This window comes from Triturus cristatus, chromosome 1_2 (assembly GCF_964204655.1).
Source record: "Triturus cristatus chromosome 1_2, aTriCri1.1, whole genome shotgun sequence".
Classification (NCBI taxonomy): Eukaryota; Metazoa; Chordata; class Amphibia; order Caudata; family Salamandridae; genus Triturus; species Triturus cristatus.
In genome coordinates, this window is record NC_140580.1 from 966173187 (window position 1) to 966317365 (window position 144179).

Consider the following 144179-nt stretch of genomic DNA (forward strand, 5'->3'; position numbering starts at 1 on the left):
CGCCACTGTTTTCCTGGTGCTGATGGGGTGCCACTTGAAGATTCTGCGTAGCATGCATAGACTGTGGAATCAGGCTGAGGAGATAGTGTTTACCTGCCGTTTCATGGAGAATTCACTGTCCAGGATGATGCCAAGGTTGTAGGGGTTGGTCTGAGTTCCATTGGTCACCAGGGGTTATTCCATAGAGAGGTGTCTGCCGAAGATCACTACTTCAGTTTTGTCTGTGTTGATCTTCAGGCAGTTGTTCTTCATCTAGTCTGCGACGTTCTTCATACAGTTGTAGAAGTTGTTTTGGTCGTGGTGGGGTCAGCTGAGAGCGAGAAGAATAATTGGGTGTTTTCGGCACAGGAGAAGATGTGGATGTCATGAGTTCTGACTATGTCTGCGAGTGGTGTCATGTAGATGTTAAAGGGGGTTGGACGGAGGGATGAGCTTGAGGGACGCCGCAGGTGGTGCACATGGGTTGTGAGATGTAGGAGGGGAGATGGATGCACTGGGTGCGTCCCGTGAGGAAAGATACCATCCATCTGAGCGCGACATCTCTGGTTTCAATCGGTCATAGTCAGTCGCTGAGTGTGGTGGTAGACGGTGTCGATGGTTCCGAAGTGGTGGAGCAGGATCAGTGTGGCTGAGTCTCCTTTGTCGCGTAGGATGCTGATGTCGTCTGTTGCGGCAATCAGGGCTCTCCTGCTGCTGTGATTGGCTCTAAATCCTGATTGGAAGGGGTCCAGCAGGTTGGTTTTCTCCGGGTGTTCGGTCTGTTGGATGTTGATGGCTTTCTCCAGTTCTTTGGCAGGGAACAGGAGCAGCCAGATAGGACGGTAGTTCTGTAGTTGTCTGGAGTCTGTGGAGGGTTTCCTGAGGAGGGGTCGAACATCTGCATGTTTCCAAGACTCAGAAATATTGCTTTCATTATTGTCTTTCTTTTTACATTTATCAGCCCGCAAATGGCAATAATAACAACTATGTTAAAAGAAAATCTCACAGACATATTTATTTTTTTCTTGTAAGTGTATTTATCATTTTTATAATAATCTCTTTTGTTAAACATTGTATTGTGTGAATAACTGAAAGGTACACTTGATTACAAATATTGTTGATTTTTGGATAAAGATCATAATAGGGTCACTTTTTATATTTTGGTGTTGTGATTCTTTAGCAAAGTCAGTAAGTCGACCTGAGTGCAGCCAGCACCTGCGCATGCCAGAAGGCTGTACATGGCATGTGGCCAGGCCCTGTGGCCCACCTCCCATCACGCAAGGCCAGACGGCTTAATATATGGAAATAAAATATTACTTCAAGTTAAAAACCTCTAGAAATTCACTGGGGAAAAAAACAAAGATTAAAGTGACTCAATAGTTAAATGAAAATGTCAATTAAAACATGATGTTTTAAATGTACAAAACTACTGGCATTTACCAGTTTTAGTTATCTCAAGTAACTATAAATCATACCCCCATAACCTCGTGACTGGAGAAATGTCCATTTGCTTTGTTCCACATTACTCAAGCGGCCAAAACTGGTTTAAAATAGAATTGTTTTCTTTTTTATCCCAATCTAAAATTCACACAGTTTGGTGTCAGATAATGAACTTTTTCATGAGGAGTGAAACCTAATGAACGAAAGCATTCATGTGCAAGTGAAGGACAGGCAAGCATTTGACACCTCAGTGAGCTAATGGATTCACTTCAAGGAGCTGTAGTTGACGCGATGGTCACAGGCTTTAATCCAGCCAGTTCTCTCAGTCATTCACCCTACTACGGTAGATAAAATAAGTACCATTGAGTTGGGTACAATAATAAGTTATCTGTCAAGAGCACCAAGATATCTCAGACGCGTGAATGGTCATGCTACAAATGGTGTTATAGAAAACAATTCACAATTAGGAGGCATTTTTTTTTATCTTGTAGCAAATGATGAGTTTTAAACCAGAGCTCAAACGTCAGGCAATGGCTTCTAACAAATTACTGCTTATTCCTTAAATACAGATATGATGTTTACTTTTTCTTTTTCTGATGGCGTAGTGTGAGGAAATTCTGTAACACGATTCTAATAAAACAAATTCTTTAAAAAAACTACTTTGGTACAGGGAATGTGAAAAAAGGTGGTCACTCTGTAGCAAACATTTTCTAATTTCAAGACTAAATTGAAATACTTGTAAATTAATTTTACAAGTATATTAAAATATATTAGCAGCAAAGAAAGTACAAATGAGACACATTGTTTTTCTTTCATTTTGAGGTCAAATGAGAACAAACATTTTAATAGGCTTAAAACAAAGGGTCTTGTTTTGAGTTTTGTGAACAGGGTAGTATTCTGTTGCAACAGGGCAACAGGACATAGTACCCTGTCCGCTAACTTGATGGTCTGCCCACCTCAATTAGAGTCAGGTGGACCATAAATCTTTAGTTGATGGACCCCTCATTTCTCTGGTGTCCTGATGGAGTAGGGTCATCACATACAAGACTTTCAACCATCCACCCTCAGTTTCTACTTGGTGGTGACACACATGAAAGAAAAAAAAAAACTTTATACCATCCACCCTACTGTCTCTCCCAGTAGTAAGGTCCCAAGGTACGGGGCCATTTGTTTTTTGTATTTTCAAAACTCTTATTTTGGGTGTTAGTTTCTGAACAGTAAAAAAGCTTTCAAAAGTTTGTCGGCTGGTTGTCATGTCTGACACTACCATCTGTCTAACTTCCATTTGAACCACCATGATGGTGGTTCTGGTCTACAGAGCCAGAGAACAACTCTAAATGCGGTAGACGGAGGTCCCTCAGTATGATAGCGATATTGTGGTTTACCACCTAACGGAGTACCCTCTGTCTGCCAAACTCTAAATCAGTCCCGAAGCAAGACTTCTGTAAAAAATGGTAAATATACATGGAAACACATTTTATTGTTTGCACTGGTTATACATTTAGCAGTAAAGATGGTAGTAATGCAATATTACTGTACCAGTGACAAGGTAACACTGCATCGCAACAAAAGCCTTGCTCCATTGCCACCAGCAAAACTGCTAATGAGTAGGTAAAATATTTAATCTGTTTTTATGTGATTAATGTTTACCTGACAAAAACACTCTGGGCCATAATCACAAGGAACTATCGCCAACTTAACTGCACTTTATCGCAGCCAAAGTTGCGATAAACTTATCGCCCCAATCACAAGCTGGTGTCAACAGCCTACGGCACCAGTTTACCCGTGATAGCAGCTGCAAAAAACATCGCCATGAATGACCCCCACAACTATCTCTAATGAGATGCAGAGTAGGCGTTCCCGTGCCAAAAGCCGCAACAACACCCCTCCGCAACATTCACAATGAACAGCCAGAACTGCGATAGGAACACAAAACAGGCGATAAGGTGCGTTAGCAGGAAAATAACACCTGCTCTGACCAGGTGCTAAGTCGGACCACAGCCTGCACCACAAAAGGGAGCACAGCCCACAGCCACATCGGAAGGGCAGCCGATGCCATGGAGCCATTGGTCATGTGGCCCGGACACCCAAGAGGGCCACAACACCCGCCACCCCAGGACCCCATACAGCACCCGGAACACCCCCCCCCCCCCACGCGGACCACCACCCAGGCAGCGCTGACAAAGACGGCGGACCCCCAGGAAACACACCAGCCTCACAGACCCAACACCTGACAATGTCATTGCCCTCTACAGGCTCAAAAGGACAACCATCGCACGCATCATGACCAACAACGCCCAACAGGCTGACTGCACCAACACAACGGGCAACCAACATCCCACCCTACACAAGCTACTGGCTGTGCTGAACCTGTTGGCCCCTGGTACGCCCCAACCAACACCGCCACAGTCAGAGGAGTCACACAGCCAGCCACATCCCAGTCCCTCACACCTGTCCTAGACATCACCATCAGCCTGGTACCCCAGTCCCCATACGTCCAACATAATGTGCAGGATCCGCTGGAGACCAAGCAAGGACCATACGCCATAGCTGGATGCACACACGTGTTGGGGGCAATCCACAGCACACATGTCCTACCTCTGCCCCCTGGTGACACAGCACACAATCACCGCAACAGAAAGCACATGTCTCACATCAAAGTGCAGGCAACAACCGAACACTGTAAAACCTCCACCGATGTCGCCTACAAATTCCCTGCCAGTGTGCAGGATACCTTCATCCTCCAACAGTCCATCAGCACCCAGCCTTACCAGGATGGCACCAAGGGAAATGCACAGTCCCTTAGGAAAGTAAAAAATGAACACCCCACCTACCTCAACTCCACAACCATGCAACTCACAACACTGGCAATGCACACGTCACAAAATCACAACCAACATGCAAAACAACATGCCCACCCACCAGACACAACAGAACAACTCACAACGGTAACCTGGGCAAGCCGTGAACATGAGCCATCAACGGCATGGCACCCCAGCCACACAATAGCCGAATGTGGGGAGAGGTGGCATCCAGGCATGTGTGGAGGAGGCAAGTGACCCGTGAATGGGAAAGTACACCATGCCAAGATTGGCGGCGATGTGCTGGACAGACTGCAGCATGCGGAATACACCCATATCCATGGCGACATACACCGCTGGTGTATGGAGTGTAGTGAACAGTGGACGCAACCATGTCACCCAGCCAGTGGGGAAGTTTGCGGAAATGTTGCCTGTTAGGTTCCCCCCTGTAAGCGTGAGCGGAGTGGGATGGCCCGGCGTATGCCAGGCCAGCATAGGGGTGTGCATTAAAAGCACGTAGCCCTGGTCGTGGTCCACTTCCGGAAAGCCCAACGTCTCTGCCAGGGTAGTGCCACTCACCACGCCACAAGGCCGACGCCGTCCTCGTGAGTGGAGTTGCCTGCGATCCTGTGTGCCTGCCGTACCCCCGCCCGCTGGACCCCGAAGCCGTCAGGCCTGCCCCTGCACAGCCAGGCCAGACTGATCACCTTCCGACACTGGCGTGTGTCATGGAGGGCCCACCATGTGCCTGCGCAAGCTCCAAGCCTGCGCGCCGCGTCCTTGGCAGCCTCTCAGACCATCACGGCCTCCGCGACACAGGCCCGCTTTAGACCTTTCTCGTTGACGTACTGTACTGCCAGCTCTGGCCTAAACTACGGTCAAGTAGGTCACACATTTGGAACTGAGTCTTGATTACATGATGGCAGAGTGCATAGGTTCATTGCAGAGTTTACATCAGTGTACTCCCTTCGATGTGGTGCCACCAACTCCTTGCATAGCTTCACAACCACACATGTCTGTGGGCCTTCGCTGACTATTGCCCCCGGCCTACGCTGCACATGAGTAGGTCACAGAATTGGAACTGAACCTCGATTTTTCAACGGCAGATTACATATCTTCGCACGCAAAGAGAGGCGTGAGAGGATGACGTGTTGCAGCCCGGAGGGAATAGGATCATCGTTACAGAGGTGATCGAACACTACCGACAACTGCCCTGTTGCCACTAACTCTGTGCATCGCGAGCCAACGACCAGTGGCTGTGGGCCCTTGCTGACCACTGCCCCCGGCCTACACAGCGGTCAAATAGGTCGCACACACCTTTGAATTCAGCATCGATTTGTTTATGGAAGACTTCATGTCATTGTACAGGCCTCATCGCAGACTGCATCCCCTTTCAGCCCTGGTGCCAAGATGTCTATTCCCCGAGACCCATGGTCCCTTTCTGGTTGGACTATAGGGGCGACTGAGTCCATGGACTTGGGGTTTTCATCGCCATCATAGCAGTGATACTGACTTTGTGACGAAAACGAGGCTGTGGCATTCCACCCCACCATTTACTGCTGCCTGATAACATCAGACCTTTCGCCTCATGCCCTGGAGGACACCTTCCACTGTCCTCCGCAACACTATGCAACATACACCTCGGACATTGATGAGGACCTGCTCAGGTCGCATGGCCCATCTGACTGCACCGCAAGTCACCGTCCCGGGGCAGGGTTCCTGTGCCGGCCGCTGTGCATCTGGGGCCACTAACTCTGCTGTGCAGCTCACATCAGGGACCCTGTCTGAATGAATATTGGATGACCTCTGTGACGGTGGTCCTGGGGTCATCGACGCAATGTGCATGGGGCCCTGCGCTGTCTGCTGTCTCCGGCCTCAACTGCAGACCACCAGGGCTCACACACCAAATCGAGTCCTGACCGGCCCGGACGTTGCACATTTTTTGCTTGTTTGAGCTTTCAAAATGCGTGTTCACAAGATATTTCTCCCCGAGCACGCAAACAGCGTTCGCGAACAAGAAAAAAGCATCACGAACGGGCGGAACAAGCAATTCCACATGTTCGCGGAACTTTGCGTGCTAGCAGAGATTTTTTACTGTTTTGCAGAGCTTTGCGTAGCACGACTACGCAAATTCCGGCCACCCCTAGCACACGCCACCTCTGCCGGGACAACCTCCATCCGCCATCTGCCAGAGTCGAAACGGTGGTCCTGAAAAACCTGCGGAGCTGCAAAACACCTGTCGTGGATCCCATCATCAGACTGATACCCCGCTCAGCACTACAGGTGCCACTGACTCAGTGCCCCGCAAGCCATCGTCCGTTACTGATTGTGTTTTGTGCTGTGGCGAGGCTGCGCAGCAATGTCATCTCAAGCAGTGTGGGAGACCTGGGACGTTGTTGAGGAAGCTGATGCAGGTCTCACACACCACACTTCCTCTGCATCAGGAATATCTCGAAGGGACACAATCCGAGACTTTTTCTTCACATGAGCGCGCTCATCTCTAGTGCCCCAACCACAGTGCACTGCAACTCACAGACACTTCTGTTTGCATGTTGTGTGTCCTCTGGACTTTCTCCGGCTCCCTCCATGTTGCTCAGCAGTTGTCTCTCTTATGCAGGTGTTTTCAGTTCCCGTTGCACTGGTATCCACTGTTCAAGTGGTTGCCAGCACCAAGCACTCTGTGCGTGCTGGATAACACTCACCCCACACACATTCAGCACAGGCATCACTGTACATGTGGCCCTGCCAATATAGGGGCCGGACGCACGTGCCCGTAGCCAGTTCAACATGATATCTGCGTGTGTCCCTGTGGTCTTGTTGTATGCATGAGGGCCCTGGGCCCTACGACATTACGTTGTGCTGTGTACAGTGGATGCAGACATGTCACCGCAGGCAGCGGGTTGGAGCTGAAACATGTAGTTTTGTCGTCACCCACTAAATTTGTAAGGGAAGGGGGCTGAGCCGTCATAGGCAGAGCTGACGTGGGTGTGTGACTGCTATTTGCGTGCCCCTGGGCGTGGTTCTGTACTGTGAATGTGCATCTACATGTGTCTCTATGGCTGTGTGGGTATCCTTTATCGGGTGTGGGTGGTTCCTGAAGTGTAATGGACACCAACGCTTGTGATCTAGTTCGCCTTCCATGGGTTCGGACCCCAACTACGCCTGTTCGGCCACCTCCTTTTGGCGTGCTGACACATGGCAACGGGGTGCCATGTGTGGGTGGGTGAAGTGTTGTGAGCCAGCTGTGCTTGCGGTTGCTTCCTGCTGTGTGGTCTGTTGTAGGCTCTGTGTCCTCCTCTGAGTAGCTTCGCTGCCCGGGTCCTGGTGGTGGGTTGCGTGGGATGTCGATGGTCTGTTGTAGGGCGTCGTTGTCGAAAGTGTGGTGGTCCTCTCCGGCATCACAGATGTGTTGTCTTGTGTGCTCTGCTGGAGGTGTTGTGTGCCTCTCTGCAATCTGAAGGGGAGATGCATGTTGACATTGTGTTGACATGCATGTTTGCGCATTGTTCTGGTCTTCATGCATACTGTATGACAATGTACATTGTGACTGTTCGTGAGGTGCTAAATTCTGCTGCGGGACAGTGTAAATTTGGACTACATGACGGATGTGAGGTCGTACGCGTACATTTCCATTTCACAGTTTCCTGCTCTGTCAGATGTAGTAGGCATGTTTCTGTGCATGTGCAGAGCCAGTTGTGTCCTCTGTTCTGCAGTGTCGGCTATGCGCATTGTACCTCGTTGTCGTCAATGTGGTTGTGCTGTTCTTGCTATGTGTGTGTGCTGCAGTGTGCCAAGTGGATCAGGGATATGATCCCGGGTAATTGTGGGTGTGCAGTGTGCTACGTCTCATTGTGCATATGTGCCATTGTGCCCATCTCCCCCTGTACCCCCAGTCCCTGTTGGTTACTCTCCCTGCTGTTGTTGTGTCAAGTCCTCTCGAGCTGTGTCCGTACTCCCTTCTCCTTGCACCGTCTCCACACTGATGACTGTGGCCTCGATTTCCTCTAGCTCTTCCTGTGGTGCAGGACTGCCACCTCCTGTCGCCGTTGCTGCCTTCCTGTTGGCAGCGGGTTTGTGCCTGGTTTCAGTTGTAACGTCATGCCGGTGCCTCCTGGATTGGCCTCCTCGGCACTTCGACTGCATTCCAGGTGGTCTGCTTGTGGGTCAGTTGCTGGTAGTGTTCTTTCGCCTCCGTGATGCTGGTCTTGTTTTCCTGCGGTCTGCACCCCGTCTTCCTCTCCCTCTTCTCCTTGGCCTTCCCCGACCCCGTTGTTCCTTGCTGTTGGTCTGTCGGGGTTGTGGGGTTCACGTTGGCCTCTGCGCTGGGTCTGGTTGCATCCATGTTGCTACGTGCTTTGACTTGTTTCTGGTGTGTTGTTTCTATGTTTTCTATGGTGCATTTTCCCGCTAGACGTGTGGTATTTAAAGGCCTGTGGCTGGTTTTCACAACTTTTTGTACCGCGATTGGTCTTGTCGTATTTATTTTACGTTCGCGTTTTGCATTTTTTGCAGCCTGGCGTTGGATTTTGCGCAGCCATTTGACGCGTTATCTGGTGACTATCGCATGCGACCGCCGCGTTGTAAATACTTGGTTGGCACGGCGTAATTTTACCGCATTGGGTTGCGATGTTGAGAGTTGCGTTAGGCTACTCTTGCGGTAGTTATCACATGTTCTTGTTAATATGCCCCTACATTGCTAGACAAAAGGTGGGAACACATATTTTCCTACACTATTTAGCAATGTGTTCCAAGGGCCTGAGTTACGAAGCTACATATGCGTCTAAGTGTAGCACAGTGGCCCAAATTGAAGAATTTCTGAAGATAAAATCATATTCGTGATTCTCAGAATCAGAATGGCGGGATTCTGCTTTTGCTCTAAGCAGTATGGTGGAATTTGCATGTGAACAGCTCGGCTCGTAGAAGCTTTTTTGTGCACATTCCAGGGTAAGCTGACCCTCTAAAAGTCGGCAACGCCTACAAATATAGAGGCTTGTGGGTATTAATAAACCTGTAGTAGGTAGTTTGCCATCCTTAAAAACTGACCGAGGCCCTGAATGAAAAGGCTTTTCCTCTTGCAAAGCCTGGCGTTTCATGTGCCCATTTGTTTTGGCTTGCAAGGAAACATATTAATTGGTTCCAATTGTTTCTGCAGTCACAAAACATTGAAGGATTACTAACATTTTAAAATAGTTAGTATCTGGCTGCAAAGAGATAGATGTGCATGAGGGACAAGTGCTAATATCTGGATGTCAGCTGTGGCCCTCAGAGGACGCTGACATCCGTTCACGGGACTACAGCGTTCAACGTCCTATGTCCCTGTGCATTTACAAAAAAAGTTCAGCTCCTGCTGTGCCTTTAAGTGGGAGGCGCAGCACAATGGCTATTTGGTTTTGGTAAAGCAGGCATGAAGGTTTGACATGTTTTGCAGTCTCTATTGCAGGATTTCCATTCTTTGCCAAACATTTGCAGAGATAATGCATCCTCGTGCATAGTAACGAGGCTGGATTTCATTCTTGCCCCAGGTCTGTTTGCACTGTGCAGTGAACAAAAAAGGTTATGGTCGAATCACAGGCTCTACCTATGCATGTCCTCAAACATGACATCACTGATGACATCTTAAATTGCATCATCTAGGGCAATAGTAATAACAGCTCAAATAGCTGGTCTCTGGTATCCTTGGGAAGCAAAATGGTGGAAGCACAGAGACAGTGTTTAATTAGTAAAAATATAAGTGGCAGGGCCCTCATAAGGAGGCCACTGCAGCTTGCACCAACCATTGCCCCTGACAGCAGTGCCAATGGTGGTACCAACACAATCACTAATCATCACACTCCCACAAGTGTGACAATTCAGCCTATTCCAGGCCACCCAAAGCTGTAGGAATGGCTTGGGCGGCAGTCAGTAGTAATTTTTAATGTATATTGAATTAATAAACAACTGTTGTTCTGCACATGTCTAAATTGGACAGAACAGCGCCACCATGTGGCAAACTGTTACAAGCCCTGGTGCTGACAATCAAGTGAATGTACAGAGAACCTGAAACCACCAGCTGAAATTAACCACTTCACAGAGAACCGGACATGCCCTGATGCCTTGTTTGCTTTTGTTAACGGGTGGCAGGGACTAAATTAGAGAAGTCTGTGATGTGGGTCGATGCCCCATTTTGACTGATAGGGGACTTCTAGTTGAGTAGCCTTGGAGTGAAGTCACAGTTGTACAGTGCAAGCTTGGCACTCAGAGCAGCAGCCACAAGCCCTGCACTCACATATACGTGAGATCTTGATAAATTATCCAGGATGCCTGTGTATAAACAGAATATGCCATTCGCCTTGACTCTTTGTACATCAGGCCCTTACTGCTGTTAATCGGTGAGAAAGAAATTTATTCAGGGTGGAAGTAAGTAAAGAAAGCAGCCAAAATGATTGAGGCAGTAGAAGAATACATTTCTACAAGAGATTTTATTTCCTTTGGAAAAGCAATGCAGTTACAAAGTGCAAATGTGCATCTGTGTTCATATTTCGCATAAAAAATGCATACCTAAACATTCCCATGTGTGTTAAAGGATGCACTTTTCAGTAATCCTGGGAATATGTGAAATTTACAGATTCCCACTGAGTTATCTTGGAATTCTTTATAAAATCCATAAACGTTGTATATTTTGCCACAATACAGGCACAACCTGCTTTTTTGGCTTTACCAATTCATTATTTCCAGTTTTTGTTGCCAAAGAACCTGCACTCTCCAATAAATAGCCAATATACAATTAAGTCGAATATTGCAACATAGTACAATTTCGGGTTTGTGCAGATAAGGAGAAACTCATCAAAGCTCCTAAAATGGCATAGTACATTTTCTTTTGCTAAATGTGTTGATGCAATATGCTTAGCAGACCTTTAAAATGCAGTGGCAATAATAATAGCATATTAATGAGAGTAAAATACGTCTAATAAACATTTTAAAATTAATTAGCTTAAAATAAAGGAAATGGTGCACAGTGAGAAATAGTGTGCATTGACTGGCATGAGAGCTTTGGGGAGAGTGATTAAAGAAGGGGTGTATAAGAGGAGTTTGATAGCATTATCTCTCCAAAATCTATTAAAACAATAGAAAATGGGATAAGAAAGGGAGGCTAATCGAGGGTTGTGGGAACTTGAAGATAAAGCATCAGACAGAAAAAAAAGAAAATGTTAGAAGAATATGAAGAAAGTATTTTTTTTAAGGTCAACATGCTCCTAATTTTGGGTTCATGGTTGTGACATATTTCATATTAGTAAAAGAAAATTGTCAATGGTTCCTTAATGTTGGGGTCACAGTAATGGCTTTCTTGAGCTTAGTATTTTTTACTTTCACATAGATACAGTTCCAAGGCTTTTGACAAGGAAACATCTTTGGGTTTCTTTTAACATTGGGCCCTCGAAGGTCCAACATTTCTTCAGTGTATCGCGTATTAAGTTATTTTTTGATGAATGATGTTCTCACTTTCTAACTTTGAGACAGTGCGTTATTTGTGTTGCAGGTGCTTTAACCCAGCATACTACTCTAGTATTAATTGATACTCACTCGATTCTATATTAGCCTCTCTGTTCCCTAGCCTCTCATTTGAGGCACAATCAGTTACTCTTCTGTATGTGCCAAAATGGTGAGAAGAGTTTAGTGAGGGGATTAATTAATACTCAGAAAGACAAAATAGTCCAACCAAGAAAGTTAACAAGTGTTGGCATCAGCAAACAGATGTGGTGCACAGGGAGGTGGTTCCCGTTGGCTGGAGAGGGATTACAGTCCCTCAAGTGGTAGGGAAGACTGGTCAGGCCTCTGGAGAACCAACAAACCACCACCTGTGCTGCAGAGCAAGGCGAGGTCCATGGGACAACAGTATCAGCAAACCAGTCGTCAATGTAGAGGTGCCTGCGGATGCAGGGAAGTGACTCCTTAAATCCAAGGGAGATTCCTTCTAGCTTGTATACAGGCAGAGACTTTGCTAACTCTGAGGATGCGCAGCCACAGAGTTGCAGAAACCTAAAGAGCGTGGAGACGAAGTGGCAGCAGAAATCTTCCCACAGAGAGCAGCCTTGTCTTAAGTGCTTGCTTGAAGAAACAGCATAGTTCCAGTGTGCACCAGCAGAAGAGTCTTTAAACACTCTTCAGACAACATGCAGTTGGATCTTGAAGTTGTTGTCGGGACAAATTTAAGGATCCACCCTCAGGGGAGCCCTTAAGTAACCCTAAAAAAGGGAAATACCTCTTCTGTGGTGACCCACGTGTCAGGGATGCTACTTAACTGGCCTAGCCAGTCAGATGTTCCCAGGGGCCAAGATTCAACATGGCAGTATCAAGTGGCCACCTATAGGAGCTCTGGGCACCTCCCTAGAGAGGAGCTGGGCAGGGGGTGGACACTCCCCTGTGTAGTTTCACGCCCGAGCAGGAGCCATGGGCTCCTAAATTGGGCAAAACTGGTTTTTGCAAAGAGGTCACCAAATGTGCCCTTCAATGCAGTCTGGTAGCGCTAGGAAGAACCCCCTCCCTGCCTAAGTCTAAAGGAGAGGTGATCACACCTCTATTTCACAGGAATCTTTTGTTCAGCTTTCGCTGCCTGAGTTAAGCTCATCAGCAGGGGAGCAGAACACTTTCTGGGGTCAACAGCAGTGCGGGCTGGCAGACAGACCCTGGACGGCTACACAGGTAGGTAATGGGGTTTCTTCTAAGGTGCCCCCCAGTACATGGTATCATGCAACAAACACTGGAATCGGTGTAGTTGCATGATTTGAATATGTCTTATACCAAACATGACCAGGTTCTGGGTAGCCATTACTTATTTGGACACCTCGACTTGCCAGTGTTCACTGCATACCTTGCAATGGCTGTCCCACACTTACAAGCCCAGAGAATGGAGTCTGGGGATTGTAGGGGTACTTCTGCTCATGCATGGTTACCCACACACTTAGAACCAGGCACCCTGCCCTTGGACTGAAGGGCCTGCCTCAGGGGTGACTTATAGGTTAAAAGTGCAGTGAGCGGTGTATAAGGGGAACCTTAGATCTAAGGTGAAACGTGCAAGCACCATTTCACACAGACGGCGATGGCAGATATTCAGACAGTTTGCATGGGCTCCCATTGGTGGCATAATGCATGCTGCAGTCCATGGGAGACCCCTGGTGTACCAATGCCCTGAGTACCTCAGTACCATATGGTAGGGACTTACAGTGGTACCCCAGTATGCCAATGGTGGTGTGTACAAAGTACTTACCAGCAAATTTAGAGCAGAGAGCATCATCACTGGGGTCCTGGTTAGCAGGATCCCAGTAAATTACAGTAAAAAAGCATTGACATCAGGCAAAAAGTGGGGGTATCTATGCCAGAAAGATCCTACTTTCCTACAGCCATAAGTTGTAAAACTCAATTCCAAGACCTCACTCTCCTCCAATTTAAGCTAACTTGATGGTGTAGTTGTTTCTCTAGATTTTGCTGCACAAAGACGCCATTTAAATGGAAAATATTTTGTCTATAAATGGTAGCACCCTACAACACCATACTTTACTCATACATTTTGTACAATCTCCTCAAGAACGCACCACCATACACTAGGCACTCCCTTACTATTTTCCTTTCACACAGGTGCGACTCATTTGCTATACTTGCTCTCTCTGTAACACCTGGATTTGTCATGATCCCCATTACTTTAGTGCTGTAACATTGATGGCCAGCCCCCCAAGCCCCCCCACTGTGAAAAGTGTTCCAGCATCACTGCATATAGTAGACAGAATTCAATATGGCATAAAGTGAGTATGGAGAACAATTTGGAAAAATGGACTCCTTTGTGGATTGCAACTGACCAGGCTATCACGATACCTGTGATTCCATAATGATACCAGGGCTGGACTTGGAAACCAAGAGCAGCCCTGCCAAAATCATCAAACCCGCCCCTCTACCTTCATCTCTTTGTTCTATTTCTACTTTCATCCATCCATTCTCTCTCCTCTCCTCACTCCCTTCTCCCTCTCTGATCACTTTCTCTCTGCCTCCCACCTCCTTTTCTTTCTCGCTCTCAAGCCTTCCTGTGTCCACTGCAAATAACCTCTGGGAGCTGGGTAAAGTGACAGAGGCCCCAGGAGAGGCCTTGGCTTTCAAACCTGGCATCCAAGGGCTCCAGTCCACAGGGGAAAGGGCAGGTGGAATAAGAGGCTTACCCAGGCCTGAATGATACCCAGGCATGTCAGTAGTGTTTCTGGCATAGGGCCACATACATTTGCAGGGTCTTTCTTTGGTTTCTGAATGAAAGAGCAACTCGTAGTCAAGAAAAGATGCATGTTGGGGAAAGAGAGTAGAGTACTTCGCGCCACAAGCCAATGGTGGTGTTCCATTACATGCATCCTGAAGGGAGAGGCCAGGTCTGCTTTTTTATAACTAAACAGATATATATTGCAGCTGAAACGTGGGCTCTCCAGAAGTGGTATCCGAGGCTTTGCTTGCATGCAGTGGGTACGGAGTGGCAGCGTGTGCCTTTTTATCATGGAAACCTTCCTTACGTAGACTGACCCACGCAAGCAAAATATCTTGGTATTTCCAGGGTCCTAAGTGTTGGTTATGGGAAGTGCCTTTTGGTTTCCACTCCTGAGAAGATTTAGATTTTGCCTCCAATTCCATCTTATTGTGGGGAAATAGCTGTGCTATGAGTGATTACCTCCTACAGACTGAGTGTTCTACACCAGGAAGATGCAGCATGGAAGGTTGAAGCTTCCCCCAAAACTATACCTGACAATAAAACCACAACCCTACATTGCTCTTTTACAACAAATCGCCCAGCACACTCCAGGGACCTCCAGCGGTCAAGAGTTGCGTCGCTGGAGTGAGTAGCAGCGGGTGGACGTCCCAAGGACCGACTATACCTTCTCCATCAGGCTCTCAGAACTCTTCTTTTGTTATCATGTTAGGGTCACGTTCAAGAGTGCCCTTATTCCGACACGCTCCTTCCCCGTGGTGGATTGCTTGGCTCCCCCACCAACGAGTAGCTGTGAATGTATCATTCTGCAGACTGTTATTCCTCTATGCACCCAAATCAGAAAGCGCTTTGAGGCCACCGTAAAACGGCTAGCAGAGTTTAAAAAAAATCTCCGAATTAATAAATAGATACATTATTGTCTCCTGTGCCAGACAGCTACCTGGGGAATGCCACAAAGCTTTGAAACGGCAATGAGCCTCTCAAGCAGGTCTGTAGTTGAGAGACTGCGGCACGTGACAGATGTGCCTCCTACCAACAGATCCATCCACACTGTACGAGGAAGCAAAAGTCTTGGGTGCGGGTGCATTGGCATGGGGCACATCTGCCAGATTCTTCATGCTCTCTAGTACACTCCTCGTTCTGTCTGAGGATGTGGGTGAAGTAGAATGTTGAAGGGTGAAGGCTGACAGTACAGGGGAGTGGGAACCCAGGTCATTGTCTTCAACAATTCTGGAATCAACGCACCACTACAACGTGTCTAAGTGGGATAGCTCCTTTCCTGGGACATTGTGGTCCCTCTGATGCCTTGGTAACAAGGTCCTTTCAATCACTGGAGGAAATGTGGGTCCCCTCAACATGCACCCCTCAAACTCGTCCAAAGGTCGAAAGCCCCACTTGATGCTGTCTTATGGCTAAAAGCATGTGAACAGGCACTGAGCAGTAACCAGCCAGCCCCCCAAATGTGAAAGAACTGCAGGTTGCTTTGAAATCTTGATGACCAACTGTGTGGTTGGGCTAGGTGGTTTTCCAAGTCGAGGGATTCCTGCGCTCATGGTGTGTTGTTCTACAGGGCCCCAACCCAACTCTGGCTCAACCAAGAGACTATTTTAAGAACTTTTTGAGATTTTCATAAAAGATGTCTTTTTTTCTGGTCTTTGTTTTGGTCTTCTGCTTTAATTATTTCTTGCCTAATTAATTAGGCCAGGCACCACTAATCTTTCCTGAGTCTGTTTTTAGTCAACATTTCTATTTTAAAAAACATATTTTCAAATTTTCAATATTCCACCTTCCAAACTGAACTTTATCTTTGGTATGACCACCCTCCAGAAAAGAAGCCCTGTGCTCAACTACGCTACCAGGGCCACTTGAGTCTCCTCTGAGAAATTTTGTTTCCAAAGGCAGGCTCATCAAGGAACTCTTTGAGCATGAGACCTGGTCGTATGCGACCTGACCATCGCCCTCATGTTCTATGCTCTTAGACCAGGAACAATATCCTATAGCAGGATAGGGGTACAGGTGTAGTTCAAGGAATGGCGCAGACATCTCCAAAGCTTGTAGGCCTGGGGTAGAGTCAATCGTATGTTTGAAAAATTTGAAATGCGACTTATTCTGTACAAGTCCTTTTGAGCATATCTAAAATTTCCAAATTTACAGACAACATGCGGTAGAGAACAGAGTGATAATTGTTATGAAGAATCTAAACAGCTTTAAAGTTTAGTTAGATTTTTTTTTTTTTAGTTAAAAGTGATTTTCTGCCCTCAGTGTAAACTTTAGATGTCCCTTTTGTTAGCCTCATCAAGGGTAAGTCTGACCTACTATAACTTCAAACAAACTTGGCATTGACAGCCCAGTTACCATTATATATCCCCAAAAATCTGCTTTCTTTGAAAGACATTTTGATCTTTGCTCGGAAGGGGGGAGGGGGGATGAAGGGCTCATTGCGTCTAACCATAATGCTGACACATATGGACTCGCAGGACAGGGAAAGCGAGCTGGCTATTGTACAGCCTAAATAAATATTTGCCAGACTCAAAGGAGGTTTGTTCCTTTCTTCTTGCCGCAGAAAGAGCGCGCCCTGGACAGCGTAAACAAAGGCGCTTTTATGCTGATTAACAATGCCTGTGATAATATTCCATGCCACACTGGGGGATTAGGGGAGCTCTTTCATGAACTAAACACTGTCGCCTCGCCCCAATTACAAAGTGTTATTTTTTCTAATGCTGGTCTCATGTCGGCCTCGCCATGTGCAGTCCCTCCGCACATGTCTGCCTTGGCCTCCTGTCCGTGGGCCTGTTTGTGGAAGGGACATGACTCAGAGGGAGGAACAAAAGAGTGTGTGACTAGTCGCACCCTGTCTGGGCCACCCTGTTTGCCTCCAACAATTGCTTGAGAGGTCAAAGAGTTAAAAAACGGACTCAAGTTTGAGACTTCTTGTCCCAGTGCTCCCAAGATGGCACCCATTGACAACTCCAAAAACACAGCATTACTTCACCGAACAATATGTAGAGACAATTCATTTTGTAGAGCGTGCTATGTACAACTTTCATCTGCTCATATTCTCAAAAAATGCGTGTAATCCAATACAATCCCCTCTCTTACATGAACAGTAGCATAGCTTGGTTGGTTAAGTACCTGTTGGGTGTATGGGTTGATCTCAGCGAATTAAATTTGCCCATAAATGAGTTGGAAAAACCTTAGAACAAAATTTGCTCCTCTTTGAAAGGGTAATTTCTAACATTTTCACCAAAACATTTTATGAACTGAAAAAATAACCCAGCTACTAAAAATAATCAAGTATTAACAAAAATAATTTGCCAAAGAAGTTATTAATACATTAAACAAAATTGCTACAAAAAATATTTTGCAAAAAAAATAGTGGTTTATTTTTCAAGAGCCTAAATCCAGTGGCTAAGCTCTCCAAATGTTCTTCTTGGTTAAATGGTGAATTGTTTCTATATTTACCTTATACATTTTTTTTTATTTGGTGACAGATATTGACATTTTTGCCCCTCTCTTGATATATGTTTAATCTTCAAGTCCCAGTCTCAGACTGCAGCCGGCGAATATGGTTTTCCAGCGTTGATAAAATGAAAGACATTCTGATGGGTTAATAATACTAGCCAGTAGCAGCTGGCATCTACGGGGGGGGAGAGGTCTGGAGCGCAAAATAAAAAAAAATGAATAAAACTTACCAAATGTGACGTCCTCTGCACCGGTCCTCTGCAGGAACTGGATGCAGCAACCCCCTTGACCAATCCTGGCACTGCTTTCATGCAGCTTGAGAGCAGGGCCCTGATTGGAGGGAGCGGCCTCACTCGGCGCTCCACAGTGCTCTGGAGGCCTGCACTTACTCTAATCCAGCTGTCTTGACAGCTGGGTTAGAGATGTTTAAAGTGTGCATGTGTGCCTGGCCGTAGCACGCCGGTCGGCCGGCCAGAAAAGCATGCGCACTTTAAACAGTGCATTCACAGACCATCCTCCTCCCTGCTGATGTCACTCAACAGTGGCCCCACCCCCGTCCTGATGCTCTGTTCAGGACGGGGGATGAAAAATAACATGGTAAAATAAATTACCATGTTATTTTTTTATCTCTGGGGTTTTGGGGGTATTTGAAGTGAGGCCAGGCTCCTCTGTTCCAACGGAGGAGCAGTCCCTGATAATAGCACTTGATATTTGCAGGGCTTGGAAGCAGCAGGCATTTTGCTGTTTTCATCATACTGTGTTATCACATTTAGATGCTACACAACATTAGGAATCGTCAGTATGGGCAGCTCTTCAATTGTGCAACCTGGAAAACTTACTGCAATTGCAGTACCAGTACTTTCTATTGTTTTTAGATTTCTTGCAGTTTCCACCCATTAATGTATTTCTCTTTTTTCAAGGTGTCTGTTTCTTACAATCCTATCTCTATTCTTGCCTAATCTACCGACCTCGTAGTGGAGGCTGGACTACAGGTACACACATTGCTATGTTAGCATAAGCGTCTTAGAAATTAAAACGCCATCTTGCCACTTTTGCTGCTTTTGCACACGACACGGTAGATAGATGTTATTATATGAAAACTGCTTGCTTGCCTTTTCTTCACATGAGAATGGTCTGTTGCTCGCATCCCTAGACGTGCACCGCGACCTTGGTCTGAACATTGTGTGCAGAAGCAGTCAGGGCCAACAAACAATGTATGCTTTTGAATTCAGGTTGATGGGCCCACGCTCTAGACATAACACACACACAGCTGCAAATGTCTGAAACTCGAGCGCCTTTAATATTGCAGTTTGCATGCATGAGACACACACTTTTGAGAAGACTTTTTCCAGACACAGAGCAAAGCTGATCCTGTGATGTGATTCACCTAAGCTGATATTTACGGTATGGGGTTCCCCATTCAAACCTAGAGACCTTCTCTTAGTTTAATAATACTAGCTTACTAGCGAAGGGAGGGTGGTTGTATTCCACTATCATTTGTAATATGATTTCTCCCTTCATTTGCTATGGTATTGTAACAATGCTGATGGTTTCATTTTTAATCATTTGTCTGCTTATCTTAGCCAAAGTACTGCATCTTAGGACACGTAGTTTATAAAATAAACATTTTAAACTTTACTGTGTCTCTGATTACTCTTGTTGTGGACTGATATGAGAATAATAATGAACAGGTATTTTTTAATTCCCACCATTCCTGAGAGTACTCTAAGTCGCTTGTTCTGGGTTGTCTAGTCATTGGTAGCTTCGAGATGATATGGAGAATGAATGAGACACTGATGCTAGTCGGATAGGGGTTCTAGGTACTGAGGTGAGTTTTTGGTACACCGCAATTCACCGAGGTCCTGGTTTCCTGTGCATAGTTCTGTGCATGAGCAGAATCCCTGCAACATGACGCACCTAACGTTTGCTCTTATGATTTGAGAGGCCTTAGTAGTGCTTATATTAGTCCACAACACCCTCACTCTTGTTTCCGGATAGCGGGAGTGATGGTTTTAATCTACCTAATAGTTACTCTATAGGTTCGATCAAGCTTGTCAATTAAAAAGGTTTTTTATTTTTTGAACCCTTTTTGTGCTACTGTTGCAATAGATTGTTCTTCTCTGTGTCCTTATGGCTGAAGTCGCTATTGCGGCGCATAGTCGCGCACCCCTCCGGCATCATTTGATGCAGTTCGGGGTGCCTGACGATGGGATGTCTGTTATCTTTGTGGTGAGTGTCGATGCGTCATATTCCTATGAGTTGTTTTAATCTTGGGTTACTATGCCGGCGGTGAATGTGGACGATAGTACGTGTCACTCCTATACTCCTACGCAGGTCCCAGCGAATTATACGCCATATAGGACGCAGGAGATTCCTATTTCGGTTTGGTGGCATTGTATTTGGTTTAATGGCGCCCTCCCCCACGCGGTTACACCGGTTCGTTTAGGCCCTTTGTCCATGCCAGGGGCCACTTGGCCGGTACTGGCCGGATTTACACCTCATCATCGTTATTTACATGCTAAGGTGGATGAGTTACGTCAACTCCATACAGCCCTGATTACAGTACATCGGGCTTTGGTGCAATACGTTTCACGCAATGTGCAGGTAGGGGCACCTGTTGTTGCGGGGCAGCCACCTGGCCCGGCCGGGATTGTTATTAGTCCCGTTATGGTTAATTCGGTAATGGGCAAGTACCCCCAGAATAAGGACGATTTGCCTTATTGGCTTGCTGAGAAATGTGACCAGCTGGAAGCAGTATTTCTGCACTCTACTCCTGTGGAGAAGCACAGGATACTCACCATTAGTTTGCAGAAGGACTTAGTCCCAGAAGTGGCCGATTGTGAGAACTGGGGTAAGGTTTTTGCAGCAGTCTACTCAAAGTGCTTCGGCACCCCGTCTATGGCCGTACTGCCTTCCATGATCAAACGTGTTCAAGGTCAACACGGTCCGGAAGCGGGGGTCGAATTGGGAATGAGGCTTGTCGGTGTGTCTGACGTGGTTGCCGTGGTTGCCACTCTCATCCTTGGTAACCTCAAGGGAGATGCGGTTCACTTTCAAGTGGCGAACGGTTTAGCCCTCGTAGACGACGTCGATAAACCCAGAGAGTTGCCTAAAATTATTGCAGAAGCATATAGAACAATAGGCCGCAGTAGTTTAGGGATTAAGCCTTCTGTTCAAACAGTGGATGTGCAACAGCAGACTACGGTGCGTTCGTCTTTCAAAGACGAGAGTTGCCTAAAATTATTGCAGAAACATATAGAACAATAGGCCGCAGTAGTGTAGGGTTTAAGCCTTCTGTTCAAACAGTGGATGTGCAACAGCAGACTACGGTGCGTTCGTCTTTCAAAGACGATCGTCCAGCTTTTCCTAAACAAAGTTGGAATCAATGCGACTTCTTTTTGAGACAATAGAGCCCTTATTCTGCTCATCTTGTTGAACTCTGCTTTCAAAGTTGGGATGGAAGGCCAGATAGATACATCCAGTCTCCCATGCAGGGGCGGGAAAAGGAAATTTTTACAGCAGACTACTCGTTGTGAGACAGTTACAATGTAGGCAATTCCCACTAGCATCCCGCAGCAAGCTTCATTATACAAAAGCAAATAACTACCGTTAGCTAATAATGTAAAAGTGGGCCTAATAGCTGGAACAGGAATCCCTTTCAGAACGCAAGCTAAATTTGGTGCCTGAACGTTACAAGCTCCATGCAATTGGATGTTCCTACATACTACTGAGTGATCAGTTGTGGAACTGCATTCCTCACCCTTCAAATAAACCTCTTTACCTTCTCTCATGCATCTGTATGTAAATGGGAGTGACCAAACTTCATGCAGGAAAGCAGTTCCCAATGGTTCATATCTGCCTAGGGCATAATGTTTCATACATGAACTGAACTTAAACAAAGGAAATGGCAAGGTGATTAACCCGTTGATAAGCCACACAGCTGAGTTCCATTCTGCCACAGAGAAAGGTAAATGTTCCAAGTTTTCAATATGCAGTAATTAGTATGGTGCATCTTTCATGGACATGAACTGTTGTTTTGCAGTCAAATTAAACAGCAGCAATAAAGATGATATATTCATGTAGTCCCAGAGAACTTTCCCAGCTTTCAATGTTTGCAAAGTCCATGCAAACTGCATTATAGAACGCAATTGATTTTGACCATGATATAAAACAGGCATATCATCCTGTACAATATCCACAGTAGACGAAACAATATTATCTAATGTGTAAATTCTGGAAGAAAGGGTGTTAATGCTATTATCGATGACCGCTAGCACTTTTTTCAAATTTCTTGATCAATAGCTCTCAATCTGGAAGCAGCCTCAATTTGCGATAATTTCCAAACTTTGTTTGTATGGGATGCTGTTGAATTTCAAATTCATGGTCCCACAGAGGTGCTTAATGTCTCCAATGTACTTCGTGTTTCTATGGGGGATGTTGTGAAACAAAACATCCGCTCTGAAGATTGGGACGTCCAGGCCATAGAGGCACTCTTTTCTGATTTGAAATATCATGCTGCTTTTGATGATGAAGATTTGTATTTAGACACAGCTAATTACGGGGAGTTGTTTTGCTATCAACATTATGGCAATCATTTCCTACATAAAGCAAATACATTTCGAAATGTTGTTAATTATACGCAATGGGAACATTGTCCGGCACCCATTGAAGGCAGCTCCAAAACTTTAGTGAACAAATTTACATATTTTACTGATTTCAGCGTTTCTGAACCTGAATCTTTTTATTTTAAAGTGGCGGCGGAGTCAGCTTCCAAAGTTAGACTGACCCACACTAAATTATTGTATTCCAAATCCTTTATGGATAATTTGGCTATTGGAGGCTATGAGCTGTGGAAAGATACCATTGATCTTAAATCTGTTTGGGGTTCTAAAACATGGCAGGTACAAGGAATAGAGGCTCTGCATTGCGCTTGCCTTATTCCAAACCACATGTTATTTTTGAATTCCACCATTTTTCAAACCACCTGCTTTGGATTGGCTACTTCTAAAAAGATTAATTCGCCCTCTGTCCCTGATCTGGGTGCTTATCCACGATGGAATAATCACACAGATCTGTCCCTTGAGGTGTTGCAGTCATATATTACTAATACGTCCTTCAACATTACCAGATTAGATCCTGAAGGATGGTTGATATGGCAGAAGAGCTCAGATTCCTGTCAACATCGTTTTCTGGGTCTATACCCTGGATATACACAGGTTAGAGTGGACCCCCGCTTTGAAACTTCCCATTCGGTTACTACCTATTCTGTGGGGAAGTTATGTCAGAACTGGCTGCAACATTCCACCTTGGCATCTGTTAAACTTCATTTATCAAAATTACATGACAAAATAGATTTGAATGATTTTGTTAAGGGTCCTGTGGGTGGCAGGTCCAAAAGGTGGGTGTACGCTATTTATAACGAAGTTTGGAAATTATCGCAAATTGAGGCTGCTTCCAGATTGAGAGCTATTGATCAAGCAAATTTTGAAAAAGTGCTAGCGGTTATCGATAATAGCATTAACACCCTTTCTTCCAGAATTCACACATTAGATAATATTGTTTCATCTGTTGTGGATATTGTACAGGATGATATGTCTGTTTTATTTCATGGTCAAAATCAATTGCGTTCTATAATGCAGTTTGCATGGACTTTGCAAACATTGAAAGCTGGGAAAGTTCCCTGGGACTACATGAATACATCATCTTTATTCCTGCCGTTTAATCTGACTGCAAAACAACAGTTCATGTCCATGAAAGATGCAACATACTCATTACTGCATATTGAAGGGTTGGAACCTTTACCTTGCCATTTCCTTTGTTTAAGTTCAGTTCATGTATGAAACATTATGCCCTAGGCAGATATGAACCATTGGGAACTGCTTTCCTGCATGATGTTTGGTCACTCCCATTTACATACAGATGCATGAGAGAAGGTAAAGAGGTTTATTTGAAGGGTGAGGAATGCAGTTCCACACCTGATCACTCAGCAGTATGTAGGAACATCCAATTGCATGGAGCTTGCAACGTTCAGGCACCGAATTTAGCTTGCGTTCTGAAAGGGATTCCTGTTCCAGCTATTATGCCCACTTTTACATTATTAGCTAACGGTAGTTATTTGCTTTTGAATAATGAAGCTTGCTGCGGGATGCTAGTGGGAATTCCCTACATTGTAACTGTCTCACAACGAGTAGTCTGCTGTAAAAACTTCCTTTTCCCGCCCTCGCATGGGAGAATGGATGTATCCATCTGGCCTTCCATCCAAACCTTGAATGCAGAGTTTAACAAGATGAGCAGAATAAGGGCTCTATTGTTTCAAAAAGAAGCCGCATTGACTTCCTCCCATGAAACATTCGTCCTTCACGTAGCTAACACCCGCACAGAGGTGTATGCGCTTTTGAATACTGATCTCCCCCTTCATTTCGGTGCTCTGATTCATACTATATTCAATGCCTCGTCAACAACTGGCTTGGCGCATTTTTTCAAAGTTGTGGGCTCCGGCCTCGTGTCCTCCTTCCAAACAATCTTTGGTGTGATACCGGCATTTTTTCATTCTATTTTTTCCAGCGTCTTCGGCGGGCTCCTGTTGATTCTCGCCCTCACGGCTGGTGTGCTCCTGTTGGTCTGCTTGCTGCGCAATGGCTGCACAATATGTGTCACACGACAGCCTACCCCGGCTGCTCCAACTTCGTAACCGGATGCACAAACATACTCAAGGCTCTATTTTCTCTGAAGATCAGTCATTAGATTGATTTCTTCAGCCTGCTCCACTCACACAATGGTCCATGGCTCCAATGACACTAATCTGTGCTCCTTGCAAAACAACAAGAGTTCCATCATCACAAATGCACTTCCTGTTGGCCACAAACAATTGGAGGGGTGAAAAAGTATTTAATGTCCACAGTGAAGCTGCTACTCTAAATTGACCCTGCTGAGAGCTCTCTGGTTGGCCAGACATGTCCCAGATTTTTTTAGAGCACCATCAACACTCTGGATCAGTTATACTGCCTGCCATTCTTCTTACCAGTCATATAGCTCAGTTTAACAGTGAGGGTGGGCGCAATTCACGTAATTCTGTGTGGCGTAATGCAAAAATGCCCCTAGGTATCTATAACAGATGCGAGGATGCATTGTGCACTAAGAAATAGCGCTAAATGCAACAGAACACAAATAGCGAGCAGCTGCTCGTGCTTCATAAATGTGCTTGTGGGGTTTGCTTTTCCCTCAACTCACCACTGGCATTTAGCATTATTTTCTTAGCATATATTGCACCCTCACTGAAAGATTTTCCCTCCAAAATACTCTCAATTATGCAAGGAGGAGTATCACGTAAATATCAGTAATTCCACGTCAAAGATAATGGGGAATTACCGAAATTACTCCAATTACTCCGGCGGAATCGAAATTCAGCCCAGCAAAGATGCAGAAAAAGTGATCATTCTTGCTGCACATTTCCTCCTGATCCAATCGCAGACAAACAAGCAGAATTTCAATAATTTCAATCCAATGACTACCATCAAGGGCACCAGGAGCTCAGCACCTCAGGTTACTCGCACTGTCCGAGAATCATTTCCTTCTTCACGAAATGTGGCAACACACTGCTGTCATCATCTCCACAACAAATGTCCAGTGGGACAAACGTTTCACACAGGCCTTTCACATGCTAGAAAGGAAAAACTCCAACAACAGCAGCCCTATCACACACTCTAGTCCAGCCACTACTTTACCAGACCTCAGCTATGCCAGTGCAAATGTATGTCTTCGGCTAACTGCAACCACCACACTACCAATAGAGCGCTGAATGCCAGTGTTTCTCAGAATTCTTCCCCCCTGCGAATCCCTTTCTCCACGACCCCTTCCCCAATTCCCTGAAGAATCAATTCAGTATTTTGCTGCACTGGATATGGTTTATGTACACTACCCTTGCTGTGGATATCCGTGTGGCCCAAATAAGTGGGGAGGGAGGGGCAAAGGTCTTCTTGGGGGGAATTGTGAACGATATACACAACATGGTATTATGTTATGTTATGCTCTTTTATGTTATGTTGTGTGTAATTTATAAAGTGCACTATCACCAGGGCCTCTAGGTGCGAACAGAAAAAGCCTGGCAACAACAAGCATTGGCATAGCCAATAAGCCTCGACATTTAGACCTATTGACTCTGTCAATTGTTTCTAGACAAACTCTTCGGTGTTCCCAATGCTGTACAGCATGGCTAAATAATAAAGAAAAGCCTATGATGGAGCAGCTTTTTTTCCTTTGGGTTTACTGATCCAAGTTGGATTGGCAAATAAGAAAAATGTGCAAAACCTTTTTAGCTTTTTTAAGTGTGGGTGGAGGGAGTAACCCAGCGGGCGTGGATGTGGGAGGGACCCAGAAAGCGTTCTAGTGGAGTAGCACTGGCAACAGAGAAAGAGGGTGTGGGTGGTGGGAAGAAACAAATTGCAAGATAGCAGCGTGGAGCGGGTAGGGGAGAAGCACACTGGTAAGAAAGCAATGGAGAAGGAGTGTGAGGACACAAATGTGAGCGGAACATGAAGGGGGTGGGGAGACGCACACATGCGACTGTGAGCAACAGGGACAAGCCTTTTGTAGACATTGAAAATGCAATGTATGCATGGCATAGGCCTTCTGCTCCAGCATTACAATGTTTGTCTGTCTGTTTCTCCCTGTTTAATTGAGAACATTCTGCACACAGTGGGCTTAATGTTCTAGTCCTTCTGCCTTTGGCTATTCCAGTTGTTAAAGCTAACAATTTCATCAAGGGGGGGAGAATGTGTACTGGGGCAGGCAAACCAGGACTCTGTTCCAGTTATCAATCATCAATGTTCTCAGAATAGTACATTCAATATGGCTTTGGTAGTGTTTCATGGAAGAAGAGGGAGCATCTTGTGCATATTCAGCACTTGGAGCCTATCTGTTGGAGAGGTGCCATGTTATGTTATTTTATTGGATTTGTATAGCGCATGCCTGCCCCAGCGACAGGGTGTCCCAGCGCTAGGTGGAAGAGATTAGTTCTGCTGGGTGTAATTTGGAACTGTAAATTGCATGTGATGCATACGAAATGATAATATATAGGGCTCCAAGCGTTGAATATGCACAAGGTTTGCCTACTCCACCCATTAAAGACTACCAAAGCCAAATAGAATGTGCTAGTTGTAAGAACATATATGACTGAAATAAATGTGTGTATATTACGCAATAGTGGTTGATGGGTAATTGTGCGAATATTAAACAATGGTGGTCAGAATTTCCATAGGAAGAGCATTTTTTGTTTTGCTAATAACTTTGGCGCTAATTCACAAAGCTGCATGAAACTTTCCAAAAAGAGTCCATCCACCTCACCCACTTCCTGGAAACTTTTGAGGTGATCCATTTAGTGGAGGCCAATAAAAAGGGTGAACCCAAAACATTGATTACCCATGATAATTCCAATAAGAAATGTTTGTTGATAAAGAAAAAATGGCTGAGCTGAATTACACCAAATTGGGCCAAAAGTTAGAAACTTTCCCCAGCAAGCATGTGTTTTGTAATTTTGTGTGCATCCATTCCAGGGTTTTTGAGAAATTTGCATTTAAAGAGGTGCTTGAGTTAGTCATGAAGGGGTTTGTACCCACAAGTGTTCCTCCATAGTACCGCTGTACAGAAAATATAAAAAATATAAGGCCTTGTGATTGGCCGAGGAACCTTTTGCAGTAAGATATGACTGGGTAGCCATAACTTGGAGGAAAATGCTGCAATGGCCATTACAGGACTTACTCAGAGACCCAGTCCCCATAAACTGAAAACATTGTTTAAAATTAGCATAAGGGGGCACTTTTAGGCACTTGTGGGATGGGATTCCCCAAAGGGACAAAGTAAAAAAAAAAAGTTCTTTTCATTCTGTGGGTACCGTGGTATACCCTCCCATGAGGTACGGTGGTTCTCCAGCAGGAGCCCCCTTACAAACATCACTCTCAAAATGCTGCTGTAGCTAGCACATTACCATGGGGATTAGGCTTTACTGACAGTACTGCTGCAGTATAGCAGGGCCCCAAAAATCTTAGAAAATTAAATGAAATGTGGGTTGGGTGTCCACTGAATTAGGTTGTATGTGAAGGGTTGAGTACACGGCCTGACTGGTGGCCAGGTCCTGTGGCCATCTTCTCACTATGCATGGCATTCACTATGCATAGTGGATGATTGGCCGCTCTCAGGGAGCAAGACCTAGCCAAAGGATACTGTTGACGTCAGGAAGCTGGCAGGGCCTATGGACCCAGTAAAGATGGCTGCCCCTCGGGCCTTCCTCAGGCCATTCTATGTCTCATTCAGGCTAATCAGAAATGCTAGCCAGGAACGGTGTTACTCAAGTACCTGCGCAATGCTGCAGTGCGTTTTGCCTCATGAACGTAGGGGGGGCCGTCAATGAATCATGTTCACTGAAACAATATAAAAAAAAGTTGGGATAAGCACAAGATCTTACTACCAAACTGTATACATCGAAAGAAAGAAATCGTGACTTAGTTGCATTAGTGCTCAGGCAGCAGTACTTTTCACTTATTAAGCACTTGTTATAGTAGTATTGTAATATATTTGGCTTCCATACTCCTCACAAGGTCTAAAGCACTTTCTAGGTGGTCTATTTACATTATTGTAAGTACTGGCTAATCGGTATCTACGACAGACGATCACCCTTTTGGAGACACATCTAGGTTTGAATATGTTTTTATTGGTTTTCTCAGTAGGATTACAAAATAAGGGCTTTCAATTGCCCCTAATATACACCAACCCCTCCCAACCCCCCCCCCCACAAATCTACCGCCACCTTATAAACCCCTCCCCCCGGGCCTCACCCACAGTAGCTTCACCACTCGTTTCATATTTCCAAAGGCCATAACATAGCACATATAGTCTGTCCCTTGTCTTAGCTGATGTGGATCGCCATCCTGGCTCCCGAATCATCCATAATAATCAAAAATGTTTTTGTGTTCTAGGATAAGCTCTTTAATCGTGCTGACCTATTTGTGTCTAGTGGAGGCCATGACCCATTTCGGCAGCGCACCATCCCCTTTGATGCACAGTTTTCCAGAGGCTCTGAAGGGTGGCGAGAGTTTTGGAAGAGCACAGCTGGGCTGCTGATGTCCTGGAACTCCAGCCACCGTGGGTCACTGGTCCAATAGGCCCTTGCTATGATTTGGAGGATGGGGGGGATGCCCCCCAATCCCTCCGTGGTGATCTCCCACTCATCTCCGCCAGTTAGTAGTGTTGGATTCCAGGGCAGGCAGAGCTTGCCCCCATTGATATCGGTTAGACTCTGTGTCCCTTTCCGGCACCGTGGCAGATTGCCCAGGCCTTCACCTCGTTCCTGCTCAACAGGACTTGCACCACTGTTCTGTGGGGGACAGCAGGTTATTGCAGAGTCTGCTTCTGGGATCACAATGGCATCACATCCCAGGCTCTTGTAGGGGCTCACCCCGGGCCAGCCAGCCCAGCGAACATTGTCTGGATTGGGGCTCCTGCTTTGCACATCCGAAGGCTGGCTTTTACATTTGGGGCTATAGCGCTGTCATACCTGGCTTGAAGATGGCAGCCAGGGGACTTACCAGGGCCGCTCTCGTCTGGTGTCTTAACTCCACTGCCCTCTGGTCCAGCCGGGGAGCTGGGCTCCATCCCGTCCTCAGTCTCGATCAGGCGAGAGGTAGTCGTCCACTGCTCCAAGGACCCGTCCGTCTTTCTGGGCTGCTGGGTTCCTGCTGCGCGGCTCTCACCCTTGATCCCACGTCTGGTAGCCATGCTCTGAAGGGGATTCAAACGCCCCCTGATCACCTCCAGGGCTATCATTGGGGCATCGGGGTTCTCCCCTTTAGGCCAGGTTGTCCCATTGGTGTTGGCCGGGGATCAAAGACCTGCATCAGGGTCAGATCACCGCGCCTACACGTCCATCGTTATCTTGGACTTGGCAACGCCCCCTGGAGACAGATTTACACCAACAGTGTATTGCTGGGAACCTACTGAGAGGTGGCAAACCTCTAACCGACTGGAGGCACAGCTAAATCACAAAGGGTGTAACATATGGATTCCACTCAGGAGCAACTGTGGACCAACTCATTGGAGGCATACCTAAGTCAACAGGGTATAGTGCCATTATTGGCAACATCCTCACCCACAGTCTGAGCAAGCATGAATAAATAAATACACAACACAACTTTTGTTATGGGAAAATATTGCTGCAGGTTTATTCCATACAAAAGTATGCAATATGGTGGGTTATCTTACGGGCGATCCAAGGGCATGCAGCTGTAACCAACCTATGCTGCCCTGCCCGCTTGATGAGCCAGCACTGTGGGTAACCCAATCAGTGCTATACCTTTAGGGTGATCCTCTTCCCGGATTACGTGACACATTGGTCCCTTATAACTCACGCCCCTTTCAGGGTGGAGCATAGCAAGGCAAGCCCCCGGTTGGTCAGGCCCCCAACCGCCTGAAGGACTAACGGGGCCCCAACGCGGTTTTCCAGGAACCTGCCCTGAGGCTCCTGGGATTTAGCTCTGGCACCCCTATTGTGCTTGTGCAGAGGTACCCTTCTGTACCCATTTGCTTCCAGCTCACCCTATAACTCCGCCTGCAACGACAAAAGAAAACATTACAACGTTCTACTTACTTTGCCTGCCAGCCCCCATGCCGGGTAAGCGGGAGGGTGGGAGACGGTGTGTCTGGTGCAAAGAGGACGCCGTAAAGGCGGGGGGTTGTATAAGTACCTTCCCCCGACCGCTGTGCTCCGGAAGTGATGCGCCTAGTGCGCCAAGGCAAAAGAACTCCTTCCCTGAGTCCAACCACTAGACTAGGAGAGGTGGTGTTAGTGCCCAAATGGCACTAAAGGGCCGCCCTTTTAGGTGGCCCCCTGCGAGGGCCGCGGACAACCCCATTATATGGAGTACACCCTGAGGCGTACAGGACAACCCTTTGGAAGCATTGCTAACCCATCAAGGGAGTATTATGTGGAGTCCATCGAGGAGCGTCTGCGGGTCATGACTGGTCCCAGTCTCCATTCACTGCCAATGATGCAACCGGTGAGAGAAGTGAGTGCAGATCCTGCACCCGATAACAACTACGTAGGTCTTCCCTCCCGAGCTGGCAGCAATGCAAGCAAGCACAGCCAGGGTCTTGCACCACTGTAAAGGCCCTGCAAAAAACAAAAAAAGTGTGATATCCAATATTTGTCCTGAAAATAAGAAGGGCCTATTGGGAAACGGAATCAGTGTTAGCTAACCCCCCCTCCCCCCTTCCCCCCAATGTACATACGCATGAACCAGGAATCTAACAGATGCGAAGGCCGCAGGTAGGAGAGGGGCACACTCATCTCGAGCACCACTAGCCGAAATTCCTCGGTTGCAATCTCAGTGGATAACTTTCTATGTTTTTATCATATGGGCCTGGCTCATAGCATACACATATTCAAAATAGAGGTCGTCGGGTCACCTTAAACGCTCTGGAAACATGTTAGCACAGTAGGGGTTAGATCGGTTTGCATGGCACGCAAGTAACTGTTCCAATTTCTCTAGTTTTCTTTTGAACAGGCGTTATTAATTATATAGTTCCTAATTCATTTTTTGCCAGTTTGGAACGAATTTCCACACGTGGCAACCTGTAGATCACCTGCAACTGCTTTTTATTCCCATCAGCTCGTTGTCAGAGTAACTTCTGTGAAGTGTGGCAGAAGTGTTTAGACTCCACCAGCCCTTTCGCAATACCTTCCATTGAGACGACATTAGGACTGTGCAAAACTGGCCAACTCAATTTAACTAAACCATGTAACTTTCGCAAAGTGTAGAACTTGAAAACAGGGCAGCGTTTGCATCTCTTCTCTGTAGCATGAAACCATCCGAGAGCAATAACGCCAGGGACCCCTGTGGGTTCAAGATGCCTGTTAAGGGAGTCCGCAGCTGTTCAAAAAATCAAATAATGTTATTTGATTAACCAAACATAAAAAAGAAATATTGAAAGTTTTAAAGCATTCTGTATATGTGAAGAAATTAGCAATTGGAAGCTGGTTGGAGCAGCACAAGTACAGCAAACAGGGCCTGGTATGGACTAACAGTGGCCTCAAGTGAAGCAGCAATGGCATGCGCAGAAAAGAAGAGAGCCCGCCACGAGCCACAGGAACGAAAAAGACAGGGATATGCTGGGGTCTAACATATCGCTTTGTATTTTACAAATACAACTAGATAAAATGTACATTTCGATTTTCAAATGTTAAATTTTTTTGTAAATTAAATATTTTACATAATTAGCGTATCCGTTTGACGTATATGTGTTTGTGTAGAGTTTTGAGGTTGAAATCATAGATATATGGTGGGGTCCCTGGCTTCCAGTAGTGATTCACTGGGCATCCCTGGAAGTCAAAAGGTTAAGACCCGCTTGCCTAGGCAGGCAGTTCATCTCAGTGAACAAACCCATACATTGTAAGCGCCAGAAGCAACCATCAATGTCAAGAGTGACAATGGGTATAATTAGGGAATGATGTGCTATATAAACAAGCATTGGCGAAGCCAACATTCGTAGGTTTAATGTGCAGAAGCATGGATCATAGCAGTGGTGCAATGAAGCCAGACATATGTAAGAAGCAAAAGCTAGTCTATAATGAAGGTTCTCTAGCATCCATTGCAGGACTATTTTTGTTTCTATATGAAATGAAGGTCAAATGTCAAGGAAGCCATAATTATAGTCCTTCTATTATGTCTGTGACATAGAAAGAAACAAAGGACCATAAGGAAGGGTCCGTCTAAGTCTCATGTTATATAGATGTAAAAAGTCGTCAGTACAGACCACCTTTCATTTCTGTGAAAATGGAAAATTGGATGCAGGGAGCCTTCATTAATGAAGGCTTCCTTGTCATCCACGCAAAAAAAAAAAGAAAGAAAAATCCCAGCCCTGTGGCATAAATGAACAAGCATTGGCATAGCCAATAGGTCTCACCTTTGGGACCTTAAAAGTGTTTAGCCATGCAACAGTTGCGTAACTAAATACTTATAAGGTCCCAAAAACAAGACCTATTGGCTATGCAAAGCGGCCCTGCGGCCGCGAAAGTGAAAGTGATCGCGATCACGATCAAACATCAAAGCGGCCGCGAAAGTGAGAGTAATCACGGTAAAGTGCAGCGCGTGCGCCCGCGCACATGCACTGTACCTCTAGGCTGGCCTGGTAGCACTTTTTGGAGCCCTCTCAATAAGTCTCGCCAGACCAGCGCATGCGCTGGGTCAGGCGAGACATAAAAATCGGTGGGATGGAAGAGCAGATGTGGGTGGTACAAATCGTAAAGAGGTAGGGGCAACAACATACAATCATAGGTGGCAGGAAGGGTAAATGAAGAGCGAGACACACGGGAAAATGGGAGGGGCACAAGGGAGATTGCAGGGAGAGAGGAGGTGCAGGCAAGGGGCATCAGCAGTGGCACGCAGGGGTAAAATGGACGTGGTAGGAAAGAGGAACATAATGGGGTCACAGGGGGAAGTAATGAAGGCACACAGAAAAGAGATACAGTGGGGGGAAGGAGGGTCAAGCAGGAGTGGACTCAAGAGGGGAAAGTGGAAGGGTTCACCTTCAAGTATTGAAGAGCTGACAAAGAGTCATGTAGTTGTAAAATAATCCCTCTTGATCTTCAATGCAAGCACTCCTTTGGAGGCGGAAAGACACACTAAAATAGCCAATATGTCCGGATGGGAGAGAAATGCTCCTCTGGGATTTGCCAAATTGTAATGATCAAATATCTCAAGCTAAAGGCTGAAATGTGGGTCTAAAAAAGCCAATGGTTGCAGGGGTGAGACCTAAAGCCCTATAGTGTATTAGAGGCAATAGTTTCTATTGGATTTCTTTACATTTAGCTTGTATTCTAAGTTATCATGACAACACTATGACTTTGTTAATTTACTTTTAATTTGCCACAAAGGTTTACAAAGTGACCTCCACCTGCCAATGGAACCTGGCGCAATCAATCTTTGCAGCAATTAGAGCACGGTGCTTTAACAAACAGCTGTTCCATTAAAGGGCTTAGCTGATTGGAGGTGACTTTGTATTTAGCTCATGGCAGTGTGCATGTAGTGTTTGCACTTTGTACTGAAGCTCCAACAAGTCAGTGGAAAAAGCAGTTCACATCAATGCGCACAAAAAGAGGATGTAAATGCCTATTACAACTTGGGTATGCTCTGTTCAACAGAGAGCCCAGTTCTCATAAGGGTCAGATCTTACATTGTAAAAGAATGAGTCTCGTCTGTAGGAATCCAGCATTATTGCATCTTTGCAAAGATGCAATTACTTATCAGTAAAGCAATCTGTCAATGATCAAGCTTATTATCAAAATTGACAATGTACAATCTATAACAAAAATAGAGGGCAATTACAAGTAGCTAGAACCTCAAATGCCCATGGCCGTGAGCACAGGAAGCCAGTTTGTAGTACAGTAAGTGAAACACAATTCTATGATCATAGTGAGTGCTGCAGAAAAGATGGTGCAGAATGTATTAGATAGCAGGCCACAGGTCTTAATTGTGTGAGAGCGTAAAACCAAATCACAATATGTGAAACTGATATTGTGTATCACAAATTTGTCTGTTATTATCTTATTTATACAGCAAAATGGTTACTCCAACGGAATGTACCCGAACTAAATTTCCACATTACACCAGAGAACCAGAGTCAGCTCCTAATGATCGAGAGATATTACAGTTGTCGGGAAAAACAAGTTTTTTACTTTTTCCGAAAGATAGTTTCGGAATGTTCTTGCCTTAGCTCAGCATGAAGAGAGTTCCGCAGTTTTGCGGCTCGATAGCTGAAGGAGCAACCTCCCATGCACATGCATGCTCTGGTTATTCTGAGAACTGTAACCAGTGCGGCACCCGCCGTCCTCAAAAGCCGAGTAGGATGGTACGGTTTAATTAGGGGGTTTGGGTAGAAGGGGCCCCTTGAGTTCATAATCCTGTGGCAAGAACACACTGCTTGAAAAGAGATTCTACCCTCACTTGGAGCCAATGGAGATGTCTCAGGGCAGAACCCATAGGGGAAAACCTAGGGACATTAAGCAGCAATCTAGCTGCAGCATTCTGAATGCTTCAAGAGCTCTCTCCTGCCTTGGGAAGCCCCCAGGCGAAGCACATTACAGTAGTCCAGCCTGGATACTAATAAAGCTTGTACCACTGTCCTCTTGGCCATATCCAGGAGTAATCCCATGATCTTAGGAAGCATTTTTAAGATGCCAAAACATACCCCTACCAGGTTGACTATCTGATGATCAAAAGCAAGATTGCTGTAAAACCAGATTCCTAGGTTTTTCATCTTGGATTTCGGGGTTGGGATAGGTCTCAGGTCATCTGGCCACCACATAGTGGACCAGATATTGGGCTGTTTCCCCACATTCAGCACCTCTGTTTTTCCAGCATTAAGTTTAAGATAACTGTGGTCCATCCACTCAGCTACACTTACCAGGCAGTTCCTGAAATTAGTTGCAGAGCGACCCTCACCCTGAGATAGGGAGACAGTTAACTTTGCATGTGAGTCACATTGTTAACACTGCCATCCCTTACAAATCGCAAGGTAGATGGTACTGAAAAGAGGAGCTCCTTGCGATTCCAAACGAAGTGTGTCAATGGTTTGTGAACATTCAGTAAATATTCAATAATGAATCACATTTAATCATTGCTGCTTATGCGATTATTCATTACCCACAACTGAATAATCCGCTTGCAGTACAGTGCGGTATATGGAGTTAGCTAGGAAGGTACGCTTCATGATCCCATACTGATATATATGGAGAACTAGCACTCTGATAAGACCTACCCAAATGTTTATGTCAGAGGTCTTCGAGATGCTGGTTTTGGTAAGGGAGTACCAGAATTTAACCAGAAGGGAATAAGGCAACAATTTCAATAAACAATATATTCTGTGAGGGGCTATACACCATATCATCTTATTATTTGGGCATGTTCTCGTATACAGTGACGACTGATGAGAAATTGGTGCACAACCAGTAACAGCCAGAAATCCCTGACTCAGACCAAGCAGAAGCACAAAAAAACTCCAATAGACATACAGCACCGACAACATTGACACCAGCGGTACGTGGGATACTGGTGTACCAGCAAGCCACAGTAAGCATGGCATACTTCAGAAATGCACCAGTAGGGATGATGGTGAGCTAGGAAGTGAGACTCTTTGTGATCCTATGAAGATATATATATGGAAATAGTAGATGGTGATTAGACTCAGACAAACTTGTAAAAAAAACATACCTAATAATATTAGCAGGTGGCCCTCTGAAATTTGTGCACAATATTCCCCAAATATCCAAGGTTTGATTTTGCCCACTCAAGTCTGAGGTGCTTGGATGTCACACAGATATTGGGGAGCGCCTTACAATTGGTGTTATTAAAAATAGGTTTAGCCTAAAGGCAAGGCAGATGCCTTAGAACAATACTTTATCATCCTCACCCTCTTCAACATTCCCCGCTTACCAAGTCATTGCTTAGTCCCACTGCCACCTCCACTTCTCAAAATACTCACACACATTAGAAGGCCATCGCTTTTACAAAAGAAAATAGCCATACTATTATGTGTTTAACTCTATAGACACGAAAGATGTGCTACAAATTGCAGTATGTGGATAAAATTATAGACATAATAACAGGGGTTTCTTTTACAACACAATAGTCCTTCTTTTATTTCCATAAGAGTATCGATGTTATTATCGGATGACCTGGAGGGTGGACAAAGGGCCTAGAACCAGTAGAGGTGAGGGGGGTTTCTTGGGAGGAGATGGAACGAATGCTTAAACCAGCAGGAGGTGGTAGCCCTCCCAGTCAGGGCACTAAAACCACCCCAGAAATCCTTCTCTACCTCACAGGTGATTTAAAAAAAGGCTTGCTCAACTTGTCCTGCTGAACTTACAAAATGTTTGGTATGTCCACAAACCCTTGAGTCGCCCGAAAATACAGGGCTTGCACTGGTCTAATGACGGTTCACATTGCTGATCCACTTTGCAGGATAGAGACATTTCACTAATGTGAAGCACAGACACAATGAACGTATGTGTAGAGAAGCATCTGCTACCACAGCTATTGATGCATTATTTAGAGTTACACACATCTATCTGCCCATACATTGCAGTGTACAAACAAACCGCACTCTCATGGAAATCCATGTTTCTTAGCGCATCTTTGCTTTCCAAACTTGGGCCACCTTTTTTTCGTTCTTTCGAGATTTCTAGGGTTATCAACACAGTGGCTGCTGTTCGGTTACAGGTACCCTCAACTTTGCTTGTACATCCAGGCCGAGATTTATCAAAAGATTGCGTTGCCCTTGTATCACAAATGGTGATGCAAGGGCAATGCAATCCCTAGGTCAGATTTACCAGGTCACAAAAAAGCCACTTTGCAGGGCCCTGTGTGGCTTTGTAAATCTGGAGTAACGCTGTGCCGGGAAGGCATTACATGGTGTGGTGTGGGTGTTCCCATGCATCCACACACGCTTTTTTGCCACATTCCCAGATTTATCAAGAGTAGTAAACCTGGGAATGAGTCAAAATTGTACGCCTTCCCGATAGAGGAGCAATGAGGGGAAATGTCTTTATTGTTCCATGTTGTTTCTTCTTTCTAAGTGCGCAGCATTCTGTAGAACACTTAGAAAGCGGAAACAGCCTCCAAGAATTCTCTTTGTGTAGTAAGGAGCCCATTCCTGCACAAAAACAACCCTGCCTGCAATGCAGGCACCCTTGCACCATGGCACAAGGGTGCTTCCGTTGACGCAAAGCAGAATATAGTGCACCGGTGTAGTGAAAGAGCAGGAATGCACCATATGTTAGTAAATATGGCACATTGCTGCTGTCTACATATGGCGCAGTGCAGCTAGTTGTCTTGCTGCTTTGCACTGCATCAAGTATTGATGGAACTATTTTGTGTTTGTCAATTGAAACCTTATGTGCCAGTTCTTTTTTCCTGTACTTGTCCTCCTCCAATTCCAGTTGAAGTACATGGAGTTCCTTAGTTTGTGGTTGAAGAACTTTGTGATTTCCAGTATTTTTGTAGACAGGTTTTAGAGAACTGACCACTAATGTTCACACTTCTATTCAAGTGAGAAATGTATTTTGCCTCCATTCTAGTAAACCTGGAGATTTGGTAGACGGTAAACTATTAGAACAGCCCTGACATGCTCAAGGAGCTGCTGACCTCTGGGTGGACACTGAGGCATGAGACGCCAGAGGATTGTCATTTGTGTGCTTCTGCGTTTGGTCCCAGGCAACATGTGTGTGTTGGGAGGTGGTATTCCATGATGTTATATTGTACCTTGTTACATTCACCATGTATATGGCGCAAGTTATATGTTTGTGACATGATACCATTATGTAGGGTTAGTGTGAGCCTTGCACCTCACTAGTTTTTTTAATGAAACAACCGAAGTGAGGCAAGCAGCACCATGCTGGAATAAACGAGACATATACTTCTGCTTGGATTCCAGGTGTGATTAATCTAGAATGTTGTTAATAATCTTGCTTTCTCCTACTTTTCCAGCATGTTTGGTTGAAGTTTTATTGAATTCCACACATTTCTTTTCAGCGCACTATTTCACTCCATGTGGCCGAGTGGTTATGTCTTCTCTGTGTGGGATGGAGTCTCATTTTGTTTCAGCAGTGCTCATACATTAATTAAAGCCTCTAATGCTGGAGTTTATGCACCTTCTTAAGACCAATGAGTATACATTAGTTAAAGCGGCTATCATTGGAGTTTATGTGCTTTATTGAGATTTGTTAGCTCGTGGATTGACACTCTATTGCTTCTGCCAACATTCACTTTCTGGTTATTATTATGACTTTTATTCTGAGTTAGGAATACAGTTTACATGAGTACTCTTTCTTGTTCTAAGGAATCTCCAATCACAACTGGATGTAACTTCTGATTTCACTGTGATCAACACACATTTAGATCCTATGGCAGTTGCAGATTGTGTTCATACATGAGTGGAAGTAACGTATGACGTTACTGTGATCTGAGCACAATTAATCTTATCACAACTTCCCGCCCGTCCATGCCTGGACCGCGCACAGCACCAGGGACCCTGCATCTCAGACCCTCCACCAATGTGACACTGGGACCCTCCTCAACCCAGGACGACATGCTGCCTGCCACCTAGCATCACCGAAGAAGACCCTTGGACCATTTGCCTGCCGGAACTGCAACCGCACCTTCAGTCACGCTATCACGCCAGCCCCCATCGTCGCTCAGCCAACCAACAGCCCACCCGTCCACCTCAACTGTATTCTCCTCAATGCTACCACTCCTGACATCACCTTCCTCACGGAAACCTGAACCAACCCCTGCTCCAGACCAGACATCGCCATCGCCTATCTCGACAGCTACAAGATCACCCGCAAGTAACACCTGACCGCCTGGGAGGTGGTATTGCCATTGTCCACAAAAGCACGCTCTGACTAATCACGCACTCTAATGACCCTGCAACAAACATGGAACACCTCCAGATCCGGACCAACCCCAACACCATCCTCAGTGGCACCCTCATCTACAGGCCCCACTGCTTCTGACCCCCCTTCACTGACTCCATCGTAGACCTCATCGCACCCCATGCTCTCGCATCCACTGACTACACCCCACTCAGAGATCTCAATTTCCACCTGGACAACCCCAGCAACCAGAACACTGCCCTCTCTCCTGGATAACCTCGCCAACATTGAACTCAAGCAGCTAGTCACCACACCGACCCACACAGCCAGACACAGTCTTGACCCCATCTACTCCGCCAGCAACAAAATCAGCTACAGCCACATCATGAACTCTCCTGGACTGACCATCACTGCGTACACCTCGCCTTCGACACGCCTACCTCACACCACTATCACTATCACCACCCCAGCCGGATCAAGAATTCATCGTCAACTCCCTCAGCACAACCACTTTGCCCACGCCCTCGGACGCCGACACTGCAGCACGCAACCTCCACGGAAGGATCTCTAACTGCGCTGACACCCTGGCACCCCTCAAGAGAAGACCAGGCAAACAATGATCCAAGGCAGCCAGTTGTTTCACCCCCACCCTCCATGAGTTTAGACATGCCTGCAGACGTCTGAAGAAGAAATGGAGGAGCAACTAAACTCCGGAAACTCAAACAACCTTCAAGTCCGCCGTCAACAAACACCACCTCCTCTTCAAAACCAATCACAAAATGGCCATCCAAGACCGAATCAATGCCAACGCACATAACAGCAAAGAACACCATTGTTAAGGAGTTCGCCAGGCCCAACAGCAAGTCGTCAGACATTCCCCCTCCCAAGACCTCTGCAACAAACTCAGCACCTTCTTCCACCACAAGATCAGGAAGATCTACGTCAGCTTTGACACCATAGACCCGGCTGCCACACCCGACACAATCGCTGACAACCAAGTCACCCCTCAACAGACTGCGCTCTGCTGGACCCTGCTCACCACAGAGGACATGCATAAGACCATGAAGAGCATCCACTGAGGCGCCCAACGGACCTGTGCCCGCACCACAACTTCCATGGAGCATCCGCCGCCATTGTACCCTAGCTCCACCGCACCATCAACTGCTCCATTGAAACTGCGACCTTTCCCAACTACTGGAAACACGCTAAAAACAGCCCCCTGCTGAAGAAGCCATCCTCAGACCCCACAGACCTCAAGAACTTCAGTCCAATTTTCCTCCTCCCCTTGCCAGAGGAGAAGGCCATCAATGCCCAACTCTCCGAGTTCATTGAAGTGGACCACCTCCCAATCTGGCTCCCGAAGTAACCACAGTACAGAGACTGCACTCCTCGCCGCCACAGACAACATCCACTCCCTCTTTGGACCAGGGCGAAGCAGCAGCCCTCATCCTACTAAACCTCTCGGCTGGATTCAACACCATCTCCCATTGCACCCTAATCACCAGACTCCACAATGTTGGCATCGATGACAGGGCTCTAGACTGGATCCACTACTTCCTCACCGGCCGGACCCAGAAAGTCAGACTACCCACGTTCCTCTCAGAACTCACAGAGACCTGCTGGGGAGTCCCACAAGGATCCTCCCTGGACCCACCCTTTTCTACATCTACATGGCCCACCTCGCAGCCATCATCTGAAGCCACGGACTCAACATCATCTCCCACGTGGACAACACCCAGCTGATCCTCTCCCTTACCAATAAGCCCTCAACCACCAGAACCAGCTTCTACAGTGGAAAGAAGGCCGTTGTGACATGGATGAAAGACAGCTGCCTCAAGCTCAACTTGGACAAGACCAAAGTTCTCATCGTGGGAAACACAGCATCAGCCGGGGACGTATCCAGGTGGCCAGCCACTCTGGGAGCTCCACCCACCCCGACGGACCATGCACTCAACCTTGGCATCATACTAGACTCTTCGCTCATGATGGATCACCGAATCAACGCAGTTTCCTCAGCCTGCTTCCACACGCTCTGCCTGCTCTGAAAGACTTTCAGATTCATGGATTACAGAATCCAAAACCCACACACTCATCACCAGCAGACTCGACTACGGCAACGCACTTGACACTGGCGTCACCCAGAAAGCGCTCAATAAACTTCAGTATGTCCAAAACACCATTGCCGGACTAGTCCTCGACATCCCCCGCCGCAGCCACATCATGCAACACACTTCGACAACTCCACCGGCTTCCAGTCAATAAGAGAGCCACTTTCAATGTCCTCACTCACACCTATGAAGTCCTACACAATGAAGCACCAGCGTACCTGAACCACCGCCTCACATTCCACATACCCACCAGACAACTCCGATCCTCCCATCTCGCCCTCACCTCCATCCCCAGGATCCACAAGACCAGAAATGGAAGAAGATTGTTCTCCTACCTCATCACGAAGACATGAAACTTCCTGCCTCTGCACCTCAGGCAGTCAGCATTGCTGACTGAATTCAGGAAGGACCTCAAGACCTGGCTCTTCGAATGATCCTCCACCCAGTCTGTCCAGCAGCCCCTCCCACCCCTGGGCCCTTGAAACCCACACCGTTGAGTTGTCATGCTTTACAAGCCTTTGATTGATTGATTGACAGCAGTAGACCCGATAATTCCTACTGTGATCTGCACACATCAAACATTTACAAATTGTATTTGGAGTTTACTTTACTGTATCATTTGATACTACTTTGCAACCACTGTGACCTACACACACTGTATAATCAGCAGACCCAGGATATCTTTCTGTGATCTGTGCACTTTTAACATGTTAAGCATGTAATCATCTTGAAATGATAAACGTTTTGTCAATATTTTATTAATAGTACTATTTTCTTCCAGAGTAACTATTTTGTTGTAGTTGTTTTGTTTTTCTTTTTAAGCATGCAAAATGAACCTCCTTCTCGTTTCCTACAATGAAAGGTGGGGCAACCAATACCACAGAGCAGGTGGAAGGAAGACTTTTTACGTGTATGCAAGCCATTGAGAGAGATAAAATGGCTATTGAAGGCAGAAAAAGTAATTTATTGCATTGCTTAGGATCTGAAAATCAGTATATTCAGAACATTACCAAGGACACAATTTAGAGATGAACAAGGTGATTATAATAAATTTGATGAAGCTCTGTTAAGGTTGGAAAACAGATTCAAACCGTATACCAGTTTAGCTTTAGACTGGATTTACACTCGGACACAAAAAGAGGGAGAAACATTTCATCAGTTCGTAACTAGCTGAAGGGCATTGTCAATGCATTGTAATTTTGGGACAAGTTGTGATGAGGTGATTATGATCAAATAATTGAGAATGTCAGAAATAAGAAAATACAAGTAAAACTGTGGATTCTAGGTGATCCAAGTTTAGCCGATACTATTACTACAGCTAAGACTGTTAAAAAAAGGGAACAATTGGTAAAAGTCATAAATGATCACAAAGTTGAAAGTAGTGGTAGTGCAGCAGAGATCTATAGTCTTAGTATTTTTTTTTTAGATTTTTTTTTTTAAATCTATTTTTATTGATTTTACGCAACCATCAACTTAGGCAACATAACGTGGTACAATATCATAGTTGTACATGGCATAATGACATACAGTCGCAAACAGTATAGAAGAATACACAGTGACAGTGCCGAAGCATTATGTGAATCCTCGCTAGACATTGTTTAATAATCTAACATCTGTAATTGAATCTCCGATTGCAAACCAGTGCGGATGATTTCCAGCTTTTGTTCCCTCATCCGGAGTCTAATAACAACATACCATGAGTAATCAAATCTATCAGTGCTCAATAATCTGTAGTCTTAGTAACTGTACTTCAAATAACGCTAGCCGGAATAGCTCAGGTTAAAAACATGTTCAATGTTTCAGGTCTGGGAGTTCTACTCGCATTTCTTCTTTTAAGTATTTTGCCTAGGTTTGTCATTTCTATAAGAAAGTTGTTAAAACAAGGAAGGAAAAATTAGCGTACACCGATGAATGTGATGATGATGATGACTTTTGAACGTTGATCTCCTGTGAGAAGGTGAGACGGGCACGTAGCGGAGGCCCGACAGAGCCGACAGCCTCATGCACGGCGCGGGTGCGCAACTAGCCCGGAGTGGAGTGAGGGCCGCTGCTGAGGGCAGAAACGTGGTGAAGAGACAGGGCCCGGAGCAGCGCAGTGGGCCTGGACCCTGAGGGTGAGGAGTGGACCTGTGGGGTAAGGCGGCCTAGTGAAATCCCCCAACGGGACCCCCGGCAGCCGAGCAGAGAGTGGAGGTCAAGCTGCGGCCTAGCTGCCGGCACCGCTCAGAGTGACAGTGAGGCCGGCATGCAGTGAAGGCTCGACGGAGCTAGCAGCCTCGCCTGGCATATAGAATAGCCGCGCATTCAGCGCGGAACTGAGGAAGGGCCGTTGCTGCAGTTCGGAGCCCCACAGGGATAGATGGATGCCAGGCTGTGCGGCCCTTGAGAAATAGTGATCCCGGAGCGAGCGCAGCGCCGGGTGGGACCCCCTTGGTGTAGAGGCTCGGCGGGGAGGGAGACCGCCGGGTGCCCCAACAGTGAGGACTACTGTGTGCCCGGCTGCAAACGCCCAGGCTGGAGAGGTGCACTTGTGGGAGCCAGCTATAATTGAAAAAACCCAGGCCCCTCTGGGTGAAAAGCCTCAGCCACACCACAGGGCCTTGGACCTAAGCCTGCGGCGAGATTTTGATAATAGCGCCGAACTTACCTGGTGCCCTGTTCTTGTTGCTGCCGCCACCACCAAGAGAGTCATTTGGGCATTTGCAAGGTCGCGAGCGAGGACACCGGGCAGGGACCACAAGCCCCAGCAGCTCCAGCGGCTCGCATGCCGCCCACGCCGATTTGGCGCAGAAGAGCACAGTCTGAGTCCGTCAGAAACCGAAGGAGGCCATGCTGGGCAACCCCTCTGACATCCCCCACCATCCCTGACATCTGTGTGGTGAGTGAAGCAAGATACTCCTGTGGTTATTACTTGTTATGACTAAACGTTCTGCTATGCCAAGTTCACGCGTCTCCACCTCTATAGATAGTATGCTGGAGAGAGCTGTTAACATCGTCAGCACTGAAATTGAGTTAACTGAACGGCGTATGTCTCTGGGATTAACAATTCCTCAATTCGCCCTATCAAACATGAACGGTGACCATACTAGCCCACCCTTGATGCTGAATTTGAAAGTCGAACATAATGTGCATTTGTCAGCCTTGGGAAGCGGACCGGGCGATGAGGGTAACAGGGTACTGGGGGCCCCAGGGAGGCTGTGGATCTTTTGTCATCGACTTGCAGCAAGGATACTGGCACTAATGTGAATGTTTCCCCAAACCCAGAAACCACAGGGGCAAAAAGAAAAAGGAAAGCAACCAAGCCTGTCTGTCCAAAGAGGAAACAACCACCTCGTTTAAAACCACAGCGTACCACTTTAAGCACATGGATTCAGGGACCAGCGGTCTCAACTGATACAGTAACTGATAGCGCCCCGGTTGTTTTACCGCCCATTGATATGTCAAATTATTCAATTCACACCAGCACTTTTTAATAATTTTAAATTGGGAGATACTGCAATTGATATTATTGTAGATACCATGTTTGAGCGCGTTAAGGATCCTGTTGATGAGAGTTTTGCTACACTTTGGAAGCACCTGCATCGTTTAGAATCACTAATTAACAAGTCTAGTTCGCATAGTAACGTACCTAAGATGCCATCACAACAGGGAGAGTCACATAAACCTCAGGCCCAGAGCAGACCAGTTTCTAGCATGCCACAGCAAATTTTAACTTTAGCACAGTTTCCGTTAATTGGTTCTTGTGATACTAGCCGCAAAGTTAAAGAATGTATTTTTCACAGGATTCTTACTCATTCGGAAAAACCTTTAAAGCAAGGCAACCCCAATATATTACACTCATTTAGCCAACCAGCTGACCATGCACCCTGTACAGCCCTCGTAAATAATGCTAGCCCAGCACATAATTCCCAGAGCATGGCCCCTGCTACCAAGAATAATGTTTGCGGGCCCAGTGAGGCAAGAAAAGATGTTCTAAGCCTACCACCGGAGGCCTGTCCTTATGTCTTGGTTTTAGCAGGGGTGCCCCCCATAGCAAAAACCAGTCTGAGACTTGGGATCAACTACGCAATAAGAGTAGTGACTGGCTGGCTAAACATAAAGGGTTCAGGGTGTCTAACATTAATGACATCTTGATGGTGCGCAGGGTTGGCTGGGTCAGAGCCTCAGACAAGACCATTGAGGGAGATTGTGTTGTTATAAACTTTCGCCGACCGGCACTTGTAAAATCAAAATTAACGTCAAGAGAGTACAATAGCTCCCCACCCACTGACTTTTGGTCATTACCTCTCAGCTATTTCTACAAACCCAACGTTGGGCAAAACATACCTGCTATTTCCCCGTTCTTGACACATAATAGGTTTTCAGCCCTTTCTGGTTTAGATACTTTAGATTGACTGCTGCCCACACCAACGCTCACTGAACTGGTCCCTATTTAACTGTGCCAGCCCCCCTGGTAAATGAGGTCTCTGAGCCACTGGACTGATATCTGCAGGTGTTAAGCTGGAATATTGCCAGCTTAGCCTCCAAAGTAAGCAACAAGGACTGGGTTAAGATGGTAAATAATTTTGCCTTTTTTATGTTCCAGGAGACTTGGGCAACGAGGGAGTTATATCTTGAGGGTTTTGAAAGTTTTAATGTCTTTGCACCTGCCCCTAAACATGGGCGACCTTCTGGGGGCCTTTCTATCTGGGTCAGCATCTCGTCTGGTGGCAGTGCTAAAACCATATAAACACTGAATCAACCTGGGTCTAATGCTGTGTCAACAAAAAGAAGAAAGCACACCTAACTATTCCGACATCTCTTGTTAATAGAGAACCCTTCTAGGAACAGAACCCATCAATCACAAAGGAGTAGTGTATTTGTCATCATTTGGGTCTGTATATCTCGATACAACGCCCCTGGTCCTGATTGAACGACCTGGTGACGAGTAAAGAGAAATAGCATACAAGAGTTGCTGTCAGATCTCCAACAATAACAGAAATATGATAAGCCCTCGCATTTGTGAAAGGGGTCCTAAAAGTGCAGCACTAAATCATAAAAGTGACGATAAAAATGGCTAGTGGAACTCAAAAGTGCTTTAATTGGTAGAGTGCCTCTGCCATCGTTAAAAAGCAAAATGGCAATTTAGCATAAATAATTTGTCATTATGCTCAATGTCCATAGTAATCTGGTCGACATGTTTCTGCCCATTGAGATCTATATAGTATCAGGGGCATTCCTCAGGATCTTAAATGCTGCTACTATGTGAAAAAGTGTATTAAAGTATAATAAAAATTCACAGACAATCCTACCACACCGGTCAACTCTACAGATGTCGAAATCGGATACCTAGGAAAACAAAGAAAGACGGATAAGGAATGCAATCATCCGGGATTTTGTATGAAACAGCAAAAAGACAGTTTTATCAAATAACGTCAACAGAAGCACATACTAATGCTTCATGCATCTAATAATGTATCAGATTGCACTTACCCCAATACTATGGGTGATACCCTCACCTCAACCTGGTCTCTGCTCAGGGAAAGGGGCCCCGCTCTAGTGAAGGGGAGAAGAAAAAAGGCTGCTGACTAACATGCCAAAAAATGTAACTCCCCATAAACAAGGCTAAAAGAATATAGGCAACGTCCAAGTACTACAAAAAATGTGGTTGCTGGCAGCATGGTTAAAAACACAGTATTAACTCTTCCTGGGACTGTATATCAGGATAAGGAGCTCGAAAATTTCAAAATTTGATAAAAAACAAGTCTCATTCCCGAGTCAAACACGTGTGACAAGCATACTCAAGGGAAAACCTTATACTTTTGCCTAGAGGTCACTCGCGTATATTCGAACAGTAACATACATCTGAATATTTAAACAGATGGAAACTAATGAGGTGGATAATCGCTCACGGGATCAGAGTTCAAAAGCAGGCATAGAGGAAGAGGTTACACTTACCTATCCGTCGGTACCCCGGGGCGGTCTTTGAGTAAAGACCGGAGGTGCCGGTAGGACAGGTTCAGTGTGCTTTATAGTAAGGAAACCTCAATTGCTTGCAGCTGCGTCTACTCATCAAGGTGGCCAGATAGGTGCCTATTGTGTTTAGGACCGGCGCAAAGACCCCAGCCGAGGCCTGAACTCAAGCAGAATGCGCATGTGTGATTTATCCGCTACTCTGCTAAAGCCTAATGCGCATGTGTCAAACAATCTACACTGATCTAATACAGCTCACTGGTCATAATGGGGCTTGGAACAGACTCATTTGTCAGCCGAATACTTAAAATTCAGAATATTAGATGCTGCATATTTACTCAGAATCAACTACCTAATAGAAATGTATCATAGGTCATAACAGCAACCAGGGGATATCATCATTAAGCCCCATGACATCAGTGTGTAATCGGTAAACCCATTTCTGTTCTCTGCAAAGGAGAAATCGTTGGATGTCTACAATGTGTGGGGGAATGTAGGGTTGTTCAAGTATAACCCAATGTAAATCAGTATCTTTATGGCCTGCTGTGATGAAATGACTGGTGAGTTTAGTAGCACTTTTCTTGCACCGTATAGTGCTCTTATGTTCTGAGATTCTCAGCTTAATCTTGCGAGATGTCATCCCCACGTAGTTCTTCCCGCAAGGACACTTTATCAAGTAGATAACCCTGTCACTGTTGCAATTGGTGTGTTTATTGAGACGCCACGGTCTGCTCGTACCGATGTCAATTTCCGTTGTGTGCGAGGTCTGAGGGCACACTGAGCAGTTCCCACAGGGGAAGTGGCCTTTAACTGGGGGTAAACCCCATAGGGGGACATCCATGGAATTGCTCAAAGCCCGAGGCCGTGTATGTATCAGCTGATCTTTGATGTTACAACTCCTCTTGTATGCAAATAAAGGAGGGGGTAATTCCTTGCCTTCAATCTTGAGCACTCTCCAGTTTTTAAGAATGCTCTTCTTTAGTGCATTGGAGTAGCTGGAAAAAGTGTTGACACACGTAATCCTCTTATCCTCAGAGGTAGGATTGCAAATTTTCTTCTCCAGGAGAGCCTCCCTGTGATTATTTACAGCTCTCTTCATTGATGTTCTGATAGTTCTTTTAGGATATTGCCTATCCAACAGTTGAGAAGAAAGTTGGGTGGCATGTTCACGGTACTTGGAGACAGTGGAACAGTTCCGCCGGATACGAAGAAATTGCCCAAATGGCAAATTCTCCCGCAGAGCTCTAGGATGAAAGCTCTGAAAATGTAACAGAGAATTCCGAGCCATCGGTTTTCTATACAGTTCCGTGGTAAGTGTTCCATCCTGAGAGCCGATCAACAGATCCAAAAAAGGTAGGTTCTCTTTAGAAGCCTCACATGTAAATTTCAAGAAACCATTCCTGTTATTCAGCCAAGAGTGAAAACTCTCAATCGTGTCCATAGAGCCTCTCCAAATGACTAAAATGTCATCTATATACCGTTTCCAGGTCAGAATATGACCTAGAAACGGATTTGCTATGGACAGTATCTCAGTCTGTTCAAATTGATGAACATAAAGATTGGCTAGAGAAGGGGCAAAAATGCTCCCCATAGATGTTCCGGAGATCTGTAGGAATAGCTCATCCTCGAATTGGAAAAAATTCTCCTTCATAGCCAATGTTGCACAGAACATGATGAACTCGACTGGCGTAGGACTCTGCAGGTCTCTTGCTTCCAGAAGTGTTTTAATTACAGACAGAGTCTCATCCTGGGGGATGCAGGTGTATAGTGACTCCACATCAAAGCTCACTAGGAAATCTTGTGTGGTGTCAAAAGGCATTCCATCTATGATGCGCAGTAGATCTTTCGTATCCTCAACATATGTGGGCATCGTTTTCACAATTGGTTTAAGAAAAAAATCTACAAAGGTAGACAGGGGTTCAAGGAGCGACCCTATCCCCGAGATTATGGGTCTGCCTGGAGGGGGAAACACCCCTTTATGTATTTTGGGTAATACATAAAAGTATGGAATCACTGGAAATGTAGTTTTCAGAAACAGTGCCTCATGATTAGTAATCCAGCCTTGTTCCAGTGCATCGTCTACTCGATCTTTGATGGTGGCCATGAGTCTCTTAGTAGGATCCAGTTTAAGGGGCTGGTAGAAAGTGCCGTTGTTAAGTTGTCTCTTGCACTCACTTCTATATGCTTCTGAGTCCATGATTACCGTAGCACCCCCTTTATCCGCAGGTTTGATAGTGACTGACCTGTCCATTGATAATGTCCGGAGAGCAGAGCATTCTTTCTTGGACAAGTTAGAAAATTGTCGGTTCTCAACTTGGAAGAGCGTTTCAGCATCTCTTAGAACAGCCCTCTCAAAAGTGAGTACTTCTGGTGGAACTAGATGTGTAGGTGGATTAAATGTGGATCTCGGGCGTAAACCAGTGTTGGTGGTGTTCTCCTCGTCAGTCTCTTGTGGTTTCTCTTTAAAGAAAGCACGTAATCTCACTTTCCTGAAAAAAGCAGCTAATTCTTGTTGGGTTTGGAATGAATCTCCTTTGTATGTTGGAACATACCCAAGCCCCTTCTCTAGAACATTGGTCTCATCAATAGTGAGTGAGCGTTCACTTAAATTGACAATCAGGCTGTCACATTGCTTGGTCCTGGTACCGCAGGATCTCTCAGGTTGCTCCGTGTGCGAGACGATGGAGGGGGCTCCAATGGACGCTTTGTTGAGCTGATCTTCTCTTGCCCCTGGAGCGGCGTTGGCCTTGTCCTAAAAAAGGCTGTTGTTGAAAGTTATCTGGGTGCATCGGACCTGGATACATCGGATGTTGGAAATAGGGCTGTTGAAAGTTATAGGGTCCGGGCGGCCACCATTGCGGCGAAGTGCTAAAACCATCCCTAGACATAGGCCCAACTTTTAAGCCCTGACATATACACGGGGCGTCTCTATTTGTTTTATTAACTTTTACAAAAATATTTTTTTAACCGTACCTAATATGATTTTGGCAACAAACCGCAACGCGGAATAACAACCTAGCCTCAATAATAGACTATGTTTTATATCAGCCACATTAGAAGATATTTTAGTTAGAGCCGAGGTCATACTTACTGCGTATGGGGACAACAACCCAACTTCGGCTATGCTTAGGGTCGCCATTAGAAATGATTTTATTTTAGAACCAGGGGCCTGTAATTTAGTATCCTCAACTGATAAATTAAGAGTTATCTGGAAAGGTATCGACAATAGCAATGTGTTCTCGAACATGTTAGCATCCTACCGATCATTTGTCAATACCTGTTTGTCGTCTACTGACCCTAACCCTGAGGCAGTTGTTGCTTTTGCCCATTTATGTGCAGGCATTAAGCAAATGATCTCAAAACCTGCATCTAACAACCACAATCCTAAGTGGTTCAATAGTGTTTGCTCATGGGCAAATAGAGAGCTTCGTGCTGCTTTGTCAGCTGCACCAAGGGACGCAGGCCTTATTGGAGCACTGAAGATCCAATATAAAAAAGTTGTCAAGCAGAGGAAATAGGAGATCCTGAAAGAACAATGGGATAGCTTGGCCTGTGCCGCAATATTTAACAACACAAACGGCTTTTGGGTAGCAGTTAAAAACATGAGAACTATGGGCCAGACACTAACCCCCTCTAAGCTGTAATATAACCAGTGAAGCTTGGGAAGCCCATTTTTCAAAAATATATACAGCCTCTTCTCAGAATGAGGAACATATAGACATTTATGTTCCCACACGAGTCCAGATATCGTTATCTGAAGTTGAGGATGCTTTTGACCAAAGTTTAGGTAACAAGGCCCCTGGCCCGATGGGTTTCCCATGGATCTTATTAAGCATAAACCGGAGTTCTGGGCACCCCTTCTACTTAATGTTTTTAAGAACCTAACAAATTCCCAAATCCCCAGCACATGGTCAACTAGTATCATAGTCCCAATTTTTAAAAAGGGGGCAGGTCCAACCATAGCTGCTATATTATCGATCTCTTTGATCGATAACACACTTAAGATACTAGGGAGGGTGTTATTTAATAACATTAGGACTTGGGCTGAGGAGGAAAGTATTTTAAATAAGTGTCAGTTAGGCTTCAGAAGCAAATTGGGAACCGTAGAACAATGCCTCAATCTAAATCTAAATTTGATCATTGGCAAATATACTATAGCTCGTCAGTCTCCCATTTACCTAGCTTTCATGGACCTCACCTCAGCCTTTGATTTTGTTAATAGATCGTGCGCATTGGTTATGTCTTTTAAAATATGGGCTGGACGAGGCCCTAGTGCACATTTTAGCTTATCTACATAGGGACACGGGGGCAAAGGTGAGGATTAGCAGATTTGGGGCAGTCTCAGGGAACATTGTTATCGGCAGAGGGGTCAGGCAGGGATGCGTGCTGGCCCCTCTGCTTTTTATTTTATACATTAACGAGCTGCACAACGAGTTGTCTAAACTGACCACAGATGTCCCGATGATCAATGGTAACAAACTACCCGCCTTATTATATTCGGACGATGCGGTCCTAATGGGCCGCACCCCTAATGCTTTGCGCATCTTAGTTGGGGGCTTTGTCGACTTTATGAACTAGTTGGACCTCTGCACAAATTTAAAAAAATAATTTTTAATGAGTTGTGGCCCCAAAAAACATTCTGTTAATGTAATTACGTCTGGCTCCGAAAAACTGCTATGCACTCTCACTTTCCCATATTTGGGTTTAGTATTCTCAGACAACGGTTCTTGGGTAGCTCATAGTCGGAGCAAATTTCTAAAAGCTGTCAATTCGATCTTCTGCCTCCCCCAACCTAGAATAACTAGGTAGTGTTATCCCTATTAATAAATATACAAAACTCAGTGTATACCCACTGCAACATTTTGAGCTGAAGTTTGGGGCCATGTACCATGTAACAGCATTCAGGTAGAAGAAAATAGATTCCTCCTCATCCTTTATTTGCCACCATGAGTTAAAATTGTCTTATATAGAAGACTACATCAGGTCCCGCCCGGACATTTTTTGGATAAAAGTATGGCAAAATCCAGCAGCCACTTTAACTAGAGAAATTATAGTTGACTGCCTTAAATGCGACAAGGGCAGTGATATACCATGGTTGGCGGCTGTCAAGGCTAGCCTGACTACTGTAAATCTCTCGCATATCTTTCCAAACCCAAGCCATATGGTGGGCATTAACAAAAAGATTATCCAGGAGGCCTTGTATGAATATTACGGCGGCTTGAGACACAAACGAGAAATTTCAAAATTCTCAGTCGCCCGGTATATAACTATGGTGGATGCTGATGGCCCCCCCATAAAATTGCCAGCTAGCTATCTACTAAAATTGACTAACCCCTGGGAACGAAGCCTGCTCTTTCGCCTGAGGGCTGGCACTATAAAATATCTACTGTGCTTCCCCTTAGGTTTTAATACCAATCGTGGCAGTCAATCCATGTTACACTTTTTATTCTTTTGTAACTTCTGCCAAATATATAGTAAACAGCTGTTAATTCCCTTTTTTAAGGCTTCGGCTATTACTGACTTTAAGGTGGCCTATAGGGATATTGTCAAGCTTAATGGAGAAAACCTAACCTTCAGCGTTAGCACCTTTCTGAGAATGGGTGTTCGCTCCCGCGCCTCTATGAGTACTGTATAAGTAGTTCTGATTGCACTTTTTTACATCCTTGGCCTCCACGTAGATCGCATAATGTATTTGTACGCACTTTATTGTACCATGCTACCTAGTACCGGATAGTGTTTTTATACTATTCTGCTGCTACCTGTTAAACTATCTACACTTTATTATATTATGGTGTTACATTTCCTGAAACACCTTGATACCGGTTTTGACCAAATGCGTGTTTTTACATCACTTTGCTGCTATCCGTTACACTATCAGGTCCTTAATATATTATGCTGCTACATCTTAGGAAAATCTTTGCTATCGGCTCCATCGAAATTATAAGCCTATGTTGAACCCGCCGCTCTGTTTTTGCACTAGATATATATATATCCCGGTGTATATACTGTTTCAAGTTACGTGTTTATTGTTTTTAACTATCTATGCATATATTGATTTTCAAAGTATATTTGTGCTGGTATTTTACTCTGTACTTTTAAGGATATCTCTTTATCCGAATAAAGATAATTGAATTTGAATTTTGATGTGATGGTCTAACTGGTAATTTGGATTCTAGTGTTATATCTACTGTTCAAAATCGAGGTTATGATGTGGATGAAATAATTATCCCTCATTTCAAGAATGTAGTATCTCTTTTAGACAGAGAATTGACATTCTGGATTCCGGTTCGTCTTGAACCTTTGCAATGAATGAATATTTTTCGGAGAAATTAGGAGACTTCTTAGATATTACAAAATATGTCTTTCTGATTTTGTTGCGGAAAATTTGATGGAACTAAAATGCACATTTTGGGTTTTCAGAAGGTAGACTTACATTTCAAATGATGTATAGCTGAAGTTTAATAATATGTTGTGATCAAAGATGTACATTTTTGGGATGGAAGGATATTTTGAAATTGTGTATAATTCTCAATTCTAGAAACAACTAACACGGTTTGTTCATTAAATGTACCACAGAGTGTGATGTAGTTAAGGAAATTTTATCTGAAGCACTTTCAAATAAATTGGGAATGCTGAAGAGGTTTATGCATAAGATAGTTTTGAAAGATAATGCAAAATCAATGAGACAGTAACTTAGAAATCTGCTGTTGAATATACGGCAACACTTGAGAACTTTATTAGATGGCTCGTTTTGTGATAGAGTTATTTGAGAAAGAGAATCTTCAGAAAGATTTTTCCCTATTGTTTCAGCCAAAACAAATTATAACAATTGAAGATTTTGTGCAGATCTTAGAGTGTTGAATGCAAATATAATAGTCCATTGTCATTCGCTACCTACTATAAATCAACTTGTTTCCATGCTTGAAAGAGCAAATATTTTTTCAATACAAATCACAATTGGGTAAAAATACACAGTGTTAATTATGGTACTCACTGATCATGTGCTTGTAGAACAGACCTCAGTGTTAGTTGCGGTGCTCCAAAGGTAGGAGGAATCACCCTGCCCCCTTGAAATCAGATCAGGAAGATCTTTATATTAGTACAAATCAAGACCCTGAGCACACGCTAGATCATAAATCATATCATAATTCATGTAGACAATTAATTCACAAAAGTTCCTTCCGTATTTTTTATTTTCTTCACTTCTGTAGCCTAGCCAACACGTGTTTCGTAATATAGAGAGTTCCCCACGACTTCTTCAGGGTTGTCGTCCTCATTATCAAAAGGCAAGTCCACCTTACAACCGATTTTAAGTCCATCCTGGTGTTCACCATCAGTATTTTCACAATTTATTATATCCGTATCATGTAAAGCTTCGTATGCCCTATTTTTTAATTCATCCCTTCACATAATGGGTCCGATACCCCTTCATACAAATTCAGAAGTCCTTCATTCCTTTTAGCGAGTACGCTATTCAGGCTTTTCTTCGGCATCTGTATTCCACGCTGTCTGTGTTCTAATTAGCTAAGTACAGATGCTGAAGAATCATCCAAATAGCGTAGGCAGTTTGGAAAAACTCTGAGTTTGTCTTCAAAGACATCGAGAAAAACATTGTTATTGCTCCTACATTCAAGCCTTCTTGTCTTAAGAGTCAATGTATTATTACCGTTGGTGCTAGTATGTATGGCACCGAAGCTGTTTTACTGCAACGTTATACCAAGAATGAATGGAATGTTGCTTTTGTGTCCAGGATCCTATGTAGTTCTGAGAGGAACTATACAGTTATAGAAAAATAGTTATTAGCTTGTGCTTGGAGTACAGAGCACTTCAGGAATTATATTTGCGGCCCAAGTTTCTTCTTGATCATCAACCTCTGGGCAATATTTCTCTTCGTAGGGAGCTTGACAGGTAGTATAGCTAGATTGTCATCTAGACTACAGCAGTACTGTTGTACAGTTAAATATCTTCCAAGAAAGAAAAATGTAACTGCTGACTGTCTTTCTAGACTTTCAAGAGAGAACAAGGAAAATAGTCATGAAGTCTATGGGGAGCTTGACATTATGGCAACAGTGGATGTTTTAGTGAGATCTTAGTAAGTGATTGGAAGGACCTTGATAAAAATGACCATTTCCTCCATAGGTACTAACCCAAAAAAGAAACGGTTCAATTACTGTACCCTAAGGTTCAGGTCGCACCTCTCCTGACAGAACTCTCACCTGCACTCCTAAATATTAAATGAAAAAGAAAGCTGTTTAGCTAACGTGGTGTGCAACCTTGCTACCCCCACCGTTTCACGGGGGTGATCACCTTGATCCAAAACTTTTAGGCCCACTGCAGGTCGCACCACTCTAATAAGTCCAAACAAAAGTGTCCATCCAGTGATGTATATATTTTCAAAGCTTCCTCTTTATTCTTCTTTACAGTTTGATAGTTCATAAGCAGCCAACGCATTTCGTTCTTTGAAAAAGAACATCGTCAGGGCTGTAAAAACATTTAAAATACATATGTAATACAAAAGTGATACAAATTATACAGCTATCTTGATACATTATATTATATGTGAATCACAAAGACCATTTGACAGAAGTTACGATTAGCACCATACTGAAAACTTTACATGTCCAATGATTATACCTAACAGTTTATATAAATATTGAATTGATAAACAAATTGTATTTCATATCTAAAATCCTGATAGGGCAAGTCATGTGGAAAACACTATAATATATGATGTCAATACATTATTGAAAATGCACTCATTAAAGGTGCATCCTCCATTAGCTCAACATGGCTCCTACTAAATGTATACATCCGATATCATTTATAGAACATTGGTTTGGTCTAATCAATAGCTGTGCTCTATTCAAATATGCAGTTCGAAAAAGATTAGATGCACCTACCAATGTTTTCTTGACTTTTGAACAGCGTTAATTATACACTGTGCGAAGCATAGCCATTTGTTTTTCTGGACATTCCATAATGTTGGGTATTATAATCCTTCAGTATTGCATTCTTCTAGAATCAGGCGTTGTGAGTCACAAGTCTAATTCCCATCGATTGTTTAAGGGCTAGTGTGCCTGTAATGGAATAACACCATATAGATAATAACCAATGTTGTGTCATCCAATATTTTACCGAACACTGAATATTACCTCGCTGTGCATGTCAGATGACAAAACCTCAATTTAACAAGCCCTCCACATTTTATAACTAGAACGTGCAACGTCCCTATATAAGAAAGACTCTATTTTAAACAATGCATCACCACATTTGAAAGCGTTTGTAAAGCCTCTCTCTCCTCCAATACAATATAACGGACTTGCCGATCAGCCAACAATTCAACTATATTTCACACACAAACGCGCGACGGACTTTCTGTTTTATTGTATACGAAAAGCCACGTATGTCTCATAACCTTACGTTTGTTTGCAGTTAGCTAGGGCCAGTATCTAAACGCCAACTATTGAAAATTACGCACAATAGCAATACAAAGCAACGATATCTTCATGCTTTATAACTAAAAATTACACCGTCCCTACACAACAGAAGCTCAAATTTAAGCATATGACGTTGTTTTGAGATGCATTTGTTGAACCTCTCTCACCTCAAGAGCCATGTACGCTGCCGCTCGACTAGATGTTCCTGTTGGGTCTCCAACAAAGACGCGCAAACATCTTTCCGTTTTTTATGTTCAGAACCACGTAGGTCACATGACCTTACGTGTGTTAGCAATTTGCTAGGGGCAATCTCTAAATAACGGATACTAAAAGAAACGTTCAGTAAAAGCCATTCTCGAAAAGAATACCGCTATTTTAACATACATTATTATGCCACACTCACATCCAATATGCCATATTTCACCTGTCCTGTAAGGTTGCAAAAGTGCATCCCAAAGTCTCGCGGGCATCTTTTTAATTTAATATTCATTAAGCCACGTGAATCACATGCCCTCATGTATATTAACAGTTTACTAGGGACAATCTCACAAATGCCAGGTGCCGAAATCCACGCGCCTAACGCATTTTGAATGACAGTTCTTTATAAACAATATAAATGTAGAAACCCTTTATAATAAATTCTAGAGGCCCTACACACAAGCCCCTAAAGCACTTGCCTCCTGGTATTTGTGAGATACGCCCAGCCAGCAGCCAATGATCAAATACTGTTATATTCACAATATCTAGATATCATAATAATTATATCCAGGTTTTGTATCTGATGTTCCTGGTCTTGCGGGAAAATTCCACACTTATGGGGGACTCCCACCTCAAATACCTTATTACCACAATATCTTCCAACTTGTTATTCTCCTTTTTGCAACCGCTGGTAAAAAATCTGCCAGCATATATACAGGATAGCAAGGACATCCTCAATAAATTTGAGGATGTTACATGGGCGGAGGGACTATCTTTTGTCACCTTTGATGTAGTCATCCTATACACATGTATCAAAAAAGAAACAGGCTTACGGGCAATAAAATATTTTCTTAACACGAGATCAGCTGAATGGTATGAACACAATGACATGCTACTTGAGATGACGGAATTTATACTCTCCAAAAACTTTTTCTTACATGATAAGCAGTGGTTTCATCAGCTACAAGGTACCGCGATGGGAGCTAAATTTGCTCCTTCGTACGCGGGACTTTTTATGGGACTTTGGGAACAGGAACATGCCTGGGGCAGATATGCCTCCCCCTGGATGGAAAATATCCTATTCTGGGGGAGGTATATCGATGATATCATTGTGATTTGGAAGGGCACCAAGGTTGAACTTGATGGTTATTTCATGTTCTTAAATGATAATTCATGCAATGTGACCTTAACTATGTCATACTCTATTGACAGGATTGATTTCTTGGATATAACATTTGTGGCTTGCGACAACAAGATTCAAAGTACTTTGTATTGCAAACCGACTCATAGTAACAGCACCTTGCATGCCACCAGTGCACATCCTAAGGCTACTATTAATAGTATCCCATATGGGGAAATGATTAGGATACGCAGAAATTGTAGCGACAGGACATCTTTCTTGGAGAATCTAAAAGACACCAAACTTAGGTTCAAACAAAGGGGATATAAACAAGCAATTCTGGATAATGCAGAAAAACGTACCCTAGCAAAATCACGGGAGAGTACGTTATTGTGTAATAATCATACTGACCCCATTAGAAACAAGAACAAGAATCGATCAGCCCCTATCAGTTTTGTGACTAGGTTTAATAAGCAGAGTCAGGATGTATATAGAATTTTCTGTAGACATTGGTCCCTGCTCCATGAAATACCTGGGGTTAAGGAGGTGATCTCCCCAAAACCAAAAATCATATATAGACGTGGTAGAACTTTGAGGGAAATGATTTGTCCCAGTTATGTATCCTATAAGGATAAATACAGGAGCAACTTGGCTACCTGGACCATTGAATGGTTTTTTCACTTGTACTAATTGCAATGTCTGTCAATTCGGAAAGAACAAACTAAAGGAGTTTAGTTATAACACACAACGGACCTTTACCATTAGATATACTTTTACTTGTAGAACAACATATGTGACATATGTAATAGGTTGCAGTTGTGATATGATTTATGTGGGGAGCACTATTAGACCCCTTAAAAGTAGAATTCAGGAACATGTACGGGCCATTCGCAATAGGGACACAAGATACCCTATGACATCACATATGAATGAACAACATGGAGGGAGACCTGAAATCTGGTTTCATGGTATAGATCATGTCCCAATGAGACCACGGGGGGTGACAGAGAGACTGCACTAAGACGTAATGAAGCGGGTTGGATTTGTAGATTGCGGAGCACCGACAAGGGACACAATAGTGATGATGAATTACACTATTTCTTATGAAAGCAATCTGGGACCCTATTGAAATAATAAGCAGGATGATATTGTGGTAATATGTTATTCTGGTGTGGGAGTCCTCCGTATGTTTGGAGTTTCCTTACAAGATTAGGAACTATACTATTTCTTATGAAAACAATCGGGGACCCCATGGGAATAACAAGTTGGAAGATATTGTGGTAATAAGGTATTTGAGGTGGGAGTCCCCCATAAGTGTGGAATTTTCCCGCAAGACCAGGAACATCAGATACAAAACCTGGATATAATTATTATGATATCTAGATATTGTGAATATAACAGTATTTGATCATTGGCTGCTGGCTGGTCGTATCTCACAAATACCAGGAGGCAAGTGCTTTAGGGGCTTGTGTGTAGGGCCTCTAGAATTTATTATTAAGGGTTTCTACATTTATATTGTTTATAAAGAACTGTCATTCAAAATGCGTTAGGCGCGTGGATTTCGGCACCTGGCATTTGTGAGATTGTCCCTAGTAAACTGTTAATATACATGAGGGCATGTGATTCACGTGGCTTAATGAATATTAAACTAAAAAGATGCCCGCGAGACTTTGGGATGCACTTTTGCAACCTTACAGGACAGGTGAAATATGGCATATTGGATGTGAGTGTGGCATAATAATGTATGTTAAAATAGCGGTATTCTTTTCGAGAATGGCTTTTACTGAACGTTTCTTTTAGTATCCGTTATTTAGAGATTGCCCCTAGCAAATTGCTAACACACGTAAGGTCATGTGACCTACGTGGTTCTGAACATAAAAAACGGAAAGATGTTCGCGCGTCTTTGTTGGAGACCCGACAGGAACATCTAGTCGAGCGGCAGTGTACATGGCTCTTGAGGTGAGAGAGGTTCAACAAATGCATCTCAAAACAACGTCATATGCTTAAATTTGAGCTTCTGTTGTGCAGGGACGGTGTAATTTTTAGTTATAAAGCATGAAGATATCGTTGCTTTGTTTTGCTACTGTGCGTAATTTTCAATAGTTGGCGTTTAGATACTGGCCCTAGCTAATTGCAAACAAACGTAAGGTTATGAGACATACGTGGCTTTCCGTATACAATAAAACAGAAAGTCCGTCGCGCGTTTGTGTGTGAAATATAGTTGAATTGTTGGCTGATCGGCAAGTCCGTTATATTGTATTGGAGGAGAGAGAGGCTTTACAAACGCTTTCAAATGTGGTGATGCATTGTTTAAAATAGAGTCTTTCTTATATAGGGACGTTGCACGTTCTAGTTATAAAATGTGGAGGGCTTGTTAAATTGAGGTTTTGTCATGTGACATGCACAGCAAGGTAATATTCAGAGTTCGGTAAAATATTGGATGACACAACATTGGTTATTATCTATATGGTGTTATTCCATTACAGGCACACTAGCCCTTAAACAATCGATGGGAATTAGACTTGTGACTCACAATGCCTGATTCTAGAAGAATGCAATACTGAAGGATTATAATACCCAACATTATGGAATGTCCAGAAAAACAAATGGCTATGCTTCGCACAGTGTATAATTAACGCTGTTCAAAAGTCAAGAAAACATTGGTAGGTGCATCTAATCTTTTTCGAACTGCATATTTGAATAGAGCACAACTATTGATTAGACCAAACCAATGTTCTATAAATGATATCGGATGTATACATTTAGTAGGAGCCATGTTGAGCTAATGGAGGATGCACCTTTAATGAGTGCATTTTCAATGATGTATTGACATCATATATTATAGTGTTTTCCACATGACTTGCCCTATCAGGCTTTTAGATATGAAATACAATTTGTTTATCAATTCAATATTTATATAAACTGTTAGGTATAATCATTGGACACGTAAAGTTTTCAGTATGGTGCTAATCGTAACTTCTGTCAAATGGTCTTTGTGATTCACATATAATATAATGTATCAAGATAGCTGTATAATTTGTATCACTTTTGTATTACATATGTATTTTAAATGTTTTTACAGCCCTGACGAAGTTCTTTTTCAAAGAACGAAACGCGTTGGCTGCTTTTGAACTATCAAACTGTAAAGAAGAATAAAGAGGAAGCTTTGAAAATATATACATCACTGGATGGACACTTTTGTTTGGACTTATTAGAGTGGTGCGACCTGCAGTGGGCCTAAAAATTTCCTCCATAGGCATAATCATGTTGATTCTTAAGAATTTAGGCAAACAATCAGGGTACTCAATTAATTGGGTTAAATCCATCATATATTTACTAAATGGCCCATCCCCAACTTTACCTGAGGGCTGCGAAGTGACTGTGACGAGAGAGGGATATTGGTTCCTTGGCATTTGTGACACCAGACCCTGAGGTATTTTATGCCCAGAATATGCAAGCCCCACAGACGTGCCTCCGGCACAATGTCCAACTATGGAGAAAGTTACCATGGTCGTTGCTGGGCTGAGCAGCAATTTATAAAAAGATGGCATTGCCTTGCTTCCTATAAGCATTACAAAACACACCGTTCCTAATTTCTCAAACATATTTCCGAACAGTTGAAGGGGAGGTATGAGATTTATTATGGGATGGAAAATGCCCGCAGATAGCGGCGTCAAAACTGACACAGGGATGGTACCAAGGGGGCTTCGCTCTACCGCATATCAAAATATATTATTGGGCAGCCCAGTTAGCAGTAATAAATCAATGGGTCACCAACCACATGATGAACCAGCATACAGAATGGGCAGGTTACTCATGGGAAAGTGGGGTTATACCAGAGCACTGTACACAAAACCAAAAGGCAAAACTGTGACCGGACCAACAGCACATACGATCCCATTATGGCACCGGGTAAACAAAAGGCTGAGATGGTCTAACACCCTGACGCAAAGTACCCCATTGTGGGATAGAGAGAAATTGGGAGGGCTCCACACCTCTCGAGTTTTCGACAGATGAGATGGGACCTCAGAGGGAACTAGATGATAGGGGATATTTTGAAAAAGGGAGGAGGCATACCCTTTGAGGGGTTACAGTCCAAGTACACAATGGCCTCAACTGAAGTCTTCAGATACCTACAAGTCAAACACGACCTAAAGACGACTATCCCGCCGGGAAGTAATCCCCCGGAAGTTTCTCCATTACAAGATAGACTTCTTACAGACTACATGGAATGCAAAGCAATATCCCTAACTTATCAAAAGTTGCTGCGCAACTCCTTGGACCCCCTCCAGAAACTCTAGATTCAATGGCAGAGAGATGTGTGTGAACTCGAAGATGAAGACTTGCAGGCGGCCCTCGGGTCTCCCAGGGAGGTCACTATTGCAGTGAGATTTAGACTAATCCAATTTAAGATTTTACACAGAGTTTACCTCTCCAGTACCATGCTAGTTAAGATGGGGAGGGAAATGACCACTCAGTGCCAGCGTAAATGTGGGCAAGAGGGTTCCTTTTATCATTTAGTGTGGGCCTGCCCGTCGATCCAGCAGCATTGGGGGGAAGTAATGAGTGAAGTGACCCGGAGAGCCGTAGCAATACAACCAAAACTGTGGTTCCTTAACATTTGGGATGAGACAGACCTAAACCAGAAAGAGCAGATATCGGGCTACATTGGGGATGATGATCGCAAAACGAAATATAGCACGACACTGGGGGGCGCAGACCACACTGACACTCCGGAACTGGGAGAGAGCTATGGACTCCTGTACGATAGCAGAAAGAACTCTATACTTAATGAGAGGGTGGCTGAAGAAATGGGACCAGGTCTGGGGCAAATAGAATACACGTAGGAGAGGAACTAGCACCTGTCCCTCAGATATCAGGAGGGGGACTCTAGGAGGCAGAATAGCGAAGGGAGCTCAAGTGTAAGCTCCTCTGAGGTGGTTAATATGGGAAGTAATCTACATTAATGGTGTGACATACTGCTTGTGAGTCTAACTGTGAATGTTATGACATTTGTAAAAGGATGTACCTACCTGAATATGTTAATCTTAATAAAAATATTTTTTTTAAATGACCCTTTCCTTGAAAATGTGACGTTTGTTGTAAGAGAAGGTTGGCCAAAGTTGCTGAATTGAATTCATTTTTATAATATTTCAAATGAGCTTTTGATTGAAAATGAAATTTTGTATAAGTCTAGGAAGTTTGTTTCTCCTTGTGGTTTGCATGATAAAAGTCTATGTATGGGTCATGAAAGCCAATTGTCTATGTCTACTCTACTATGAAAAGGTTACTTAGACAATATTTTAGGTGGCCCCCAATAGATTGGATGGTGAAACATCGGGTGAGAAATTATCTTGAGTGCAGTCAAGTGACAGACCTGTTCAAGCTATTACCCCTTCTCTTAAGCCCGTTCAATGACCAACGAATCCCTGGGAAAATGATGGGTCCTATGAATTCTTTACGCATCTCATTTTGCTATAGGTCTTATCGAATATCATTCAAAATGGCCTGAGGTAAAATTTATAGGTGAGATCTCTACTTGTACGGTAATTGAATTTCTTAAAAAGGTCTTTTCAAGAGAAGGAACACCAGGAATTTTAGTGACAGATAATGGTGTCCGGTTGATTTCCTGTGAAATTAAGCACATTTTGAAATTTCTATGAGATTAAACATATCACAGCGTCCCTTCATGACCACTCCTGAAATTGATATGTTGAACATTTCAATAGGCTGATAAAATAAATTATTTTTTGGGCAAAGGACAAAGGTGTTGATTAGAAGGAATTTGTAATAACCAAATTATGTATGTACAGGGTGACTTCACATTCTACTACTGAAATAAGTCCCTTTAAGCTGCGTAATGGCAGATGTCCTGCATCCAGGTTATTCCCTTGGTGGATGCTTAAGAGGATAGCTAAGGAGGACAAAGATGTTGAATCTATTGCCGCTAGGGAGGAAACAATTACTTCAGAAAGCTAGGTATGATAAAAATAAAAAAGTAAAGCTACAGTTTTCTGTCGGGGTAAATGGGTTTGCATTCTTAAGCCCCGTTATCTTGGGAAATTTTGAGCGAAATATAGTAAACCTCTCAAGATTGTGAAGGCAAACAAGTAGAGTATGGTTACGATGGATAAAAGGGTGTGGAATATGGGAACAATATGTGAAGTGTGGTCGTCTAGATTCTGAGCATGAGGATTTGGCTGAGAAAACTGATGAAAGTTTATCAATGTATACACCTTGTGGTGGGAACAATGATAGTTTGTGTGACGCCATTCCTGTGTTCTTTCTTTTTTTTCTCAAGATGATTTTGTTCATATTTCGAATGATTTGTCCAGTTCAATAAAACATGATTAGGGTCTATAGCAAGCAGAGTAAAACAAAAATGGAAAAACGAGGTGTCCACCTTTAATGTTTAAAGACTTTCTTTGACCTGTGGGACTCACAATGTTTATCCCTTTCCCTGTTGTTGATTTATTTTGGCATTCATCCTATTTTGCTTACAGCTTGTGCCTTATATCTTTATTTTGCTTGCTAAAAGGGGAAAATGTGTTGTATTTTACCTTGTAGCACGTGCTGTGTAAGTGGCACGAGCTGGTTGTATATGACATGATGATGTGGATAGCGTTAGCCTCGTGCATCAGTTGTTTTTAATAAAGCAACAGATGTGACGTGAGCAGCACTGTGCTGGACTAAAGGAGCAATATACTTGCCACTTGGATTACATGTGCAGTTATCTACACTTGATCAAGCATACATTAGGGGAACGCAGAAAGGAGAGTCCATCAGGTTCTGTAGAACAGGAAGTCGGGTAGCTCCTTGTTTGATGTGGAACTTCCTATTTTGTTGAGCCTAGTTCAACATCGTGGTTGCTTTGAGGATATTAATGTAAATCATCTTAATGGAAGATGGTGTTGTTACTCTAGAAGAGTTTCAGGATTCCTCTTACAGGTCATTTTAGGGCAGAGGTCTTCAAACTTTTTGATGCCGAGACTCCCTTGTCAAACTTTTTTAGGCGTAAGGACCCCCTCTGCCAAAACAATTCTAGAACCTGGTACTCTCACCAACGACAACCATAAGCGCTTCCAATTCCCACAGCAAATAATTTTTATGGTGGGGAAATCATATTAAACAGTGTTTAGAAAACCAAAGATCAGTGAGCGTGGGGGCGTGGTCCAAGGTGTAGCTAAATACAAATGATCTAATTTATGAGGAATTGGGGTAGGGCAGCGCCACAATGTCTTCTTGCTGCGCTGCCCTATGTAAATGTCAATGGGCAGGAATGTACCATATTTATAAAATATGGTGCATTCCTGTCCTTTCCCCTTGCGTTGGCGCACAAATTGCTGCGAGGCACCAACCAGGGCAGGTTTGCTTTTTAGCAGGAAGGGTCACCTTACTTCACAAAAACAATCCAGAGAGCCATTTTCCTCCTTCTATGGGAGCTGCAGAAAGCAGCACACAAACGAAAAGAGGAAAAAATTAGGGGAAATAAAAACATTTCTCCTCGTTACGCCTCCCCTGGGGAGGCGTACAATTTTGGCGCTGCCCCAGCTTTATATGATTTGTAAATATGGGGCTGCATCAAAATCCATGGGAACCCCCATGCAATGCCTATGGAACTCCTCCTTGACGCAGAGTAAGGCAGTGTAGTGACTTGCTACGCTTTGCCATGCTTCATATCTATGAGGCCACACAAAGCCATGTAGGGATACTTTGTGCTGCCTCATAGGTATGGTTGAAACGCTTGTGCCGCTGGAGAGTCAAAAAAGTTTTAGGTCTTTCACTTTCAGGCACCTACATATGAAATAATGGGCGGCGTAAATGAAAAATAAATTTTAAAAAGTTGTTACTCAGTGGGAAATGCACTGTAGTACATTATGACACCTCTATTAGTTAATGCACTGCAGAGGTCTGTGTGTAACCAGAGAGCCACAAATGTAAATCTTGGTTGGTTCAGTGGAGAACAGTGACTTGTGTATTTTTAGTGCTACAAGGTCACAGACTGTGACAAAAAGCACTATGAATATGTAAGTCATATTTTATACTTGCATTGCATTACCCACAGTAGAAGATAGACTGATACAAAATTTGTAAATAGTTTTATGATAAAATGGTGCTTCCAAAATGTAGATTTTAGTAATACTAGGGCGTATGTCATGCTATTTCTTTTTTATACATATCTGTCCCTTCAACACCTCCTCAGGGGTACTAAGGGTTGTGTAAATACAGTTATGATTAAAAGCAAGCACTTCACAGTCCAGTTGTAAACGCTTTGCACTACCACAAAAAAAAGCTAATCTTTGTCATCACAAAGCTTGTAACGATTCACAGGTCGCAAGCACTCTTTACACTGGCAGATCAATTAACAGGGCACATTTGCATTTCTTTCAGGCAACCAGGTACCCTGGCACGAAAACTTTTCACAGCACAGGAGACTCAGCTGGATTATTTTAACAATCAAAATTAGCCATCATTTTCCAAGACGAAAGCAAACGTTTTGGATTCCAGGCACAAGTGAGGTTTTGGAATGTGTGACCCCCTTCCCAGGGCTCCACGGTTTCCCTGGGGGTCGCGCCCCACAGATTGAAGACCTCTGTCCTAGGGCATTGACAGGGTGCAAGCCAACTAGCCCTTGGAGTCCACTCTTCTATCCTGGGATTAAGGGGGAGCAGGCCCAGCCCTTGTGTTTTCTCTCCACAGGTAAACCAGTAGCCTCAGTGCAGAGTTCTAGTCCTTTGGTTCAGCAGGTGTGCGCTCAACTTCCTCAGGTGGCAGCAGCACTCAAGCTGGTAGCCACCATCCCAGTTTAGAGTTTATGGGTGGAGAGGACCTCTGAACAATTGAGAATCTTTCCACAAGTAGCCCTACCCAGCCATGCATCACTCCCTGGGGGTTTAACACTAAATACTAATGTGCATCTGTCCAAAGTTAAGATATCAGAATCTTCCTCCCAAGGTGTCTGCAGAAATTAACTTCCAAAAAAAAGAGTTGTGACAGGGTTTTCTCCCCTACTGGCTTTGCTGCTGCCACTCTGGCTACTTCAAAAATGGCATGGTGAGAGTTACATCAGCCTTTACAGGGCCTGTTCATGGTAGTTGGGCACAGCCCCATCCCCCCAGGCAGGGTCCTTTGTTCCTTTGCAAAAGCAATTTACATGTCCTAGCATTGTCTTAAAGTGCTGCAAGAGTATTTCCAAATCAGCTTCTTGTTGGTTTAAATTACTAATTGAGTCTATGAACCGTGCTTTTTGCTATTACTAAACTGAAGTTATTCATTATAAAGTGTCTATAACACAATTCAGTGCTTTTCTATGAGAATGCCTCTGCAGTTAATATCGCCGTCACGAAATGTAAAGCTTAAGTTGACATCTTTAAGTAGCATGTACCAGCCATGTGACTGGTGTAGGAAAGGTTTGGCCCTGGCAAAATAATTCTGCCATGCCATATTTGCCCTTAAAACGACGACTTTGATAGTGCACCCTACATTTGGGAGCTCGGAGGAAGGAAAAGTACATGATGAACACTAGGTACAGGGGCAAAGAAAATCAGTAGTCACTGTTAAAAATCTAATGCTTCGGCCCAGGGTCAGCGAAAACACCCACTTTAGTAATATAAGGCCATCCTGTCATTAACTTACCTATATTTCAAACGCCATGTACCATGTCATGAAAATGTACCATGTTAGCGCTTGCCTTTTACCATAGCAAACCATCCTCCATAACGAGATGCTTACCCAACATGCAATCCCTTCAACATGGGCTCTCGTCCTGCAGCCTGGTGGCCTGGTTGGTCTTCTTGAAGCTAGTCATATTCACTTTTCACATAAGTACTTTGACGGTCACTTGTTTTTCCCCACAAAATAAACTAGGGTCCTAAGGGCCATTAACAGGCCATTTATTTGGCTTCTGCCAAAAGATGGCCAAGAATTTAAAGCTTGAGACAACTTCTAAACTTGGCAGCCAATCCCTTTTAAATGGGTAACATCTAGAGCGTGAGTGCAAACAGGGAAGGAAGAGCAGGTGGTTTAACATTTGGACTGGCTAAGTTAAAGCTATGCATTTCCAGCTTCACAAGCACCGTCAAAGGACTACTCACAGGAAGTAGTAAAATCTGAAATTACATGCTACTGATCAGCAAGTGGCAGGGCAGCCCAAGAGGCAAGATTAACAGATAAAAACATGAAGTCTCGGAATATTTACAACAGTGCTCGTCAAGATTTGCTTGGGCAGCTCCAGTATTCACTTTTCTCCCCTCTCCTTAGTAGACATAGACCACGATAAATTAGCTTGAAACAATTCACTCACCCTTTATGCTTCCAGATTAACTAACAGGGAGCATTTGCATTTCTTTCAGGGGACAAATGCACCCTGGCACAAAAACTTTTCACAGAACAGGACACTCAGCTGGAGCATTTTAACAAACGAAATTCTGTGTGTTTTGCTGGGGGGCGCTTGGTGGCGCACAAGCGGAATGGCCGCACTTCTGTGAGGCTCCCGCAGGCTGACTCAATAATCCGACATTTATCCTGCACCACTTGTCGTAAAACTGGTATGGTCGGGTGAAAAATGCACCTGACCTCCTGCTGATTCTGGCGATACCAGAAACTGGCGAAAACAACACCGATTTCCAAGCGACTGGGGGCAGAGCACGGAGTTCGAGAGCAACCTTCCTGGGTCGTGGAGCTGAGTGACGGCACAGGGCACTACGGGAGACGCGCGGCCTCTGCCGGCCGGAACGGCCGGGCGCTGCGCCTGATGGCGGTAAGGAGAGGCGATTGAGTGTCTCGGATCCCGGGACTGCCCTTGCCTACTACGCGATTCCTCAAGCTCTCCGGTGAGGGGGGCCGGCAGCCAGGCAGCACCGGTGGAAGGAGAAGACGGGCGGAGACTGAGCCGCGACCGGAAGTGACGGCGGAGGTGCAGACATCGGCCGTGGCGCAGCGGACCTTAGACCCCCACGTCGATGCAGCTGCCAGCGCACACAGTACTGGAGGTGCGCCCGTGAGTACTGTTGGCATTCTTTGCGGCTTTGGGGGCTGAGGAGCTGCCCGAGCGACACCCACAATCGGCCGCAAGAACGTAGGCGGGCAGCCCATTCAAGGAACGCGGGAACCGCGCCATTGCCTGAAAATAGACGGCGCCGCAGGGTCTGGCGCCACATGGAGACAGCGGAGCCCATCCCCTACACCACGGCACAATAACCCTGAGCAGGCCGGCTGCTATCACAGGTGAAGTGGGAAAAGAGGGGATCTCCTGGTGATATTGCAGGGATCACGGAGAGCATGATGGAGGGCCCGCCACTGAGTGCTTAGGCGAGGGATGGGAGCCTGCACTCTGCAGGAAGATGAGGCCAGAATCTACATACGACAGTCCTCGAAATTAACTGATCACCATACTCGACGCCCTGCCACACGAGGAGGAGAACCTGGGCAGAGAACGCACTAAGGGACTCATTGTTGGTAGTTAGCGCGGTGTGCTCGCACACTCGGATGTAGTCCTCTTTCTCCTGCAGACTGGACACGAGACGCATTGAGACAGGGCTGCCCGTGGTGGGTAGGACGGAGCCATCTTTCTGCAGGAGGTGGGAGCATAGTAGTGGAGCGAGGCGCTGGGTCACACTGGGCCCTTGCATTGGCAGTAGGGGTGGGCGGAATTTGCGAAATCCACTTTCGCAAATTATCGCAAAATGTTAAAAATTATCGCAAACACGCGGAAATATCGCGAAGATGTGGAAGTTTTTTTCCCGCATGTTCGCGAGATTTTCTGCATGGTTTCCGCTCGCCAACTTACCCATGTGCTTGCTCGCGGGTGCGGCCATCTTGTTTTCAGTTGTCTCGCGGTGCATGATCGCGAGAAGAAAGACGTGATCACGCGACGCATGATGTCACTGTGGGCGTGAACTGTCGCGAGACAGCGCAAATGGCTAAAAACAATACAACATCTCATGGAGAACGCGACCGGATCAAGAAAACTTGTCGGCGAACGCAGGGATTCAGGTAAGGCGATCGCGCGCGAGAATGTATTATTTTACAGCGCGAGCAAGAAACAAATTATCGCCAAGCTGCGGAATGCGGAAATTTTTACATTTTCGCGCTCTCCGCGGAACGCGAAAATGTCAAATTATCGCAATTTCCGCGAACGGAAAGAAATTTTCGCCCAGGCCTAATTGGCAGGCTGGAGGCTGAGACGATCGGCAGCGGGAGTTCTTGGGGAGAATAATCAATCCATCCAGGAAGACAACGGCTGTGGCTGTAACTCGAGGCCAGATGGGGAAGACGGACGCCCGCCAGTCGCGACTCACGTTTGATGCCAAAAAATCGGCATGACCACAAAATGTAGAGTCCGATGCCAGAGCGGACTCAGCGCCGGCAACAATGGACCCTGTGGCGGGCGATGGCCTGGGTGCACTACTGCTGGAGATGCGACGAGGGCTCGCGGATATTGGAGGGAAAATGGACACAATGGCGACGAGGATGGATACAATCACTAGTACCTTGGAAGGCCATGAGACGCGGCTGAAAGAGGCTGAGCAACACATATCCAATGTTGAAGACACTGTGGAACAAGTACAAAAGACGACGGCACAGCTTGATAAGCTGCTCAAAATCATCGCAGCTAAAAATGAGGACTTAGAAGAGCGCAGCCGCAGGAATAATATACGTGTTTTGGGGATACCGGAGAGCACCAACACGGGGAGGATGGAGGAATATATTGAGAAGCTATTAACGCCAGTGGTGGGCGCAGAATTACTCTCTCCTCACTTTATAGTAGTGAGGTTCCGTGCGAGACGGGACGCCACTTTCTGAGTGGTGACGAATATGGATGAGTTTGGTATCTGTGAACCGCAAATGACGAGTATAGTGGGTGTACGAAGTTTCGCTATGCAGCCACGTATGGTTCGCCTCATTTTTGGGTTCGTTCATCCAAGCCCTCGGGTTCCATTTTAGATACAGCGTCCATTTTGTTTCTTGCCCTCAGGTAGCCAGCGAACGGGCTTCTTGTCCGCTTCGTGACCCTGGAACTCTCAAGCTTACGCGAAGGACACGTGTTCCTTTGAGGTGACTTTTATGATGAGGGAAATGACGCGACTAAAGCAGATGGCCCCGCTCGAGGCTCATCTTGCCGCTCCGGTCTATTGTTTTAGCCACGCATACATTAGACACGAGGTCTTTGACCCCTCTATCGAGTTTCCTTTATTGCCCCAACCCTCTTTTCTAACCTGCTGTGCATCCTTGTCCTTTCCTTACATCTGTTTTCCGTCTTTCCTCTTAATGCGTTTATGGTTAGGATGGAATGTGTTTATCGCGGAGGGGATATGTTTTTACAGTTGGGAACCGGCAAGACTGTTGTAATTATGTTCCGGCCTCTTGAAACATGAATGCGACCCTTTTGCAGTTTATTGTGGGAACTGAGTTGTAACCTTTGTTCATCATACTGTGCTATGGCCGAAACCTGTATAAAAGGAGCGATCCACTTCTACGAATTTGAAGCAGTCTCCGAGAACCTACACGCTGTGTACTTCTTGTGACCTCTGTATCCCTGCAGTAAATAAACGCTGATCTCTGACGTCGCTGGAAGTGTCCCGTGTCTCTGTGTTTGGTACGCCAGAACAGGTAACCCACGAAGGTTTCAGGTGTTGTTCCCTGGCACCGCTGGGTCTTAAGAATAACCCAGTCCTTCAGTTGGCGCCCAACGTGGGGCGACATCAACGGTACCGGTCCAAAGCCCGACGATCGTGAGGAACTTCGTGTGAAATCTCCGAGGGAAGGTGCACCCCGCTTCATCGATCCAGTTGTCGAAATAAGTGGCCCGACGTCTTTTCCCGCGAAGATCCCCGCCTCCTGACGGCTGCGACGGACCGATGCCCTGACTGTCGGCCTGTTTTGGCGCCTGGCGTAGTCCTTTGAACGGCGAGACGATCAACGGGCCTTCCTGGTGACGCCATTGTTCTTTCAGTTAAGTATTTGTGGGTCGCTCCCAGTGTTGCTTTGTTGTTTGCATGGTTCCATAGCATTCGTGGTTCTTAGTTGTTGGGTTTTATTTGACGATTGCAATTGCCAAAAACCGAGGGTCTTGCATTTTTGCGAGGACATCGTAATCCGATAGCCCTTGAAGTTTGTATACTCGGTTAGTGTGCACGATGCCTGGCCGTAGTACTTTGTTTGGGTTTCTTAAATGTTGCAGCATGGATTCCCGGCTGGAGGATTCATGTCCGATACCTCCGGCTGGAACTCCGCTTTACGAGCTCTATAGTCGCCATGGCGTGGGTCCTATCGTATATAATGCATATTGGGTTCGTTACACTAAAAAGGATGGTGTCCTTAGTTGGCCACCTCATGGTAGTTTTGAGACTGCCATTTTAGATAACTTGGAAGCTAAATTATTTAAAAAGAAAGCTAGGCCGGCCATGTTTGATTCCTTCCGGTTATGGCGGAAAGAGGCCAAACAGAAAGAAATCAAACAGAATAAGAAAAATAAACGAGAAGGTGTTATTACGGTGATGCGCAATGCAGAACAATATCAGTTAGATAAAGATGAGAAAGAGCAGGAAGTTAGTGCTCGGCTTCACCACATGGCAGTGGACAAATGTTATCCGGCGCTACCTTCTACGACCGATAAGGCAGGAGAAGAATCGGTGGAAGATTCGCTTTTGTCTTATCTGATGAAATCGCCACCTCCCTATGCTCCTGATGTTATGGGTCCCGTTCGTCCACCTCTTCCTCAACCCGCTGGTTTGGCGGCTGCTGGTCAGCCCGCCGTTCCTCCCGTACTCCCGAATCCCCTTGGGCCACAGATCGTACATCCTCTTGTCCCGGCTTCTCTCCCTACTGCGCCTTTCCAAGTTCCTCCTCAGCCTGTCGTTCCCGCTACTCCTGCTGCTGCGTCTACTTCTACCGTTTCCACCCCTATGGCTGCTACGCCTGCATCTTCGTCTTCTTCTCCTTCTGTTCGTAGTCGTCTCTTGACTGCTGTTGCTTCCCTTTATTCTCCGCTCTTTGGGCCGATACTTGGCTCGACTCTTTCAGATATTGCTCAAAGACGCAGTCAGCTTCCTGATGGTAGGGAACGTGAATCGTTGGTGAAAACTGCACGTAGATGGATTCGCAACCCTGTTAAATACACCCCACGTGTAGTGTTCGAAACGTTTTCTCAGTTTAATGTGCCCACGCAACGGTTTGTGTTCGAAGAATTGTGTAAGTCATTGAAAGAGGAGTGGGACGATGATATAGCTGATGATATACCACCTGAGGTTTCCGAGCTACAGCTTCGGTTTGCCACGGGTGTCATTATAGGTGACAAAGTTCGAGAGGCTCTGGAACGCTTGTTATCCTTTCGATGTACAGTGCAACCGCGTGCGCTGTTTAAGGACGCGACCGCGGAATGGATGGCACAACCTGGCCAATATCCCATGCGGGAAGTTCCCCCGGTATGGATGCCAGGTGACGCTGCTGCTAACCCTCCTGTCCCAGGCCATTTCCAGAGGGTGTGGATACACCTCCCTTGGAAGCGATCGGAAGTTTTGCAAGTGAAGCAATCCCTACCTGATCCCCGTAAGAATCCTGCAGGGTACTATAAAGAACTGTCCCAATTGGTGGATGCTACTGTTATGAACCTAGCCGATGTTGATATGTTGTTTGGCAATGTGGTGCCTCAGCCGATTTGGGCGAAAATTCGTCACGAGAATCACGCAGCCGAGTTAGGCGGTGACTGGGCTGCCCTTACAGCGGCAGATGCCCGGCAGGTCGGTGGGGCTAAACCCGAACAGATTATTGTGGCTTTGCCCCAGAGGATAATTACCCTCATGAAAACGCTTATGCCTGCGATGCGCGTCAATTGGGACAAATTATCGGCGTGCAGGCAAAAGAGAGATGAAAGTGTTTCCGATTTCTTTACGAGATTTGAGGAAGCGTTCATTGACCATAGCGGTCAGGACATGGGTTCCGAGGGTGGTCAGCGGCTGTTCGTTGATAAGTTTGTATCGAATTTGTTGCCCGACCTTAGCAACAAGTTGAAGAATTCTGAGAGTGCGTGGGCTGTTTCTACCACTGCCCAAATATTGGCTACGGCCCAATATTACGAGAATAGAGAAAAGGAGGAAAGTGAGCGTGCAGAAAAGAAAACGAAGGATCTCAAAACTAAGGTCTTGTTGCAGCAAGCCTACCCACCGCGTCCGAATTTCAGTGATACACAGCAGCCAAACAGATCGCAATCACAGTTCTCTAGATCACAGCCGCGAAATGTTTCGCCTGCGCCTCGCCTTGTGCTGGGCTATAATCAATGTGCATATTGCCGTGTGGAGGGCCATTTGAAGTTTGACTGTCCGGTTCTCCGTGATAGGAACAATGGTGTGTCGGCTCGAGGAGGACGTAGTGGCCCTCAACAGGTTTCTCGTGGTAGAGGTCGCGGAGTTACCCAGAATCAGGCTGAACGCTTTGCGACGTCTTCGGATTCGCAAAATTGTTTCGATCGCCGCGACCTGCCGTCCGGCCGGTCTACACAGTATCATGTAGATGATTGTTATGTTGAGTGTGATGTTGATGCGGACGGTATCTACTAGGACAGCCATAGACAAAGGAAGGGAGAAGTATCAGTTCCGGTTGATCAGAGAGGGCCATATGTTGCAGTAGCCACTATGGGCGTTGTTGAGCCTTTTCTGTTGGACACTGGTGCGGCAAAAAGTTCCATCATGCATTCAAAACTCCCTGGCGCGCCTTTGTCTGGCTTAACGAATGTTTCCGTTGGATTTTCTGGCGCCCCCGTTAGTAATCCAGTTTCTAGCCCTTTGCCCCTTACAATCGGGTCTCATGAGCTGGAAGCTCCTTTGATTTTGACTACTGGTTGTGGTGAGAATCTTTTGGGTTTAGATTTGTTGAAAAGGTTACATGCGACTTTGTACTGTTCTCCTACTGGTGTCGAGCTTAAGTTGGGCAAGAGCGTGATTTCCCCTATGTATTTATCGATCGACAAGCTCCCATTGGAATTGAGATCTCTTCCAGACTCCTTGTGGGCGACAGGTCCCAATGACGTGGGCCTGTTGGATATACCACCTTATGTTGTCCAACTGAAAGTTGGTGCGCGTTTGCCACGTATACCTCAGTATCGTATTTCCCTTGATGGTGAAAGGGCACTATTAGCGATCATTTATGATTTGATCGGCAAGGATGTTATTGAGGAGACACGAGGTAATGTGTGCAATAGTCCCGTGTTGCCTATTCTGAAACGAACGGATCCCTCCAAACCTCCCGTGTATCGTCTAGTTATCGACTTACGGGAGGTGAATAAAGTAGTTGTTCCGCAATTTCCTGTGGTGCCAGATATTACAGCTTTACTGACTCTGATTCCAGCCACTGCATCATGGTTCTCGGTCATCGATCTGAAGAATGCGTTCTTTAGCATTCCAATTGCTGAGGAAAGCAGAGATTTGTTTGGTTTCTCATTAGGTGGTCGTAGCTTCAGATTCAAACGCGCTCCACAGGGCTACTGTGAGAGTCCATCAATCTACAGTCAAGCTCTTAAGAGTCAGCTTGATGCGTTTGTGTTACCGGCTGGTGCAGCCTTGATTCAGTACGTTGATGATCTGTTAGTTGCTGCTGACACTGAGCAGCTCTGTAGAGCCACTACAGTGTCTTTGTTACAGCATCTCTGTGCTTTACATCATAAAGTGTCACCTTCCAAACTACAATATTGTTGTCAAGAAGTTACCTATCTCGGTCACTTATTGTCAAAGGCGGGAAGAAGGTTGACCCCTGAACGAATTGCAGCAATTGCTCGAATGCCTGTGCCAGCAACTCAGAGAGATGTGCGTGCCTTTTTAGGTATCACGTCATACTGCAGACAGTGGATCCCGAATTTTTCACTGTTAGCGAAGCCATTGGTAGCTCTCACGTGCAAGGACGTTTCGACTCCTTTGCCTTGGACGGAGGAATGTCAGAAAAGTTTTTCTGAATTACGTGATTCATTGTGTTCGGCTCCTGTGTTAGGTACTCCTGATTACAGCAAGCCTTTCACATTATACGTCCATGAGAGGGACGGTTGTGCGTTGAGTGTTCTAACGCAACAATTTGGTGATAAGCAGCGTCCGTGTGCATATTTTTCCTCGACCTTAGACCCGGTGGCTAGAGCGTTGCCAAGTTGCTTGAGGGCGACAGCGGCAGCTGCGGCGTCTATTCGGCAGTCCGCAGGTCTGGTCATGGACAATATGCTCATAGTAATGGTTCCGCATGCAGTTGATACTCTCTTGAATCGGACAAAGACTCAACATCTGACGAGTGCAAGGTTGTCTGGGTACGAGCTGACCCTTTTGGCAAGTCACGTACAGATCAAGCGTTGTAATGTACTGAATCCGGCGACATTGTTGCCGATTAATATGGAATCAGATGATGTGCTACCACATGATTGTTATTTACGGACTGAGGAAGAAACAAAAGGTCGTGTGGACCTGAAAAACACTCCTTTGTCAGATCCCGATGGTACTTTGTATGTGGATGGCTCTTGCTTCAAGTTGCCGAATGGTGATGTGACGACTGCGTATGCTGTAGTGACGTTGAGTACGGTTGTGGAAACTGCAAGATTGAACCAGAATTCCGCGCAAGCGGCAGAGTTAATTGCATTGACAAGAGCGTGTGTTTTGTCGAAGGGAAAGCGAGTGAATGTGTTTACTGACAGTCAGTACGCGTTTGGTGTTGCGCACAATTTTGGAAGATTGTGGAGAGAAAGAGGATTTATGACATCGCATGGTACAAAGATCCAGCACGGGCATCTCGTGAATGATCTTTTGGATGCACTCACATTGCCTAAACAAGTGGCGATCGTCAAATGTAGTGCACATCGGAAAGTAACGGATGATGTCGGTCGTGGTAATGCATTTGCGGATGAGATTGCTAAAGAAACGGCTAAGAATCTTGCGACTCGAATGTATGTCACGAGTTTAGTGAGGTGGCCGGCGGAGACTGGTATGTGTGCAAATACTGTTGAAAGTGTGAAAGCAATTCAGAACGAAGCTACGGAAGCTGAAAAGACCAAGTGGAAAGAAAGTACAGGGAAATTGGATATGCATGGATGTTGGGTTGACCTGACGGAATGCCAGAGGTGGATGTTACCAGACGCATATGTATTAGCTGTTGTGACGATGGCTCATGGGTTGTCACATATTAGTGCGAAAGGAATATGTAAGTTCTTGTCTCCTGTATGGAGGAATGATGGTATCGCTAAGTGTGCCGAAAGAGTGGTTAAGAATTGTATGGTGTGTTTGATGCATAATCCCGGAAAAGGCACCCCCACTCCACCTGGTCATTTCGCTCCTCCTGCCTGTCCCTTTGAGGTTATCCAGCTGGACTTCATCCATATGGAGAGATGCAATAATCTGAAGTATGTTTTGGTTGTGGTTTGCGCGTTCTCCAGATGGATTGAGGCCTATCCTCTTAAGGATAATACTGCCCTGTCCACAGCAAAAATCCTGCTGAAGGAATATTTTCCTCGGTACGGAATGCCCCGGATTGTATGGTCGGATAATGGGAGTGAGTTTGTGGGAAGTGTAATGCAGAGTGTGTGTAAGGGCCTTGGAATTCGTCAGAAGTTCCACAGTGCTAATCATCCTCAGGCAGCGGGTTTGGTTGAAGGGTACAATGGTACCCTGAAGCTGAAACTTGCCAAGATTCAAGCTACGACTGGTCTGTCATGGCCTGATGCCTTGCCTCTGGCTCTCCTATCGACCAGAGCAACCGTACACTCTCGAGTAGGGCTTAGCCCATATGAGATTGTGTTCGGTCGCCCTGCGAATATTTGGGGAGTCCCGAGACCTAGGGCTTTTGATAGTCTTGAATATCCAATGTTGATCGATTACTTGCATGATTTGACCACTAAACTACGGTTAATTCACCAACAGGTCTTTGAAGCTCTACCAGCGCAGACAGAGGGTCCTGGACACCAGCTTCGGCCAGGAGATTGGGTGGTTACCCGAAACTTTGGTCGAAAGCGTAATTTGGAGCCAAGATTCGTCGGACCCCACCAAGTCTTGTTGACGACGAGGACAGCGGTTCGACTGGCGGGCCGGAAAAATTGGGTTCATGCCAGCCACACAAAGAAGGTACCGATCCCCTTACCAACCGACCGTTGGGTGAGAACTGGGATTTCGACCGCAGAAACTGAGACTCCTTTGCGCTTTGTGCCATTTAGCGACGCTCACCCTGTGGAGGAGGATTCGTCATTGTCAGATCCACAGGTGGAGTCATTAGTAGCAGAAAACCCAAGGTCTGACTCGTCATCTGTTTCATTGAACACTGTTGCGCCATCTGAACAATTGTTCGTAGAGCAAACTCGACCTGGAAGAAGTCGATACTTTCTTCGTTCAAGGACTAATAAAAATTGACAGTATAGTGGTCTTTAACGTTACGAATATTATGAACAATTACATCCTTTCTTTCTGAGTTTTTTGTGCTTTCCACTGCTAAGAGACTTGTAATAAATCGAGGAAACCTCGCCATCCGGGTCACCGTAGGGCCGTGCGGGTACTTCTTTCTGTTTAGCAGGTTTCTGACGTTAGGTTGGTTACTTTTGTCGATCTCTGGGAACTCCTGGGGATTGATAATCGCCACTCAGAACGAAGTGCGTCAAGTACGTCACGGACGGTTTGTAGAGGATGGCATTCTCTAAGCTAGTGGACGAAGAAAGGGTGTCAGCGCAGAGATCAGAGTTATGGAGGGTTGTACAAACAAAATGTTTTCTGTTTCAGGTGTTTCTATTGTTTCTAACTGTATCTATGTTATTGGTGGGTGGAGTGTATTTCGGAGTATCGTTGTTCTTGCCTTCTGTTTCACCTACCTCTGCTCTTAACCTAAGTTCCCTCACCACTGTTTCCCCACATTCCTTTCATCCTTTGCCTCAACATGAGCAGGTTAGACGTGCGGAATTTATGAATAATTCCTTTGTTCAACTCCTACATCAGCATCAGTTGGTGGTGAATACTACCAATTGTTGGGTGTGTGGGTTAATGCCACACACTATGGATAGGGGTATTCCGTATTTGGTCCTTCCATACAGCTCCCAGGGTTCAGCTCGAGCATTCCAAACTATGTTTCGCAGTGCACTAGATTCCTACCCCAGTCGAGAGCCACGGTCTGTCAACTTTGGTCCTGGGCCGTACCACAAGCCTTTGGCGATAGCCATAGCAGATCTGGATAGAGATGTTTTTGATGCATCACTCATCCCAGATGAAGAAGTGCAGGCCTATAAGGATCTGAGCGAGACTGAGTATAGTACGTCAGTGGGTGATAGACAACTTAAGAGCTCGTCCCCAATATGGATTGTACCGCACCTTGGAAATTTCTGTTTGCAGGGTTTGGGTCGAAATCCGAGAGCACAACTTGGGAACAGTGCTTGCACTGAAACGTACGTCCTACCGATGCTCTCCTCCCCTGTTTTTCTGACTGCTAAGGGCACCTATTTTGTGTGTTATGAACGCGCATATACATGGTTACCCCGCGATTTTTCGGGTACCTGTTATATTGCGAATCTTTTGCCTCCAACCTTCACAGTTGCTTCGGACTACCACAAAACTAGAGTCATGAGAGGCGTTATTAGCAAAGAGGATACTGCTGGTCAAGAAGCAGGAGACTTCTTTAAGGGTTTCTTGCCGTTTTGGGGACCTATGGTTAATAGTAGGAACCTAAGACAGTTGACCCGTGTGGTAGAGTCGACTGCTAATATTACTGCAAATGCCCTTGGTAATCTAACAGCTGAACTACAGGCGGATAGACTCATGACGTTGCAGAACCGTATGGTTCTAGACGTTGTTCTTGCAGATAGAGGGGGCGTGTGTAAAATTATCCATTCGAGTTGTTGCATTTTTATTCCTGACAATGCTCCAACTGTTTATCAAGCCATCTCGAAGTTGCACAAGATTTCCGAGTCCATACACGTGGACGAAGGTAATTGGACGCTCCTAGGATGGTTTTGGGGCTTGATGTCAACCTGGGGTTGGAAGATTCTAATGATCGTAGGGGCTGTTGTAGCATTTCTGTTCACGTGTTGTCTTTGTGTGCAGTGTGGTCCTGCCTTATGTGGCCTATGTGCTACGACGTGTATAAGGCGGCCATCTGTTACCAAGGAGACATTGATGGATAGAATGATGTTCCAGCAGCAGCTGAACGATCTGATGAATATTGATATAGATTCCGATCTTGACTAGTGCTTGCCTACGTGAGGGCAAAAGGAGCGTCTGAGGTTCCGTGCGAGACGGGACGCCACTTTCTGAGTGGTGACGAATATGGATGAGTTTGGTATCTGTGAACCGCAAATGACGAGTATAGTGGGTGTACGAAGTTTCGCTATGCAGCCACGTATGGTTCGCCTCATTTTTGGGTTCGTTCATCCAAGCCCTCGGGTTCCATTTTCAATACAGCGTCCATTTTGTTTCTTGCCCTCAGGTAGCCAGCGAACGGGCTTCTTGTCCGCTTCGTGACCCTGGAACTCTCAAGCTTACGCGAAGGACACGTGTTCCTTTGAGGTGACTTTTATGATGAGGGAAATGACGCGACTAAAGCAGATGGCCCCGCTCGAGGCTCATCTTGCCGCTCCGGTCTATTGTTTTAGCCACGCATACATTAGACACGAGGTCTTTGACCCCTCTATCGAGTTTCCTTTATTGCCCCAACCCTCTTTTCTAACCTGCTGTGCATCCTTGTCCTTTCCTTACATCTGTTTTCCGTCTTTCCTCTTAATGCGTTTATGGTTAGGATGGAATGTGTTTATCGCGGAGGGGATATGTTTTTACAGTTGGGAACCGGCAAGACTGTTGTAATTATGTTCCGGCCTCTTGAAACATGAATGCGACCCTTTTGCAGTTTATTGTGGGAACTGAGTTGTAACCTTTGTTCACCATACTGTGCTATGGCCGAAACCTGTATAAAAGGAGCGATCCACTTCTACGAATTTGAAGCAGTCTCCGAGAACCTACACGCTGTGTACTTCTTGTGACCTCTGTATCCCTGCAGTAAATAAACGCTGATCTCTGACGTCGCTGGAAGTGTCCCGTGTCTCTGTGTTTGGTACGCCAGAACAGGTAACCCACGAAGGTTTCAGGTGTTGTTCCCTGGCACCGCTGGGTCTTAAGAATAACCCAGTCCTTCAGTAGAACGTGCCCACCGCTCTCTTGGACCGCGGCCGCCTCCGGGGGGTGCGCCCAGACCCATCATCGCTCGACTGCTGACTACAGGGATAGGGATGTTGCACTACGCATTGCTAGAGAGCGGAGGGACTTGACGTATGAGGGAGTCTCCTTCACAATGTTCCCGGATTTTACGATGCATGTGCAGGACGAACGTCACAAATTCTTAGCGGTAAAGCAAAAATGGAGACAGGGGGGATAGACTATGCCCTCTTGTATCCCGCACGTCTCCGCATCACGCATCAGGGAAAGCAGATGGTCTACACCAAGCCGCAACAAGTGGAGGAGTTCCTGAAAAAATTGAAGAAGCAGCCGAAGGCGACATCGCGACAGGAGGAGCTGCGGCACTCTCCCTCTCCAGAAGTGAATTGACAGTAGAAGCAGGGAGAAAACGGGTGAGATTGCGGACAGGCAAGCGATAGCGAAGCCTCGTTCGCACTCACTATGGGATCGCTCGCAGAGGACATGACTTGCACTTCAGGGGCGAGATTCACCCTTGGAGTGCGAAATGCCGAGTGGTGACCTAAATGTAAGGACACAGTCAGCCGCCCTCGAACACTGTCCGGATGCTTGGGGCTCAGAAGAGCACAACTGGACGGTTTAGAGGCAGTCGTGAGTCACCTGGGGAGTTACCCCGTCGTGGAATACCCTTTTTGCATAGTTTTTTTGTTTGTTGCCCTTTGGTCCTGCCTGTAACTGTCTCTCACGGTTTCATACCGGGGGGGACTCTACTTAGATCAACACAGGAGGGAATAACGGGAGTTGGGGTGGGGGAGGGATGTATAATTCTGGCATGTTTGAGGTGCTTCAGTGGGTGGGGGAGGGGGAGGGGCAGGTGGTTAAAAAGAGTTCAATAGTATGGCAGCGGGCAGTGTCAGGCAGAGTGGGAGGTTTCCAAGGCCACCAAAACTTAAGACGCAAGTTCTTAACACTAAAGATTCGGCTGGAATTGATGGGTAATGGAGATGCAGGGCGATAACAACATGCTGAGAGTTTTAACTTGGAACATTAGAGGACTGGGAGATGGGCGGAAACGGAGACAGGTGCTAGCGTATTTGAACATGCAACAAATAAATGTAGCGATGCTGCAAGAGACCCACTTAGCTCCGAGGGCAGGTAATAGCTTTGCGAGCAAATGGGCAGGACATCGCTTCTTCTCGTCATACTCGTCATATGCCCGGGGAGTGGCGATACTGTTCAAGAAGCAGGTTAGATTTGAACAGATAGGAGTGATGGAGGACTCGCAAGGCAGATACATCATAGTGTGGGGGAGGCTGGGGAAAGCCACTATTACCTTTGTAAATTGTTATGGTCCCAATGTGGATAGCCCACTGTTTTTTAATGCCCTGTGGGGTGAAGTGCTTACCATTGGTTCTACTCACATAATATGGGGAGGGCATTTCAATGCGGTACTACAACCACACCAGGATAGGTCGCACGCCGCGCCACATCACTATAATAGAGCGCAGGAGGCGTTACAAGGCATTCTTAAGGAAGGGGGTCTTATAGATAGCTGGAGGCACCTACATCCACAGGGGAGGGAAGGCACTCACTTCACCTCATATAGAGGGACTTAGGCTAGGATGGACTACTGCCTGCTGTCGAGAGGACTGGGATTGGGCCTACGCAACGTGGCGCACTTAGATAGAACCTTCTCTGACCATTGCCCGGTAAAAGCGACGTTGATCATGCCAGGCTACGATACTCCTAGGCCGAGTTGGCGGCTGCAACCCACGGCCCTACTGGATTTGGCCTTTCAAGCTGAGCTGGGGGAGGAGATTCAGGATTTCTTTAGGAGAAACAAAGGATCGGTAGATAGTGTAGAAGTGATATGGGAGGCATTCAAAGTGACTATAAGAGGCTTCTGCCTCTCCAAAAGCTTTGGTGTGCTGCGAGATTTGCAACAAACATTACAACGGTTAGAACAGGACTTGAAGGGTTTGGAACGCAGAATGGAGGGACGGGAGGTTGGGCAAATACAAAAAGCCTTCCGAGAGAAAATAGCGGAATACGAGGAAGCGGCGCAACGGGAGGCGAAACATAGAGGGCGCCACTGGGTAGCTCGTAGTTACGGTGAAGGGGAGAGGCCAGGGAAGGCATTGGCGGAGATAACTAGATTTCCCCGTTATGCGTCGCACATCTTGGAAATACAGGCTTTCGGAGAAACACCAACACGAGACTCATTGGAAATTCTAGACACGTTTTACACCCATTATAAAAGACTGCATACATCTCAGAGACAGGGATCGCTTGATTTAGATGACTTTTTGGGAGAGGTAACACTTTGGTGGCTCAGTGACACACAGAGGGAGTTTCTATGCCTTCCGTTCGAATTGGATGAAATAAAAGAAGCAATCATGCAGTTGCAAAATGATAAGGCGCCGGGATCAGATGGGTTACCAGCTGAATTTTATAAAAGTTATATAAACATCATGGTGCCGGTGCTTAAAGAGGTTTATGAAGAATCCCTGGAGGTGGGGAGGTTGCCTCTCTCAATGCGGGAAGCGGTAGTCACTTCTCTGCTGAAACCCCCTGAGTCGTGCGATTCATATCGGCCATTGTCGTTGATGAATTGTGATACCAAGATATTGGCGAAGGTGTTGGCGAACCGTCTGACCCTTCTTATGGATAAATTGATACTTCCAGACCAATCCGGGTTTGTGCCAGGAAGGGCGACGTCTCATAATCTCCGGACCTTATTCTCGCTAATTCAGACGGTGGCACCGGAGTTCCCGCTTGTCGCGGTATTTCTGGATGCCACCAAGGAGTTTGACTCGGTGGAATGGGATTATCTATTCGGGATACTGCAGAGGATGGGTTTTCCCTGTCTGTATCTATCGTGGCTACAGCTACTGTACAACCTTCGGCCAGAATTTTAATTAGCGGACACTTATCTCAGCGGCTACTGATAACCAGGGGGACCCGTCAGGGCTGTCCGTTATCCACGCTCTTATTTGCCATTGCAGTGGAACCACTGGCTTCCCGGCTACGGCAGGTCCATCGAGATAAGGTGTTTCGCTGCTGTCTTAGGCAGATATTGATCTCCCACTCTATGTAAGGGATCCCCAGGTCAATATCAATCCCCTGTTAAGGGAGTTCATTCGCTTCTGCAGGCTGTCTGGAGTGGGTATTAATTGGGGGAAATCTCAGGTATTCCCCCTTACGGAAGCAGTCACCCCGTTCACACTCGATTTCCCTCTGGAATGGTGCCATGATGATATAAAGTACCTGGGGGTGCAGATAACTAGGGATAGGGATGAGACTATAAGAGGGAATTATGGTACAGCCATGGAACGCCTAAGTATGAATGTGACACGCTGGATTTCCTTGCCCCTTTCACTGGCAGGCAGGGCGTCCATTATAAAAATGATAATACTCCCGCAATTCCTTTATTTATTCCTAAATATACCCTATCATCCTGGGAAACAGTTTTTCCAACGGATGCATTCTGAGCTTACTAGGCTGCTGTGGGGAGGGAAGCAACCGCGATTGAGATGGTCCATATTGATCAGGCCGTATGATCAGGGAGGGTTTAACATTCCTGACTTTGAGGTGTACTTCTTGAGCTCCCAGGCACACTATGCCTATTATTGGATCTACCACCCTCGCTATATGCCGCAAGTGGCGGCGGAGGACTGGCTAGCAGACCCAATACCGCTGAATGGCCTTATACACAGCACGGCGCGTACTCGAGCAGAGCCGGCCACCACAATAACTGGCACGGTTGATGCATGTTGCCAGATAGCAAAACACCTGAATATACCTTTCATATACTCTCCTAGGTTACCCCTCACGTATCATCCCGACCTTTCTTTGCTGCAGGAGAAGGGATTTCGCGATCTCTGTCAACGAGCCTATATCAGTACGTGGGGATATCTGTTTCATGAAGGACAATTACGCACACTGGAACATTTCATGCAGAAAATTACATATTCCTCCCTAGATATGTTTTTGTATGTGCGACTGCGGCAGGGAATGCGGTCGCTCCTCCCTGACTTCCCACGGGAACCGTAGTGTCTGGGGCCATTACATCAGATGTTAGGGTCCAAAGATGGAAAACACCTTGTGTCTGGATTATATCACACGATACACGCACATGGAGGGCAACCTGCTGGCTCAGCTAGGCAGCATTGGGAGGAGGACATAGAACAGAACATCACGGATGAACAGTGGAGATATTGTTGCCTCCAAACAGCGCATATTTCGGCTAGATGCAGGCTGAGAATAATACACTATAAATATCTGCACAGATTATATTATACGCCAGTGAAAAAACTCAGATTTAAATTAATGGATAGCGATCGGTGTGAAAGGTGTAGGCAGCCGGGGGCTGGATTCCTACACTTAACATGGGAATGTGCGAGTATACAGGAATACTGGGACCAGGTGTTTACAGCATTAGAGAAGATGGTTGGTATCAGCATGATCAGAGACCCGCTTATTGCGTTATTAGGATATACCAAACAGATGCCTCACAAATATAGAAAATTCATAGCAATAACCTTATTGTTAGCAATGCGGAGGGTGGCATGTAGGTGGGGGAGAGGCCGCGCACCGAAGTTTAAGGAATCGTTAGCAGATTTATTGTATTGTCAAGAGCAGAACACCACATATGCTGAACTGTTGCCCCATACTTCTAAGCCCAAGGACATCTGGGGATCGCTACAAGGGTATCTCCTAGCCCAAGATTCTGTGAACACATATACCTAATGGATAGCGTCATAATTGAAGGGGATAAGCAGATGTTTGTGATACAAGTGATTCTGGACTAAGATACATGTAGAACTGTGATTCTACTCATGAAGCTCATGGGTCATCTCCACTTACAGCTGTATGTGTGTGTGGATATGTTATTAGACATAGCGTGGAGCATTGGAAACTGAATGCTCATGTAGGAAGCTGATTATAATGCCTGATATAAGCCTGCATTGTTATGTATTGTCAAAAATCAAAAATAAAGTTTGGATTCCAGGCACAAGTGAGGTTGGGGAATGCACAACCCCCTTCCCAGGACTCCACGCCCCCCCTGGGGGGTCGTGCCCCACAGATTGAAGACATCTGTTTTAGGGTATTCGAGCAGTGCAGATTGGGTATTTGGGGTATCACAATGCTTTTGGGTTTCGTGGCCCACAGTTTCTACGCTTCTATTACCCTTGTATTTTGCCCATTATTTTTCATTTGTGCACTTGCCTATTTGCCTAGTGTTATCCTCAGTTTTCTAGTAACCTGACATTGTCTTTCTGGCAGTTTCTGATTGGTTCTTCCTCCTTGTGTGCTCTTCTTGCTGGCAGACTCTATTGGGAGATTTTTTTACTGCCACCGCTTTTTTCCTCCAGTCCCTGTTCCTGAGTGGATACGTCATCAATACCCTGATCTTCTAACACCATACATGTATTCTTTAACCCATAATTATGGTAAATTATAGAATTTACTCCTTTATAAAAATGCTAATATAAAAACATTAACCGGGTCATATGTTCCTGTCATTACTGAAATAATGCCAGACAACCAATGATGAATATGGCACTCATCAACTCCAGGCACTTCACATCCATTTGCACCTCCTGATTTAGTGTTTTTGGGTTTCCTACCTGATTGTGACAAGGAGACAGCTCTAATGTATATGGTGGAAAATCTACTGGAAGCAATTGCATATAGATGCATGGTGTTGTGGGACATCCTGAATATCTCAGCAACTTTACCCACAGTGCACCACAATTTGTTGGTCAACAGCTTCAATCAAGTCACTGGGGTTAGGGGAGCCCCACTTACAGGGTTCTCATCCTTCCATTCCCATCAGAAAAAAAGTGTAAGCATGTGGATTTTCCAGTCCATTGCCTCAGCGATTACCTGCATTTGGCGTTCCTCTGGGCCTTCTTCTCTCCTTGTGAAGCTTTACAATGGATAGGAAGCACCGGAGTCACTTGATTTCTAGTCGCATTGCTATTACCATTCTCCGTCAAAGGACAATCATGTTTTGCTGAGGATAAAAGAAAACAACAACAATTAGAATTTCTTGCTGCATACTCATTGAAGATTTAAACCTGGATGACCCAAAACTGCCTTCACATACATGGAAGGGAACAGTCTCAATCTTATTCCATCAATTCAAATCTTGAAACTTAAGTTGAAGGACGATCCACTAAACTTGTCATAGTCATTTCACATTCTGACATGGCGTTAACTTAACCATGCTGATGCATATGTTTTCTCTATCTACTTTAACACTGTGTTGATAAATGTATTTGCCACAGATACAAACGTGTAAATACCCTTTAATGCAATGCTACTGCTCAAATTGTATCCTTAAATTGTTGTAGATGTATGATTATATGTATGATTATACATATTTGTTATTTCTACACCTCTAGTGTACCAAATTTGGGCCTGATTCACAAAGGAAAACTTAACACTTTTGTGAGAGTTAATTTGTTTTGTAATTCAAAAAACTGCATTTCAATGGTAAGTTTACGAGTGCAGAATATCCACAGTCAGGGTGGAGAACTCCGCACATAAGAAGGTAGACATGCTGTTTATTTTTATGTGCGGAGTTCTCCGCCCGATTGTGGAGTCTCTGCACTAATAAACACACTATAAACTGCTGCTTTGCTAATTCCAATACAAACGTAAACTTACACGAAAGTGTATATTTACCTTTGTGAATCAGGCCCTATGTTTATACATAAACCTATGTAATAGAGCTGCAATGTGCCTTCACTATGTGCTAACAATGGGCCTGATTTAATTATTGGTGGCACGGATACTCCATCACAACAGAGAAGAAGTATCCTCATCGCCAAGAATACGGTCCACCCTCCACACTTAGCTGCGGGAGGACCTTTGGGTTATCACGGCAGAGACCACTCAGTCTCCACCATGTTTAACCCCCTACAACAGCCCTAGGGAGCAAAAGCCGTTGGAGAAATGATTAAATGTCCACCCACTCAATTTGGATGGGTAGACAGGTAGTCTTTTTTTACTGTTTCTTACAGCCAGATTTTTAAAAACATTCTAATACTCCCCCAACACGGGAGGAGTCTCCCATAGCGAGGGGAGCTTAACTTTTTTTCTTTACAAAAAGAAAATTCTGTTTCGGGATATTCTTTTTGAAAAAAAGATTACTGTTTGCTAATGGGCTGTGTCCTTCAGACGTAGCCCTGTAACAAACAGTAAAATGCACTGACAGGAACTGCCGTGATGGTGGTTCCTGCCAATGCCTCATAGGCAGTCATTTATAAATTTGGCAGGCGAAGTAGTCACGGCCTGGAAGATGTAAAGTCCTTCGCCAGGCCAATGGTGACTTCTCTGTCTGCCAAAAATTTAATTGGGCCCTATATCTTTATCCCTTTCTATAACTGCTGCCAACTACTTGGTTGCTATTTGCGGTGTTTAAACAGAATATCGGAAACAAACATATCGTGGGGCAAAATAGTGTGTCATAGCAAGCAAAGTTTTACTATATATAACTCCACATATATGTACATTGACGATATATATATTGTCAAGGTACAAATAAGTGGAGTTAAGAATAGTAAATTTATACTTATTTATTTGCACTTACCTTCTCGATATTTTGGTTCTTGATATTTTTGACACGATATTCTGTCCACACGATATTTTTGTTTCTAATATTCTGCTATTTGCACATTCGTACCCTTCAGTGGCATACCGTTGTGCATATAATGTAATATTTATATTTACCCTTTAATTGTTGTGAAACTCTCTTATCTGCACAATGAGCATGTATTGCGAAGTGGTCTGCCATCGCATTGAGTTAGCAGCGCTACCTTAAGATCTAGTAAATAAATAAATCAAGCAAGACAAGCATTTTCAGGACTCCAGGATCTATTGCAGATATCTTTGCCAATTGCATAAAATCTTATATGGATCCTCTACAATATATCTACTGGATAACTTCACCCACTACTGCCATTTGTGACTGCTAAGATCATCTGATCGCATCTTGCTATCCCAAAGCCTTTTCAAGCAATCCAACATGGGGGACTGCCCGCATGACACCTTTGGGTGACATTTGTCGATCTCCATCCGTGACTTTTTGTGGTGAGAAACGGATAAGTATATTAAAACATCAGCTGTGATCAGTGACAACCGATGGTTGTATTGTGTGCTATGTACATGCCATGACCAACCCTAATTTATGTTTATTTATCCACCACACAAAGAGCATCTATATACTTTCCCCATGACCCATGCGTCCAGTTTGATCACACTCTTAGAAGAAGACTCTGGTGAACAATTCACAGGTTGGGAAGAGAACCTTGGCTTTTATTCTAATGATAGCGTTACATACTAATGCATAGACTGTGGTAAGGTGCCTCTCTTCTAGTTCAGGTAACAAAAGGTTTACTGATGCAGAACAGATTAATGAAAGGAACACCTTTGCATTTTGTTTGTTTAACCTGCTTTGAGCTAATCTTACTAAAGCTCCTAGAAGGACACACCTTTTGTGTATCCTAGGTAAGCAACTCTGACTCTGCTTTGTGCAGACAATGAGGTCATGGTGTACCAAGCCCAGTTTTGGTTTCCAAAAGCTGAAAAATGTTTTAATTAAGTACTCAGATATAATTGGTTTAACCATCAATAATGACAAACGTAAGGTGAAAGCACATGGCAGGAGCCAGGAAATGAGAAAATGGTCCTTAAATGACACGGCCCTGGAGTAGGTCCCCTTGGTGATCATTGTCAACATTTGGACATTACAAAAACATTTCAGAGAATTCAGTTTGCAAGAAGAGCTATCACAAGCCTAAACTGGAAGCGTAACTCCTACAAGTTGAGACGTTAAAATTACTCTTTCTTGCAAATAATTCTTCGTCTTCATTGTATTGTGCTATATTATGGGGTAGAAAAAAGCATGTTGCCTTAATCTTGGGTAAGGGGTAAATATGTCAAAAAGGATTCTTTCTTGATTCATTCAGACTCTGCGGCTGTGGACTACTAACCTGCACATATGCCATTACTACTGAGTATCAAAAGTGATGGAGAGATTATGTAGTGATTGAGGTTGGTATGGTCGGTGGTAGGATACTGAATTGCATAGGCTGACGTTCCCGAACCACATGTGATTGTGCTACAAGATGGTAAAGGGACATTAGTGGGTAAGCATGGAGTCCCATGGTAAATCCAGTTTTGAATTCCAAGTCTGCTAAAAATTCCTCATGGACCTGAAGTTTTTCCCCATGCTCATTTCTCCAGATACTACCCAGGTGTATTTGCTTATGAAAAAGATGCCTGTAGCTGGGAAATGTGTATTTTCAGGTGGTAAAACTGAAGCCACGCGTTATCCACCATTCTGAACTTAAAGTTTAAAGTTGGGTGAAAGTAACAACATATCCTTAGATCATTTGTTCTCCGAGAATTACTGAGGGACTCAGAATGAGTGTCATATTCATAACAGCTTGATCTTCTCCCAGGTGCCATTCATCTAAACATATAAAGCCAAAGGTGACTGATTCATGGTGTACATGTTAGGCCTGAAAGGAGATTGTAACTCTTAGTACATTGCATTCATCTATCAAACTGACTAGTTAGTACAGCTGGTTAGTAGAGTGGTTATTGATATCCAATACAGATTTCCATCAAAGGATAGATACACTTTACAGAGTCCTGCAGGATATTTGCAGGAATTCGCTCCTGTATGGCTTTGGTGTTGCGGAGACGCTTGTGAATGATGAAGTGAAATGAGAGACCGGTTTCTAGGGAATTGAGAAAATGATAATCTGGAATCAAGGTAATTTCTTTGATGTCTGATGTAATCCTTTATTTTTAGTTGAAGAAAGAACACAGACTACAATGCTCCAACAAGGATTTTACTCAATCAAGATCCTGTGTGTAACTCAAGCTGGTGTAGCGTGGAGTGCTTCCATTCCAAATATTGGTATGAAGATTTTTCCCATTTTGTTTACCCACTGCAGAAAATTGGTCTTGGCACAGATAAACTCCAAGACTGTCAGCACATAGAGTTAATTTGAAAGTAAATATATGGTGAAGTCTTTGGGTTCATCTGAATTCTCATTATGATGTCTGACCAGATCTCTATTGATTGTAGGTGTGTAAGAGAGAGGAGTTGCATACTAAACGTTGGACTTGGTCTATGGATTCCTTAATGGTCATTAGAAGTCAAAGCTGCTGTGGTACTAGTTCTTCTAATTCAGGAGCTATCCAGGCAACTGTGTTTCTCTAGATCCCCACCCACCCTCTGGCTATTCAATTTATGGCTAATTCTGATCACAGGATGAAAGGAAATTATCCAAATATACACCCGTGCACAATTAAAATCACATTTCATATACAAAATGTTTTAATGGGCTGTGATTGCACTTCATACAAACCGCATCCAGTGTGACTACTCATGCGTGCAGGAGCCACACCGCATTCAGTTAGAGGTTAGATTGTATAGTTTTCGAGATCAACCACAGACTTGTGGGATTGTAAGAGAGAGAGAGACCAACTACCTGGTAAGTGTTCATTTACGGCATCCGTTTTCTGTTACTGGGGTCCTCATTTGAACTATAGCGTGGTTATAAGTTATAATATCAAAAACAAAAATAACACCAGACGTAAATATCATGGCCTTAATATAATTTATAAACAATAATCCCACTGAGCATTGATTTTCTGTTATTTGTTGTTAATATTCTTATTTAGGCTTTCCAACAGTGACAGAGATCTTTTGCACTTTCTACATGTATCCTAAACTGCCCATGGTATAGAGCCGAATAAACGTTAATATATAAACAAACCAATAATTAAAAGACATCAACATTTGCAATGCACCTATGCTTTCATCACACCAAGAAAGAATGAATACAGTAGTAAGAGAGATTTATATAGGGGGTGTTGCCTATGCCTGCCTTATATTTTACAAATGTTGCCTTGCTGCTAGTGGCTGCACGCTAGATTTTCTAATATTAACTCCAATTGAGCAATATATTTGAAAACAATATTTGTAATCCAAAAGAAATTATGAGTACAGGAAGCAGTACTACATGAGAACATACTCTTATGTGTCTTTTTCAATCGGCACCAAAACATCCAACTCCCCATTAGTAAAAGTGGAAAGAGTGCACATTTATTGATACTTGTGCTAATTGTAAATAAATATTCCATGAATATCTCCAATGTATTCCCATTTTAGATATTTTGGCGCCAATTCCCCTATTAGTATGTGTAACAGTAGTGCAGGAATACTACTTTATGTACTCCAAAATGCCTTTGTGAATAGGGCTTTAGATTTTTGTTAAACAATACACAGGCCACAATATTCTGGAACCACACACCAAGGTGCTAATTAGGGATTTTCTGATAATTCATACCACCCCTGATTTAGCACTGTGTGGGTCAAAAGAAGCAGTTATCTGTGTAGAAAGATTTGTATGGCAAGTTTGCTGATTTTTACCTAATCAAACATCACCAGTCTTTAGCATGTAACTAAAGCATATGATTTTCCCATTTTTCATTGCAGTTTTACCCTAATCATTTATGTGAGAAGACCCTATTATGTAAAGCAGTCTTACCACTAATGTCGAGCCTACTGGCAGCTTGCATGCGCTACTGTCGCATGGCTACCTTTTGTATCTAATGAGAAAAAACCTCTAAAAATGAGCCTTAAGCCCATCTATTACTTATCATAGTTGGGATCACTATCATTATTCTTAGCAGCCTTCTATTCCGGCAGCACGTGCGAAGCATCACATCCTTTTCTTTGTGTGGTGCTAGGACCAAGTACACATTAATTTATCTTAATTATTGTCCCTGTGTTGCTTGTGATTGATGCACTATTTCTTCTTCTTGGGCATTTTTGTATAGCGCAAATTCTACCCCACCTAAAGCTTTGCCGTTTCAACACACTTTACTGTTTTATTACACATAGGGAGATGAAGTGATTTGCCCAGAATCAGAATATGTTAAGGCGATGCTGTGACTCAAACCGGGTTTCCTAGTTCCAAATTCGGATGCTTTGGCCGTAACTCTACAACCCCCTTACTCAATTTAACCTGCTTGTTTCCCGTAGAATGTGGACATCGAAGACAGCAATGTCATTAATGACGCACTATGTCTTTGTGAAGCCCATATTTGACCACCTCATAGACACCATACACCTAACTATAGGCCTCATTTACAAGCCCATTGTGGTGCCGGTGCATCACTTTTTTTGATGCACTGGTGTCGCAATGAGCTTGCCCTTGTTTACAAGGTCACATAAAGTCACCCTGGGTGACTTTTCATGGCCTTGTAAATATGTACCCTTTTGAAAGGGGAAAGGGGCATTCCATGGGTGTTGCTGTGGGTGTATCTATGCAACACCCATGGAACCTGACACATTCCGAGATTTACAACGTTTTGTAAAGCTGAAAATTGCTAAGTCCATGGTTGCCGAATCTCTAATGCAGCAATAAACTAAGGCTTGCTTACCATGCAGCAGCACCAGCATGCCACACAAGGACACTATAATGGACACACTGCCGGTGTCAGATCTGCAACCCTAAAGCTGTCAAGTCTTCCATGCCTTCCAGCACCACTGACACATGGCCCACACTCATATCTATAGCATAAAACAAGAGCCAACAACAGCCAACCTATCCCTGGACATCCTTACCTGGAAGTGGCCAAGACTGACTCACCCTCGTTCAACACTGGCACAGGCCTCGCTCGTCCTCAATCGTATCTTCATGGTCAAGTTGAATGATAAAAAACGATTGGCTAAGAGGAGAATCAAAAGTTGTTTGAGACATAGGGTTCAAACAGATTTTGGGGAATGTGTGGATCTAAAGGCTGTGTTTGGTTGCGGGTTGCATCACCGGTTTACAAGGCAGCAAAATGCTGCTGTTGATGTTGTTGAGGCAGGTGTTTAAATATGTAGGAGCTGGATGTGTCAGAAGATCATTTTTTTGAATATATATGGTCATTGTGGTCTGTGGGGAGAGCATGGAAAAAGTGTGATGGGGAAATTGGAGATTGTGGTGCTGCGGGTCTGTCTACAGAGTACATTTAATATGAGATGGAAAGCAGTAGCTTGATGGTCTCCAGAGAGGATTGGGCTTCAGAATAGGTATTTGCAGCTTCTACCAATAAGTTAGAATTAAAATTGATGTTATATACATTTAGGGGGTGATTAGGATGGCGGGCGGGCTTAAGTCCACCCGCCATCCCCGCGGTGTTGGGACCGGCCGCCAGACATGCGGCGGTCCCACACCACAAATTAGGATGCGATCACCACCCTGGCGGTCGCATTCCGCAGTTTAACATTGCTAAGCAGCACCCGCTGCAATGCCAAATGTGCCATGTTGTGCATTTCCATGCACAACGTGGCAGGCACCGTGCAGTGCCTGCCACCTTGTGCATGGGAATGGAAGGGGGTACCATGGATACCCCCATCCCCCCACCCCCCGGGGGCCCGCAACGGGCCCCTATAGCAAATCTTCTTCAGCCTTTCCATGGTGGCGATGCCGCCATGGAATGGCCTTCACATCCCAGCATCCTAATATGGCTGGCGGTGCCTGCTAGGCACCGCCGCCATATTAGTCGCCCAAGTACACCCGGCCGGCAATCGGAACGATTGCCGACCAGCGGAAAAGCGGCTGACGGGATTCCTGTCCGCCGTGTTACCCACCGCCATTCTAATCTGGTGGTGGGTAAATCAGGTAATGATGGCGAGCAGATCGCCGGGCAGCCGGTGGTGATCCGCCCGCCATCGTAATCAGCTCCATAGTCTGATTTTACCATTTGCATGTTGCGCAGAGGTTCAACAAGCAAACAATGGTTCCTAGCGGTATATCTAAAAAATATTTTTGAAGCAATCAATGTAAACAATACAAAGCTTTATCAAATTCCAGAATATGCAGTAGCTTGTTTAATGGTCAGGGTAAACAGCAGTCATATGGCAAAAGAACACTATTTAATGGAAATAAATGCAGTGATTAGTTTCATACCTCCATATAGACACAAGAAAATTATTGCAGTTCTCAAGTGATCACACATGTGTGAGGTTGATGCAACTGGCAGATGAACATATCTGATCCATTCAAAGTGAACTGTGTTACCATTCTCCAGTCACATTACTTGAGATTGTATGGTCTGCAGCATGAAATTGTAAATGCACACATATGGTGCCATTTGACCTCAACAAAACTTCTCGTGATTGGGCATTGTCTTTCAGATAACAGGGATGTTGATTTATATGCAGCAACAAGAAGTTATTGTCAGTAGGTTTAGAGGGCAGTGATGTTTTCTACCTCTACTTAAATCCCCCCAAAATGATGGATTTCGCATAATGTTTAGGAGAGAGGTTATTGCGGTTGGTGCATGTATATAGGAAACGACAATATGCAATGAAAGAGATGTCTGGTTTAGGAACACACTAAGAACACGTAAACATGCTCAGCTCCTCTCCGCGTGCCCATTTATCCTGAAGTGCCTCCTCGAGTGTTTAGATTACTACTGTTTATTAATCCGATAAAATGAGTGCTCATTTTATCTCATGAACATGTGGGCAACCCAGTTTTCATTTCAGGGCCATGAAAAGCACTTCCAGGGGCGGTGAAATGGAGCGCGTAGCATAAAATAATTACATCTCCATGGAAACTGTCGAATTAATCTTTTCAGTTTCAGATTGAAAATTTTGCCCGAGCAGAGAATTATGTGTGAAATACGGATGTAATCGAAGTATTGATTCTTCAAAATAGTCACGCGCCTCCTCGCGAGATGCACCTGATGTCAGGTGCTGATGTGTTTTACGAACTTTTATGAGCAGTTTCTGGTTTAAATCAGTCAGTCATGCATGCAGCGCTGCTTTAAAGTGCCTCGCGATAAGGCAGAGTCCTTATTCTCTCAAAGTGACTTCTTGACCTCGAAAGGTGACTTCTGGTCATTATTGTGATGCTTTTCACCAGTGATGGTCAGAGCTGCTGTGTAAATGTATCAGCAAGCACATACTGTTCGCTGTCGCTTGGCCCACCCCTACTGTGACCACTTTTTGCCTAGTGACCATTGCTACGCTGCACAGTATTGTAACCTCTAACTTTGGTGACACCGTCAAGGTGATTTACCGTCGGGGGAGGGTCTGGCCATGGTGATTACATCTTCCTTCCCGGCCAAGCCATCTAACTGAATTGAACCTAGGCTGCGAAGTTAAGCTAGATGTAAGAAGCATTTTTGATTTTGCAAGCGGACGGATTCACAGAATCAGGTCATTTAATTCCGCAAAATGCTTTTTCTGATGTACAAAGCCCAAATTGCGATTTGAAAACTCGTTAATGAATCGCAATTTTGGTTTTGCGATTTGGTAGTTGGAAGGTGAATGTTGAGGGCGTCCCTTCCTAATACTGAATCGCAGTGCTATGTTTGATTGTTTTGGGAACATTTGCGCTCGCAAGACATTTGCAATTTACCTCCAACCCAAAGTTGGTAGGAACCCATTTGCACATGGGAAAGGGTCCTTAACGACCTCTTCCCCTATGAGAATGGTTGGAAAAATATATTTTAAGAGTAGGCAGTGGTTCAATGGTACACTGCCTACACTTAAAAAATAAAACTTCAAAGATTCATTATTTTCTTTTTAAACGTATCCTATTTTTCTTCAAGGAAAATGGACTGTGATAAAAAAAAAGCTTATTTAATAGCAATCACGGAGATGGTGGCTTGCTAACCCCAGCAGGCCACCATCCCTGTGATGGCTGCGAATCCCAGAAAGTCACAAATTGTGACTTACTCCATTAATATTCATGAGGTAGGTCTATTTGCTAACCAAAAAAATCGCTAATGAAACTCAAAAGAGTTTCATACATTAGGAATAGTGATTTCCTTTGCGATTCTCAAATAAATCCTGGTAATCACTATTTCTATTTTTGTACATCTGGCCTTAAATGTTTACGCCAAGAATGGTCTGAGGTACTGTGCAAGAAGTGTGCTGGCCGCAGACGCGGACACATGCACAGGTGTTGCTGAGCCATAATAACGCCAGTCTGCCTCCTTGAGACACTGCTCCTTGGCTACTAAGTCAAAAGGTGGGTGTGATGAGCCTAATAGAGGTAATAAAACAAATCACATTAAATGAAAACATGGAGGCATGTTACCTGTCCTACTTTAAACTCTGGAATAGCACATATATTTATTTTGGGGAGGAGGCCTCAGTAACCCTTTATGTAAAAGGACTGAAGACACAGTGATTGTCCAACTAAATAAGAAATGCCTTTTGGAGAGAGAAATAAAGATGTACATTCGATGGAAACTGTTAGAAATTCTGGACATGCATTTTGCAGGTTATTTATTTAGTGGGTTTTATGAAGCGCTACTAACTACCGAAGGTAGGCCTTGGAACACTACTTGGCCTTCTCCCCAGATTCACCTACCAAGAGCCAACGATGACCTTTTCTCGTTAACAATTTGTGAAACCTCTGGCAGCTCACAAGCTCCAGGAGTGTTAGCCCTGTTTCTGTAAGGCATCTGCCTCACTAATCTAATTAGTGGAAAAGTAAGGCTCAGCGACCTTTACAATACTATAAAACAAACACAAAGACAGGATGTTTGAAATATAAAACTACTTCTTTCTTAAAGAATAAAACATACTAACAGATAATATACAACATTGAAGAGAAGCTTCTTCTCTCTCTCTCTCTCTTGTCTTCAATGTTGTATATTATCAGTTAGTATGTTTTATTCTTTAAGAAAGAAGTAGTTTTATATTTCAAACATCCTGTCTTTGTGTATGTTTTATAGTACACAAGGACAAAAATGTGAAGTGGGAACGGGGCAAACATGGCGGCAGGCTAACGCCCGTCGCGCGACCTCCCAGGAACGAGCAGAAAGAATGGAGGCAAATTGAGGGAAGACTCAGAGGAGACTCAATTACTCAGCACAAAATAAATGCTACAAACAGTCGGGAAATAGATATAATTTGAATCATGGAAAGTTTGGCTTACCTGAGATGGATATACATGGGAGCCCATACGGAGGTGTATAGAGGTATTTGGCGCAGAGCAGCGGTCCATTGGAAGAGGACGCGGGCTGCTTCGTTGTTGGCAGGGTTCCGGGTCAGAGGAGGCAGCGTCAATACGGGTCACTGGGAGCCTGAGAGGGGGAGCAGTGTGGGACGCGACAGCGAGGAGGAGCAGGTCCTCGGCTGGAGTGTACAGGAGGAGAGTCGGCGAACTGAAGAGAGGAGTCCGCGTCGGGGCCCGAGGGGAAGCCCAATAAAGGCATTGGTCCAAGATTTGTGGAAGCAGATGGAAAAGGGTACCACCCCCCGAAGGAATTGATCTCAGTTGAGGGAAGGAAGAAAGAGGGAGGGAGGAGAAAGTGTTTTCCCCACCCTTACTAACATAGAAGTAAGTACTGGTTTGCAGAGGGGGAGGACGGACCGGACAACGGTGGAGATAACCTCATGTAAGGAGGGGCAAATCATACAAGGCAAGAGCAGATACTTTCTGTGTTCGATTCCTGATGTTAGAGGGAGAGGAGGAAGAATTAAAGGGCAGGGAGAAAGGGAAGTGGTCCCGGTTTCCCCGAAGAGAAAAGGGGTAAAGTATGGTGGGAAACCTAAGCGGTGTGGCCCTCAGGTGTCACGTGCCTTCGCAAAACACCCCCCATCCCTTAGCTCATATTTTAAAATAATGGACCACATCACGATACCGCACAGTGGTGGAACCAAGGGTGCCTCATCTCCTGTGCTCCTATGGCTGGAAAATAGATTTTCTATACTATCTGAGAGGCAAGATAAGGACAATCAGGGGGAAAATATGAGTGGGTTGGTAAATGAAGGGGCTGATGGTTGTCCTGTCATCACTCCATCTCCCACTCATAGGGTGTCTCTCCCCGAGGGGGTAGGCGTACTCCAGGAGAAGAGAACTCAGACATTCAGCAAGGTACAGGTACAGGTACAGAACAAATTGTAGAAGGAGCCACAGGAGGAGTGGAGAGCCAGGTAGAAAAGATGCTGCTGAGTTTGAGGCAAGACATTTTGATGAAATTTGAGATTTCTGAGACTAATCAGAGAGGGATTAGACAAAAGTGAGACTTTGGAAGGAAAACTATATGATATTGTACAGCGTACTGGAATTTTGGAAGGGGAAGTGAAGGTCTTGTCGGAAGTTGTGACGGAGAACATAAAGGAATTAGAGAAATTAAAAATGCAGAATAGAGCACTAGAGGAAGATATGGAGAGGCTGGAGACACAGGCAAGACGCAATAATCTGAGAGTCCTCAAAATTCCGGAAGGGTCTGAAAAGGAGGATATCAAAACTTTTATTTGTAAGCTGTTTTGAGAAGGAATTTTGAAAGATAGACCAGATATTGAGCTGGAGAAGGAGATCCAGAGAGTCCATAGGGATCCTTTTAAACTAAACCCGGCCAGGAAGGTGCCTAGGAAAATTTTGATAAACTTCCAAACATATGCTGTGAAGGAACTGGTGTTGGGAAGAGCACTGAAGGAAGGGAGTTTAAAATATGAAGACTTTAGTTATCAAATAAGGTCAGATTTAGGCAAAGGAACAGCTCAGAGGCAGTGGGAGTTGGGATCCAGAATGAGTGAACTTCGGAGCAAGGGAGCCCAGGTGCAGATGAAATTTCCAGCATTGCTAAAAACAATGTGGCGCAATAAGATGTACAACTTTCATAATCCGGAGGAAGTCAATACTTTCCTAGCGCAGATGGAGGAATTAGTATTTTGGAACATACTGTTAAAGGTGTAGGTGCAGGTAGTAGATTTTGTATATACCATGGAATGTAGTATTAGGCTGTTTCTTCTTAATTTTTTTTTTTTTTTAGTTTCTTAGAATTCTTTATCTTTGGGATGGTGGGATCATGAAGGGCGGATTGTATCACCCAGGGAGTAGAAAGGGGGTTTCCCGGGGAAGAAGAGGGGTACTGGGTGTGGGGAGCATAGGGAAAAAACAAAATTGTCCTCAGGATGCTAAAATTGAAAGGGAAGACGAGTAAACATAAAGTAGGTCGTATGTTAAAGTAGATGGAATGTAGCGGAGAAAAAAGAGCTGAATATGGATAATTAAAAAAAAATACGTTTTTTGACATGGAATGTTAATGGATTAAGAGGTAGAAAAAAGGCATAAAGGGGGATGGAATTTTTAAAGGAAAGCGACGCACAAATTATTTTTCTGCAAGAGACGCAGCTAGAGAGGCAGGAGTGTAGACAGTGTTTTTGCAAGTCTCGTTGGGTTCAGGAGGTGGTGTGTTCAGACCAAAGGGGGAGTTCCAGAGGAGTGGCCATTATTATAAGGAGCAATGTAGGAATAAGGATTGTGAAATATGAGTCTGATATAATGGGGAGATGGTTAGTGGCCAACATATTGGTACAGGACAGGCTTTTGGTATGTGCAGTCTACTATGGACCGAACGAGGACAACCCGGGAGCCTTAATAAAGCTCGAAGCTTGTTTACTAGAAACAACAGCCCCCATAATTTTAGGAGGAGATTTTAATTTAGTTCTTAATAAGGAATTAGATAGAACATCACAATTGAAATATGTTCCCCCCCCCAAAAGCATTCGCTAGATAAAAGAGTATGATAAAATAATTTAATTTGGTGGATATATGGCGCAGTAGAAATGGTGGAGTAAGGGATTTTACCTATTATAGCAAAAAGTACAGGCATCATTCCCGTATAGATTATTTCCTTCTGGATCAGGCACTATATGCGGATGTAGATGTGGTATCGCACACCCCAGCAATTTTATCTGACCATTCCGCTGTAGCTTTGTGCTTGAAGCTCCACCTAAAGGAGGGGCAGAGGAGGTGGACGCTAGATAGGACTGTATTAACCCCTTCCATGCTCATGACGAGCCCAGCTCGTCATGAGTCACAGTGGAGCTGTGCTCATGACGAGCTAGGCTCGTCATAACGCCCGCGCCCGCCCACGCACGATTGATTCCCCGCCTGTGCGGGAGAATTAATTAGTGGGCGGGGTCGTGACTCATGACGAGCTGGGTTTGTCACAAGCACCGCGAAGGGGTTAATGGACGAGAAAGCGGTAAGCGATCTGGGGGAAAAACAGCGGAATAGTTTCAGATAAATAAATAAATAAATATAGGCTCAGCAAAGGAGCAATTAGTTTGGGATGCCTTTAAGGCATATTTAAGGGGGATACTGAAGTCTATAACAGGGGAAAAGGAGGCTAGCAAAACAGGAAGAGGAGAGCAGGATTAGGGAGATTAAGATGAAAGAGGGTGATTTTCAGAAGGCCTCTCTAGATGGCTCAAGTAATGTGTCCACCTTGGCTAAAGACCTGGAGAATCTGCAGGCTAAATTCCAGGCGCAATTGGATCTAAAATTACTTGAGAGATGGAATGCGAGTAAGCTCCAACACTTTGCATATGGCGAGAAATGCAGTTCATTGCTGGCTTGGAAGGTGAAAGCAGATAGGGCCAGAAACACAATAAGAAGCCTAAATAGTAGAGAGTCAAGGGAAGTGTTATGTGTGAATGTAGATATATGTCGGGAGGCTCGAGGTTTTATGAGTGAGCTTTATAGTGAGGATATATCACCAGGCCAAGAGAGTATAGATGAGTAGTTAAAACAGGCAAGGCTTCCACAGCTAACAGATGAGCAGACAGAGCCCGGGGAGGGGAGATCACAAAAGAGGAGGTCAGGGTGCAATGTAAAAAAATGGTAAGGGGAAAAGCAGCCAAATTAGATTGTCTCCCAGTTGAGGTATAACTATGTATTTTGGATAAAGTATTGCCTGCTTTAATATCCCTATTCAACAGATTATATATGGCAGGAGAAATCACCCCTAGTTCTTGGTCAAAAGCTACGATCACGCTAATTTTAAAACCTAACAAGGACCCACAGAAGGTAGATTCCTATAGACCTATATCCCTTCTAAATACCGACTATAAGATCTTCTCTGGAATAATAGCATCACGAGTAGCCAAGGTGATAAAAGGGGTTGTTCACTCTGATCAACTAGTTTTATTCCTGGGAGGCAATTGAATGAGTTAACATTTCAGATGATGGGAGTGGTTGATATGGCGGTCGCACAAAATATTCCATTAACTATAGTGGCAGTAGATGCTGCTAAAGCCTTTGACCTAGAGAACTGGATGTATCTCTGGGGGACCCTAAATAGTTTTGGTTTTCCAAACAATACGGTGAAGGCGGTGCAAAATTTATATCAGAGTACTAGAGCTAAGGTGTTGGTTAATGGAGAACTATCGAATTGGTTTAGAATTACAAGAGGCACAAGACAAGGATGCCCCCTGTCTCTGCTCTTGTTTAACTTATATATAGAGCCTTTTGGCAACTTAATCAGAGCAGACTCTACGATCCTTCCTTTTAAATCACATGGCTTTGAGGTAAAACTGGGTCTGTATGCAGATGATTTGATCCTTTATACGACTAATCCGCAAGTGGCAACTCCCAATTTGATGAGAAAGGCGGAAAGTTTTGGCTCAATTTCTGGTTACAAGGTTAATATAGAAAAAACTGAGATTATGGAATGGAACCAGAGGATAAATACCCAGGGAGCCAAAACCCAAATGTGTTATTTGGGTTGATAATTACGCAGGAGTTGGAGGACATTCCAAGAGTGAACTGGAAGAAATGTAGTCAGGAGATATTGTGTCTTCTGTCAAAATGGGCAAATCTACCGTTAAATATCTATGGTAGGGTAAACCTCATAAATATGGTTATTCTCTCGCCCGAAAGTTACTTTTCTTTTTAATTCCATCCCGTTAAGGTTACCAGACCTGCTTGTCTACTGTTATGCCTTCCACTTTAAAAACGTTCGCATGCTAGCTAATTAGCCAGATAGGTCATCAATGGGCTTACTTTTTCCAGCTATGCTTGGTGAGGTACATCAAGCTCAGCATCATTTTCTATTTAGGTACGGGGGTCCAAAGTTTAAAAAAAAAGTTAGGTTGAAGATTCTAAGTTCCGCGTTAAGAACATGAACGTACATAAAGAAACAACTCCGAATCCCATACTATTCACCACGGGCACCGATTTGGGAATCTCTGGGCCCCCCTGAATGCTTGAAAGACCAACTGAGCCAACCATTACAAGCAGGAGGCATATATTATTGGGTAGATCTTATGAAATATTCCAGTGTAGTGAGTTGGGAAGTGCTTAGTAACCTTACCATGGGAAAACGAACAAGATTTAAGTATTATCAACTGGGTTCTTGGTGGGCAACACAAGATTGGACATGGGAGGAGGAAGACTCCAAGCTAGACCAGATAATAAGAACAGATAATTGGAAAAAGGAAATCTCTTTCTGGTATTGGGCCTTCTTAGAGGCAGAAGATAATATAGAGACTGAGATCACAAACCTATGGGATAAAGATTTCGGAGATGCAGAAGTAAAGACTCTGTGGGCGAGTTCATTGGATATGTGACGAACAGTTGTAAAACTAGCATCACTTAAGCGTAACCATATATTTATGGTCCACAGAGTTTATTGGTCCCCGTTGAAGCTGTCAAAGGTTACAGGAAATATGTATTCCTGCCCAAGATGTAAGCATACAGAAGCAAATGACCTGCACATCTTCTTGGAGTGCCCTAAAATCACGACATATTGGACTGAGGTCTGTAATTTCTTGCGAGAAGTTCGGGGTAAACAGATTAAGGTAAGCCCTCACTTGATATTCTTTGAGCTTGTGCAAGATGAAGGGCTGGGAAAGGAGGTTGGTTTTAACTTTATCTTTTATGTGGTAGTGTTGGCAAGGCGTGAGATCTGTAGAAAGTGGAAATCAAAAAGTCCTCCATCCTTTGCCGAATGCTTAAAGAATGTTATGAAAACAAGTGAATCTGATATGGCCTGTGATCCAGAAGTAGGGATAAGATTTGGACTCTATTGTTGGATGGGAGAGAGAAGACAAGACAAGTGGGTCCAATGATTAAGCCAAATATGTCGTCAGTTCTAGTTTCTCCAGAAACTCACACATGGTCCCCGGAGAGAAATGGAAATGGGAATAGAAACAGCATCTTTCTTATGGGGCACTCTTTCCTCGCTCTGATGGTCTTCCCACTTAATATAGAGAGATAAGAAGAGTCCTAACGAGAGTTGGCAAAATGAGGACACAAAAAAAAACATTGAAGAGAAGCGCATATATCATGAAACACAGAATGAAAGTGGCTCCAGTTAGTTTTGTGACCTTTAAATGTTACAGGGATTCATGGCCATGGTCTTCGATACTGTGCTCGTGTGACAATGTGCATACCACAGGTTAGTCCATCTGCGGAGGTGGTCTAAGGCGTCTTAGACTGCACAAGGTTGTTCCCTCATTACGTAGACCTGTTTTGTTAGACCGGATATGATGCTAGTGTTCAAATGCTCACTTTTGATTGGATTATAGTTTGGAACATGTGGTAGCATACTTCAGTGACCTGAGAAATTAAATGTAGAGCATTTAGAATGTGTGAATAAAAATAAAAATAAAAATCTCATGTATAGACTGCTTGAATTATTCAGAACTACTGGAACTGTACTGAGTTGCATTCCATTCCACCGTTTTTCTCACTTTGTGATCACTAATTTTCAATTTAAACTAGCCCAATCACAAAAGGGCAACCCAAATTGGGTCTGACATAAGCAATCCCTGACTATTTTTGGCCTACTTGGTATGAATAGTCATGTCAGAGGAAAATGCAGCACAGGATTGGTGTTATCTTTAGAGATGCTTTCATCACGTTAATAAGGTAGTCCACTACAGCAAATGGGAAACGAAACCGTTCACAGGTGCTCAGGAGCATTATAATGAGGAAAGCAATGAGATCCAATTTTTTAAGTAGTATTTTGAGAACTCTAGGAACATCGGGATAAGGGTAAATTCATCCAACTCACTCTATTTATGTCCGTTTCTGCATGGAAGTCCAAAAAGAGTGTGAGGGGCAGTGGTGTAGCAGTGGTGCAATGGGGACCAATGCAAGCAAGGGAATTGGATTTCCATTGCCTGCTTTTGGTGAAAAAACCTCTGATTGGAGTAAAGTGGGCCCCTATTACTTCTAGGCACATGTACCACCACACCTACTGATATATTAATAGGGACACCCCATGGTCGTATTACTGAAAGGGTGGACTGTCCTTGTTTGTACCATGGCGCACATTTAAACAGGAGTGCAGGGCACAAACAGAGGCAGTGAGCCCTAATATGATAAATGCGATGCCCTCAGGGAAGCCACAACCACGCACTGCATTTGGGGCAGCAAATTCAGTGAAATACTTAGCAACAGCGTTAAAGTCGCTCCATGTTTCTCTGTGTAGGCGACAACCCGCCTGCACCTTAAAAAAGGTTAGAGATCTCCCTGCAGGTGGGTTCAGTGAGTGACTGCCTCCGCCTGCAGGTGGATGCCTGGGGTGTCCATGGGGCCTCTTTGCCTCTTAATGACGGCTGTCTTCAGGGGGCACACTGACAGTGCACCACTATTTTGTGATGTACTGGCAGTATGCCTCCTAAGGGCATGTTTGCCTCTGTGCCTGCATCCATAATATGGTGTGGGCGCGGAGGCAAAGTGATTCCCTCATCGCATGTAGCCAGGCCCCATTTAAATGGGGGTGTTTGGGCAAAATATTGAGTTTTTAATATCAGGAGACAGAAATATCAGGAAAAAAATGTTGTGATACAAAAATATTGTGATGCAGAAATGTCACTTTCAAGAATATTGTTTTGTTTAGGTAAGTAATATCTTTGTTAAGAATATTGTTGTTTTTAATATCATTTTCAATAATATACATTTTGTATGTATAATTGTTAATTTTTTAAAATATTGTTTGTAATTTTAAGTGATTTAGTTTTTAGATGTAATTGCTTATAGCAATTTATTGTTGTGTAGTGGGTTGCTGGGTTTGTAGGGGGATAGGGTGGAAGGTTAATTAAGTAATAATTAATTAATACATCATTTTAAAGTAAGTATGTGATTGATATTATGTTGTATAATGGCATATTGATTTATTTTAGTTTTATTTTAGGTGTGGGTTGCTAGGTTAGTAGTGGTGTAGGGTGGGAAGTTAATTACGTAACCATTACACATAATTAGGTAATAATCTTTATTAATATTTTAATTTATTGATAATTATGTATATTGTGCAATAATTATATATTTTAGTCATATTTTAACTGTGGGTTTCTGGGTATGTTAACGTATATGGTGGGAAGTTTATTAAGTAAAAAATAATTAACAATTAACTATTAATTGTTGATTATTTGATTGATTATTGATTCTGTAAACTGGGTTATTCTTTTCTGTTTTAGTTATATTTTAGGTGTGGGCTGCTAGGGTTGTAAGGGTATAGGGTAGTAAGTTAATTCAGTAATAATTAAAAAACATTTTTAATTGATAATTAATTATTACATTGTTTATTTGTTATGTAAATTGTTTTATTGTTTTTTAATATATATATTTTATGAAACATAAATTATTAGGGTTATTGAAATTAGTAATTTGTTTGATGTTAAGCACTTTACCTACTGCTGCACAGACTGGAGCGGGAATAGTGAATTTTACCCCTCTGAAGTCCAATGCTTTCTCTACTTTAGCACAGACTGGAGTGGGAATAGTAAATCTTACACCTCCGAAAGACCAACACTTTCCCTACTGTAGCACAGATTGGAATGGGAATAGTGAATCTTACCCTCCAAAGTCCAACTCGTTCCCTACTGCTGCACAGACAAGAGTGGGAATAGTCATTATTATCCCTCCAAATTTCAACGCTTTTCTTCTGTTGCACAGATTGGAGAGGGAATAGTACATTTTACCTCTCCGAAGTCCAATGCTTTTCCTACTATTGCATGAACTGGAGTGGGAATAGTATATTTAACTCCTCCAAAGTCCTACACTTTCCCTTCTGTTGCACAGACTGGAGTGGGAATAGTAAATGTAAACCTTCCAAAGTCCAAAACTTTCCCTACGGTAGCACAGACTGGAGAGGGAATAATAAATCTTCCCACCTACGAAATACAACGCTTTCCTTACTGTTGCACAGACTGAAGTGGGAATGGTAAATTTTACCCACTCGAAGTCCAACGGTATTCCTACTGTGGCACAGACAGGAGTGGGAATAGTAAATGTAACCCCTTCGAAGTCCAACTCTTTCCCTACTTTAGCACAGACTAGAAGTGGGAATAGTAAACCTTACCCCTCTGAAGTTCAATGATTTCAGTGCTTATGTACAGACTGGAGTGGAAATAGTAAATCTAATCCCTCTGAAGTCCAATGCTTTCTCTACTCTATATAGTATTTTTAGCAAATGTGTTATTTGGGGTTTTAAATTTGTAATCCGTAATTTATTGCCTACATTAATTAATATCTTTTTGTTATTAAATTGTTTGCATTTTAATGGTTTTATTGTTTGTGTATTTTTTTTATATATATATATATAAAAGAATCTTCGCCTGCTTCTGTCTCCTCCATGGAGAAAAACAAGAGTAGACCCAGGTTTAGTGCATATATGTTTATTCCACACTCATTCCAAATCTGCCATATATACATGTTTTAATTTCACAGTAATACATTTTAAATATTAAAAATTAACATAATGTGAAAAAAATAAATTTGTTACTTATGGTAAACTATGTATATATATATATCCGCTTGTAGAAGCCGCTCCGTATTAGAATTGCCTGACGCGTTTCGAAGCTCCATAAGCTTCTCTTCAGAGGCTTGAACGGAGATGGTGTGTGCAAACGCTGAACCCACTTCGCCATTTTCATATTGCACACCCACCAATGGGAAGCTCGAATGAGACTGTGCATTGTGGGAAATGTGGTCCGGATAGCACACAAAGTCATGAATCGGGCTATCTTTAGAGACTAGTGAATTCTGTATTAAGAATTGTGCAAAGTTATTGGTGCCCACTGGGGCATAGTATGAACTATGTTTTTTGAGTTATATAGATTAAACACATTCATTAACCCACTTGGGATTTTAAATTTACATGTTTATTTGCAGTGTTTAAAATACCGAATTAAGTAAGCCTGGCTAAATGTAGGATGAACACGTGCACAGATGATTTGATTTAATTCTTTATGATTATTTACCTTTGTGTTCACTATCAGATGAGATAGAAGTTATTTTAAGGAGGGTTGAAATAAACTAGCTATCGTGCAGCACATTGACGGCTTTTCTCATTATGACGGACGGGATCATGAAAGTTAAATGTCAGTCAAATAATGTTGCGCCCGCATTAACGGAGTTTATAGCAATAATATTGTGATTATAAAAATGTTTTTGAGTAAATTGGGCCATTGCTGCACAATTTAGTTATATATATATGAATTGTTGTGGGTACTAATGGTGGTAGTGACAACCAATGTGATTGTTTTAAACCATTATAAAATGGGCGACGTTTTCTTTGGGACAGTAGTCCACTGTTGATGTTTTTTCACATTACGCTGTACGTAACCTTCTATGTTTGTTTATATGTTTGATTTGTTTCAACACCAAATTACCCATGAGCAAGGCGGTTTTCGCCGAAACGCGTAGGGTGTTTTTTTCTTGGCTTAATGCAAATTGAATAAATCTTTTCGAATAATCCCGGAGTTGGTGTGTATTTTGGACGGAGTGCACGCGCGCATTTTTTGCATGGTGGAAAACTTTATAGATTACTGGGCGACCTCGGACTCTAAGGTGCACCGCTGCTTTAAGTGTCCCGGCGCTTCTGAGGAGGTGAAAAGGCTGTACAAATTGGAACCAGTTGACCACGATACAAAAGGAGTAGGATTTTTGGACGTGCTGGAGAACTTTTGAGGAAATAGGCTGTCGGAGGTACATGAGGACACTCGCAAATACCGAGCCGGAGCAGAGAGCCTGATGCCGACGGAGGTTATGGACGGATGGTGTGTTCCTTCGTTCCGTGTGAGTAACCCCTTCATGATGGCACAGCACTTCAGGATTCAATGAAAGCAGCGCGTCCTTTTCAACGTATATAGTAATGATTTCCTGCTGATAACGTGTATCGCAGCATTCCCTTGTTTCTTCTGTCATAGCTGACGTTGAGGATATTAACACCGAGTGACTTCCAGCTGGATGGCACTCATGAAACAATGTGAATAAATCGAATATAAAGAATAATGGATCAATTAATATTGGCCATTGATTGAGCATTATTTAGAAAGCCAGAAATATGGATCAAGATACAGAGTCACGTAGGAGACTCAGAGCAAAGACAATGTTTGTCAAAACGGGGGAGCAACTACAAGCCAAAGAACAAATTGCTGTACCCACCTCCTTACATCAAAAATATCAGAAGTTGGAAAAACTCATGAGGAAGGAAATCTCAAAGTGGTGGGAAGCAATCACGCTGGAAAAGTATCAGGAAGAAAAAAGAGTCCCACGAGGACTAAGAATTCTCATCGCTCCTTCCTATGAGGATCCTGATCCTGAACTGGCGGAGGAATGGGCTGAGAACCTGATGGATTGCTCTAACCGCATGCTGTCCATATTGATTAAATTTGCCTGGAAGGAGAGAGCTGTGTTGTTAAAATCTATTGCAGAGCTCAAAGATGAAATTCAAAAAGAGGAAACTACAGAGGCATTCACTAATAAGATGGATGACATGCGGATGAAAATTGACAAACACGAGGAAGAGATCATTGCCAAAAAGGAAAGGAAATTTTTACGAGACAAAATCGATTACCAATCAGGTAGAGTGTTTACCTTCAGTCGTAAATATGATAATTTGAAACGCAAAGGAGTTCAAGGTAATTTAGATACAACGCAAGTCACTGGGGGGGCTGACAGTGATGTCAGCGAGAGTGATGTTTCTGAAGATGGGGCCCCTCAAATGATGAAAATTCCTATCAAGTCGACAAATGTTTGGGTGGAATTCCGATTGATGAATTTGACATCAAATCAACAGAATTGGCAAATAGACAGGGATCGAGGAAGAGGAAGGGGCTTCATAGGACGAGGCAGAGGCAAAGGAAAGGCCATAGGAGAAGCAATGCCATCCGCAAACAAATGGATGGTGGAAGAGCAACAACAACCCCAGTGAGAGTAGAAACAAGGGGACAAAAGAGGCGAGGAAAATGATTACCTGCAAAAATGTGGTACATCTTTCTTTACGTTCTCTTACTAATGTCGAACATGATGTTTTACATTATGGTCTTTTATTTTGCCCTACTACTACATTTTCCTATCCCCAAGAAAGAATTGACTTATTTCATTTTAAAAGGAAACTACGGTTGCACAAATGGCATAATACAATCCAGGGAAGTAACCACAGCTATCCCAGTTGCCGAAACTATCAATGAGGTGGATACCTTAATTGCTCTTAAAGAACTAGAGTGGGACAGTGTTGACTCAGGACCAATCAATGCACAAACATTGGGTTACAAAGTTGATTTAAGCTGTCCCAATAAGTTCAAACCCAAGTCTGTTTTTAACCCCAGTTTACCTCCATGTGGCATAGATACTTTTGAAACACTAGTTATAATTGACTTGAAAAATCTGGCCAAAAAGAAAGAATGGTTGTATGACAATTTAACCAAACAGTAACGACTGGCGGTGAAATCCCTACAATCAGTTTCAAATATTGTTATCCGCCAGTCGGACAAAGGGGGGAACGTTGTCGTACTTAATGTGGATGATTACATACAGGAGGGGTTACGCCAATTAGAGTGTCAGGATTGCTATGAACAAGTAACCAAAAGTGTTGTTGAAGAGTCCAATGCTATCTATTACAGCATGTTAAAAGAGTGGCACTCACAAGGCATTTTGGAATGGGACGAATACTCATTTCTGTTAAATCGTAATCCTAAAGTTGCAAATCTTTATCTATTACCGAAATTGCATAAAGATTCTGTTAAACCACCGGGGAGACCCATTGTTTCTTCGATGGGTTCTCTATTAGAGAAAACATCGAAATACATTGATTACTTCTTGCGTCCCTATGTAGAAAGGTTACTATCATATCTTCAGGATAGTAGGAACTTTTTGAGTAAAATCAAAGATATTGACTAGCAGGAAGGTTTTTTGCTGATCACTTTAGACGTCTGTAGCTTTTATACATCGATTAAACATGCTGATGGAATTCAGGCTTATCGACAGTACCTCAGTTCTCGCTCCATTTCCTTTTTAAAGCATAATGAAATGGTTCTATAGATGATTAAGTTCTGTCTAGAGAATAACTTTTTTATTTTTAATGAAGCTTTTTACAGACAGAAGCAGGGCACAGCCATGGGCACCTGTTTTGCTCCAGTTATGCCAACCTTTTCATGGGTTGCTGGGAGCGGCAGGTGTCCAGGGCACAAGAGCAATACCGCAGCCATGTGAAATTATGGCTGCGATACATAGATGACCTATTTATTGTCTGGGATGGGTCTCAGGAGCAAGCCAACGAATGTATCTCTATTTTGAATGACAATGAGATGAACTTGAGATTCGAGGGTAAAATAAGTGACCAAAGCATCGAATTTCTAGATTTACATATAGAGGTGTCGGACAACAAACTAGCTTCTAAACTTTTTCGTAAGACCACTGCAGGTGATACTCTGCTACATGCAGACAGTGGACATCCTAAAACACTGATCCGCAGTATACCTTTTGGTGAGTTTCTCCGGGCGCGGAGAAATTGTAGTACAGAATTAGATTTTAATCTAGAAGGTAACTGTATGATTGAAAGATTTTTGGAGAGGGGTTATAACCCCAATGTAATTAAGGAAGCATATCTGAAAGCAAGCAAGCTCACACATATTGAGCTGCTGGTACCCAAAGAAAAGAGAGATGAAGAAAACGATAAAGTTATCAGATTTGTAACTACCTATCACTCCAGTTCCTGGCAGGTACGCAAATGCCTCAACAAACATTGGAAAGTCCTAAAAACTGAATCTACTTTAGAAGATGTGGTAGGTCTTTCCCTGAATATCACCTATAGGAAGGCAGATTCACTCAAAGACAGACTTTGTAACAATGAGGTGTCACGCACAAACAGCTCCAACATGGGTATTCAAGGATTTTTTTACCTGTATGTCGTGTAAAGCATGTAAATTTAGCTCCAACGTCAAAAATGTTTATTACTCAATCAGTGATACAGAGAGGGGTACAGAGAAACATCTTACATGTCTGTCGGATTACTGTGTCTATGTTTTGGTTTGCCCATGTGCTAAAATATACGTGGAGAGCACCATGTTCACAGCCAAAAAACTTATCCTTGAGCACATGAGAGCCATCCAAAACAAAGACAAACTATCCCCTGTGGCAAGACACTTCGAGGTACTACACAAAAGTAATCGCAATTTATTGCGATTTTTTGTAATTGACAGAGTCGCACCTACTAACGGAGGAGGTGATAGAATCCGCAGATTACGTCAATTAGAATCCAGGTATATTCTCGATCTGGATACGAAGATTCCGGGGGGCTTGAATTCTGAAGAAGAACTGTCCTGGCATTTAGGAGACTAGACCACCCCTATTCTGCTTTTTGTGTATAGTGTTTAACTGTGCCATTTGGGAATTTTTAATATTATCGTAGCTATCAATGCTTGCAGTCTTTTCCTTTTCCGTTTGCCTTGCATGCTATGTCTATAGCAGAATACTGTGAAATTTGTGTAATGAGCAATGATCTTTTGAATAGTCTCCTATGTGATATTTCTGTAGTAATTTTAACAGTTTTAATTCACGTACACATGAGTAATGTATATGTTCCAAGAGTGTGGTTGGCCTTTAGATCTTTTTCATTCACTCCTTCCCCCCCTTTTTTCTACTTAGGTGGTGTTACAATTGGAGGAGACACTTTCAAAATGTCTACCATTTGTTGTACGTGAGAGAGAAGATTGAACCTATGCCCACTTGGGCGAAGTCATGAATCGGTCTTTCTTTAGAGACTAGTGAATTCTATATTGAGAATTGTGCAAAGTTATTGGTGCCCACTGGGGCATAGTATGAACTATGTTTTTTGAGTTATATAGATTAAACAGATTCATTAACCCACTTGGGATTTTAAACTTACATGTTTATTTGCAGTGTTTAAAATACCGAATTAAGTAAGCCTGGCTAAATGTAGATATAAGTTATTTTAAGGAGGGTTGAAATAAACTAGCTATCGTGCAGCACATTGACAGCTTTTCTCATTATGACGGGCGGGATCATGAAAGTTAAATGTCAGTCAAATAATGTTGAGCCCGCATTAACGGAGTTTATAGCAATAACATTGTGATTATAAAAATGTTTTTGAGTAAATTGGGCCATTGCTGCACGATTTAGTTATATATATGAATTGTTGTGGGTACTAATGGTGGTGGTGACAACCAATGTGATTGTTTTAAACCATTATAAGATGGCCGATGTTTTCTTTGGGACGGAAGTCCACTGTTGATGTTTTTGCACGTTACGCTGTACGTAACCTTCTATGTTTGTTTATATGTTTGATTAGTTTCAACACCAAATTACCCGTGAGCAAGGCTGTTTTCGCCGAAACGCGTATGGTGCTTTTTTCATGGCTTAATGCAAATTGAATAAATCTTTTCGAATAATTCCGGAGTTGGTGTGTATTTTGGACGGAGTGCACGCGTGCATTTTTTACATGGTGGAAAACTTTATAGATTACTGGGCGACCTCGGACCCTGAGCTGCACCGCTGCTTTAAGTGTCCCGGCGCTTCTGAGGAGGTGGAAAGGCTATATATATATATATATATATATATCTCAAGCTCCTGGTTGACACATGCAGTTTGGGAAGCACTCGAGCAGCTGCGTAAGGCTCCACCTGTTCCTTAAATCACTGGTATGGGCAGCATATGCCTGCAAGCAGAAATAAATGCAAATCACTTCTTTGCCTGACGCGTTTCGTTTATTCATTTTTTCAAAGGCAATACCATGATGAACACTCCCCCATCGCTTTTAACGTCTATTTTACATCTGCCACTCCCAGATGGGCTGTCTGAATGGAACTGTGGTGATTTCTGGGAAATGGAGTGCCCGAAATTAACCCTCGGATGGAAGCACATTTCTTGTAAGCTTTGGATGAGCGCCCACAAGCATCACTGTCCTCAATGCAGCGCAGTTGCCCCATGATCAGGTAGGTAAATACCAAGACTCATGGCCCCCAACAACCTTCCATTTCCATGTACTATGTTGGGGACCTTCTTATTGTAAGGAAATGCCTCCTGTCCTGTTGTCATCCTATTGTACTCTACCGTTAAGTTATGTTTATTGCCTGCCGCTCTCGTGCACCTCTGTGTCTGTGATGGTGCTCAAGAGCGGTGATCCTTGTAATTGTTTAGAATGTGTTTGTTTCAACTGTATACCCGTGCAGGTGTATGTTTTATTTTGGAATGTGGGCTTGTAATTTTGCTAAGTCAGTTGCTGCTGCTTATTGGAGGTGTGCGCCACACATATGTGGGCTCCTTGTGTATTATGTATGTTATTTAAATAAACTTCATACCTTCATCATCTGCTTGGAAGTCATCTTTCTGATAGGTGAATTTGTTATCTCTGAAACCCCATGCAACACAACCCTAGAGTTTTGGACTGATGCTGCTGATTTATCGACACTGAGAGTGCACTGAGGCCTGCTAAACAGACCTCAGTGCCTGTGCACTGACCTGAAAGTGTGGATGTTGGATTGGGTTATATCCAAGAGGCACAAGCTAGCTACTTGTAAGTCCCTGGTATATGATACCCAGGAGACCCATGGCTTGTAGGTTAGAGGGTCACCCCAGGGACTGCAGTACTGTTGATGCCACCTAGGGTGTGACAAATGTAAAACGTGGCGCTTGGTCTGCCACTGCTGACTGGTAGGGCTGTTTTAAACTACTAACCCGACTTTGCCATTTAAAAAAAATGGAAAAGCCCAAACCTTCCTCTGTAATATGTGTAAATCGCCCCTATGGCAGGACTAGCAAGACCTAAGGCAGGGTACAACATATTTCCAGAGCAGAACATGTATTTTACCTGTTCTCACAATAAAAACTAGAAATTGTTGCTTTTACTGTGCAAGGACCTGGTAGCCCCATTGACGAGTACAGGATTAATATGCTGACACCTCAGCTATGCTAACTCCTGAATGGTGAAACCAAATTTGAAACTCCAAAGTATCAAACAACTTGTTAAATGAAGCCTGACTTGATGCTCAAGTCGAAATAAATGTAACTTGTTGCAGTGTCCAATTTTTTAGAAAGTTGCAACTTTGTTGCCCTAAATCCTATTTCACATCCGTGGTTGCACATGGGGTCTGTCTCTGAGACAGCTTACTGCCCTCCTGGGGAGATGTGCAAATGGCACCCAGGAAGGGACACAGTAGAAGCCTGTGAGCAGGAGAGGTGCTACCTCTCCCTGGCAGGAAGCCGCACAGTTATTGGCCCAAAAGGCGAGCTCAAAGGAGAAACTGACTTTGAAGGGCACACTTGGAAGAGGGGCTCTATTGTTTAGGTAGACAGGCTGGCACTTGGGAAGGAAAGGTGACACCAGCTGCCAAACTATTTTTTCAGGCCTGTTTAGCCTCCTTGGTAGCCAAACCTCGGGGTTGGTCTACGGTGAGCTACATGCCAAGACAGGGGTTCTACCATTTTGAGAGTGAATTCTGGGATAGCTAGATGCCACATTTTCCAGAAAGTGGATATCAGGAGTGAGGGAACCTAGTAGTCTATTGCCCATTAACTGTATCTACCCTGAGGACATTTCTGGGCTGTAAAAAGGGCACCCCTGGCACCTGGAGCTCAGATCTCTGGAGAAGAAGACTGAAAAGGACTGCCATGATGCTGGTGGAGAGAGGCTGCCCCGAAGACTGCAATTGCTGAACTTGGTGGCTAACAAAGGAGAAAGGACTGTGTCTGTTGTGTCTTGCTTGTGGAGAAGTCATCTACTGAGCCCAGCTGATGCAAGAGACTCCAAAGGTCAGTTGACTGACCTCCCGTTCGCAGCACAGACCACAACAGCAGAAGAAGTCTGATGGGGCGAATTGGTAGCACAGATCTTGTAATCATCGCTATTCGCCATCATGCAGCACTAGGCACCGGGACCCAATGCTTAAAGTTGCCCCGAGTCTGCTCAACCTGGGAGTCATCACAGTGCATCTGAGTCACCCAGAAGGTAAGTTATTGCCAAGGAAGGATTACACAATGACCGTGATATGGGCAACTGGTAGCCAAGTGGTAACTAGACTTCTGCCAAGCTCGAGAGGACTTCAAAGCGCCTCGACCCCTGCGGCCAGGTCTGCCTCACCAAGCTCAAAGTAACCACATTGATACTCACTCAAGTTAGTGTTTCAAAGTCGTTGAATTTGCCAATGCTTGCTCGCAGTTAAGTAAAAACTGCATATTTACTTTACCTTGTAAAATCTGTATCTAAGGAACCTTCTGGTGGATACTTTTCATTTTAGTGTCTAAAGATACATAATAATACAGTATACTTTTATAAATTGGTGTTGGATTTCTTGAGTGTCTCATATGTTTCTTCTGCAATTTTTTAAATGTTGTTAAAATGCTTTACACTTGCTCCTTTGTGTAAGACTGACTGCTCAGAGCCACAGCTACGTAGGGTTGAGCTAAGCATTTAACAAACTAAACCTACTGGTCCTAAAGGGGTTGGTAAGTGTATTACACGGTGAGGTCGCGCAACCACACCATATAAAACAGCGTTTTTTTCACACTGATGAACACCATCACAAGAAGGAAACCGACTTTCTATTGGAAGTGCATATGCACAATGTCTGCAGTCCTGTTCATCCCACTGTAAACTCAGGTCTAAAAGTAATGGAATGTAAAGATAAAAATATCATTGGAAAAGGAACTCATACTCATGTGGTACTCTTGCATGAAACAAGGAAAGCTGAAAGGTTTGGGTCTCATTATGGTTCTTACTTCACTCCATGTTGGCATACAATCATGTTTCAAACACTGGAGGATTTTTTTGTGACAATTCATTGTCATCAGGGGTGTTACCCCAATGGGTGCAATGGAAGCAAACCAAGATTGCAATTCCTGGAGTTCATTAAGTTGTCTAATGAAAGACAGGTCTGGAAAATGCATAATGTTCAGCTTGCTCCATGTCACGAGGGTGACTCTCAGCACTGCTATCAGGTTTCCAAAGTACATGCTCGGCTACTTTGTCCATCAAAGGTTTTTGCCACCTATTCTGGGTTTTAGAGTCTTGACTTTATAATGGGCTAAAACGAATACAAAAGAAAATTTTTGAAGCAGATGAACTCCTCAAGTGGACCTGGAAAACGTGGGAGCTCTGCCTTTTGCTGGTCATGTTTTTCAATCAACAGCCCAAAACACATTGGGACATGTAGTTTCCCATTTTCTTTATGGCAGATGTCAACAAGATCCAGCATGCTTGGCGCAGTGGACTGAAAAATTGGGACTAGTTGAAAGTCACCATCATAACATGGGCAAGTTGACTGCCAACAAGAAGGCAGATGGCCTAAGAAAAGGAGTGGTATGCCACAGTGGCAGATTTGACTCAATTAAGGTACCGCAGAGGGTTAATATGCCAGCTGCAAAGGAGATGTACCAGGCAGATCATAGAACAGTATTTTTTGTGCATAGCTCAGTGGATTACTGCTTTTTATCACAGAGACCCTTTTGTTACTGTGTAATTCATAAGTTACAATCATAATGTAGCACAGCGAGCAATGAAGTGTCATCAAAGAGCTGCAAGCAAACTGCATGGTATAGGTTAGAACGTTATGTTTTTTTCTGAGACTTTCATTATCCTAATGTTGCTGAAAAGGGTTTGTTTGGGTAGAAATACATTCTTATTAGTAAAGCCAGCCCTAACCACTGTGTTACATTCTGAATCCTGAATTTGTGCTTTTTTCCAGACCAAGCACTTTAAAAAAATGCCTACCAGTAAGTATGAAATGAATCTTCCACCTTGTAGTCCACTTTGTCTTATGCAACATTTTCTATAAACTGATTTACATACATATGATTCATTGCTCTGTATTTGTGTGTGATGTAAAGTGCTCCAACACCCTACACTGGTATGAAAGGTGCTATAAACCAAATTAAATACACATGAGAGAGGGTTTATGGAGAGATGGATGGGGATAGTGAGGGAATCATCAAAGACTCTCAACACAGATTGTTGAATCATGGTGCACTGTAAGGTTATCAATTACTACGCTTTAAAAACGAATGCAATTGAATATATAATGAAAAATGTGTTGCAGATTGCTCCATTTTATTGATCGAATTTTCTTTGGGGGAAAAACCCCCAAACTCCCCTGGTAGTGGTCAGGCTCGCTCGCTGCACCCTACAGGGGCTGGTCTGGCAAATCTTGCTAGGGCTGCTTTGGTTTCCCAGTCCGGCCCTGAGTATGAGTGAGGTGTGATATTGAGAATTTTTTTGCTATAATAAAGGATACACTTGGGTGCTTTTTATTTTCCCTCACTCATGACCTGATGGTGAAGGTGGGGCAACAGCGGCACAGTAACGATAAAGCATTATGGAGCTTGGACACGCCATGGTATCACCAAGATGGGCTTTTTCATGGATGACACAGCAGCTACTACCAGATTCAGTGTGAGGAAACTATTTTTCACAGGACTATACTTCACTCGGTCTTTGTCTCCATGCCGCCCTGTTGGCAAGCGAGACCCTTTCTTTAATTGCTGTCATAACATAGGCTTCTATGGGAATTCTCGAGGGCATATTATCAAGCCCATTATCGCCGCTTTAGCAGCAGTTTTCTGCCGCTAAAGCGGCGATAATTTTAACGCCGTTTCTTGATAATATGCCCCTTGAAGAGGCAATAACCAGCTGCTCTAAAATCCTCTTGCAATCTTCTCAGACTAAGAGGGTTGAGACCCATTCCCCCTGTTTCCTGACTATAAAACTGTTAACAATGTGAGAAGTACTGGGGGACTTTCTTGGGGCAGCAGTTTGGGAGGAGTCCCCTTAGATTCTGCTGGGAGAGCAGCTGTGCCTCAAGTCCCTGTGCAAGATTATGGCCAGCTCCCCACATCACAGCGTCCCTGCCGGGATTCCAACTGAACCAATCATTGCATCAGACAGCTAAGCTGAGAGAAATAACCTGAAAGTGTTTCAAAGATTGTAACACAGGGGAACAAGACAAAACACGGGGAAATTCCCATGATGCTGAAAGAAACACTGGAAGAGATGGAGCAGGCTAGGCAATGCCAGATGGAAAACAGTAAGCAGCTCTCTGAGTAGTTGGAGAGGATGGGCAAAAAGATCCCGCAGAGCCTGAACAGAGTGGACGAAATGGTGTTGCGAGTCTCAGATTGTGAGCACAGACTGTCCAAGACTTCTGAGTTGGTGGACCGCCATGTGAGAGAAATCATGTCACTTCGGAATAAACTGAAGGAGCTTGAAAATCACTCCAGACGATTCACCTTGCGGAAAACTGGGGTCCCTGATCACAAGGAAAGGCTTTTGGGGAGGCTTTTAGGACAATCTCTTTTGTGGAGGCTTTAATTCAAAGTCACGTTCTCCCAGATTTCTAAGAAGGTTTCACTATTATACGGGTCAATAAGATGCCCCATTCTACCTTGCCTAATGCTAAGTACTCTGGAACTATACTAGTGAACTTTGCTGATTTTCGGGTTACATAAATTATATTAAGCAAAGCTTTACATGAGAAGGCCTTTGATGTTAATGAATTTTCTTTCAGGATTTTTCCCCATATGAGTATTAGTACAGCCCACAGGCGGACAGACTTAATAATGTTGGTAGCGAGTGCACAGGCTACAATAATTCAGCCCACTAAGCTCAAAGTCCTATATGAAGGTCAATTTCATTTGTTGGGATGTATAGAAGAAGCACAATCGTTTGTGATTGAACTTCAGCAGGGCTCTAGTGGTTTGAACTAATACGGATGCTGTGAGGTGGGAGGTAGGCCATTGAGGAGTGCTGGAGCAGGGAAGCTTGGAACAATTACATGGTGCTAATTCAAGTGGTTACTGGGATTGCTCAGGGGTTTCAGCAGTCAAGACAAGCCAGAGCAGGTATATCTGGGAGGCGTGGGGGACAGAGTGGCAAGGGTAAAAGCAGATTAAAATATGGAAGAATTCCAGGATCAATTGTAGCCATTCAATAGATGGGTATACCCTCAGTTATTAATGATACATACACAATATGCACTTTATGTATTTGATACACTTCATGCACTTTATGAACTTTATGTATAGTTTTTGCAAGTATTCAGCCCGGGCAGGGTGGGTGATCTGGCCCTAGAAATCAGTATTAGCAAGGAACAAAAAAATACAGTTACGAAGGTTGGAATTGCAAGCTGAGGTTGTAAGGCACTTAATAATAACTATACATTTTGATCACACTATGAAAATGCACTTGACTCTGCAATTTTTTTGCAGTGTTTTGCACGTCCACAATAATGAGGTCTACTAGTAATCTGGGAAGATGTCATGCACTTCATATGTATGTTGTTTTGATAATTATTGACTATATCTATTGACATGTAAACAGGTTTTTGGCTCAATGTAGAATTTGAGTAGTTTAATGATGATGGGATGGATGATTTGAAGATAATGTTGCCTAATGTAAATGGGATAAAAAACAAATGTAAAATGAAAACCATAACATTTTTTACATGAGGTCATACTCCAGATATCATTTATGTTCAAGAGTTCCACATAAAAAAATACAAACATTCCAGATTTCTCAAGGTTTCTTAAGTGGGTAGGATTTGAATGGCTTTCTTTATTCTTTGTAGCCTATAGATGCACAGCTAAATATATAAATCAATAGGCATCTACAGATGGAGATGTGTAAGGAGTTAATGGGTTTGGATAAATGACTTGATAGATGGCTTATGATTTACACTGACTGCAATATACGCCCCGTGTAGGAGTATTCTGCACCACTTATTGATCTGTTTCAGTCAATATGGCTATCGCAGGCACGATGATTTTAGGAGGAGATTTTGATTCTCACCAGCATCCAAGCTTAGATTCATCTGCAATTAACCGCAGACAGAATAAAAGAAGAATTGCTAAGATACTGTCAGACTATAAGAAGAGTTTAAATTTGAAAGAGTTTTGAAGAAATACATTTCCAAACTAGCAGGAATATACTAGTGTGTCTGCAAGATATGTCCACACCGTGGATGGATTTTTTTCTAGAATCCGCCAATTTCATTCTTAGGCAATGTAAGTATCATCCAAATGGTTTTTACGGATCATTCAATGTGAGTCATACATATTGCAGATAATCAGAAGTCCCAGACTGCTTATAGGTGGGTCTTCTTCAGCACTATAAGAATATTTATGGCAATCAACAACAGTTAGACACCTCCAAGTTACAATCTTTTTTTAAAAGCCTCTTGATTCGACTTTTAGCTCGGAGTACAGGGCAAGCCCTAGTTAAACCATTTACATTGGAAGAACTGGAAGGAGTCCTGAAAGTATGTGGTGAAGACGGTTTTCCAGATGAGTTTTTAAAAAACTTTTTGAAAATAAAAAAAAAACTTTTTAAATTTGGGGGGACATAGGCAAGATGGCGGCCAAGACAGTCGCAAATTAGAAGAGCTCCACGTTGTAGGTCAACCCGATAACATCCTGTCTTCCTCCGACCTCCCCCTTCCAAAGTGAGAGGAGCTGGCTCAGGTCCTCCCGGATCCATTCCACCTACAGCTGATGCCAATGGGCCATAGCTTGGGTGAAGTGGGTGCAGTAAGAGGCAGTGGCCTACTGCATACAGGGGCTGCAGTCTCTAGTGATTCCTTAGCCTGCTGGTGCTGCACAGTGCCCCAACTTTGCCTGCCATGTTTTGGAGGATATCGGGGTAGCCTATCAAGGGGTGTCCACAGAATACTGGGGAGACTGCCCTTTCTCCACTTGCTGGCCTGGGACTGCGAGGGGCATTTGGGTCTGAACATCTGGCCAGTGATGGGCTTGCACCCCTCACCTCCATAAATCAAGGCGCTGGTGAAACAACGGCATCCCAAAGGTAGCCCAGAGGGAGGAAGTGAACCTCGTTCATCGCCCATCCCCTCTTCTTCAGAGGGAGCAAATGGCGACTCGACCTCTGCCATTTGGGCACAGGCAGGGAGGTTTGATGAATTGATACAGGCCATCAAGGATTTGAAAACCACTTTGGAACCCAAGTTTAATGCTCTGCTGATAGATATGGGGCTTCTAGAGGCTTAAGCACAACAAGATGATGGACGAATTCACTTCAACGATGTAGGATCAAGCGATTTGAACTCCAGGACCGTATTCTTTTAATGGGGGCCACCACACATACATTAGGGAGTCATTAAGTCCCCCCTCAGCAGAGTGGGGAGGAGGGAACATACCATAATTGTACCATGGGCATGAACTACATATACTTCTCCCCCGGTACTATTGGCTAACATGCCCCCCACATTCCGGATGGAGCAAACACTTTTGTTATTTGTTGCAGTTTGCATTTGGTCATGGGCTTGTTTTTTCTTATTGGGGATAAAAGTTGAGGTAACAGTTTTTAATCTTTTGTTTGTGAAATGACAGCATCACACTATTGATACCAGTTGGTGGGAAGGCAAAAACATGGGCACAGGGGTCCAATTAATAGGGCGTTGGGGGGATGGAATCAGGGCATATGATTACAGCTCATCCAGTAGATGTTTCACCCATGTATAATGTCTTGGAATGTCCGCAATGGGGGATCCCAAGTGGTAACATTTGGGAAGCAATCTCGCTCTACACTAACGATGCGCTAGTGTACCATCGAGATGTTCACAGGGACCTTTCACGGGTGATGGAGATGCTAGATGACTTTGGAGCAGTATCTGGCTTGAAACTGAACTGAGCTAAACCTTGCCAATTTCCCATTCAGGGACTTTCGAACCATGAATGAGAGGCTTTGCTTCGCACAGACCTGGAGTGGCAACCCAATATCTGGGGGTAGACATTTATCATTCTGAGCACAACTTTGTACAGGGAAATCTGGAGGTGGTGATTTCTGGCATACATAGCTCCTTGCTGGTACTGCCTAGATTGTCATACCATTTCTGAGCACTATATGTTTATTTTCTCAGACGCTTTCTCAGGGACCTGAACACTATCCTTTCCAGCTTGATATGACAGCTGGGGTGAAAGAGAGTGGCACTTCACACACTGTATGCCACGCTGAAGCACGAGAAGCAGGGGACAACTAGCTACAAGCTCTATTAAGCAGTGGACAATGCGTTGGTTCTCCGACACCTCTAACCTTGAATGAATGATAATAAGGAGGAACTTGGAAAAATTCGAGGGGCTGTTCTCTGCATTTGTTTGGGCCAACAAAACACATAGCTTGCCTCTGAATATACTAAATGGACGAACAAATAAAAGCGGTTTGGCATTGCCAGATGTAAAGCAGCATTATTTTGCTAATTTTACAAATGTTCCTGCTTTTATAATACAAATTCCATGAGCAACTCAATAGATAGTGATTTTACGTGGCAGATGTTAGAGAAATACAATATCGTGGATTTTCTGCAGCTGACTAAATCACCAAAGAAAGTTATATATAAAACTGTTTTAGGCTTTATAAAGAAAGGAGCGAATGCTCAGAAATTATTGTATTCCATATCTCAATTTGTCCACTTGGCTAGGAGGTATTATGTAAGCGTAACAGCCCCTTTTTAGAATAGAATAGACATAGAGTACAAAGATTAAGAATGAAGGAACACTCTAACCCAGTAGACTATTTTAATCAGGAGATATGGAGAACATGCACTAATGTTGATCCCCAGGTTAGATTTTCAAAGACTCTATGATATGATCCTATGAACAAATTTGCTATTTTTTTAAGAGCATATGCCCAAAAGCAGTTAGGATGAGTTCAGAGATGTGATAAAGCAAAGAGAGTAGCCACATTTCTAAGAATGGCTCGGAAATGTTCTGTATCTGAGAACCCGAGGAGTGTTATGATGTGTAATCCCCTGCAATTCCTCACATGCTTGGAACGACACACATGAGGAATTGTAGTTCGATTAGAATAAGGGAATGGTGAGTTTTGAAGTTGAGCATCCAGCATCCGGTTGCTCTTGGGGAGTTATTGAATGAGGAAGAGTTAATCCTACCTGGCGTGTGTTCCGGTCTAGCTTCTGAGTCCTCTGGGTACATTTTGAGCTGCTTACAAGACATACGTAGTCTCCGTTTATTACTGGAGGGTCGTTCCTGCTATTATTTACCCGGAGCAGTTTGGATTTATTTTTAATGAACTTCCATCGCCTGGCTATGCGGTCTTGCTTGCGCTTCTGCATTTGAGGGTGGATGTCTATGTAACACCCTATGCGCATCGCAAACAACCGAGATGGCAATGTTCGCAGTGATGCAGTTTATGTCTGTCAGCGAACAGCTCGTCCTTTGACCTACAGCCTGACTGGATTCCCTTGTGTATTCTGAAGCCGGAGTCCCCGCGTATTCGACAGATAGTTCTAAACTTCAGCAGGCGCAGTGTTTCAGACTGCAAGAGTTTATACTGCATCAAGTTACTGTGATGCACACACCTGTAAGCAGTTCCTCTCCATCTTGAAGGTGCTCTAGGGATATGTTTTCAATGGGTGTTTCAAGGATCTAGTGTGCATCATTTTATGGTGATACACACGCCTGGAAGATGTTGTTCTTTCTAGTATCTCAGCACACTAGCTGTGAGAAGTGTGTAATTTGCTTCACGGTGATACACACACCTACTTTTGTACTGAATCCGACAATTTATAGCATTTAATTCCCAATATAAAAATATTGCACAATTTAGCTGTTCCGCCACCATTTTTACCTAATCCTGGTGATCCCACTATTCTGTGGGAAGAATGGATTGATGGGTTCAAAACTTACATGTAGGCGGCAGGTAATGAGAGATGGATGATGAGAGGAAACAAGCCATTTTGTCACATTTGCTAGGTAAGAAAGGTTTACAAATGTATCGTACTTTACCAGATATTCCATTGTAAGAAGAAGGTGATATTGTATCATTATATGCAAAGACTACAAAGCAGCTGGATTTATATTTTGGGAACAAGACTAATGTTATTTTAGAAAGTTATAAGTTTTTCTCTGGTAAGCAGAAAAGTGATGATTCTATTGACACATATGTGACTGTTTTGAGAGCATTATTGCTAAATTGTGCTTTTACTGGTAACCAGGATGAATATATTTGTGACCAGTTGATGATGCATACATCCAATGTTGCAATACAAACATAAATGGGGGCTGCTCGCAATCACAATCCTACATCATTGAAAGTGTTAGATATAGCTAGGAGTGATGAGTTAACTAACAAATGTCTTGCGGTGGTTAACCAAGACAAAGCGAGTTATAATTGTGTGCAGGGAGAATCCAAAACTAATGTAGTTATAACCGAGTCTAGAGGTGAGAAACAGCTTAGTGACAACAAATCTAAGGATGAAAAGTTAGCTAGTGGTGTAACCGACAAAAGTAAGGTTAGGCGATGGAGTTCACATAAAAGAGCATGTGTAAGATGTGGTAATATGAACCATTGGGCCAATGATAGATCGTGTCCTGCTAGAAATGTAACCTGCTTATGTTGTAAGAAAGTGGGTCATTATGCACAGGAATGTAAAGGATCTGGATCTAGGATAGTAGGGGCAATTAATGAGGGTGATGGTGATGATAGTGCTGAAGAAGGTCACATTGATCAGATTCTGTGCGTGTTGGATGCGGATGTTGGTAAAGTCTCTAGTGCATCGGATGATCTATCATCGGTATCTTCCCTTGTGGATCCTGACAAGGATAGAGTGTTGTGTGTGAAGGAGCCCAAACGTATCATTGAAACATGGTCATCCCTTATCCATGCTTGTGGATTCAGGAACTAGATACACCATTATTGCAGAAGATGATTTCCAAAAGTGTAAAGCTTTTATGGGCAAAATAATATATAAACCTGATGTTAAATTGAAGTCATACAGTGGTGAGTCGGTGGAAATATTGGGATTTTTTGTTGCAGAAATTGCATATAAGAATAAAGAGATTTCATGTAGGGTTCACATTGCTAAGAAAGGTGAACCCTAAGAAATTGTTACACCTTATTCATCAGTCTGCTATGGGCATATGGTTGAATCTGTGGGCGCATGAACAAATAGTACTGGCTGGTGCCACGGACCAAGAAAGAAATGTTGTACAAGTGGAGGCCACTATTCAAGGGGGGGTCTCATACAAGCATTTCCTGGGCAAATGAAAAGGTTTAAAACATCAAATAGTAGGCTCTCTTCCGAAAGTCCACAAGGTATGTAATTTACCAATGTCTGTGAGGGATGATGTTAAAATTGAATTGAAAAAAAAACGGTGGATGCCGACATCATTGAGGATATAGAGTTGTCACATTGGTTGTCATCCGTTGTTGTGGTGGTGAGGAAACCAGATCACTCTATTAGATTATGTGTCGATTTTTGTGATTCAAACAGCGCAATTTAGGTTGATAGACACCCCTTGCCCAACATAAATAAAATGATAGCTTCTGTGGGTAAATAAATGTTTCTCAACCATTGACCTATCGGCAGCATATCATCAGATCGAATTGCATGATTCATCGAAACATTTGACCTCTTTTATCACACCATTTGGAGCGCACAGATTCAAACAAATGCCATTTGGCTTGGCAGCTGCGTCTTCTGTTTTTCAGAGACTGATTAGTAAACAACATTGTCAATACGATAATTCCAGTTTGCAAGGATGATTTAAAATCTTTTGGGGGGGGTGATTGAATTTTGCACCCAAGTATGTAAAAAACTTTGCTGACAAGATGAAATGTATGAGAAGTTTGCTTATGAAATCATACAAGTTTGAATGTAATGAAATGTGTCAAAAAGGATTCAACGCGATTAAATTGGAAATTGCCAATGCACCATATTTTAGTAGTTTTAACATATCATGTAAAACTATATTATCAACTGACGCTAGCGCTTTTGGTCTAGGTGCGTTGCTATCACAAATGCAAAATGGTGACTAAGTGGTTATTGCATATGCTTCGTGTGCATTGTCTAATGCAGAAAAAAGATATTCTGTAATTAAGAGGGAAGCTCTTGCAGTTTTCTGGACTACCAGGCACTTCTAAACATTCATATGGGGCATACTATTTGTAATCACGGCTGATCACGAACCCCTTGTTAATGTTTTTTCCACTAAGGGGTCTGGCATTTTGTCCTCGAGAATTTCACAGATGGGTGACAAAGTTACAAGAATGCAACGTCACCATGTATTTTGTATCAGGAACAAACAACGTCTTTGCAGATGCTTTATCCAGATGCAACACTATACCGGAATATGAGTTACATTCGGGAGATGACTTACAAGAATTTGGAAGGGTGGCAGTTGTGGAGTGTATTGATGAAAAATGTGTTACCACAAAGGAATGGTTAGATGCTGTAAATGCCGATGAAGAATTGACAAAGTTGGGTAAATACGTATGGAAGGGCTGGCCTTCTAATGTATCAGATGTTTGCAAATATGAACATGTGAAACATGAATTATGTACAGATGAGTGGGGTGTGAGAAGAGGCAGTAAACTTATTTCTCCCGTTGTTTTAAGGAGTAAGCTTGTAGAATGTGGTCACCAAGGGCATCTGGGCAGGAGTAAGACCAAAAGCAGATTAAGAGGATTGTTTTGGTGGCCAGGCATGGATAAAGATGTTGAATATGTGGTCAAGGATTGTGAATTGTGCGCTAGTATAGATAAAAGTTTGAAAACCTGTACCCAACCCCTTCAGCCAATACAATATCAGAGAGGGCTTGGTCCAAAGTGGCTATGGATGTTATGGGTCCCATCGATATATTGGGTAATAGTAACAGATTTGTCATTGTCATGGTAGATTATTACTCAAAATGGTATGAGGTAGGGTTTGTGGGAGATGTCATGAGTAAATCAGTTGTACAATTTATGGAGAAGGTGTTTATTAGTGAAGGGTATCCTGATGAAGTTGTATAGGACAATGGCCCACAGTTTTGTTCCAAGGATGTGAGAGCATATTTTAGCCTGAGGAATATTCGGCATTGCAAGACTGCAGTGTACAACCCAAAAGCAAATGGTCTTGTGGAAAGAATCAACAGGATTGTAAGGAGAGTATACAGATGGTTGTAGCTAAGGGTAAAGACGTGGTTGATCATGTTAATCATATGATGTGGGCTTATAGAACAAGTATACATTGCACCATGGGTATGTCACCGATCGAATTGTTGAGGAATAGGAAGCCAAAGTTGGCAGTTTCAATGGGACCAGATCATGGAAGTGTGAATGTTGATGCTGAAGCTCTTCAGAAAAGAGTGAATGAAAAACAATAAAGGTATAAGAATTATTTTGATGGAAGGTGTAGGGCCGAAGACTTGGGTGTGGCATGTGATCAAAGGGTAAAGGTTAAATTGCCGTGGGGTGTGAGAAAAGGAAAATCTGTGTTCTTTGATACCAAGGTGGTAAATAGAGTTGGAAGGAATTATGTTGAATCGTGTGATGTGTCTAGATGGAATAAAAGGAGAGGAGTCAAAGTGGTTAATGTGCATGTCAAAGAGGTTGATGGTGGTGTGAGAAGGGGTCCGCAGTTTATGGGTGGTGAAAATTGCATGGATGCAAGACAGGGAACGAACATCACAAAGTAAAAGAGGTATATCCGTTTCCCTAAAAAATACAAAGATTTTGTGTACAGTAAATTATTTGTTTCAATGTTATAATCACCCAATGAATGTTATTATGCATACTGTACATAGTTATGGCACCAGTTAGTGCAGCTTATTGTTGGGTACATTTGTATGGGGTTTTTGTTTTGTTTTCTTTCATTTATTTGTTTCCATGTTGTCACTATGAAAAGGAAGAAATATGTTATGATGTGTAATCCCCTACAATTCCTTGCGTGCTTACAACGACGCACATGAGGAATTGTAGTTCGAATAGAATAAGTGAATGTTGAGTTTTGAAGTTGATCGGCCAGCTTCCAGCTCTTCTTGGGGAGTTGTCGAATAAAGAAGAGTTAATCCTACCTGGCATGTGCTTCTTCATACATAGGATTACAAAGCTGACCATTTTGATCACAACTTGGAACATAATTTTGTTTGGGGGGAGTTTTATATAGCGCAAACTCAACCCGAAGGTATCAGAGCGCTTTACACGAGCACCAGTTGCATTAAAGACGAACACAACACATTCATTTTGGTATGCATGGGGAGATTAAGTGATTTGCCCAGAATCACAGGATGTTGAGCGTCCCTGCCGAGACTTGAACCCAGTTACCCAGCTTCAAGGTTGACCGCACTAACCATTAGACCACATCCTCTCCCCTTAGGCCACATCCATTCGATATAACATTTCTGTTCTTAAAAAAGTAAGTTTCTGTAGAATGCAGTTTTTTACCAAGTGATTAGTATATAGGATTTAAGCATTCATTAACAAAATTATGCCACAAATTCCGTCAAACTACTTTACATACTCATTACAGATGGAGGGTAACTGTACCGATGTTATACCCATGTTATATGGCTATGCCCTAAATTGAAGAAATATTACAGTGAAATACTACATAACTGACTACCATGCTAGACATAACCCTGCCAGACGATGCTCAATTAATTCGGCTAGGCTATGTATCTTGCTCTAGTCCACACCATTGTAAAAACCAAGGGGCAGATTTACAAGCCCCTTGCGTCATTTTTGCCACGCCGTTGCATCACTTTTTGTGACGCAGCGTCAGCGTAAAATAGCGGCCGATTTACAACGTGACGCATCTAGGGAGAAGCGTCACGTTGTAAAGCCCTGCATCACATTATACCTGCATCAGGTATAATATATGCAGGGTGGGCATTCCAACGCAAAAAAAGCCTCATAGATGTGACGCAGTGAAATCTATAAGATTTCCCTGCGCTACCTCTAGGACGCCACTGTGTCAAATTCTTACGCCTGCTTGAAGCAGGCGTAAGGAGTGAAGCAACACAATGAGGATAGGCATCCCCCCGCATTGCTGGAGTTGTGTCGTGCTTGCGACACAACTCCGGCAATGCGTGACTTTTGCGTCAACAGATGCGTCATATTTTCTGACGCATCTGTCAATCCTTGCGCCATGGTGCGCCGTATTGTACATAGTGGTGCAAGGGTTTCTCAGGGTGGCGCAGGGCAAGAGATGCATCTGTACAGATGCGTCACTTTCATGTAAATCTGCCCCCTATCCTTTTAGCAAGGTCATTAATTTTGCAAAATTGGAGAACAATATTTGCACCCTTGTTCACACAATGGAAAGCTAAAATGTTGAAAGCGAAATAATATGAAAAATGATATGTATTAAGGTCTGGGTCAATTAGGAAATGTGTGGATCTTTGGATAAGTTTGTGTAAGGAAATGGAATGAATTTGTGGCATGAGGTGATGGGTAAGATTTAAAATTGGCTACATTTTTTGAAGCTGTGGCATGGAGATAGCTATTTATCATTCTGTGGATGTATTTATAACTGATGACTCCCCGGTCCAGGGAAAAAAAAGAATAACCATTCCTGAGCCTCATAAGGACCTTCCCAGTGGCTACCAATGGGCAATAGCTTCACTCAGTCTGTCTTTTGGCTAACTCTGCTTTGTGCTCTGGGATTTGAGGTTGTATTTGTACCATTAGCACTATATGTGGCAGTGTCATAGGATGCTAAATGTGATTGGTTAAATAGACAGGACTAGCTGAAGCTGTCACACATGACGTGGGTACGCCACGGTAGTGATGCATACTAAATTGGTGGCTATAATAAGGGAGGCAAAGGGGCAATGACCTACCACTGGTTTGCTAGTTTAACCACGGATTTCCTGGTGCGCCCATAGAGCTGGGGCTGTAGCGCAATGGGAAAATTAAACAGATAGAGAAGAATTGGTTTTAATCTAATGCGTTAAGGTTCAAACTTTTTGTCGTCTTGCTTCACCTTGGGCAGGTTCATCATCCATATGAGTTTAGAATAAAATAATTCAAGATTTGACTAACTCTGCTGCTTACAGTCTGAGCTTTCATTTTCCCACACTGTCACTTCCCAGGTGATTGTCTCTATAATGTAGGACTGAGAAGATGCAGGATTGAAACATGGAAGGATCAGCAACATAGAATTGAAAGAAGATAAGGTAAACACTTCAAAAACTAACAGGCCATGTGATATTACACATCCAAATATTTTGATCTGTATACTACCCATGTATTTATTTTTTTATGTGAGGTTGTACTACAGCTTTTCAAAGGTTTTATGCAAAGGGTAAATTCACCCTCCCTCCTCACCCCACCAAACCCCCTTCCTACAACCCCATCCCCACAAGTGAGGGTCAGGCTTGCTTGGAGCACAGTGAGGTACTGGACAATATTGTGAGTGACCTTCAGAACCTATTGCCTTTTAGCTAATTTAGGAGGTACAGATCATGCCTTCTAGCAAATTTAGGTACAAATCATGCAGCCCTGGAGCAATATTGGATTGCGTTCTTTAACCGCTCTGTGTGTAAATTTTACCAGATGTTTCCAGCCACTACTCTTTCTTGCTGCCCTTCATGTCACCCCCATTTTAAAATTTCAAGAACCACGAATGACCATCTCTCAAAGAGCATTGTACCTCCCTGGCACAAAAGCCACCCTTTTCCACTGGCATGCCAGGCTGCTTGGTCATCCTAAAAGTCCAAAATCCTCACAGCCAAATAAAACTCCACGGGCCTCGGATGGAAATAGCAGGCAGACAGTGCTAGACTCAGTTCTTCCACCACAAGGAGATGAAGAAACAAGTACACTTTTGGAAGGAAAGGCCGCCCGACGCCGCTGCTGGCTGCAGGTTATGCTTTTAATGACGACAGGCGTGGAAGAAAGGGGAGCGGGAACGCGCCGGAAGGAGGGAAAGGCGCGCCCGCTCGTCCAATCAGAGCATCCTGAATAATTAAACTGATCAGCGTAATTAGCTTAATTAAGTTAATTTGACCACGGGACACGGCCATATGGCGAGGAGGAAACAAAAGAGGGAAACTAATTAAAAGCAAAATAATGCGGATTTTAATTAACTCGTTCCCCAGACATCAGCAGTTCCGAAAGCCGTGCCCTGGCTTAGTAATTAAAAAGCGCTGTAGCACTAGCAACATTTCCAAACCCGCAGCCCCTCCCTGGCACCTCGCGCCGCCCCTCCCAGTGAACTAATTAAATCTGTAAATGAATTAGGAGCCTTGTGCTTTGGAGCTGGGCTCTGTGCCTGCAGTGCCTCCTGCTGCTGGCCCTCCTTTTATCTTGTCTTCTTCCCTTCCGCCTTTCTCTACTGGCTTTCCATTGTTCCCTCTCCCATTGCTTATTTTCTCCCTTCCGCTTTTTTCTCAACTCCTTCCCTTTCTCAATTTTCTTTCTGCTTAGATTCACCATTCCTGCACCTCTTCCTTCTACCTTCTTTCACGTTCTTTCTTTGATCTTTCCTCCTTTCTTTGCCTCCTTTTGCTCCTTCTTCTCTTTTCTCTTTCTTTATTCCCTTCTCTCCAATCTACTTCGCTGCCTCATTATTCCAGTCTACTAACTCCCTTCTTCCTTTTTTCCCTTATCTATCCCTTCTTTTTGCTCTTCCTTCTCCCCTTCCTTGTTCATGTCTCTCCTCTTTCTCTCCTTAATTGTTTCCTCCTTGCTCACATCTTCCATGTTACACTCCTCCCTTGCTTCAGTTTCCTATTTGTTCCACCTATTCTTCTTTTACATTGCTCCTTTTTTCCATCTAGTATTTCAACTTTCTTTTAATTTTCTCTTCCATATTTGTCTAATGTTTCCCCTTTTCTCTTTTTGTTTATCTGTTCCACCATTCTCCTTTTTCTCTTGCTTTTAACTGTTCCTACTTTCTCCCTCATTCCTTCATTCCTTCTTTTCCACATTTTGGGCCTGATTAGGATGGCGGCCGGATCCTGGTGGGAAACGGGACTACCCGACAAGCTGTCAGCGGTCCCGGGCCCTGAATCATGATGCGACCGCCAAAGAGTATATTTTGTATTGCGGCGGGTGCTGCGGGCTGCAGCACACGCCGCAGTACAAAATATGCACCCCGTGCATATCCCTGAACCACATGGAGCAGGATTATGGATTATGGATCCATAGGTACCCTCAGGGCCCATTTCAGAGGGCCACGGAGGAATGTCCCTTTCCGCCTGCCTTTTCACGGAGGGTAAGCCACCATGAAACGGCCCGCAGGAAGGGACATTCTAATCCCTACGGCGGTGCCTGGCAAGCACCACCACTGTTGTAGGGATACAAGTCCCTCCATTGGATCCAACCACCAACCATCCGCCCACCATCCTAATGTGGCGAGTGGTAATCAGTATTACGATGGCGATAGGACGACCACCGACGGGCTGTCGGTGGCGGTCCCACCGTCATTGTAATCAGGCCCTTTGTTCTTCCTCTTCTCCACATGTTTTCTTCTGTACTCATTTCTCCACTCTGAGATTTTTAAAATCTAAAACTAACTGGGAAGCAACAGAGAACCGAACAGAGAGCAAAAGTCCATAGGTATGATTTAAGATCCTTAACCACAGACAGGTAACAAGTAAGTTCTTATTATGTTTGGTGGTAATGCTCTTTTGAGACAGGTGTCTTCAGTTTCCTTCAGAATTGAAAGGGGCTGATGTCACTGGGGTAGTATTAAGAATTTTGGTATGTGGATAGAGAAAGCCTGAGTTCTGATCTCCTGTTTCTTGCATGTCTTCTTCTACTGATGTCCTAGTGTGACTATGTCTGCCTTAGAAGGTTTGCTCTTCGGCCAGGTTTGAAGGGATGTCATTTTGGATTACCTTGTTGGGGGTGTAGCGGGTCTTGAAGATGATACACTCCTGAAGTGCGAGACAATGTAGTTTCTTTAGCACAGGAGTGTTAATATTGATCTTCATTTAGGCCTTGATGTGGTTTCTTCAGCATGAAGAATACCTTTCAGAGATGCTAAAATGGTGTTGGGATGATCATTGTGCTGAGCGTTCAGTGCGACCATTGTGCTGAACGTTTACTGCAATTAGCTGGAAGAGAACCAGGGCTTGTGCTGTTGTTCTGAAGTCGGCTTCTGGGCAGTAGGGTTTTCTTTTTTCTTTTTTAAGAGGGAGAACCACCGCTATGTTTTTGTTTTTTGGGCAATGCTCTCTAAGAATGAAAGGCCTATATGGTAAATCAGTGTATTTCAGATTACTTGTCACATAGTGTGGTAAAACTGTCTAGGTTCAGGATTTTTGGAGCTACATGCATGGGTTGAAGATAACAGAGGGGAGAATGGATCCATAGAGAACTCCCCCAGGGAAGAGGAGCTTCTGTGATTGGGGGTTCCTATCTGCACAAGCTGACACAGCGTAAGCAGAGCCCTTTAGAATCTCCTGTAAATGTTTGATTTCTCAAATGTCTGGTATTCATTCTTTCTATCAGTGAAATGGTCAGTGATATAAATGATGCCATATGCCAAATCTTTGCTATCATATGTTAGGTTATGAGCAGAGCGAGCGGCATGGGGTAGATATGGCTGTATAGTTAATTCTAACTTGCACATCTGCAGACACATTTAATTACTCCTTCAGATCTCATTGTAAGTATTAAGTTGCATTCCGTTATTTTCCTTATCGAATTTGCTACGTTTTTTGATAGGGATCAAATAAAGGTTTTTTACTGTGTGTTTGTGTGTATGTGTGTGTGTATGTGTGTTTTATTTTATGTTCATCACACTCACTACTGTTATTTTGTACGTGTCCTTCAATGGAGGTTATAGTTTGAGAAATAGAAACTCATCCACGAATCGACCATACCGATATGAAAATAGGAGTCCATCTTCTCGACACTTGTTTGTGGCTCAGTTGGGCATTGTCCACCCATTTGAGTTGGACCTCCTCCACTGACGGCGAGCTGTGCTGACCCTGCACACACATGACCTCAAGAAATGTTATTGGAACTTGGTTTGAGACCGGTCAGAGCGGACTCACAATTTGTGATTGCCAGAGCCAAACTGACCTCCCTTGTCAGCCAGCACATGACACATCAGAGGCATGAAAGGATAAGGCATCGATTTTTACGCGCATGCCCAGAAAGTGTTAGAAGACTTATTTTTTGCCCAGGCTCCCGTTTGCTTCCCACGTTTGGTTTCATTCTGTCTGGTATATTTTGCAATAGCAGAAGGCAAAAATTAACATAGAGATGTCTTTTCGGAGTAGAAAATAACACACATTTCGAGACCTCTCCCATCTATAACTCTTCCTACATCTTGATCAATATGATCTTATGCTGCCACAATTCAGAGGTGACAAATGAAACTGGCATATTTCGTACAGATTCCTGAACTGGTCACAGTTATAAGACATCCAAAAACATACTTTCCAACATCAATTCGACCGAGCTTTAAGGAAAGAAGGGTAAAAGGCCAAACGGAAGACAAATGACACACAAACACATATGTAACATTACCTAGACAGAACACCTCCCCCAATCACACTGTTGCAATACCAATTAACGAGCATGCCTCCAGGACGTAGTACGGAAATTAACAGAATTCACTATTAAATTGGTACTCGTTCAAGTGTTAACATTCCTCTTGCCTCTGCCAGGAACTGAGCTTTGTCCTGGCCGCCCCCATCCCTTCCACTTCACAGAGCTCGGTGGCTCCTGTCAGAAGCGCAGCTGGTTTGGTCTGTGGCCTAAAGGCCAGAGGCTGTTGGGAGATGTCATAAGCCTTCTGTTGTGGGCCGCTTTGTCAGTCTGTTGTCTTTGTCAGTTATAGACTGTTAGGCATGTAAGAATGTGGGAGGCTCCATTGAGGGTAGAAAGTTCTGACAGTTGATGGCTGGGTCAGGAGGAGGCTGGAGGTTGTTGGTGGTGTTATCTTTATATGAATAACCGCATGGGGAATAACTCTCACCAGGTGTGCTGAGTAATTATAACTCTTCGAACTGTGTGGCATTAAAGTCACCATTTGCAATGTTTAAGGGTAGAACAGGTAATTCTAAATTGAACCCTACTTGGCTCCCCATAAGGAGAAAATGTCTGGAAGCAATGCTAATGAGAAGGGTGGGTATGGAAGGTACCGGCTGAAATACAAAGATAGGTACCAGGAGAAACATTCCATCAAATTTAAATAGTGGGATGCTGGAGATCTGGTTTGGGGGAAGAAGCCTCGTTGGGAGAGGAAGGGAGTAACCCAATTCATGGATCCTTTCACCATTGTGTCAACCGAGAGGATTCTTGTCACTGTTCACACTGGTGGAATTTTGAGCATACCTAGGTTAGTCAAGTGGACTGACAAAATATTAGGCCTCATTCTGAGCACGTGGAAGCTCCCAGCTCTTCAACTTGAGTTGATGATGATATCTAACTGGGAGTGAGGATGTATGCTGGCATCAATCAACCATGGAAGAGTTGGAGGAGGAGACTACGGATCAAGGGTGTTCACCAGATCAAGAAAGTTTCCTTCGCGGTTCAAGGACTATGTCATGAATTAACAACATTTATTGATGTGCCCTGTTATCATTTTGCATTTCATGTTATGCTTTGTGTACATATCTGGGTTGAAATTTTTCTGTTATTGCTTTTGCCGTTATTTTTTCATGGGTTGTGTTACTGTTTTTTGTTATTGTTCAGTGAGGGAGATGTGTTGTGGGCTTTGGGGTTCGCAGCAATCTGTTTTCGTTCTTGGTTATAGAATGTTAGACATGTAAGTTTGCTGGGAGGCTCCATGGAGGGTACACAGGTTCTGTGGCGACAGTTGAAAGCTGGGCCAGCAAGAGGCTGGAGGTTGTTGGCTTTATCTTTTTATGAAAAAACTTTGTAGAAAATAACTCACACCAGGTGTGCTGAGTACTTATAGCTCATTCCTTCTCCTTTCTTATTTTCAAAGCTTTGACCATAATTGTTCAGCCTCCTTTTTTCTGGAATATCAAGTGTTTTATCTACTCATTTGTTTTTATTTATTACCCTTGCATGTTGTAGTGAAGGCTACAGACCTGCCATTGTGGAGTCTGTAATTGTTCTGTCGTACTGCATAATCTACTAATCCAAGGGGACTGAGCTCTATGTAGTGTTTTATGCTCTTAACCCAGGTAACACGAACGTCAACAACACCTGGCATCTGAATTTATCTAAATGGCATGCAGGTAGAGAGTGTGCGCTCATCTCTAGGATGAGCACATGCAAGAGGATAAGATGGAACCTTTGAGATAGTTCCAAGTAGCACTATTTGATGCAGGTAAAATAAAGGCTGAATATTGATTGGATGTTGATTGGGTGGGGTAATTCCTTAAGAATTACGAATTCCAAAGCTGTGGCCGATGTGTGAGTCAATGCGGTCACTTTCTCCTGCTTCCACACACTTTGCATGCTCTACAGAATCTTTAGATGGATCCCAACCAACACCAGAAAGATCGTCCCTCAGGTCCTTCTCATCAGCCGCCTCGACAAAGGCAACGCCCTCTATGCCAGCATCTCAACCCAGCTCCTCTAAGGACTCCAGACCATACAGAACGCTGCAGCCAGGCTCATACTGGACCTCCAAAAATGAACCCACATCGTCCCCCAGCTGAGAGACCTCAACTGGCTCTCCATTCAGAAGAGATGCCAGTTCAAGATCCTCACACACACCTACAAAGCCCTTCACGACCTAGGACCTGCCTAGATCAACCATTGACTGAACTTCCACCAAACCTCTAGACATCTGCACTCCTCTTCACTCGCCCTCACACACACCCCACGCATCCATTACAGCTGCAGCCGCTCCTTCTACTACATCACAGCTGTTGGACCTGGCCCTTTTTGCAGGGTCATCCCTCAACTTTTTTGCCTTCCTCCTATATTTTTTCTGACCTGGTGTTGGCTGTTTTATGACTCTGGGCACCTTACCACTGCTGATCAGTGCTAAGGTGCATATGCTCTCCCTATGGTAAAATGTATTATGTGAATTGACTTCCATGTTTGGCTTATTTGGTTTACTATCAGTCCCTAGTAGAGTGCACCAGGGGTGCCAAGGGCTTGTATATCCAAATGCTGTTAGTGGGCTTGCAGCACTGGTTGTGCCACCCACAGAAGCAGCCTGGTAAAATATGTCTAAGGTCTGCCATTGCAGAACCTGCATGCAGTCTGGTACTGTCATGCTGACTGGGCAAGTGTCCCCACTTGCCAGTCCCTAAACCTTCCCTTACCTTCATATTAGTCACCCCTATGGTAGGCCCTAGGGCAGGGTGCATTGTAAGGCTAAGGTAGGACATGCCCTGAGGTGTGTGGCATGTCCTAATAGTGAATTACAGCCATTTTCGTTTTTCACTATTGTAAGGCTACCTGCTCTCCATAGGCCAGAATGGGCTGCTAGATTATAACACTCTATAATCCTAGAAGGCTCAGGAAGCATGGTAGAAATTCATGTTTAGTATGCCTGAACTCAGAATAATAAAATACATCTTTTAGTAAAGTTTATTTTAGTATCCTGTGTTTGCAAATGCTACTTTTAGAAAGTTAGCATTTGCTTGCTTAACCATTTCAGTCCGCCTCTGGAGGGGAGGGCTATCTTCTTTGTGTGTAGCTTGAGTGACAGGGCTGGGAAGTTCCAGGAGACAGGCTGGGGCTGCCAGGTGGTGAATAGAAAGATTACACCAGGATGGGTGAGAGGAGTGCACCTTGACTCTGAATAGGACAGTGCTCTGCCTCCACCCCCTGGGGAGCGTCTGATGTCTCTGCCCTGCCTGCTGAAAGAAGAAGCCAGAGTCTCCACAACAAAGTGCTCCTCACTGAAAAGAACTGGACTGGGATTATGCAAAGGCCCCCCTGGCCTGTAAAGACAAAAGAAACTGAGTATAAATGTAGGAGCCCTGCTCCTAAGAAATCAGATCCTGATTGAACCACGAAGAAACTCTGCCTGACTAGAAGGACCTGGAAGAAGCTGAAGGAGGAGTAACTTTCCCTGACCTGGGGGATTGGCCTGCAGTTGGTGCCTTGCTGAGAAAGGAGAGGAAAAGACTGACAGATACTTTGTACTTTGTTTTTCATCTATCTCCAAGGGCTTGGAAGAGAGCTTGCCCCCTGAACTGAGTCCCAGGACCATTGGACTCATCTGCCTTCAAAAACTGAGTTGCCTGGACAATTCTTGCTTGTTTCCCACTGGATTTGGCCCCAGTACGCCTCGTACTACATCCGCCACGAAGCCGTGTCTTTGCCGCCCGGCACCGTGTGTCTACGCTGAACCAAACGTGTTAGTACGCACCGTATCCCTCCCGGCTGCATTGCACATAACCTTCCCCGCCGATTCGAGACGCACATCCCTGGCTGCCGAACCCTGTACGCCGGACTCAAGCTTCACTGTCCCGCAGGTACGGTCCGTACGCTGCCAACGTACTGCACCGGGCCGTACTCAGAGCCGAGAAGCCGCAGTGCGCTGATCCTCTCCGTACGCTGTACGGCGCCGAGAAGTGTCGCCGCTGATCCGCACCGAAGGTACGGCCCGAACGCCGACGCCACGGACTCTGCAAGCTGATCTGGCTCATCCGCCCATACCCCTGAAGGTCCCGTACCAACGCCGCGTCCTGACGCCGCGACCGGACCAGACCGAGTACGCTGCCGAACTACGACCCGGACCCATCAACTTGTCCCGCATTGTCCGTCGCGACCCCACGAACTAAAGGTACTTTGTTCAGTTCGCACCGAAAGTGTGCATGTCCCGGACCCCGGAGTCCGCACCGATTGTTTGACTCGTACTTTGTTTTTAATGCGGACGAGTCGTACACCCAGGTACGAACCGTACAAAGCCTGAAAAGAAGCAGAATTGTGTAAAAGAAGCCTATTTTTGCATTTTAAGCCTTTTTGCAAGAACATTGAACTTTAAAATAATACTGTGGTCATTTTAATCGTTATTCTGGTCTTGTGCTAAGCCTTGTATAAAGAAACCTATTTTTGATACAACCTTGACTGGTGTCCATTTGTGGTGTGTCATTGTATTACTGTATGTGTTCACAAATGCTTAACCTATGACGCCCTGAGAATAGTCTTGACTGCTTGCGCCACACTACATAAAGGGTGAGCAGGGGTTATTTAAAAGGGTGATCCCCTTATCCTGACTTAGAATTGAGAGTCCCTGCTTGTCACAAGTGTATACGTGTGCCAACTAGAGACGCCCATTTCTAACAACAGCCAAGACCTAGAATGACCTTCCCCTCCAGCTCGGAACTGCCCCTTCGCTGGCAGACTTTAGAAAGAGACTCCAGACCTGGCTCTTCGACAGAGTCACAGCACCCCAATATCCTTAGGGGTGACAGTGATGCGGTTAACAAATGCTGATTCATTGATTGATTGAGATAGTTTGGTGAGTGATTGGTTGACCTCTAAGACTTAGTTGCCACACAATAAGATTTAAAGCACATATTAGTCCACAGAGAACAATGGAAGCTGGTAATTCTCAGAAGTAGCCTTGGGGCTAATGCTAAGAAAAGGAAGACCTTGTGGCTCTGAAGGCAGCTGCCAAGATACAAATAAGGGGTCTTGTCTGAAAGCCTTCATGTAAATTGCCAGTGGGTGGCCAACTACAGAGGTGGTTGATGAGAGTTGTTTCTTCTTTGGTGGGTCATTCAACCCCATAGGGTTTACTTTAGAAGGAGCCTTAAATCTTGAAAGCAGGAATTTAACTAGCGATGGGGACTTTGTTGAGCCTGATCATGTAGAGGTCTCTCGCCCATTGTCTAGGACAATTTTTACGTACCGAAATGCTCATGTGAAGAGTAAAAGTTCACAGCACCGTACACATTTAACCCCTTCTGCGCATTTTTTCCTGTTTAATGACTGCATTGTGGAGGAGATGTTTTCTTAAATTAGGCCCTGTCAATGGTAAAATAGGTCCCTCAATATGGAGATCTTGGAAGCTATCAGGTGCTCAGCAGCGGTCATGCACCAACTATCTATTTGGCACCTTGCTGAAAAAGATCTCCTCACAATCCAAAAAATAGTATTATTAGACACCCTTGCAGCAGATTAGGGTGAGGAATTCTGATGCTGTAACACCGACGTGCACAGGAAATGTCACCTGTGCCCACACCAAATAAAAAATGGGTTGCATGGGCAAACAGACTCTTTAGAGGTGCAGTGACTGCCTCATCATGTGAGTGATGCAAGGTCAGTGTGCCAGCCCAGAACACAATTTGTGGCAAGGCACATGGGTCCCAGAGACCTCTCTAGGTATCCCACCACAGGCGGGTGTGCTCACACACTGCATCTGCCTGAGCAGGGCATCCATTCAACCTCTTTAAAATCAGGGCAGTTAGCAGTGGCCCCACATTATAAGAGGCAGCTGTGATTTGAAACCTCTAGTCTGTCTTTCAATTTTGCATTGTTCCTTGAGCAGATATGAGTTCACACCTGCAGTGTGGACAGCACCATGTTTATAATATGATGTATGGGCCCAGTCCGTACCCGGTTCACCTGCTCAGAGTGCGCAGACTGACACCTTGTTACCATGTTAATGTTTTTCAGGCTCCAAGAGACTGAGAAAAAGTGAATGGGATAGGGTCTAAATTTCATGGCAAGTGTTGGTCACAAACAAGAAAATTAAAGTTAAATGTGGTTAATAAAACGGTGTGGTGAATAATTATATACGGTCATCTTTTAATTTTACCGAGTGATTATGGTGGCCCAAATAACAGAATTTCAAGGAAAAACATCATGGTTGTGTTAAAGCCCAGGCAAATGAGGATAAAAAACGGTATGCTTGCTACAGTTGCAAACTAAGCTAAAAAAATCACTAATTCATATCATCCCAAGTGCCAAGAAACACACTGGAAATTTACAGATAAGGTAGTGAAAAAAGCTAAATCCATTTGACACCACACATATGCAGCTCAGTAGTATTCATTGACGTATAAAAAACTGTTTAATAAAATAATTTAAACGTTATCTTAACTAGTCTTTAAGATACCCACCAGAGCTGCTGAGGCCATTAAACAGTAACAAAGGTGAAAACACGTATGTTACTGATGAACCAGGATGCTTGGCACCGTGTTGCAAATAAGAGTGTAACCCCTACCAAGCCTTTGACTCTCATGGGAAGCTTGGTCAAGCAGTGAAGGCTTAGCCAAGCTCAGAGGAAATGAAGGTGGAGCCAGGCACAGAATAAAAATAATTTTAAAAATGGTGGCAGGCCGATGTTTCTAAGACCACTCATACAAACGTTAGTGTAAGCTTTGATGTAGGGTTTTTGTTCTGTGGTTTACAGACCATCTATGTGTTTTGTTTCAGTGGAACAGCCCCTGACGCTCCAGGAGACTTTGGAAGGCTGTGTGTTTGGTGGTGTTAGAGACATCATTTATGGGGATCAATCATCCACAGTCTATAGGGGGAGAGGAGAGGAGCGTTTTTACCAGAGGAAGGATATTGGGACTGACATGAAATAAAACATAAATATAATAGTGCCAAATGCCTCTTGAATCTTCCTAAATCTTTTTCTGATGTTATTGCAGAGGCAGCATGGACCCAAAGATCCCTTGGCCCCATGTAACACGCACCAGAGATTAGATACAAAGGCACGATTGCTTGAACCCAAAGGGAAGTGGGTCAGGATCAAATAATACATAAAAATAAGAAACTAAAATAACAACGGAGAGACAAGCTGTACTTCTCCCTGTGAATAAAACAAAAGATCTGCATTACCCTTATGTAGTTAGGCCACTATTTATTGTTAATTACCCACTCTCTCCATAATGAACAAAAGACACAGCTATTTCGTCATATTGGAAAATCAACAAAGGCTCCACAAAACTGATTTCCTGCCCATGTCTTTTCTTAAGTGCTATATACTTTTTCTTCTTCCATGTCTCCACTATGGTCTCGGTCAAGAAAGAATTTAAACAACTTTATTGGCTCCCCGTAAAACATAGGGTGCGTTTTAAGGCCCACTGCACCGCTTTTAAAGCCCTCAATGGAATAGGCCCCGACCACTTGAGACAAAGATTTAAGTGGTATGTTCCTAGAAGGACCCTTCGCTCCACAGGAGCAAAACAAGTCCTAGTACCTCCGTTCAAAAAAGCCAGTTGGGGAGTTAGGAGTTTTATCACCTGCACTTCTAAGGCCTGGCATGATCTTCCGTTCCATCTGAGGAACTCAGTAGATCTCCTCTCCTTCAGAAAGAGGTTGATAACATGTCTTTTTACCCAGTAACACCCTACAATCTTGGGTAACCGTTGCGCTCTATAAGTTTAATTAACATAACATAACATAACATGGTTAAAGGTCACCCAATGGAGTTTTGTATATGGTTTTGTGCAGGAAGGCTGCTCACCTCATAAGTTATAAGTCACACATAGTGAGTTGCGAAACCTGTGAATATTCTCTCTGTTTTTATTCCCACAGCTTTAACAACAGATTTAAACATAGAAGTGTGTATCACAGCATAATCAACAGTTCTCCCACAAAACTTCACCTTTTAGAAAGTTCCTGGAATTCACCTTACCATAGCTGTCAATTTCTAGGTATTTTCATTCCAACACAATGTGGGCATCAGGATTGTTCCTGAGTCTTCAGTTCAAGGTTTAGAGATTTCTTTCTCAGTAGCTCATCGCTGGATAATTACTTGAAGAAACTACCACCAAAATAATTTTGTTTGTGCTTAAAGAAAAACACAATTTATTGAAAGCAGGTTATTGTCTTCCCCAAAAAAGTATGCAGTGGTTTAACTCAGAGCTCTGAAGAGCGCTGCTCCATCGAGTACTGCAGTTCCTCTGCACTCAGGTGATGAAGCATCAAGAATCTGGAGGGTGCGGTGTTTATAGGCCTGATTTTCAAAATGGCGGCTAAGATCCTGCAGTATCCTGAAATCTTCCCAAATCTTGCAATACTTGCAGTTTTTTTGGCGGCGGTTCATGCTCAGTTTTCCACCACAGATTTGTTGCAAAAGACTTCAAGAGAGACGTCTAGGTTTCGTAGTTGACACTGCCATTGCTGAATGTGTGATCTTTGTAGCTGGGTCCTGTCAAATGGCCAGTGCACAGGAACATACAGTGCCCAAAAGGGACTTCCACTTTTTTCAATTATTATTATTTTGGAGTTTGTAGAGTGCACAGCTACCCCCAACAG